Source organism: Arvicanthis niloticus, chromosome 22 (assembly GCF_011762505.2).
Source record: "Arvicanthis niloticus isolate mArvNil1 chromosome 22, mArvNil1.pat.X, whole genome shotgun sequence".
Classification (NCBI taxonomy): domain Eukaryota; kingdom Metazoa; phylum Chordata; class Mammalia; order Rodentia; family Muridae; genus Arvicanthis; species Arvicanthis niloticus.
The window spans coordinates 41,752,282-41,896,460 of NC_133429.1; the positions used below are offsets into that span (position 1 = coordinate 41,752,282).

At 43.1% G+C, this 144,179-nt stretch overlaps 3 protein-coding genes across 5 annotated transcripts; 2 read left to right on the forward strand and 1 right to left on the reverse strand.

Moving 5' to 3' along the window:
• Positions 1-24,906: 24,906 nt before the first annotated feature.
• On the reverse strand, positions 24,907-77,154 carry Irak3 (interleukin 1 receptor associated kinase 3). Of its 2 annotated transcripts, XM_076920339.1 has the most exons (12): positions 76,826-77,147; positions 60,399-60,581; positions 56,469-56,572; positions 55,863-55,908; positions 53,950-54,101; positions 49,805-49,869; positions 43,925-44,039; positions 42,553-42,671; positions 29,296-29,494; positions 28,802-28,864; positions 28,550-28,714; positions 24,907-26,436 (listed from the first exon to the last, which is right to left on the reverse strand). In XM_076920339.1, exons 1-12 carry the CDS (start codon positions 76,956-76,958, stop codon positions 25,960-25,962), a joined length of 1,821 nt encoding a protein of 606 aa, XP_076776454.1. In that variant the 5' UTR covers positions 76,959-77,147; the 3' UTR covers positions 24,907-25,959. The 2 variants fall into 2 exon arrangements, with proteins under 2 accessions (XP_076776454.1, XP_076776455.1); XM_076920340.1 differs by lacking the exon at positions 28,550-28,714 and having other exon boundaries at positions 76,826-77,154.
• Positions 77,155-84,367: 7,213 nt separating this feature from the next.
• Positions 84,368-99,625, forward strand: Tmbim4 (transmembrane BAX inhibitor motif containing 4). The gene is made up of 7 exons (XM_076920341.1): positions 84,368-84,547; positions 91,566-91,674; positions 93,004-93,109; positions 95,816-95,849; positions 97,034-97,151; positions 98,617-98,662; positions 99,340-99,625. Exons 1-7 carry the CDS (start codon positions 84,451-84,453, stop codon positions 99,544-99,546), a joined length of 717 nt encoding a protein of 238 aa, XP_076776456.1. The 5' UTR covers positions 84,368-84,450; the 3' UTR covers positions 99,547-99,625.
• A 1,998-nt stretch (positions 99,626-101,623) lies between these two features.
• On the forward strand, positions 101,624-106,680 carry Llph (LLP homolog, long-term synaptic facilitation factor). 2 transcript variants are annotated; one of them, XM_076920342.1, is made up of 3 exons: positions 101,624-101,782; positions 102,688-102,921; positions 105,790-106,680. In XM_076920342.1, exons 2-3 carry the CDS (start codon positions 102,702-102,704, stop codon positions 105,957-105,959), a joined length of 390 nt encoding a protein of 129 aa, XP_076776457.1. In that variant the 5' UTR covers positions 101,624-101,782; positions 102,688-102,701; the 3' UTR covers positions 105,960-106,680. The 2 variants fall into 2 exon arrangements, with proteins under 2 accessions (XP_076776457.1, XP_076776459.1); XM_076920344.1 differs by lacking the exon at positions 101,624-101,782 and adding an exon at positions 101,797-101,952.
• Positions 106,681-144,179: the final 37,499 nt, after the last annotated feature.

Here is a 144,179-nt window from a genome sequence, read left to right on the forward strand (position 1 = left end):
TCAGCATCCTACATCCCCAGCCTCTTGATTCTTAGAGACAGTAAGCCCAAGAACATACAATAAAATAACTGGATGAAACCATGCCTTGAAATTACTATTACTACAATTCCAGAACCTAAACTAAACTAAACCTAAACTACAGCTGTCCCAGGCTGACTTTGAACTCAGGAATCTGTCTACCTTTGTAAGCATAAACAAAAAAATTCAGCTAGGTAGGATCTTGCCTGAGATAGACACTCTCTAAATCTCTTTATCTCCTTCCTCGATATCGTTCTGACAAGCTGGCTCACAGTGCAGCTGCCTCTGTTCCTTTAGATCTGTGAAGCTCCATATGTAATTCATATTGCATCCTTATATCTTGCGTAGTTGGGAAATTGTATATTTTTGATCTCGTGTTTTCAGAGTTCTTTCCTACAGCCTTGAGGGCTGTCCTGAAGGTCACAGTGTTTACCATTTTGCTGAGACATTAGACACACCCTTGCCTTCTGGACTCATGCCAGCTCTGATTGTCATGGAGTCTTGACAGAGAGGATATTCCTTGAAGGAGGAGCATGAAAATATGTACATTATTGTACAAACAAGACTTATACCCACAGCAACCATCAACAATCGTAGAGGCCCACGTTCTGCTCTAGTTCCAGGGGCAGGAACAATGTCTTGGCATCCTTATATGGCCAAGCTGGACTTGGCAAATAGTCCCCATAATGTGGCCTTCCCAGCTTTGAGCATGCTAAGCAGACCTTGAACATTTTCCATGACAGGTCTTATCAACCTGGACAGAGACATCTGCCTTGGCTGCAGTTGCAGGTTCTCATGGGAGAACCTGGCTATAGAACTTTGGCTGCCTGTGCTGACCTTGTTCTATAACATACTCCAACCTGAAGCAGGGGATGGGTTTTGTGGGGTTTTCCTATATATACACTGTGCTTATTATTAAACTTAGAGCCTTGATCAGAACTTTGTCTTGTCTTCATTCTTCCCTGTTGAGGTCCACACTGCCGGGCTTGGGGGCCACTGTGTCCCACCCAAGCTGCTGCTCCAGTCTGCAGGTCAGGGTCTAGGAAGAGAGAGAGAGTGGGGATGGAGGGGAAGAGACACAAAGAATGGAGACAAGCCAGAGAATGTGACCAAGTCTCATTTACTAAAAGGAAAATCCTGGGTATAAATACACTTCATCACATGCCTTGCAGTCGTGGATAAGCAGGGGAACACAGTTGAAGGTACTTTACCACGGGCGCCTTGCAGCTGGGGGCACTAAACAACAAAACAAGATATGTGGGAAAAACAAGATATGTGGGAAAAACAAGATGTTTATCAGAGTGTGCTCAGCTGTTGTAGGCTGTTGAAAACAAGTCTCTTGTCAGGGTATATGGTCTGAGATGACTGCAAAGATGATAGTTGCTTTCTATCTGCTAGGAGTCGGCTCCCCACACTTCCCCACCCACCTTTTTTTTCATTTCCAGCCCCCATTTCGGGTAAACCCAGTTCTCCCGTGGCTGCTGGATGGCTACACCAGAAGAGCATCCCTTTGGATGCTTGGTCCCCAGTTGAAGGAACTATTTGGTAAGAATTAGGAGATGTGGCCTTGTTGGAGGAGGCGTGTCACTGGGGTTGGGCTTTGATGCTCCAGAAGCCCACTCAATTCCCACTTAGGTGTCCCTGCCTTGTGCTTCAGAATCAAGATGTCAGCTCTCAGTTACTGTTCCCATACCACGTCGCTATCACCATCTTCCCCATTGTGGAGCCATGCGCTGTGAGAGGCAGTGGGGTACCAGTTGAGTCTGCTTTGAACCCCTGAGACCCTAAAGGAATGGTAGGAGTTTGATGGTACTCCTGGGCTTCCTGGTGCCTCTCACTCAGCTTCAGCCCTCCACAGCTCCTCCCACAGAGAAGTCTATGACCATCAGTCACATAGGAACAGTGCCTCAGGCTCTCCCACATGTAGATAAGGTATCTCCAAACTCTCAAACCAAGCCAATAGGAGTTACCTGCTGCCAGACCCTAACCCACCCCAAAACTGAATATAAGAACCCTATTTGGGAGAAGTAAAAGTGTGTGAGAATCATCCTGTTGTCCGAGTTTCTGTCACAAGAGCTGTAACACTTGGGAAGAGATCTGCTCTCCTGAACCGCCTTCAGGACCCTTCCCATGCTCCTTGCTAGCTAGCAGGCTTCTCACTTGGCTCAGTGCAGAGGACAGGCGCAGCACCTGGAAGCAACTGGGTGACAATAGCATAGACACGGGTAGAGGCAGCTGAGGCAATTCCCCCTCCCTACTCACACTCAATTCTCTTTGGCCTGAACCCCCGCCTGAACCCAGCCAGGCCGAAGATCTTCATGGGAAGCCTTCCAGAACCAGGACCCACATCCCACCATGATGGTTATGTACTCTATTCCTCTGGAACCACGAAAAACCATTGCTTTTTTTTTTTAAGTTTCCTTAATCACGGTGTTTTCACACACACACACACACACACACACACACACACACACACACACAAAATGGCAATGGACTATTTTAGAGCTTTCCATCATTCTTGGACTTTGAAATCGTTGCAATAATACTATCATGACACGCCTCGATTTGAACCAGTCACATATCAAGTGGCTAGTGAGGATGGTGTTGGGCAGTATGCTTGCCCCAAATCCAAGGAGTACAGATACTAACTAAAACAGAGCTAAAAGAGACAGGAAGGTCTAGAACAGCCAAAGACTAAACACGTTAGGTATTGCAGACCCCATATGGGGTGCACACTAGCTAATTCTCCTTCACACCTGCTTTCTTCTTCCTTCATTTTTAATTCCACTTCACTTTTTAATGTCCTTCCTAAGATATAAAAACTACTCTTCACTCAGAAGCTGTATAAAAATCAGGCTACATTTTGTCAATACTGAACCTAGAAGATGCAACGCTTTATTTAAGGAATTGACTCATATTTTGTAGGAAGTCAATGTCATGCGTGGGTTGGTAGTAACATAACAAGAATGGCTCCCAGATCACTCGTGAGCAGTCTATGGAGATGAGGCTCAAGGGAAGCAGGCTGGATACAGAATTTGCTGGTCAGAAGGCCCTGGGATCACTAAGTAGTTACTAAATAATTTTTCTAAAAGCTTAACCATTCTTTTCTGAGAACACAACACTTAATCTCCTATAAACGATGCTCTGATGTCATTGTTCCCTTAAATTCTATCCCAGGAAGTGCATATTAAATAAACCAGCTCATCTGAATTCAGGAACCAAAATCTGTAATTATTTAATACACACGATTTCTTATTTAGATGTGTGTGTGTGTGTTAGATAATGTCTTTTGTGGTAACATTTTAAGTACACTTGTAGCAGTATATCTGGATGGCATCAACTCAGGTAACACTGTCAAGGTATCATTAGTAAAACTTAAACATTCTATTGGGTGAGTAGAGAGGAAATAAAGTTTAGTGACCTGTTTAATTAATGTGATACGGTAAGGATGCAATTAAGATGTAAGCCGTGATAATGGCAGCTCCATGCCTAGGCTGAAAGCATTCAACCTAATTTATCTTGACAGATGTTTAAAATAGCATTCTGCCTGCTTGTGAAGCCAGGGTCCAAGGAGAATGGTAGAGTTGAGGCAGGAAATGAGTTAATAATAGTATTACTACACAGATCGACAGTTATGTACAGAATAAAAATCTAAATAAAAACATGTTAGGTTTTAGTCAGTCAACAAACATGTACTCATGTCTTGTAGTGTTACTGCTCATGGGTATCTGGCTCCCTTCTGTTTCTAGGTCCATGGGGAACTGGACTTCATCTGCATACTTATGTCTAGTTGACTTATTTGGTCAATGGAAGAAGTCCTTTCAGAGTAGAAGCAGCAAACTATGGGATGCTTCTCCCAAGGGTCCTTTGCCTGGTGATTCCAGCACTATGAGTGGCATAATATGATAGACAGTGCAGGAATAACCTTAAAATATTAATCTACTCACATGGTGTAGCTGTTTCTCATTTCATCTGATCCTAGCCTGTCTTTCCTGACCTAACAGTGGGTCTTATAGTAAAGGTTTGTCTTTAGGGAATACAATGAGTGTCAGTTTAAAAAAAGAAATGAGTACTTGCCCAAAAATTCCTAAGAATTAATTAAGATGTATATATCGGCAACTAATAGAATAAAGGTGTGAAGAACTGTGCTAGAAATCTGACCTGAGGAGTCGTGAAGGCTAATCTAGAGAGTCAGTACCACAGACGCACAACCGGATTTGCACTCCACTCTCAAGAAGCGGATGTCTGTGTCTCCCGTCCATTCCTTAGGATCAAGACTTGCAAATAACTGAGGACATAACGAAAAGGGAAAATAACACAAAATAAAAGGCTTTCTGGAGCACCTGGTTTCCTATTATTATGAGAGTGCACTGTTTTTATATTTAAACGAAGATTTATTTCATAGGATGACAAGCTGAGAGGACTACTTAAGATACGCTGAAACTTAAAAAATAATTTATCTTTGAGCAGACACGTTAGGACATCCCGCAAGACCCTGTGGGATGCTTGTGTCCTCGTCTTGTGGGATGCTTGTGTCCTCGTCTTGGCCATGAGGATGCTTCGATGGAAGTGAATCTAATTAATTGATGCTTGTGTTAAGCTTTTGTCTCTGAATGGTACAACCAAAGCAATGGCCTCATTCACTTCATCCTCATTAAGCTTTGCCTTAGTCACTGAAGTATTTCTTCATGCTAAACTGTTTGACGGGCTTGTTCCATATCGTTACATTTCTTTAATTCGTTGAAAGCTTATAACATATCGGGAAGTGTGGTGGTTGCAAATCACCTCCTCCTCAAACATCCTGTCTAGAATCTTCTTTACTACCAAATATGCTATTTTTGAAGTATGCAGAGATAAGCAGGAAAGTATCAACTATTGTCTGAGCGTCCATAGAGAGGTGGTGTTGGGCATCAATCCTTAGGTGGCCAGGTAGGATTTTGTAGGAGTTCGGTGAAAATGATTTCTCTTAGCTTGTATAATTCGTAAAAACGAGCAAACTATGGGAAGAACGAGCAAAGATGGAGCCTGTGGCCTCCACATGCATCCACGCCAGCGAACGGAGATCTCCCAATCCACACCTCCATGCGCATGCGTGCGCCACAGATGCACGCTTTTTAAAAAATGTCCATCAAATACATGAGGAAATTGCTGAGTATGAAATTAGTGCATAATTGGAATCAGCAGAGCCAAGAATCAAATTTAGGAGGCTGGCTCCTGAGCACAGCTCTGTGGTCAGTATGTACCTCTTGTCCCTGCCCCACAGGCACGCTGAGAGTTGCACGGAGGTACGGACTACAGTATAATATAAATTATTCCTAATACGTCACTTCATTTTTGCTTGTTTGAGCTTTATCAAATGTATGAGTTTCTGTGGAACCTTCAGGGAGATTTAAATCAGTTATGAAGACGCCACAATATCATGTTATCAATGTGAGAAACACCTCCTGTTGTGATGAAGTTACTTGTTTCCTTACATTTATTGGATCAAGTTGTAAGTGGTCTACACTCGGGGCTTGAGGATAGAAACATGTAGAGGTAATTCTCTTCCCCCTTTTCCTGGTTGGCTCTATTTTGGACAGATGATTGTTGACTGACCCATTTCCTGTACTATTTGACCACGACTTCCTATTTCAAGCAAGCATAATTGATTATGCTTCTCCACTGCTCTTCAGAAACCTTGACCGGCCATCTCTTCTTTAAGTGGTAGTAACATCAAGTAAACTGCCACGTTAGGGATGTTTCTGTAGTCAGTAAATTCACCTGAAACATGATGTGCAGGTGTTGAGAGACCTGACTAACCCTTAAGTGATGGCTGCTCTTCTTCCTCTGAAAAGCATCCATCCTTCCTTCCTTCCTTTATTATTTTTTATTGTATTAATCTGGGAGGGGGGGTGTGTGTCGCTACAGGAGTGGTTCTCAACCTGTGGGTCGCGACCCCTTTGGGAAAACCCCGTCTCCATAATTAACAATAGTAGCAAAATTACAGTTACAAAGTAATAGAAATTATTTTCTGGTTACAACGTGAGGAACTGTACTAAAGGGCTGCAACATTAGGAAGGGTGAGAACCCCTGCTGTTGAGGAACAGAACTGCCAGAATAAATATACATGGATTTTATTAGAGTGGCTTACAGGCTGTGATCCACCTAGTCCAACAATGGCTTCCTAGCAATGAAAAGCCCAAGAATCCAGTACTTATTCAGTCCACAAGGCTGGAGGTCTCAGCTGGTCTTCAGTAGATGCTGGAAACCCAAAGACATGGGCTCTAATGCCAGTGCGAGTGCGGGCAAGCAGGCAAAGAACAAAAGCTTCTTCCTTCCAAGTCCTTTATATGGGTTGCCAAAAGGTGTGACCCAGATTTAAAGTAGATCTCCCCATCTCCAAAGATCTGAATGTAAGTGGATTTTCCCACTTCAAATAATAATGAATAAAAACTTCTTCCAGGTATACTTTGTTGCTTGGGTTTTAGTTCATTCAAGACTCTGTCAAGCTGACAGCCAAGAATGGCCATCACAGTCATGACATTACTCTCCTGGTCTTTCTCAGGTGTGTAAGGTCTGCGTGTATATTTAGTTGTTTATAGAATTTCTCTATTTAACAATGTAAGCTTTTCCAAGCCAATATGTAAGTGCCAGCCAGTGATCCAACACATAAATCCTAAGCTTAAGACATGCTGAAAAAAAAAAAAAAAAAAAAAGACATGCTGCGTGTGTCAGTGGGAGACTAGGTGGCAAGGTTGTTACCCCTCTCAGATCTGGAACCTGCAGAGAGAGAGAGAGAGAGAGAGAGAGAGAGAGAGAGAGAGAGAGAGAGAGAGAGAGAGAGGAATGCAGATAGGCATGAGTCATAGAATGTCTCCAAACATCTGGTCAACCCACCCAATGCACAGAGGGTCAGAGAGTACACCAAAGGAGAGAAACAGAGGCCATGGCCCTTACAAGTCCATATTTGAGCCAACCCATGAAGACAGCTCTGCCAGTATCGGTCCCACATTTCAGAGCAGGACTTGAAAGATTTGCAGAAAGTGTTTCGAAGAGTACAGCGTTAAGAATCAGGTATAGAGTTTTCTGACTTTCTCTGTGGGGGCGGGGGAAGGGTAAAGTATCACAAAACATTGGAACACAGGAGTCCAAAGGGAGAGAATATAGTCTGCAAGGTCACAAAGCAGAAACCTTAGAGCTGGAATCTCAGGGCCTCTCACTTGGTTTCCTAATATCCTGCCTGGGGGCTGATGGTGCTTCATGGAGCTACAGAAGGGTTAAGTGAGATACATGTGTCACTGTAGCTGGCATGTAGTCAATGCTCAAAGTCATAACGGTGACCAACATTGGGTCATGACAGGTGCTCATGATCATCGTGGAGTGGCCTGGGGAAGAATCCCAGAAACATCTGCAATAGTCCCTGCGAGGGATTATCATTGTCCGTGCAGAAGTTGTCAACTGGAATCTCGGGGCAGAAAAGAGAGCTCGGGCATGATGTGTGCTCTGTGGTGGCCCTGGAGCTGGAAGCAAGGCATGCCTGCTTGTTCCCCATTCAACACAGCTCATTGTTTTTTTTTTTAAGTGTACTTCCACGTCACGCTTAAACATCAGAAGATTTCACGTGTAAGATATAGGCTCCTCTTACACTTAGAATACCCAGCAATATGGGGCCGGTACTCCCTCGTGGCAAGAGCTTGCTTAATCTAAGCATTAGGTGTCTTCATTAAATGAAGCCTGCTGGCTCTGGCTGGTCACAGCCCTGCTCCCTAAGTAGGTCAGGCTGTTGTCAAACTCACAGAGACTCACCTGCCTTTGCCTCTTGGGTGCTAGGATTAAAGGTGAACAGTACCACCCCTGGCTACATTTTCCTGTTTCAAAGGGTGGATTGCTACACACAACATCGCTCAACCTGAGGCTGCTTTCAAAGAGAAAGTCTTAGACATGAGAACAATGATTAATAAAGCAACTGGCAACTTGGATTAATGTTTCTTAGACCAGAGATCCCTGGTCTGCTTTTCCTTTTCTTTCTTTCATTTTTTATAAGGAGGGGCTCTCATTATGCAGCTTTGGCTGATTGGAACTCACTATGTAGACTAGGCTGGCCTTGAACTCACAGAGATCCACTGGCATCTGCTTCCCAAGTGCTGGGACTAAGGGCATGCACCTGTCGCACCCAGTCCCTGAACCGGCTTCTAAGGTCTCATTTTATTAACAACAGTATATGTTTCTTGTGGTAAAGCCTTTCTTCATATAGGAAATATTCCAGTAATTGTGTGTCTAAATGAATTATATCTCAAGCCATTCCCTGTTTGTACTTACCAACTGCAATAAGAATGAATGTTTCCACTTAATGAAATGAAGGTACTTTTAGAACGTGGAATTGTGGGATGTCTCTGATAAAAATGAGGGAAGTAGAAATAGTGTAGAAAAATTATGTGATATGAAAAATGGAAGATTCTGGAATAAAGAAATGAATTGTTATACACATTGTAGGTATACACAAGAAGAACCAATAGCATTATTGCTGCCAGTGTGTGGATGAAAGATATCCCAGTCCATAATCACAAACACATCTTCTTCCACAGATTTTGCTCTAATGGTTTGAATAGGAATGGCCTCCATAGACTCGTGCGTTTGAGTGCTTGGCTCCTATGAAGTAGCAACATTAGGAGGTGTGGCCTTTTAGAGTAGGCGTGGCTTTGCTGGAGGAAGTGCATCATTGTAGGGGCGGGCTTTAAGGTCTCAAATAGTCTCAAGCTACAGCCAGTATGACAGTCTCTTTCTCCTGCCTGCAGATCAAGATATAAAACTCTCAACTCCTTCTCCAGCACCATGTCTGCCTGGATGCCGCCATGCTTCCCACCATGACGATAATGGTCTAAACCTCTGAACTGTAAGCTAGCTCCAGTAAAATGTTTTCTTTTATAAGAGTTGTCCTGGTCATGGTGTCTATTCAGAGCAATTAAACCCTAACTAAGAGAGTTGTGTTGCAGACATGGGGACTGTGCCTTACTTAGGAGGTCATGGGGAAGATGTCACCCTGGTAACTCCAGGTTCCAACGTGGTCTTTCCTTGGAAACATTTTTTGTTACCAGTTGACTTCTTTGAGTCAGCCAATCTTTTATATATTAAGCATGCAGATTTGCCTTTTTAGAAGCCTATTTAAAAAAAAAAAAAAGAAAAAGAAAAAAGCTCACTACTTCAAAATCCTTCTACTCTTATTTCTGACAAGGGTCAATGTCACTGTCCAAACATCAGGTCCCAAGTGTAGGTGCTTTGAATTTAACATAGCTGTCTTAGGTAGGGTTTTATTGCTGTGAAGAGACACCATGACCACGACAACCTTTATAAAGAAAATTAATTAGGGACATCTTACAGTTTTAGAAGGTTAGTCCATTATCATCATGGCAGGAAGCACGGCAGCACACAGGCAGACATGGTTCTGGAGAAGGAGCTGAGAGTTCTACATCTTGATCCGAAGTCAGCAGAAGTGAAGACTGAGAGGCATACTGGCCAGACTGGGGCTTTTTAGAGACCTCAAAGCCTACCCTTAGTGACCCACTTCCTCCAACAGGGTCACACCCACTACAACAAGGCCACACCTTTTTTTGGTGGACTTTCTTTCTTTCTTTCTTTCTTTCTTTCTTTCTTTTCTTTCTTTCTTTTGTTTTTTGTTTTTTTGGTTTTTTGGTTTTTTTCGAGACAGGGTTTCTCTGTGTAGCCCTGGCTGTCCTGGAACTCACTCTGTAGACCAACCAGGCTGGCCTCAAACTCAGAAATCCACCTGCCTCTGCCTCCTGAGTGCTGGGATTAAAAGGCGTGCACCACCACTGCCTAGCTTTCTTTTTCTTTTTTTTTAAATTGGATATTTCATTTATTTACATTTCAAATGTTATCCCCTTTCCTGGTTTCTCCTCTGGAAACTGTCTATCCCATCCTCCCTTCCCTACTTCTATGAGGGTGCTCCCCGACCCACCCACTCCTGCCTCCCCACCCACTCCCGCCTCCCCACCCTGGCATTCCGCTACACTAGGACATCAAAAGGCCACACCTTCTTGGACCAAGCATTCAAACACATTAATTTGTAGTGGCCATTCCTATTCAAACCACCACAGTAACAATGTTTTTGTTTTGTTTTCTTCAGCAAGCTATGTCCAAGGTTTTATTTGCTGATCTGAATGCCCAGCGGTTTTTATCCCATAGTGTTTTGGCCTTTGACTGGCCTGACTTCTTAAACTAGGCCAGTGCTTTTACGCCTCTGCTGCCCTCTCCTGATCATAGTTGGTAACTGCCACTCCAGGGAAAAGGCCTGATTTCTTGGTTCTAAAATAATTCCGCAGGATATGGGTGAAGCATGCTTGCTTTGCAAACATCTGTGGGGCATCATTTTAACGGTGCTGCAGTCCCTGCAAAGACTAGACGTTACTCATGTTCCCAAGAAGGTTTTAGACTGGAAGGAGGGGAAAACATGAGCTTAAAGTGTACTGGACTGAACGTCTTAGGGGAAAATGTTTCTTCTAAAGATCTGTCACCGACAAGCTCTGCACCTTTGTAGTCCCTAGGCTGAGAGCCTCCTGTTTTCTCATCAGAGGAAACACTGTAGCATCAACAGCAAGAAGTAAAATGCTACTTAAGATCCCAGTGAGCTGTGCAAAGGCCAGAGCCAGAAAATGAGAGATTATAGAAAGTTCGTAGAAGAAAAACAGAAATGAGGCTCAATGACTGTGGACAAGGCGTTTGTCTCTTGCATATAACACCAATCAATAAATGATAAAGTCACGAGGGAGGAGCAAACTGGATCGTCATTCACTTTTCAGGTTGAGGTGACAATAGGTATTGTCAAGAAAATGGAAAAAAAAACCAGGTGAGGAAAAACAAACTTATTGCAAGTCATCGATAAGGAAGTCGCATCCCAAATATCTAAAAGATTTTTATAAACTCCACAATAAAAATTCGTAACCTAATTTGAGAACCGACAGTTCTCTGAAGACATACAGGTACACATTTCAAAAGACACTCACGTCACTTGTCAGGAAAATATCAATAAAAACTACAATCAGAAGCCACTTCGTACCTAATAAGGTTGATGGTTTGAATAGACACATCGTAACTCCTGCAAGGAGCTGGAGCACTCTCATGCCCGGGTGACGGGTTTGCACATGACACAATCAACTGGCAAACACTTCGATAGTTCCTCACACTGCAAAACGCAGAGGAGATGCAGTAACTCAGGAATAGAATTCTTTAGTATATGCCCAAGAGAGTAGAAAACATATCCACACAAAAACCTATACATAAATAATAATCATAATATTGATACTGAAATGGCTAAAACAACCCAACCATTCATCAGTCGACGAGTGATAAATCTGTGCAAGGAAATACTACTCGGCAATAAGAACAATAAAATGCCTATTCATGCTACAATATAGACAGACCAAGAAATAAGCAAAGTGAAAAAAAATCATCACAAAAGATCACTTGCTGCGTGATTCCACTAAGGGAAACAGAGCTGCTGTGGTCATGGTGTCTCAACACATGTCACACCCAACTGAGCACTGACTACACAAGGACTGGAGAAACACGGTGATGGTTGCACAAATCTATACTACCCCCCCCCCAACTATGAACTGTCAACAGACAAGCTGTCTCATGTCTGACTTGTGTGTCAATAGTTATTAAAATTAGTAATCACTTACTGGGAAACTGCAGAGTAGTTCTTTCCTTTGGGCTCAGGATGGGAAAAGAACATTAGGAACTTTCTGGGTATTAGCTGTGCAGGACTTTTAGGTGTGATAGTTACTTATGTGGGTGAGGTTTCACATGCCTGATTTATGGAGCTTTCCATAGGCTTGCACAACAATGATATTTTTGAAGTGTCCTTGGAGCATGGGAAACAGTTCTGTGGGTAAAGTTTGTGTTGTAGAAGCACGAGGACCTGAGACTGTACCCCAGCATCCTTATAAATGCCGGACACGGCAGCACAGCCTATAACCTCCGCACTAGGAGTATAGGCTGTCTGACCCTGAAGGCTCACTGTCCAGCTGAAGGTGAGCTCTAGGTTCAGTGAGTGACCCCATGTCAGGAAAGAAGAAGCTGCTAGGGAACACATTCTGACCTCAGTCATCATGCTACACACACACACACTACACACACATAATACACACACATTACATGTACACTACATACATATACATACACACACCACACACATACCACACATACACACATAATACACACACACCACACATACACACATAATACACACACATTACATGTATACCACACACACATACATACACACACCACACACATACCACACATACACACATAATACACACACACCACACATACACACATAATACACACACATTGCATATATACCACACACATACATACATACACACAACACACACACACACATCACACACACATATTACATGCAACCACACACACATACACACAACACACATATCACACACATTGGACACACATGGAACACACACCCCACATACACACACATTACATGAACACCACACATATACACAACACATATACACACACATCACACGCACAAATACACACCACACACATACATACATACATACATACATACATACATAAACACACATGCATATCACACACACATACAGACACACATCACACCCACACCACACACAAATACACACAGACATACATACATAAACACACACGCACACCACACACACACAGACACACATCACACACACAAATACACACACAACACACACACATACATACATACATACATAAACACACACACCACAGACACATACATACATAAACACACATGCACACCACACACACATATAGACACACATCACACACACAAACATGCACACACACCATACACATACATACACACATATACACATACCACACACATATATACACACGCATATATGCAGATGCCACACACACACCACACACACAAATTATACACTCATCACACACACATATACAGTACACACACCACATGTACAAGCATACACACATACACACCACATGCACATACACACCACACACACACCACACATATATCACACACACAAGGACACCCACAGGACACATACAAACATATATACATACCACACACATGCACGCACACATACACACACGTACACATACATTAACACAGACTAACACACACACAAACACAAATTTTAAAAAATCTTTATATTAAAAAAAAAAACCCTTAAACTCAGGCTGAGGATGTGATTCAATCAATAGAGTGCTTGCCTAGCATGCATACTGTGATCCTGGTGATGTGTGCTTACACTGTGTGTGTGTGTGTGCCTACACTCAGCGTGTGACAACACTTGATGTGTGCCTACAATCATAGCACTTGGGAGGTGGAGGCAGGAAGATCAGAGGGTCATGATCTTTTTTGGACACAGAATAGGTTTGGACTTATTTGGCCTACTGTCTCAAAAAAAAAAAAAAAGTCTAGAAGGAAGAAGAGGAAGAGGCAGAGGAGGAGGAGGAGGAGGAGGAGGAGGAGGAGGAGGAGGAGGAGGAGGAGGAGGAGGAGGAGGGAGGAGAAGAAAAGAAGTATTATCTTCTAGAGTATGGAGGACTGTTCCAAGAGGATGCTCAGGAACAAAGTGAGCATTCTCTAAGCAGAGTTCAAAGTCGGAGACCTCATTGCATCCTGCTGTGAAAAGCAAACATACATGTATTATCTCCTTTTGCATAACAGCTCATTAGTGTTGAAACTTAAACATTTTCATTCACTCTCTGGGACATTCACGCATGCATTTGCATTATTCAGCAAGTATTTATTAAATGCCTGTCTCATGCCAGCTGCTCCGCTGGGCAAAGGTGAGCTGCCTAGAACTCTCCAGGAGGGTTCCACGGCCTTTGGAACTCTGGGACGGTTTGCTGGGGTCTGAGGAACCACCGTCAGGTCAATAATTACCAGGAAAGCTAACTAAACAAGGGCAGGCAGGCAGAAAGTACTCAGCTCTGAAGGAGCACCTGCAATAAATTCCCCCTAATCCAAGATGCATGGAAAAGATGGAGCCAAACACACACTTCCGCTTCTGTTCACTAAGGAAGAGGAAGCTGGCTCGATCATGCGCAGCTGAAGCAGTCCAGCTAGAGGACCCGCAAAGGGTTTCCTGTTTTGCGGGAGAACTCATGTCTTAGAGATTCACAGTAGCGTTTATACAGTCCACAACTGTCCCCAGAATTGAGGGTTCTGAGACAGGCGCTAAAATCAAAGTTTTCTGAGAACCTTTTTTTTTTTTTCTTTCTGAGAACATCCCTAATATAAAAATCCCTGTGCAAATCACGCTGTCACACAGACAACCTATATTTAAGGCTATCGTTTCTATGACGCACTGTGGAGGAATTAGATACACATCAGATAGTCCGTTGTGAGGGAGGCTTCTGAGAAGGATGGACACTTGTCCTGGTTGTCCCCAAACCATGGGAAACACCCTTCCTCATTCATCCCCTTAAGCAGTTACGCCTGTGTACTTACCCGAAGTGTTTAACCACGGACTGGAGTTTCTGTTCCTAAAATGGTGGCCACAAGAGACCCCAGGTTGTGCCTTTCCAAGAATAGTGCCACAAAGAACTGTAGCTTCCCTTAAAAGCGTTAGTGCCATGCTGTACTGGCTGGTTTTCTGTCAACTTGACACAAGCTAGAGTCATCAAAGAGGAAGGAGCCTGAATTGAAAAGAAAAAAAAAAAAAAAAAAAAAGACTCCATATGATCTAGCTTTAAGGCATTTTCTTAATTGATTGATGGGGGAGGGCCCACCCCATTGTGGGTGGGGCCATCCTGTCTGGTAGTCCTGTGTCCTGTAAGAAAGCAGGCTGAAAAAGTCATGGGAGCAAGCCAGTAAGTAGCACTCCTCCATGGCCTCTGCATCAGCTCTTGCATCTAGGTTCCTGCCCCCTTTGCGTCACTGACCAGACTTTCTTTGGTGATGAACAGTGATGTGGAAGTGTAAGCTGAATAAACCCTTTGGTCCTCAACTTGTATTTTGGTCATAATGTTTCATTGCAGCAATGGAAACCCTAAGACACCTGGCTACTTTGGAAACCAGGCAAAAATATTGCATCTGCAAAAATAACGAGATATTTAAAGATTACACCTGTGCTAACTATATTTGCACTGCATTAAAGTGGCTATTAATTACTACTAAAACCAACACCTCACTGTTCCACTCGCCTTACTAAAATCTCTGCGGTATTAGGCAGAGCTACAGGAGTGGTCCCATAATTGATTTTGCAACTGGGGTTAAGCAAGAGTCAGTGCTGAAAACATAGGTTTGAAATAACAGGTCTTTGAGATAATCCACAAACGTATTTGAGATAAACTAATTAAATATTAACTTATCTAAGAGCAGTCACCTAAAAATAAAGTGGTTGAAAACTACTTTTCAACGCAGGCAGTGATCTGAATTCTTATTGTTCAAAACTAAATGCCACACTCAGTCTCATCTTTTCCACGAGCATGAGTATTGACGTTATCCATAAAATCAGACAGCGCTGACAATCATACAGCGCTTCCAGGCTTGTACGACATGGCAGAACTTCGGTTTCCATTAAATAAACAACAAATGACTTTAAAATTTAAACAGGAGGCTGAATTTTTCATGCAGTTGATCCACAGTGTCTGTGCGGTCTTCCTAAACTGTAGACAAGGCGCCCCCTAGTGGAATTTTGATGAAGCGTCCCTCCAACCCGAGTATAGTGGGTACCTGTGCCAACTGAGTGCCAGGTGCTTTGTCCGTGAGGACAAAGATCCCATGAAATGAACAGAGAAACTCCGATGGTTGCAAAGAGAGCAATGGTGGAAAGCTTCGTCAGAGCTGTGGCAGAGACGGACAGGCCGGAAGGAATTGATTTGACTATAGGCTGAGGAGGAGGGCGAGCCAGTGCCTGGACCGAAATGGATGGAGAAAGGCCGGTGTCTCCCGGCAACCCCAGCAGCTTCATCTGGTGAGGCGGGGCACTTGTCCACTGAGAAGGCTCAAGAAGCAGGTAGGAACTGGGGCTGGCGTTCCTTTATCACATCAAACAATGTCCTCCAGAATAAGAACTTGTCCTGTTAGTTCACCATCACTGGACAGAATCTCTATCAGATTGCCCGTGTGCGTGACTCCTTACCTCTAGGGAACTCTCAAAACAGACTTTTTGAACTTAGCAGGTTATAAGCGTAAATGTGCGTGTGTGCGTGTGTGTGTGTGTGTGCGTGTGTGTGTGTGTGTGTGTGTGTGTTTAAATAACAAGAGGCCATAAATTTGAGTAATGGGAGCACAGAAGTTGGAGGGAGGGAGGAGGGAACAGGGAGAAATGATGTAAATATGATACAATACTTATATGAAATTCTCAAAAACAGAATAAACTACATTTAAAACTAAAACAGACTTTTTTTTTTCTATCTGAAAAGCTATGTCTGGGAGAACAAACGTTGAACTGGGAAGCTGGCTAAACTAAAGCCAGCCCATATGTTTCTTTCGTCTCATAGTACAAGAGAAGAGACTGCTTAAATTTCCCAAGTCCATTTAATGGGAGCTTTGTGGTTAGCTGAGCCCACATTGCTCCTGGAGTCTGTGGGCCAGAAGAAGTCCAGCACCAGAGGATGCATCTGTAAGCAGCGTAGTCACAAGGAAGAACGAATTCATAAAAGGAAGTCCGGGCGGAGAGAAAAGCAGATGGAGCAGGGTCGGGCAGGGGTGTGCATGGGGAGTGAGAATCTCTGCTGGATAGCAAAGAAAGATGGAAGGCTGGGAGGGGCGTGGTCAGGGAAGGGCTTCCAGGCGTTCCATGGGAACAGTGCTTTGAAAGCATGGAGACACAACTTCAGATCTCCAGAACTGAAGAGCTGGGTGCAGTGTCATAGAGCCGCACCCTAGCACTGTCATGGTGCTGTACCCTAGTACTAGGGTATGGGGGTAGGAAATAAAGACAAACGGATCCTAGTTTGTTCTCTGACCACGCAGCACACACGTTCACACACATTCACACACACACACACACACACACACACACACACACACACACACACACACTCAGAGAAGAAGCCAAATGCTGTAGCTGTAACAGAGGAGCATATCCTGTAGAAAAGAGAAATGTAGGAGGTGAGGAAGGAAAGAAAATGGAGGGGAGGGCAGGAACACTTGGGCTTCTCCCAGGAGGCCACTGCAGGACTGAGCTGAAGAAGAGTGGTTTAGAGGGAAAATCCTTTGTCACGAGAGCTGAAAGGCAAAGAAGCGGTCACACAAGAGCTCACAACTAGCTGAAAGTCCAGTTTTAGAGAATCTAGTGTGGCCGTCTTCCAGTCTCCTCAGACACATAGTGCACAGACATACATGTAGGCAAATATTCACATAAATAAATAAATAAATATCTTTTTAAAAGGTAAAATTGTTACCTGAAAAACTGCTGTATCACAGATCAGACGGCAAGGACAACAGAAGCTGACTAAAATTCTGGAGACCAGGAGTCCAGGGTCAAGGTGTTGGCAGGATTGCCTTCTTTTCAGGCCTTTCTCCTTGGCTCTTCCACGTGTGTGTGTGTGTGTGTGTGTGTGTGTGTGTGTGTGTGTGTGTGTGTGTTCTCTTTGGCTAGCTGTGTGTCTAGATGTCTTTTTTTAATTAACTTTAAATTCCGATCGCTGTCCCCCTCCTGGTCACCCCCTCCCACAATTCCTCCTCCTATTCCCCCTCCCGTTCTCCTCTGAGAGGGTGGCAATCCCCCTGGGTATTCCTTCACACCCCATACATTAGATCTCTGTAGGGCTAGGTACATCCTCTCCCACTGAGGCCAGACAAGGCAACCCAGCTAGAAGAACATATCTTGCATCATCTGACAACAGATTGGAAGATTCTAGATCTCTTCTAAGATTAGAGTCTACCCCAAAACACCACTAAACTCTAACCACCCCTTTAAAGTTAATATCTGTAAACATAGTCACAACAACCTGAAGTAATTAAGATGTGTTGGGCTGAACCATGACCTTGTGAATGTGTGTGCTGAGGTGTGAGGTGGCGTTTGACCCGTAAGAATTGGTGATCATTTCAAGATGGCAGCTGCAGGGTATCCAGACCACAGTCATGTAGCATCTATGCACCAGGCCCTGTGTAAATGCAGGGGTGAAGTCAGACCTGGGCAGGAGATCAACTGTACAGAAGCAGAGGGATCTGTAGCCTCCTCCCAGACCCCTGAAGGTCAGTACATGGGAGAGTGCAGCTTTACCCTCGACAGACTTTAAACAGAAGCCAGGTAGATGTTCCTGAGGGAAGGCCAGGCTGTGTTATTATTGTGGCGGGATGCAGACTCAGAATAAGGAATGTCTTTGCATGAACATTCTACTAGCAGAACGGACTCATCTAAGAAGGAGGTCGCCCATGTAAGGGAAGGAAGAGAAGTTATGCAGAGGAGAACAGGAGAGCAAATATGTAAGCAGAGCCCCTTCCAACCAAGCTGATCCTTCTCTGTTCTCTTGTGCCCTGTGTTCTAATCAAGGCGCTGTTTGTGTCTGGCAGGGTGTATTTATGGTGGCTTCACTGTGTTGGTGGCCGGTTTGCTGTGCAAGGTGCATCCTCCAGCGCTGGCACACAGCCTGCTCTCCCACACCGAGCCAGGCGTAATGGTTATCGTGTCAAGGCGAGTGCTGTAACAAATTAGGCCTCATCTCCTGAATACTTGCTTGGGAGTCGTTATCTTCAATGTCTTATAATAATCTCTCCCAGAGAACAACAGCAAACAAAGCCTTGTCTGCATTTTTATGGCTAGAAAGACCAGCAATTAGTAAATGCAAAGAAGGTACGACCATGGAGGACCATTACAGGAATTAACATGTTAATAGGAGAGAGAGAGAGAGAGAGAGAGAGAGAGAGAGAGAGAGAGAGAGAGAGAGAGAGAGAGAGAAGAACAGAACCAGGTTTCTTACAAGGAAAACTATAAGATGAAGATGAAACATTCTGAGATTCTTTGGAATATGGTCCCTACTACCTCATCAAATCCCTGCAAATAAAACCATGAGAGAGTCATTTTACATTATCCTAATAATGACAGTCATTTTAAGTAGGAGTAATACATGTCAATTATATGGAACGTAGAAAGTATGGATACACAAAAAGAGGGCATCTCTAAACCCACTTGCTTTGAGATAGTTACATTTTCTCTAGTCTTCCTCTACTGTCATGCCTTCATATATTTTCTGCAAAAATAGACACCAATTTTACACAGTGTTTACTCATCTCTCTTTTAACAGCTAACAAAGAGGGTTAAACAATCTTATATAGTGTATTAATGGCTACATTCAATGGTAACATATTTAACAAATTTCTTGCTGCTAAAAATGTAACTTGTCTTTAACTATTTACTAAAGTGAACACTGCAGCCCTGATTGTCTTTCGAGCTATTCATTATTATTCTGCTTTCACAATTCTTTCCATGCACGCTTTTAATCTTGTTCTTTACCCACTTGCCCACACTCTTGCCAGCCCATTCCTTCCTTTGCTGGCATTAGAATTATTTCTGGCTTCCCGCCTGTAGCAGTTTGAATGTGGTTGGCTCCCCTCGGCTCGTAGGAAGGTGGTGTGGCATCGTTGGAGGAAGTATGTCTCAGTTCACTTCCTGCTACCTGGATCAAGATGTAGACCTCTCAGCTCCTTCTCCAGCACCATGTCTGTCTGCCCGCCATCATGCTTCCTCTATGAGGATAATGGACTAAACCTCTGAACTGTAAGCCAGCCCCGATTACATCTCTCCTTTATGAGTTGTTGTGGCCATGGTGTTTCTTCACAGCAATAAAACCCTGAGACACAGTCTATACACAGAAATGTTCATCAATATTTGATTCATATGATCTAGAGCCAGTAGGGAATATTTTGGCTAAAGAAGCTCCATTTTAGGCTAGGCAGCCATCTTGGTACCCATCAGCCATTTGTCTCCGACTCTAGTCCTTGGGAGATAAGTTCCCAGCAACCTGACCCAGTGACGTACAGCCGTGACCATCTACTTATTACAAGATGATTAACAGCCTTTTTGGCTTCTGAGATTAGCTTATACAGACACCCAAGTGTTATTTGGGGTCTCCTTGACTACTAACATGATGAAACAGACCAGTTCTTACTTGCTTTCATAGATATTGAAGGTCTTCTTGTCGTTTTTGCCTTTAAAACACCCTTCCCCACACCCTCCTTCATGACACGTCTGAGATTCAGCTCTAAGCCTGTCATCCTGCTAGCAGCTAATCAGTAAATCCCGTAATTATAATGGAATTGAGGTCTTTTCCAGGGGTCAGGACAGGACACCATGGCTCTGACCATTTGCACTCATCCCTGTCCTGTTTCCTTTTGTACTTTATGGAAGAATTCTATTTCCTTCGTGAACTGGATGGCCAGCTTCTCCTTAAGAACATGGATGGGATGGAGATACCTTTTCTTTTTCTGCTTCTAAGTGAGCCTTAACTGTGACAGTAGGAGCATAAAGAACGGTCAGTTCTTGCTTCCTCCACAGCAGAAAGGTCAAGAAGCATCAGCAGTTGGTGATCAGCAACACAGCAGCCCCCAGCTCTTGGTCTGCCTGTTTCCTTTCATCCCTAAAAGTAGAAATGGCTCTAGGTGTCAATAACCTCCAGGTAAGTTCATATCCTCATTCTTTTTTTTTTTTCTTCATTTCTAGCTATTTTACCACTGTAAGAACTAATTCCTAATTTTAATTTCCTGTTTGAAATGACAAGTAGGTGTACTACTGTTTCCTTGAAGGGCCAACCACTAAGCCAGACAAATGCAAACCTCAATTCAAGCAAAGGAAAACTTAGAAAAGAGTCGAAAGGGATTGTGGGTCCTCAATGAGACCTTTTCCCTGGGAAACAATGAGTGGTGCCGCTGGGCTCATTCAAATGATTACTGACGCCCAAATGATTGTGCTGCGCTGCTAGGTAGAGAGAAAGATGGGGTAGTGCCAGCGAGGCCTTCTAAAATTCAGTGGTTATTTTTTCATTAGGTTAATGCATTTTAATGGCCAATATAGGCTGTGAGTAAACACATACATTATTTTCCTGTCTTCCAAGTGCTAGACAAACAAATGATGAAAATGTCAGTGATTGCTCTGCCTCCTGTCTCCGTCAAAGCCTTAGCGCCGTCAGCAAGGAACTATATAATCAGGCATATTGGCTTCATACCCATGCCCTGCTGCAATCTAACATTTTTCTGAAGGCTATATAAAATAGAAATGGTAAAAGGTCAGAGATTAATATTTACCCTAGGCTGAAGTTACTGCAACTCTTTTATTTTTTTTTTAAACTTAAGTTAAAAACCATAAAAGAGAAATAAGACAAGATTCATCCTCTGTAGCCTGGCGGTCCCACTATTGTATATATATAATAGTATATTTTAGTATATTATATATATAAAATATATATATATATATATAAAATTTGCTGCCCACCTTCAGAATGACATGAAATTATCATCAGTCCTGGGATAACCAGAGACAATTTATTTATTCCATGCTTCAGCACGCCATTTGGAACTGGTTCCACTTACATGGCGTTTATGAATTACATTTCCCTAACTCCCCTCTTGAGGACATTTGCCTTGATGGTGCAGTTGGTATCATGGGCATTTCCCTTCCAGGAAATATAAAGTAATGTTGGTACATTAATTTGCTACAGAAACAGCATAATTTGTGGCAGTGCTATACTCTTTACAACTAGAAACAATTTATGTTTTAGCTAGCAACTGTTTTGATCATATTTACATACAATGTAACATGTCCACAAAACTGTCCCTCCAGATAGGACTCCTTAGACATGGTGAACTTTCCCTGGAGTTTAGCTTGCATTTTCCCTTTAGAATTAATGTACCACCGTGACTCCATCTGCACTGTTCCACACTCCATCTCTGTCTGCTGCACACAAGCATGGTACTCCCGCCCAGCATCTCCTCACTGTCAGAAGCTCCCTCCCCTGCCCCCGACTGATAACTGGAGCCCAGAGTCTACTGAATTCAACAGGTTAAAATCCTTATGTCAACTAAGAATGGATAGTGTATATCACAACTCTGAGGAATGGGTACTCTGTGTTGGAATATAGATCTCCTCAAAAAACTTAGTTGTAAGTTACCCTTCGAAGTGTGGACCTACAAGCAGAGGAGATCTGTAAAGGCATCTCTCTGAATCAACCGCCACTTAGTCACAAAAATGCTAGGTTGTGCCCTGCGATCTGCTGCCCGCTCTCACCCGTTTCGAGTTGCTGGCTTTTGTCTCTGAAAAATATTCAGGAGATAGGTGATGAATCTATTCAGGAACTCCATTGTTAGGTGAGACGTTAAAAGCAGCTTGACATAGTCAATTCTTTCTTAAAATATTATTTTATTAGTTTTTGTAAAGTTCATAGAATGTATTTTGGAATTTACCCCTTACCCCAACTTCTCTCAGATCCGCCTTCATTTTCCAACGTACCTACCTGTGTGTGCCCTTTCTCCCCTCCCCCCCCCCAGTCTCCTCTTTCTTGATCCACTGAGTCCAGTTTGTACTGCTCAAAGATTCTTGGGTGTGAGGACTGCTCTGCAGCTTGGTTGACCAGTCGGCCACATCCTTAAAGAAAATTGATGCTTCCTCTCCCAGAGATTCTTTAGTAGCACCATTTCTTCAGTGAGGGATGGACTTCGTGCCCATATCCCCTCCATACCGGGATTTCGTCTGACTTGAGCTTCTGAAGGTCTTAAGAGCAATGTTACAACGGCCATGAGTTCATATGTGCAATTGCACTGTTGTGTGCAGAAGCCACTGTTTCCCTGTAGTCAGCCATTGCTACCTCTGGCTTTTACAACCTCTCCATCTCCCCTGTCCCCAGTGGCCTCTGATATAAATGCCCCATTGAAGTTGAACATTCTGCAGCCTCCTATTCTCTAAAGGTTGACCAGCTGTGGATCTCTTGTTAACTTCCACGAACTGCAGGATGAAACCTCCTTAAGGAAGACTGAGCCGGGCATACAAATAAGTCATTGGAAGTCATTCTAATAACATAGTCAATTTGCGTTTTATTATTATTATTACTGGTTTTTATTTCCCAAGATAGGGTTTCTCTGTGTAGCCCTGGATGTCAGGAAACTCACTTTATACACCAGGCTGGCCCCAAACTCAGAGATCTGCCTGTTTCTGCCTCCCGAGTGCTGGGAGTAAAGGTTTGTGCCACCACCGCTCAGAAACAGTCAATTCATAATGCTCTATTGTGAGTTGTTCTGCCTTCAGGCTGTATCTGAGGTAAGCTAAATCAATCTCAGACTGGCTTGTACTAGACAAGCCTATGCAGAAGACTTTTGATGCTTCTTGTGGGAAAGTGGAGAGCGATGGGGATTGAACACCGGCTATAACCCTAGCTTTCTTTTTGCTTTGTAGCCCAGGCTATCCTTGAACTTTGTGGTCTTCCTGCGTCCCCTAATGGCTCAGATTACAGACTTGCGCCACCAGGCAAAAGTAATGTTTTTACACACACACACACACACACACACACACACACACACACACACACACACACACACACACCCTGCACTTTGCAAGCCAGTTTGGGCACTCTGGGCAGCCTGTGAGAAAGAACTCTTCCAACTGCTTTCCTGAGGTCTGGTTTAGGCTTGTCAATCAGACTGAAACTTCCGGTGCTGTAACCACACCCCTGGCTCTTTAGGAACTGTGGAGCTCCGTGTTTTTTAACTTCTTGTTTTCCTGTCCTGCTTCTGATTTCCAATGACTTCCTTCTCCAAGTTGTTGTTTTTCAACCTCAACCCCAAACATCTCTGGTTAACCCAACCATCCTGCCTCTCCCAAGGCAAAAAGCGAGCATGGTACCTTCCTCTGAAGGACAGACTCTGTAAAGCCACTGGAAGCGGTTTCTTTGGTATCTCTATCCATGGCCATAAAAACGTTGCTAATTTTCTAGACAATAATTACTACGGTTGTATTTTTATTATGTAGATCTGGAGATATAGCTTCATTTTACATAAGTCATGAGAAAACACCCGCTCTGCCGGAACGATCATGCTAAGTCCTGAAGAGACAACCCCTAACACGCAGGAAGTGTGATGAAGGAACGGCCTCCAAAGAAGCCCATGCTCCAAAGCCAGAAGCCTGTGCATATTTTATATCCTAATAGAATAGGGGGTTTGGGGTCGAGGGTAGTGATAATTTAAGGATTCTGAGAAAATGAAAATGTCACCACCTCTTTGAATGGGCCCAATGCAATCACGAGGCTCTTTATAAGAAAGAAGCAGCTTGTCATGAATAAGAGGAGAAGAGGGAGACCTTGGAAAAGAGGGAGAGGAGCCAGAGGGAAGAGGAAGAGGGAAAGTCTACAGCCTGGAGATATATGCTGGTTGCTCTGAGGGTGGAGGAAGAGTCTACAGACTGAGCAGTTCAGGAGTAAACTTCCAGACCTGGAAGAGGCAGGCAAAGATTCTTCCCTGGAACCCCCACGAGGAACACCTGAGCCTTCAGACCTTGAATGTTGTGGAATATGGCTGCATCACGCTGCTAGCTTCGTGCTCGTTTGTTACAACGGGAAATGAATGCTAAGATTTTGCAATCCAGTAAGTTAGGTGACATGAGCCATTCTGGTATAACTCAGGAAGCAATGAGAACAAAATTAATACAAAGAAACTGCTGAGGAGATCATTTATGCAGAGTCCTCCACTGAGGAGGTGCAGCTGAGGTGAGAGAGACTCCCTGCAGGAAGGCTCCATCACAGAGCCCACAGCTGAGCACAGAACAGGGCCAACTGCAAAGGGATCCTGACTCTTACGACCACTTCTTTTCCCAGGGCCCAAAAGGACTTGATTTAAATCCCCCACATTCTACTGAGGATGTAGCAGGTTTCTGAGTTAACAAAACAACACCAACAGCACTGTGATTTTTTTAAAATATAGTTTTATAACAATTGGTATAACACGGGCAACTCTTCTAAGAATTTAAATACAGAGGTGCAGACTTTGGACTGGAATTCCCTCTCTACACAGAGCAAGCCCTAGTAAGGGTGGCTTAGCTCACTTCCAGACAGACGGGTTAACCAGCGATCAACAAAAGAGCAGCAACTGCCAGTCGCTGTAAAAACACAATTCCTTCAAAAGGCACCCGTCACCACTTACAAATTAGACATTTCCTTTCTTAGGAATTAGCCAACCTTTCCATTTTGAGTAACAGCCCCTGTGACCATGGGAAGCCACTAGACTGTCCATATCCCTAGTAGAAAGACTGGCATTGAGTGTTGGTGGTAATGGTGACCTTTTGTTGCGGTTTGTTTTTGTGTTTTGTTTTGTTCGGTTTTTTTTTCGAGTGATCTGACAACCAAGTCACACTATGCAACAGATCTCATGTGAGAGATTTATTGGGGTGGGGTCCGGGGTGCTATACAAAAGGATGCCTCTGAGTGAGGATGGAAAAGAAAGGGGCCGGCTCTGAAGGCCTGGGTTTTAGAAAAGGGCATAGTGCATGCGCAGAGGGAGAATGCCAACGTATTACGTTTGGCTGCTGGTGACGACGGACTGCTGACGTTGAGTGGCTAAAGGCTGGCTTGGGGAGAACCTGGTTCGGGAATATGGGTGGTTCTCTGTTCACCTAAACCGAGGTCTCACTCGGATAATGAGAGAGAGAGACTTAAGGTTCCTGCCACTCTTTGCTAGGTTTTGTTTGCCAGAACCCAGAATCTTGGATAACCCTGATTAGCTCCAGTTTAGCCTCTCAGGTTTGACTGAGAGGCGGTACCCAGATAAAGCATCTTTTGACATTGTTCTGTTTGGAGGAAGGAACAGACTTCTTTGCTGCTAATCTGCTCGATTCAAATTCTCCATCAGTTGGTCCCCTCGGCTGTACTCGCGGAGCTCTGAGTACAGCCTTCCACGGTGACGCTGTTTGCTCAGGTGCCTTCAGTGACATTTGCTTTTTTCTTTATCTTCTGGTGAAGTCACTGCTTTTTGGACTGTTTGTGCTCACTGCAAAAGAGCCCAGAGGAGCTCCTCTTCTCCATTGGCTTGCTCCCGTCAGAATGGCCTGGTACTTCCCAAGAGGAGCCCAAACTGATCTCCATAGGCCGTAAGTCCTGGGATGCTGCTTCAAGCTCTGGGGACCAACATTCCTCACAAGAAGAACTGGGCATGGTGCAAGCAGCTTCACTTCCCCTGTTACGGTTGTTTCCGTCCAAGCCCAGAAAGGTAACCTCTGACTGGCTGCATTCAAAAGGGGTTTTCTGAGTCATTCTCTCCATCCTCAAAGCTTCCTTGGAAGGTACTGCATGGTTATTCTGGTTTTCATCATCTTCCACCGGGATACTTGGGACATTATCCAAGAACAGAGGAGAAGGACACCTGAAGGACTTCAAGGAAGTGGGAGGGTCTTCTGCAAAATACAAGCTAGGCTGGGTGCTCTCCAGAGCGTTCAGGACCTGATTGGTAAGGAAGCACACAAACACCGAGGGAAGCTTCAGTGACAGTCCTGTTTACATGTACACAGAGATTGTTCTCTCATTTTCCAAATAAGTAAATTAAGTAAGTAAAATTAAAAAAAATAATAAAATAAGTGCAAGTGTAGAATTATGAATTAGAAAGGATATTAGATATTGGAGAAGCCCCTTTATTCCAAGGGCCACATCAAGGGATTTGAAGGAAGGTATAAAAGAAACTATAGACTATCAAGACACCCGACTTCACCCATGAACTGGCCACTGCCTCTCTCTATGCTGTCAGATGGGTCTGGGTGGATTTTCAACCACAGAAAGTAGAGGATCCACACGGAGTGCATCAAGGGTGATCTGGTGTCCCGGTGTCAAATGCCAGGATCAGAGAAAGGGCTGGCTAAAAATACAGATCTCTTCCTCCACTAAGAGACTGTCATTTAAAAGAGAAGAAGAGGAGGACAGGAGAAGGAGGAAGAAAGGGGGAGGAGATGGGGATACGGAGAAGGAAGAGGAGGAGGAGGAAGAGGATGAGTAGTGTTTAAATAGCTTCACACAAGATTTGGACACACAGCCAGATTAGAAAACCAATGACCTAATATATTTTCATTCTTATTCTACATCCTATAGGATATATTCTATATATTCTAAGATCTTCATTCTTACTCTTTGTCTTCCTCCCTCCCCCTCTATAAAAATACAGACAGTGTGAGTATTCATAAATACGAAGTCTTCTCATGAATTCCATATCATTCCATGTCCACAAATAGCAGTATTATAGATAGTATATATTATAATAATAATATATAATAATATATATATTATATATATTATATAAATAATATATAAAAATAATAATATATATATAATAATAGCAGTATTATAGTAGTATAGATAAAGCTGTGTGTCGAGAGAACTATCTAGAAAGACAACGAAGCTTTGATATTGTACCCTCAACCTCTCAGATCCCAACTTTGTCCTTCTCAACACAGCTGACGGATCCTTGCTGGGACAGGAGTCTACCCAGAGATCATGACAGGCCCCCTATGTGCTTTCCTGATGCCCAGTGTTCTGACACTGTGGTTATACCAACTCCTTGTTTAGAATGCTCCCACGGCTCTCCAGTAGACTTGGGATAAAACCCAACTCCAAGCAGAAGACGAATGCCTCCTCCTCTCACCTGGAAGCTTTTGTAGTTTTATCTCCTCCTGTTCCTCTTCCTCATCTTACCTCCATGGATTTACAGCTAAGGCCCACCTCCATGATGCTGGCTGCTCGGGGTCTTATGAGCATGAGTCAGCCCTCGGGAGTACTGACTGCCTCTTCTGAGGATGTTTTCCCTCCTTATTGCTGCCCACATTTAACCTGTTTCCTAGATCACAGCTAAGCCGGCACCTTCAGCAAGGATCTTCTGGTTGCCACTGACAGGCAATTCAACTCTATTTTGACTCTACCCTTCCTGGTCATCCTGGGATTCTGCCTGCCAACATGTCTGCCTACTGAACTGAAATATCATGTCTATTGATCTGGCTTTTTTGCATTGCAAGCTTGAAAATGGTCACCATATCTTGACTGCTATGTACCCCCAGCACCCAAAATACAATATTTGGTTATATATAAACGAATTGTCTATGACAATGAATACATTTTTAAAATACTGAAAACAAATATGTACTTTTAAGGGGTCATACAGTTAAATAAAATGCCCCGTTTAAACTACTTTTCATGAAACCTTTTTAAAAAAAAAAAAAAAATATTATTAATGGAGGTGAGAGCGTTCTAGAGAGTTCATGGGAAGGTCAGAGAATAACTTGTTCTTTGTATGAGTTCCAGGGATCAAACTCAGGTCACCAGGCTTAACCCACAAACATGCCTTTACTTATGAAGCCACTTTGCTGGCCTCATCCCTGGTAATGGCTTCTACAAAGGTAGCGGGAGTGTGAGGTGTTTGTTTGTTTTAAGCTAGAAAGGTTATCTATTAGTCTGGAATTCTCTGTGGGAAGATGAATTTGTCTCACTAATTAAGAATTCACTTGGATACACAATTTATTGGACTCGGATTTCCCGTGGCTTGTTTCTTTAAATAAAACCTCATATATCTTACTTCGTCCATTGTGGGTCTTAACTTGGCCCGAGTTGCCACACACTGGCCCGCCAGAGAGAAGAGCTTGGCAGAGAAGTTCCGAGGGCAGGGCGGTATCTTCCTGTCTAAGAGCGAGAGGCACGAGTCTAGGCCTCTCTTCTCCATCAGTTCCATGAGGAGGTCCCGCTAAGAAGAGGAAAGGGCAAAGTTGTTTCCTGGAACTCTATCAGACAACTAAGTGGCAAAAGATGCTGGCACATGCGCAGTTCTTACCAGCTGCACGTGCTTGGGGTCATCCAGGACCACTCTGCAGGCCGTTAGGACCTCCATGATCACCTATAAGGAGCATAGACCGTGTCAGCTACAGAGGTTGAGAATGAATACAGAATTAGTTTCAACTATTTGACGTGACAAATGGATTCCATTCTAATTAATGCGCTTGTATTTTATTCATGGATTATGCAAAAATTAACGTGTTGGATAACGAGTAACAGAAAATCAATAGGTATAAGAGTTAAAACTCTTAGAATTTTTCCTCTAAGCCAGTGATCCTCATCTTGCCTAACGCTGTGACCCTCGAATACAGTTCCTTGTGCTGTGGTTATAAAATTATTTTTATCGCTACGTCATAACTGCAATTTTGCTACTGTCATGAATGGTAATGTAAATATCTAATATGCAGATGGTCTTAGGGGACCCCCAGGAAAGGCTGAGAACCCTTGTGGCAGTGAATTCTCTTCCGTAGCTAACCAGCAGGTGACACTCACGATTCCGAAGCTGTAGACATCCGTTTTAATGGAAAGTCTTCCCTGTCTGATGTATTCTTCTGGCATGTACCACAGATGTTTCCTGCTGCTGCCGGTCATATTTATGGTAGAACTCTGTTGCTCTAGGTGGGGTCGGAAGTGCGCCGCGGCAAAATCGGTTAGTTTAGGTTGGAACTGGTCATCCAGGAGTACGTTTGCACTGAAAGTGTGGTCAAAGACAGACAGGACAAAGCATCACAGAGGCTGTCATTTCTGCACAGAGGAAGACGGTGAAACTCTAAATGCCACTTTTTGTTTGTTGTTGTTGTTGTTATTGTTTTGGGTTTTGTGGTTTATCTGTATAGCCCTGGACCAGGTTAGCCTCAAATTCAGAAATTCACCTGCCTCTGCCTCCCAAGTGCTGGGGTTAAAGGCCTGTACCATCACTACCTGGCTGACTGTCACATTTTCAATGTCTTCTGCCTTCACCCCAGCTTTCCAGAAGGCATGGTATTCTGATTAATGTTAGGTGCTTAAAAATGCCAAACCCTAATCTGAATACCCCATAGGAATCCCTGGAGGGTTTTGTTGTTGTTGTTGTTGTTGTTTTAAATATAGGAAAGGGGTGTGGGGAGATGGACAGGGACAGCAATAATAACAAACCCATAATCCAAGCCATGTACTTGACCTGCAGCGAAACAAGTAGGAGCTGACAGCAACTGGTGAGTCACACGACTCTGAGAGCATAGGCAGAGGGGAGCTGGGTGACCACAAACCATGCTACCCCAAACACCTGCTGAGGTTATGGGGTCAGTGAGGGGGTATGGGTCAGACGGGGGGGACACTGCCCTTACACATTGCATACTGACATCTGGTGAAGATGTGAGTTCTTACCAGCAGGCCGTAGTGTGGTGCATATATTTTGAAACTGGTGATTTATCTGGGTCTAAATAAAGGTTACAGGGATACGGGGAGGCGAGAAAGGCATGCTCAGTTTTAGGAAAGTGGGACTTTTGTTAAAAAACAAAAAAACAAAAAAAACAAAAAAAAAACTTGTCAGGTTCTACTCAATTATAAAGTGGCCCCGCTATCACTCGGTACGTCTGTTCTGCAGCGTTAGAGGAGACTGGCAAAACGAAGAGACAGATGAAGTCACAACAACATGAAGCCATAGCACAGCTTGCTGGTGACTGCGGCTGATACAGAGGCAGACAGTGGGCAGCTTTGGCCCACACCCACATCTCATGTTTCTACCCTGCTCCTCACTCCTTATTCTAAAGGTATTTGCTGTAACAGAGAAGCCGATGGGATTTGTAGTTCTTTAAATAGAAGGATCTCTGACTGAGGACATGGGGCAATCCTGACCAGGCGGTGAAGTTGTATCCTGACTCAGGTGTACTGATGTAACCCCCCCTTTTTTTTTTTTTTTTTTTAGGAACCTGATCCCCCAAACAATACAATACTACTTCATAGCTTTATAGTAAGAACAGCTTTCTCTGTTCATGGCTAACTTTCCTGGTTTAGTATTAATAGGCCTTAAAACATTAGGATGATGCCGGGCAGTGGTGGCACACTCCTATAATCCCAGCACTTAGGAGGCAGAGGCAGGCAGATTTCTGAGTTCGAGGCCAGCCTGGTCTACAGAGTAAGTTCTAGGACAGCCAGGACTACACAGAGAAACCCTGTCTCCAAACAAACAAACAAACAAAAAATTAGGATGATGTATCTAGATTAAAATGCAGGATTTGAATTTAAGTTGTGTCTGACAAGGTTGCATTTGACACAGCAGATGGTAACCAATCTTTAAAGACATTACATATATTTAGAGGGGCTTATTGGAGCTTTAGTCAATTGTCACATTCTGTTTTGGTTTTTGTTTGTTTATTTGTTTGGGTTTTTTGTTGTTTTTTGAGACAGGGTTTCTCTGTATAGCTTTGGCTTTCCTGAAACTCACTCTGTAGACCAGGCTGGCCTCGAACTCAGAAATCCGCCTGCCTCTGCCTCCCAAGTGCTGGGATTAAAGGCGTGCGCCACCACTGTCCAGCAATTGTCACATTCTAGAACCAGGTTTCTCTCCACCTTCAACAACTCGGTGCCTGTAGGGGAAGGCGTAAGAGGATTGAAGAATCAACCCATCCACCTGATGTTTCATCTCCTGTAGACTGAGATGTCCTATTAAACACTAAACTGACTCTCAGCCTTGACAAGTCTGCAGCCGTCTGCTGTCTTGCCCAGGAGGACTGGGAGAAAGGGAGAAAGAGGCTGAGTCCTCAAGCAAGAGTGTCCTAGTGGCCGACGGACCAACCTTCGGCTGTCTGTCTATCCATCCTACTGGCCTCCTCCCATACTTACAGACTGGCACATAACAAATGCCGTGTGTGCTCTTTCCCATGCTGCTGGAAACACTGGGGTTAACTTCCTGATTTGGAGCCATTAGCAGGATGGGAAATGCCGCTGGTGAAATGCCTTTCAACTTCAATTTAGCTATATATGTGAACATGCAAGGTCTAGTGCTATCAGATGCTTTAAGGAGATCCTGTAATTGGAAAATATCTTCATTTCCTAAAGATCAATGTGAGTCTTCTGCCAAAGCTGCAGACTGCACCCCGGATTCTCCCTTTGAATCCTCTCCTTCTCAACTCCCACCATCTGGTAGTGAGTGTTGTTTTTATAACACCCTCTTAAAGAGTTCAAATTACTAAGATATTTTTGGGCTAAGTGAACCGCCAGACTTGCTGCAAACACCTCTGGAATGTGGGCTCCACTTCCTTCTGTGGGTGTTCCTCGGCTGCAAGCCAGGCATTTTCCTTCTTAAAAAGAGAAATCTTCTTAAAAAGAGACTGATGGCTTGGATCTCCAGACCTAATCTCTCTCTCCACAAAAGTATGATGTTAACATCTCAGAGTGTGCACATGGTGCTTTTCTCTTTCTCAATTCCTGTCTGTTGATAAAGCCTACTCACCCCTGGAAATCCCAGGCATTTAAATTCCCTTAGAGCATGGTTGTTGTGAATACAGAGACATGGAAGGGCACCTGCTCTTTTCCATCTGTAGCCATGTGACAGGCAAGTCATGTGACAGACCCATCAAAGCTAGTGGCTGGCTTTTCTAAGCCTCAGCTTTTCTCCTAGAAATTCATCTCAACTACAAATGATAACGATCACACCTACACTCAGGGTTAGTGAAGGACTAACAAGTGTTTCTGTGGGAGTTTGTATGAGATCTGAAGTCCTTGGCTTAGACCGAACTCCACAGTCCACCTGCAGTCTAGCTTGAGTCCTTCATAGATAAGTATTTACTAATGTATAGGATAAATTGCACACGGCTGACTCTGGTGACCTTTGTGCTGCTCCACTCAGAAGGCTGCCTCCTCCTCCTCCTCCTCTTATTCTTACCCAAATTGTCTATGTGCCACAAGAATCACTGTTGCCATGAAAGTCTCTGCTGAACCTCTCTGAAGCCCAGTGTGCCTCCTGCTTTTTTTTTTTTTTTTAAGATTTATTTATTTTATGTATGTGAGTATACCAGGGTTCTGTCTTCTAGGGCTTTGAGAATGAAGTGAGTTACTAAATGGTAAGACAGCCCAGGGCCTGGCAGAAGCTATCATTATATTCTACTCATGTGAGTCTCATGTTTCCAAACCCTAAGTACCCCCATCTGACTCACCTTCAGCTCTGGCTTTCTGGGAGGATCCTGAACTCTATGAGACAAGCTCAAAACTTTTGTAGATTGACTTAAAATCTTCTCACTGAGCCTTTAGGGCCACACATATGCATAAGAAGTCGTTGTCTTCAGACACACCAGAAGAGGGCATCAGATCCCATTACAGGTGGTTGTGAGCCACCATGTGGTTGCTGGGAACTGAACTCAGGACCTCTGGAAGAGCAGTCAGTGCTCTTAACCACTGAGCCATCTCTCCAGCCCATGCCTCCTGCTTTTAAGTTACTACTGGACACCTACAATATGTCATTTGGTATTTAATGGATTTTATTGTTTACATAAGCATAATGGTGAGCCTAGAGCAGATACTAAACATCGATTCGTGTAATCATTTCTCCAAAGGGATTTGAAGCCCTCAAGTAGTTTTAGATGACTGAGTATGGGGATGGTAAATATATGACCCAAACGTTGCTCAGCATCCTCCCATGTTACCTACAGACATCATTAATTGAGTTCCGAAAGCACTCAGCAAGATTGTCTTTCTGCCTTCTGTACTCGGGAAGTCATTACTAATTAACCAAAGGCAGAGAGTGAGATAAAACATTCTGTTTGCTATCAGCACCTATGATATGTTATGGCTGCTATAGCACACTGCTTCTTAGACTTATTCTTTAAAAAACTGTTAAATAGTAGAGCCAAGACTGAAAATTAACCTCCCATTTCCATGTTGGGTGCTGTTTTGATTTACAACAATTAACAGAGAAAATTTTTCATTCAGCTATATGAACAGAAAATTAAAATGTATTGATTACAAGGAGAAAAAAAATAAACCTCTCCTCCACACACACAGACGTGTGTATGTGTGTGTGTATATACATATGCATATGCATATGTGTGGCCCTAAAGGCTCAGTGACAAGATTTTAAGTCAATGTACAAAAGTCTTGAGCTCCTCTCATAGAGTTCAGGATCCTCCCAGAAAGCCAGAGTTGAAGGTGAGTCAGATGGGGGTACTTAGGGTTTGGAAGACATGAGACTCACATGGGTAAAATATAATGATAGCTTCTGCCAGGCCCTGGGCCGTCTTACCATTTAGTAACTCACTTCATTCTCAAAGCCCTGGAAGGCAGCACCCTGTTGTCCTGTCCAGTTCCAGACAGGAAGGAGAGAAAGCACTGGGGACTAAGGAATTACCCAAAGTCAAATGCTGGAAAGGGGTGGGAATAGATGCATGATCTGAAGGCCACACTCTTAGCCAGTGACAAGTGGTGGCAAAAAGGAGACCATAGAAAAGTATAGGGAGAGTTTGTAGAAAGGGGGCGTTTCAGAATCGCTCCTGAGTGTGGCGCCACGGTGAGCAGAAGGCCTCTCCCTGTATGAATTCCTCATGATGCAAAAACAGAGGGGAAAACCAAACCAGGGTTGGAAAGAATATGAAACCATACCACTCTTCTTTCACAATCTCCAGGTTCATGAGCAGAGCACAGAACAAATGTAGATGTTCTTAAAAAGTGAAAAAAAAAAAAATAAATAAAGCAGAAAGTCAGCTTGGCTGGACTAGATGTGGAAGCAGGAAATGGCCAGAGTGTGAATCAGCCCTTGAAGATGGATATCCTAGGTACTGGCTACGCCATCATGCCTGATTTCTCTCCAAGGACTGTGTGAACATCATTCCATTTTGTTTAAACAAAAGGATCCAGACACCAGGCTGCTACTGAGTAATGACTTCATGATCTTCATTTTGGGGGCGGGGAGATGTTGGGGAGGCCAAATGAAGGTCTGGACATTAAACCATGACTCGTGGTGTTTAAGACCATTCAGGTGGCCAGAATTAACTTTTTTTCCCTATAAAGGCGAGTTAAAGACTGGTCCTCAGAAGTCTCTCAGGCTTGGGAGCCACCTCTGACCCTTCCACTATTCCTTTTATCAGGTGTTGCATCCAGGTGGGAGCCAGTCAAAGGCTTTTTGCTCATGGCTTCTTTAGGAGTGCTAAGGACATTTTTCTGTGCTGACCCTCCCCTCGGTACCATGGATATCGGTGAGAGTCTACCCAGGGGCATCTCCATGGCCTACATGAACAAGACAAATGACTCAGGACAGAGTCAGGACATTTTGAGAGATAATCCATAGTCTCCTGGGACTTCATTGACTTTAAAGGGCAAAATATATTCTCTTTTAATTTCTCTATCTGCATTGAAGGCCTCCAAGAATAGTTATTAAACAGCCAGGAGGTCAGTTATACCAGTCTGATATTTTTAATTTCTATGTAATATTTATGTAAAGCTTGGGCAAAACCCAAATGCTTTTAAATGAATTCTGGTTAGGTGTATATATTTGTTCTTTTAAGTCCTTACTTTAACTTTTACCAAAGGCAGATAAGTAACATTAGAGCATGCTGTGGATTTAAGAAGAGGTTTGGTAGTACCATATTGAACTTTGACCTTAGAAATTAAAAATCATGGGTATATAATCTCTAAATGTGTATAGTCATATATATTATAGTGTGTAATATAATTAATAGTGATAGTAGATATATAATCATACATTACAATGTATATTATAAATGTATACTATAATATATGATACAATCATACACAGTATATATGGTCATATAATGCTATTGATGACATATAATCATATTATCTTTTACATACATGTATAATTTACTCAGACCTTTATGACTTGTCTGAACTTCCCAGTTCTGTCTTTATCTTTAAAAGTCATAAAGGTGTAAGATATTGAAGCTTTTGATTATAGAACCAATTAGAGATAATGGAATTTCTTTATGTTAGTTGGTTTGAGAGAGAACAGCTCTGATGACAGACTGTTAGGGGTTTTGTCCTAATTAATTAATTAATTAATTAATTAATATTTGAGACAAGTTCTCATTATGTAGCCCTGGCTGGCACAAGGCATGACCAGCCTGAGCTTGAACTCACAGCGATCCTCCTGCCTCCTAGTTCCTAGGATTAAAGGCATGTACCCTCACACCCAGCATAAATCTTGTTTTTACTTTTAGAGAGTAAGCTAATTCTGGAACACTTTTGAACTTGGGTTATTTGTTTTTATTATAATGTATTACGTGTATGAAAGATCAGATTTCAATTACAAAATTTTAATTTAATTTTAATTTAATTTAATCCTGTATGTACATGAGCTACTTTGGTCGCCTCAATCACCAGCCCCTCTTGTGTCCTCGTTTATTTCCTCTCCCTAAAAGTCTTCCTTCCATTTTCATGTCTTTTTAAAATATAAATTTAACATATGAAAGAAAATGTAACATTTATTTTTCTTAAACTTAAAGCGTGTTTTTTAAAGATGAAACGGAAGCAAATTATAGTCATTCCAAGTATAAACCACAGCAATAAAGCCTTGATGGCATTTTGGTGGGCTTCGTTTTTAAGATTTTTTTTTAAAATAAATTTACAGTTCTACATTTTTTTTTTCTAGACAGGGTTTCTCTGTGTAGCCCTGGCTGTCCTGAAACTCACTCTGTAGACCAGGCTGGCCTCGAACTCAGAAATCCGTCTGTCTTTGCCTCCCAAGTGCTGGGATTTGGGATTAAAGGCGTGCGCCGCCACCACCCGGCTACAGTTCTACAATTTTATAATTGTGTACTACATAGTACTTAGATTTGGCTTTTTTATTTTTTTTTTTAACTAATCTCACTTTTGCACCAGGTTGCTTCATGCTACTAATATTAATTGAGGTCAACTGGTCTCTGATAAAGTCTGTGGTCCATTAGTCTGCAGTTCAACACAGAAAAGTAAACAAAGATTGTCCTGGCAAAAATGCAGCGGAGTTTCTCATGGAAACGACTCTGATCAGCACAGATCTTCGAGCCAGTTGTCAAGAACACATGCGGCTCCCTTGCTGGGAGCTGTCTTTCCTAATTTGACTTTTCAACTGCATGGCAAACACAGGAGAGTCGGTGACTCAGGACCTCCTAAGAGCAATGGGCTAAGAATGAGGGGTGGGCGTCTAATTTTGAGTGAAGGGAAGGGGTCTCCTCAGAGATGCAGGAAGGTGACCCAGACAACTCACATTTGGCCGGGACTCCTACAGACAGATGCTGTTACCATCTGACAGATGTTTGGTGGTCTCGGTCCAATTCCTAGATAACAGGTGTGCATATCACCAAGCAAGATAGAAAGATAGATGCCTGTGGCTGAAACTGGCACAAACAGGTATCTTTGCTGGCAACTCAGCAGAAAGGCTGAAAAGGGGCTTGGTTTGTGCTGGAGCAGGCAGGAACAGCGATGTATATGTGTTTGTGTATGTGTATGTCTGTGTGTAAGTGTGTATGTGTGTATTTGTATGTATGTGTCTGTGTTTACATGTGTGTATGGGTGTGTGTGTGTTTGTGTACGTGTGTGTATGTATATGTCTATGTATGTGTGTATGTATATGTGTGTGTATTTGTATCTATTTGTCTGTGTTTATGTGTGTATGTGCATGTATGTGTGTATATATATGTGTGTGTATGTATATGTCTATTCCTGTGTATGTGTGTGTAAGTGTGTATGTGTTTGTGTGTATATTCATATGTACATGTCTGTGTTTATGTGTGTATGGGTGTGTGTGTGATTATGTGTGTGTGTATGTTTGCATATTGTGTATGTGTTTGTGTACGTGTCTATATGTGTTTGTGTATGTGTGTGTATGTATGTGTCTGTGTGTATATTTGTATGTACGTGCCTGTGTTTATGTGTGTGTGTATGGGTGTGTGTGTGATTATGTGAGTGTATGTGTATATGTTTATGTATTGTGTATGTTTGTATATGCATGTATATGTGTTCGTGTATGTGTCTGTGTATGTGTATATGTATTTTTATGTACATGTCTGTGTTTATGTGTGTATGGGTGTGTGTGTGTGTGTTTGTGCATGTAAGAGGCACAGAGATCCTTATGCTCACAGATCAGATCTAAGACAACTTGGAATGGTAAACATACAGGGTTGTTCTTTCAAAGGAAGGGATGCATATCCTGTTATCCTGTTGTCCACCTAGAAGGCTGGTAGCTGATGTGGCTAATAACCTGTGACCTTTGCACTATCTGTGTGCCCAGAGACCACACCAGACTCCCCCCCCCCCCAAGACCTTTATCATAAGTTTGCTTTTCGTCTATTTATAGAACTCATCTTAATGGATATGACATGAGCTTTGCAAAGCGTTTTCATGTAGTCATGTCCAATCTTTAGTTAGCCTACATTGTGCCTCGAGTTCTTCAAGCAGACTTATATATGTTTTATTGCACACACAAGACCAAGTTAATTATCACCAGGAACATTTTCATCAAACTGTGCCTTGCTTAGAGATGCCTAAAATAAACTACTCAGGGTCAGACTCCTGAAGCTGGAACCAACACAGGATACTTAGTCATGTGGAACTGAACTGCCTTCTTGCTTCCTGCAGATCATTATTTTGCAGGCTGGGGAGGTGGCAGAGAACCCTGCAGGTGCAGTCTATGGCCTGACTGCATTAGAATCCTCAGACCCTGGGAAATCCGTCATGGTAGTCAGCTTTCCCTCACTCACAAAATACCCGAGAGAAACAATTTAAAAAGAGCGGATGATTTATTCTGACTCGTGGTTTCAGTCCATGGTTGGTTGGTCCCATTACTTTGGGCCTTTGGCAGGAACATACATCATTGTGTAAAAGCAGAAGAGGTCTGTTCTCCCTGTGTTGGTTAAGAAGCAAAGACCAGCAGCAAGGTCCAGGGGCCTCATATCCCTTCATGGAGATGCTCCCAGTGACCTACTTCCTATACCACAGTCCACTTCCTAAATGTCCGAAGACCACTAATAGGACCACTGTAGAGACTGTCACACCTTCAATAGAGGAGCCCTTGAGAGATATTTCCTTGGGGAGAGGGGAAGATCTCATTCTACATCTCATACCTGTTGGGATAATCTTTTTGTCTTCTGTGTATAGGTTGTCTTTGTATTATTTAAATGTTGGTTTCTGTACCAGCAGAGCCTGGAGAACAGGAAGCATCAGCTGTCTCAGTGTTTCGTAAACACTCTTCTCCATAACCTTCTGATTGGTTCAGTAAAGAGCTGATGACCTATCATAGAGCAGGAAGGGCAAGGTAGGACTTCCGGTGTAGATAGGAACTCTGGGAAAGAAGCAGGTACAGGCGATTCACCAGCCAGATGCGGAGGAAGAAACAGGTGCAGGGACTGATGGAGAGGTAACGGGCCATATGGCAGACGTAGAGTGGAATAAATGGGTTGTTAAGTTATTGGCGCTAGCTGGGAATACATCTAAGCTATAAGGTATAAGCTATAGGTAAATAAAGTCTCTGTGTCATTACTCAGAAGCTGGCTGGTCGAGACAGCCCAGCAATACATACTGGCCTCAAACTCACGACAATGTTCCTTCTTAGCCTCGAAAGTGCTAGGATGAGCCACCATGCTAGGTTCTTTCAGATACACATAAGATCGAAACCATAACAGCCAGACAGGGAACAATCACGAGCCCTTCCCCCAACTATAAAGTAAATAAGCGATTCGCTGTATTCCCAGCTCAAGCGTCACCTTCTCCCTTACACTGTGCTCGCTGATTGGTTTGCTGTCTATCAGCTTCTGTGTGCTTACCACCGGGATTCTGTCTAGCTGGGCTATTAGCTTTAAATTTAGCATAGCATACATACTTTAGTAAGTACCTGGGCTATTATTGCCTTAGAAACACGTGAGACGACAGAATCTTTCTACTCCCGTGTGTCCTCAAGACAAGCTTGAGTCTCTCCCTAGAGTTTTCTTACCAAACCTAAGTCTCCAACCTAATCACCTCTCAAGCCCATCAACCCCTTGGCCATCATGTTCTCTGTCCTGGTCACCTCAATTTAGCTTACTTCCAACCTTCATCTGTTCTCCAGCCAACAAGGTGACCTTCTTTCTCCTTCCTTACTTTGCTTCTGCTGTAAGTGAGGCAGTTCTTTGCTTTGACCCTCTTGAACAAATTTACTACCTCCCCTCTACTTTCAATCAGTCTCTGTTAAAACAAAACAAAACCAAAACATAAACAACCCCCCCCCCCCACACACACACACACACACTTCCTCTAGGACTTGGCTTGGGCTTCTCTAGCTCCGACTCTGATTCAGCCCAGCCACACACTGCGTATACTTCAATGTGACACATATTTTCTGTGTTTGGCCAACTGTGGTCTCCATTGAACTTTGCACACAACAGATTTTGCTCAAAAAAGAATCTGACTCCCACCACCGGTGTTCCACCAGCACACCCTACGACACTTTTAAAGGTGGCTCTTTTTAAAGGCAGAGCTCGTTCGCAGGACGGATTTTCGAGGCATGAGCTCACCGTGAAGTACATGGGGGAGTTATGAGCAAGAGCACTTACTGTCCCTTGCATCTCAGCATCTGCCACTGCAACACGTCTGGACCAAGTACCACAGGAGATAGTAGCAGTGGCCAGTGGCCGAGTGCATGCCCTCCTCAGCACCGAGACACCTTAAGCTGTTTAACCTTAAGACATGAAATTATTGGTCTATCCTTAAGCCTTTTTAAGAGAGACAAAGACTGAGGCTTAGAGAAGCTGTGCCAGTCCCCTTGAGTCACAGTTTAAAAGGACTCTCTGGTTCCTCAGGTCTTCCTGATTTACACATCAGGGAACCCTGAGCTGGGAGGTGGGAGAATACAGGAGAATGGTTTTGAAGAAACACTCCCGGCTCTCTTCTTTCTTTCAGAACTCTCTCCTCTGTAACTGTGCCCCTGTGTTCCCATCATCGCTGTCCCAGTTCCCAGGCTGGCTCTGGCTCCCTAGCGTGAAGGGTTAGCTGAAGATGGCTCACACATCTGAGTCCTCAAGTCCTACTGGGCACGGAAGAAGGGAGATGCTGCACTCAGGTTACAGCCCTGCTCCAGGACTGGTCAAGGCGCACGGACTGTATGCCCCGCCCTATTTTTTTGGTGTCTTTGAAAAGCCACGGCAGCTTCAGAGGCTTTACCATGATATCAGTTAGATCCATAACTGATATCCATGGTCGGGATAGTGCCAGTATCCTGACCACCTCTCCTCCCTCTTTTTCTCCTCCCTTTTTTTCTATTTGGTTCCTTTTATTTTTATCTGTACTAGAAGTTGAGCACACAGCCTCACACGTGCTGGGAAAGTACTCCATGCCTAAGCAGTATCTCTAGCCTTCTTTTTACTTTATCCCTGACACAGAATCTCATTAAATTGTCCGGACTGTCTCACAGGATGGAAGAGGCACTGGATAGGCACTTCCTAGTCCCCTCACGTAGTGTTACCTAGTGCCTCAGGAAGTGGGTGGGCCTGCACCTATTGCCCTCCCCAGCCTGATGTGTCCTTTGCCCCAGTTTATGGATGCCCTTGTTTCTCTCTCTTATGGAGAATTGCTCTCCTGTCTGTTCTGCAAATGCTTTCAAGAAAGGGAACTGATGAACTGAACCACACAAAGGGAAACAAATATTAAGGTTTTACCATGTGAGATTCAAAATAAACTGGTGCTCACTTTAGGCCAGAGGAAGAAAGGCACAGGTGAGAATCCAACACTACTCTCCCTTAGTAAATAAAGCAAATATCTGAGTAGCCACTGTATTCCTTAGCGATAATAGTCTGGATGCAAGAGACATAATTTTAGGTGGGAATGTTCCCCAACCATATTGAATGGACCCCACTGGCGATCCCCCTGATCCCTGGGACCATCACAGTCCCCTGTATCCAGGTCCTGTGAGGGTCCTTTGATTCTGCTCAGACTCTGAGAAACCTCTGACAACTGCAGTAGTTCCACACTACAGCAGAAACGGGCATCTCGGGGCTGTTCTTCCAACAGTACTGTTCTTCCTTAGTCCCCAGGACTAAGGAGAAATCTACAGTTCTCTTGTTTCATGTTCATTTCTCCAGAAAAAGTGAGCCACCCACTCCTCTTTGGCTTACGTTAAAGGTGCACTAAAAGCTTTCACGATACTAGAGAGAGGCAGCAGCCTGCAAACACAGCTGCCCCGGGCATTCAGTAAAAGTGTGGTCTGAGCCTTCTGGATGAGTACAACATAAGGAACACGAGGAGAAAATTATCAAGGGACATTGCTGTGGGAGTCCACTCTGAATGTGTGTGTGTGTCTGTGTACACAAGTTCACAAGTGTGCATGCACACGCACACACATGTTTAATTAGAGACAAAGGATAGAAAATACTGCTTCTGATTTTCTTATGTCTTAGATGTAACAATCCACGTTGGATTATTGGATCCATGTTGGCTTCTTACCAATTGACAAGAAGATAGGCCCAGAAGGCATGAGGAGGCAGCCTCACCGTAACAAGTAAGACTCTAGTGAGTCAAGGACCAAAAACTTAGATTCACCGCTGTTGTCCTCTGGGGAATTCCCATATACATTGTGTATCCTTTTGTTAAACTCATAAATGTAATATAGCCCTCCCCTTGGAGATGTAAATGTGGTTTCTAGAAATCTGGTGAACACATTCTCGTTGAAGAAAAAAATAATGTAAGAATTGTAGCACTCAGGTGAGAGGGCTTATTACACTCGTAAGTCTTCAGGAAGAGGATCGGCAGAAAAGAGCCCTGACCTGTGGTGATGACAGGGATTTAGGTGGAGCCTAAGCGTCTCAGATCATTTACCTGGAAATGTTGCCACAGATGACAGCGCACGGCCGGGTGTTGTGTAAGCATTGGATGGCTTTGGCTATTCCTGTTAATACACTGATTCGAACGTTCCAGGAAAGTGGGGCTGTGCCATTCTAAAAAGCAAGGCAGGTTGGCTTAGTTGTATTTTCTTAGTGCAAATTACCTATCTACTCACTATGCAGGCACATGGTTCCATAGCCACTGTTGGCATTCCTTCTAGGCTCTGCCCCACAGTTACCTGGCAACAGCCAGGTGAGCCTGACTCACTATAAAAGAGGCTGCTTGTCCCCTCCTCACTCCCTCACTCTCTTCTCCTCTTGCCCTTTGCCCTCTTCACTCTCTCTTCCCATTCCCCTCCCCCCTCTCTCTCCAAGTACTCACGGCCTGCCTCTCTCTCTTCCTCTCTCTCTCTCCTTCTCTTTCTCTCTCCCTCCCCCCCTCTCTTTTTCTTGCTCTCTGACTTTCTGTGTCTCTACTCTCTCAGCTTCCCTCCACATGCCCTAAATAAACTCTATTCCATACTATACCATCTGTGGCTGGTACCTCAGAGAGAAGGGATGCCTTAACATGGGCCCACAGAGGCACCCCTTCCCCCAAACCAGACCACACCTCCACCAAACATATCCCAGGCTTCTCTATCTTTTTATAAAACACAATAGCCACAGCTGTAGATAGCAAGATGGAAGGAGAGGCAAATTAACAATTCAGTTTGCTACAACCTAGTTTTAATTCCAAATGGGTTTTCCCTCTATGCCTCTAGGGCAGGGATTCTCAACCTACAGGTTGCAAAGCCCATAGGGTTCACATATCAAATATAACGTATATCAGATATTTACATTACAATTTATTACAGTTATGAAGTAACAATGAAAATATTTGTATGGTTGGGGGATTACCACATCATGAGGAACTGTGCTAAAGGGTCACAGCACTGGGAAGGAAGGTTGAGAACCACGGCTCCAGGGAAATACCGAACAATTTTTAACATTAGGTTAAGCAAACTGTGGCCAGTGGCCTGGGAGTACACACAGCTCAGCAGGAGAATCCTTGCTTAGCATGCATAACTCACTGGGCTCGACTCCCCAACCCTATGTCCACCTGAATACCACATGCCAAGGGAGCTCAGAGTAGCTGATATAAACTCACTGCACATATTCGTTAATATTACACAGAACCCAGAAACTCTAAGGGTAAGAAGAAATCAATCTCCTGGGAGGTCCTTTGCTTCCCAGAGAACCATTGGTGAATCCCCTCCCCCCATGCGCATGCTCAGATCTCACCCCTCAGCTCCCGCCAGTATTAACAGCCCCCCTTCACCCTGGGCTTTAGTGAGCCAAAAGACCTGAGGAACCGGTGGGTGACTTACTGTGCACTGTAATCTGTCGAAAAGCGTCCCGTTGCTCATATAGGGATAAACCAGACAAAGTTTCTCAGTCTCCGTGAAATATGCAGCCAGCTCTAGTATGTGGGGGTGACGGAACCTTGAAGCAGAAATGTTTTAAACCATCAGATTCTCAACTCAAATAGAAGATGGACAAGAGACTCGATCAGGAGGGGCGGGAACAGTTCTGACATCTCCTTGGGAGTTACAACAACTACCAGTTCCACCCACCCTTTTTAATCAACTGTCAGCATGTAAATCAATATAATATATTAAAATACAAGGCAGAAAATTTAAGGAAGCGTCGGTTTCCTAAGCACTGGGGTGCTGAGAATGTCATACAAAAAGTTCATATAAAAAACACAATTCAAGATTCACTCGTTTGCACTGATACGAAACTGTGTCATATTTTTATTTGTTAAACAAATAATGGTATGCAACGGAAACCCATCTGATTAAGTGTGCAATATAAGGAGAACCACGGAAACAGAGGACTAGAGAAGACTGTCTTTACCCATGCATCGCTGGGGCATTACTACATCAGGTGCTGGGTTAAGGCCCAGTTACATGCAGGCAAAGGACAGTCATGCCTTTACAAAGCTTTGATTGTTATCTACAATCCACACAATAGAGTCTCCATCTATAAAAATACAACACTGATTTTAAATTTCAGATTTCTACATTAGGGTATATATCTTAGGCTCCTGACCTAATCATTTATTAACCAATTAGCCCAAATAAGCTCTATTCCTTGGATGTCACTGTTACGTGAAGATCAGAATAGTCCAGGTGTGATAGTGGAAGGGCCCGGTGTTGGCTCAAGAAACTCTAAGACCAAGTTCTCAGCACAAAAGAGATTTATTTGTCCCAGAGGGACAGAAGGCAAGGAATAAGAAACAAAGGCAGGAGATAGAGAGGGAGAAGGGGAAGGGGACAGGGAGGGGGCAGGGGTATTTGTCTGGGGAATGGGGATAGACAGGAGGCAGACTGTGGCCCATAGGCAAATGGCAGTTCATAAGAGCAAAAGGAGAAACCTCACACTAGGACAAGGCGTTTAATTTTGATTGGACTGTCTAATTAGGGCAGCCCCAAGGGAGCCTTTGATAGCTGGACCTTGGTAGTCTGCCATAGGGGGAGGAAATAGATCTGGGTGGTTAGCCTTGGGAATCTAACATAATGGTTTTTAGCAAGGCAGAGGGAATGGGGAACAGGGCAAGGCCTGTCAGAGCCAGAGTGGTGTTTGCTGGCTAGAGTCCCTTAACTGTCACTCCTCATTGTCTAACTTCAGTAAAGTACAGCACTCGGTCAGCACCATCTGATGGCCTCGGGTCCAGAAATGAATCAAAAGAACCAGGCAAGTTGAGCACAAAGATCCATCTCTCCATGCTTCCAGGCCGGAATCAATGAGACCAGTTACCTTGCAATCCTACCACAGTGACCTCTTGCCATGATGTGCTGTCCTCTCAAACCATGAGCCAAAACAGCCGTCAGCCCCTTAAGTCCTTTTTATCAGGTGTCTTGTCATTGCAGGCACTGTGTCTTAACACCACAGGTAACCATAAAATGTGAAATGTGCCAATACCAAAATCGCTGAAGAAAGAACCCCCCCCCAGACTCAGACAGTATGCAAAAACAAATAGCACTTATTCTGCAGAAACAACCAGCATGGGGGGTGGGGGTAGAAGGGGAGGATGGGGGGTGGGAGTGGGGGTGTCAACCGAGAATTTGAAATGTGAGCCCCAGACAAAGGCACTCAGGTCTTCCTGTAGGGAACAGGGTGAACTTTGAAAAAAACAAAAAACAAAAAACAAAACAAAAAAACCCCAAAAAAACAATTGGTAATCTAAAATTTTATTGGTGGGTGTTAGTGGGTCGCAGGTGGTCAGTGGTCTGCGTTCCTATGTCATGGATGTTTACACAGGATGAGATAGGGCTGCCCAGCACAGCTGGCCCATCCTGAGATAAGGTATTTCCCCATTTTTGTGGTTATCCCCAGGCTGTTCTTTGGGGAGGGAATTTTATGACCTTGTTTATGGTCTGTTCCTGGAGCTGGTGCCTTAGGGCCTTTTTTTGGAAATCAGGCCTGGTCCTTAAATGGAGACAAATGGAATTTATGTTGTTCTCTCAAGTTTGGTTTAATATTCTGAATGCCTGCTATGTTTTGGACAAATTTGAGAGCATAAAAAAACAATGAAGCTGTAAAAAAAAAAGTTCTACTTCTGAAGTCTATTATTTGCTTCTTTTGTAGCAAACTTCCTACAAACACAAATATACTCTCTTAATGTACACATGTACAGTTGATACAATCACAGTAAGAATATTGACACAAAATTTGAAAAGAAAACCATGCAAGGTTTTGCTCTAGTTCATATACAAATTTTTGCACGATCCTATAGAACAGGAGAAAATATTTGCTAGCTATACCTCTGACAGAGAATTAATATCTAGAATACATAAGGAAATAAAAAAAAAGTAAACACAGTTTAAAAATGTTATGGAATCACTTCTTGGCCTTTGGGCTAAGATCAAGTATAAAAATGTTATGGAATGAAACAGAGAAATCTCTCAAAAACAGAAATACAAATAGCTACAAAGTAGCTGGAGAGATGGCTCAGCAGTTAAGAGCACTGACTGTTCTTCCAAAGGTCCTGAGTTCACAACTATCTGTAATGGGATTTGATGCCCTTTTCTGGTGTGTCTGAAGCCAGCTACAGTGTACTCATATACATTAAATAAATAATAGAATCCAATGGTATAAAGGGCTAAAATGAATAATGGAAAAGGAAGGGTTAAATTTGGATGAAGGATAGGAGGGTGGGATGGAGGGAACATTTGGAGATATAACTAACACAGAAGGCTTTTCCAAAATTGCCATATGAAAATTTACTACTATAGAGGCTTCCTGAAAGACCACCCCCCCCCCCCGCACACACACACACACTCACACACACACACACACACACAAACACACACAAAGAGTTCTAGCTGGATGGTGGTGGCACACACCTCTAATCCCAGCCATCTAAGGACAGAGCCAGGTGGATCTCTCTGCTCTACAGAGCGAGTTCTAGGACAACCAGTGCTATGTAGAGAAACCCTGTCCTGAAAAATAAGTCAACCAATCAAACTAACAAAGAAAAAAACCAAACAAAAAGAGTGCTAATGAATTTTTTAAAAAAGTATTCAAAGTTGGGTGGGTTGAGAGGTAAAGGGAGAGAGAGAGTGGACCCGGAAGAAATGGCCAAAGGAAAGCAAATACAACCCAAGACATTGTATGAAATCTCAAAGAGGTAAAATGTTATTTTTATAAGGTCACATACCCCGATAAAGTAGAATTACCATTGGGATTCAAAAGTGGCACAGCGTGCAAAAAAAGTGGCCAATAATATGCCACATTATGAAAGTGAAGTTAAATAGTCATAGGATCATCTCAACAGATACAGGAAACGCATTGATCAAGATTCAAAGCCCTTCACGATGAAACTCTCAATGAATTATGGAGACTACGTGCCTCGATGTAATAAATGCTACACACAATAAAGCATAGCTAAAGGCATAACTTATCATGACAAAGTCATTTTCCTTCAGGAGAGGGAGTAAGATGTGGGGCCCATACTCAGTATAAATCCTAGCTAGCGCAATGAGACAAGAAAAAGAAAGGTATCTGAGATGAAAAGGAGAAAGAGAAATTGTCTCCATTTGCTCATTACACGGTCTCATATGTGGAAAACCTTAAAGTCTCCACAAAAACAAAGAGAAATTTTTAAAAAAGACTAGAACTGATAAATTCACCAATTTCTTCCAATACAAAAATCAACATATAAAATTAATGTTCTGGATAGCAGCAACCCGAATAAGAAATGGTGAAAATTATCTGTTATCAAGGCATCAGAAAGAATAAAACACTAAGGAACAAATGTAACCACAGAGATAAATAATCTACATGCTTAAAACTACAGGGGTAAGAGAATTAGAGACACAATTGGAAAGATCAATAATTAATTCTGCCAAATTGTTCAAACTGCCCAAAGTAAGCCTCAGATTGTTATGCTACTAAAATTGCAACAATGTATTTCTGCTACAATAGAAGTCCTCAAACTCAGATGAAGCCATGAACGACTCAGTCAACCGTAATGTGAGCAAGCAGAACCCTGACTCAAAACATCACAGGCTGTGGTAATCAAATCCCTGGGAATTGGCAGAAAGCAGTCCCGCGGGTCAGCCACAGAACAGAGGGTCCAAAATCAGCCGAGCCCTAAGTACGTCCTCAACTAAAATCCCGACTAGGAGGAAAGAAATACACACGGGGAGAGAAACATCTCTTCAATGACTGACACTACAGAAAGACGCAAGAAAAGAGAGAACCTGGATTTGTCTTACACCACATGTAAAAATTGACTTGATAGACACATCACAAACTGAAATAAGAGCTCTGACGCCATACAGGTCCTAAAACAAAATGTCTTCAACACTGGCCTTGGCAATGATTTTTTTTTTTCTTTTAAGATAGCAGGGCTGTTACTGCATTCTTTTTTTTTCCCCATGAGACGCGGTAGGAGCGAGCGGGATTTGAACCCGCGGGATAGAGAGAGAGCGCAGAGGGCCCGCGCCCTCTGCAGGCGGACGCCTATGTTACTGCGTTCTTGAGTCAAGAAAGATTAGAGAGATTTAAGCCTCTCAACAGAAGGCAGGTCAGTGACCCACAGAACAGCAGGCGAACAGTGTGCTATGATACCTGTTACCTGAAAGGAGAAAACTAAGAAACCAAGTGTGTGTGTGTGTGTGTGTGTGTGTGTGTGTGTGTGTGTGTGTGTGTGTGTACACATGTGGTGGGGGGTAGATCTAGCTAGGATATCTGTCTCTCCATTGATACCAGGGTTAATCCAGTTGATCTGGCTGGCTAGGTGGGTGTCCCCTTCCTCTGTACTGAACTGCCAAACATGCTCTCAAGAACCCAATGTTCTTGCACTCTCGTAAAACACCTCCAAGAATATATTTTTAAAACAAAAATATATATTTTTAAAAGCTGGCAATACTGTTGCCTTTGGGGGAAAACGAAACAAAAGAAAACAGCCGGGTAGAGGGAAAAAACACTAAGTTACTGTTTTGCGCATCTCAGATTTTGAAATGTCTGAATCTTACCTTTTATAAACAAGTAAAACTTGAATGCAAGAAAAAATCTATTACAATTTCTGGATGGAGAGTTTCATTGGCTATTCATATTAGCTCCCAAGATTCTAGTCTCTGGTGCTGGCTATGAGAGGGACCGGATGCAGCATAATGTCTGCACTCCCTGCTTTTCTCTCCACCCCTATGTGACCTATCAAAAGTACTAGGAAAAAGAATGTCCTATATTTGTGGAGGGTAATGGGCGTCTGTGAGGCGGGCTGCACAGCTGCACTTATGAATTTATATAAAACTGAAGACATCTAGATTTGTCTCCCGGGACCACCAGCACGTGAGAATGCGTTCCCAGGAAAATCATATGCACATCAAAAGCCCTTGATTTCTTTGTCTAAAATTCTCTTTCTGAAGAGAACCACTCTGACGAAACAGTGTTTCAACTGAGACATCTCTGAGAAAGGGGAAGCATTCTGATGCTAAGAATTAACGTTCGGCCATGTTAGTCACACAGGATTTCACCTAACTTCTTGTGACAATTTCTTGTTTCGTTATGTCCAAGTGAATCACGGAAAGGCTCCATTCCATAATTCCGTCCCATCCCAAAATACATTTTAGAATGCATTTTAAAGAGTACACCAAAGCAGATGTCAAAACTGTATCCGACATCCTAACATCCAACCCACACTAATTAAACGACAAACCCTATGCTCTGAGACCCCAAGATGAATGAAGTACACTCACAAGAGTAAAACTTCCAGTTCTGATAAAAATCTCCTCCAGTGCTTCTTAAGCTGGGTTTTTTTCTCCTAAATGTCACACAAGAAAGAAAAAAGGAAACAATTTAAGAGATGCCTCTCTACTTCTGAGAATCTTTGTCTAGGACAAGTTTCCCTATTGGATGTAAAGTTGAGCCCCACCCCCTGTAGCCCCACCCCCTGTAACCCCACCCCCAGAAAAACCCCACCCCACCCCCCAGGAATCCTTAGCAGTCATCAGATTTTCAAAAATGTTTTAAAGTCCCAAACAAGATGCCGCTACTCTTGAGTCGAATGTTCTTCTGCAATCTGCCACGTTGCGAATACCATGTTCAAACTCACCAGAAATTTCACATTTACAGAAATTCAAAAATATTATGCATTCACAGAAAACTCCACAGCGATAGAAACTATTCACTGATCTCACAGGGAAAAAAAGTTATGCTACCTATGTTCTTCGCAAACTTCCGCTGTTTTAGCATTCATGGATCGGTTCCTTTGCATACGTCCATTCAAATTTGTTTTTGCATTCATTCTGAAAAGATGTGTGCCTACCTCGCTAAGGAAATTGTAACTTCTGACTACAAAGATTCTAATCTAGACAAATGGCACAGGGCTTTAATCTCACCGTTCAGGAGGTAGATATGTTTCTGTGAGTTTTGAGGCCAGCCTGGGTCTACACAGTAGGATCCTGTCTAAAAATAATAATAATTAAAAAAAAATCTAACCAAGATCTAGGCACACAGATATTGAATAAATTAATAACCTCAACAAGGTTGTACTGAGCACCTTGCAGTAGATGGCACATCCTAGGTTTGTTCAATGCTGTATCATTGTATGATCTTGGATCTCAAGTTCCTTGCTCCTTCTACTGTTAAACTGTTTAAGATGCCATGAGGTCCTAGCTATAAGGTACTCACTTGCAACATGTAATGAAATGAAGTGTTTAGAGCTCTGTCGTCATCGAAACCCAAGTGGAATTCTGGGCACCACTGTCCAAGTTGACTTAAAAATAAAAAGCTTAACTCATTAATCATTTCCCAGAATTACTTCTTCGCTACCTAGGTCTGGCAGAGTCTCTCTCAGGGAAGAAGAGGCCCCTCTCTCCCTTGCACTGGCTGTTTCTAACCCTTTGTCAGTCAGTTTGCCTGGTGTTTTGTTTGAAATCTGGCAAAGAAAGAGACTCCTGGTTGTGTGTCTGCAAACCTTGCTCTTGAATGTGGCTTATGAGTGAAAGACTTCCTCTGGGTTGTGAGCTGCTTTGCTGCCCAGACCTGCCCAACCCTAATCAGCAGCTATAAGTAGATGTCCAGGTGAGGGAAGCACTGTGGCGTTCTCCACATCCGGTTCTTTGAGAAATGGGATTAAAGGCATTGTCCAGTGTTTCAAATTGCATTCCTTTAGAGAAGTATGCAATTACTACACTAAGGGGTTTTCCTAAATTTGCATGATCTTGAGTTGAGGGGAAAATGGAGTGGAGGAAAAAGGAAAGAAGGGAAGGGAAGGGGAGAGGAGAAGAGGAGAGGGGAGGGAAGGGGAGAAGAGGAGAGGGGAGGGAAGGGGAGAAGAGGAGAGGGGAAGGGAGAGGAGAAGAGGGGAGGGGAGGGGAGAAAAAGAAAAGCAAAGAGAGGCAAAGACCCTGTATTTCCACCTGCCACCTTAAGAGGGCGCTATACTATAGGATAGGACCAGGTACAGCTCAATTCTTCAGAACCACTCAACACATCCACTCAAAGCAGCCCTGTAATAAGTCTCTGGGCTGTACAAAGAAATAAAAGCTCGCAAGAGAACACCAGTTACCCCGCTGAGAAAAGCAGAGGAGGAAACCAGTACAATGAAGTAAGACAAAGATGCTGTAGGTAAGTCGGGCCAGGCTGGAGGAGAGGATGTAGACAAAGAGAGGAGGAGACCTGGAGGCAAGAGCCTGCCACTCCAAAGTCATCTGTGAAGATTCCCCAAAGGGTGCCCAGCTGCTGCAGCAGTTGCAGAGAGAAGACTGCAGAGACCCTTGGGGGAGGTGGCTTTACTCTTCAACCATTGAAAGAGTATCCCAATAGGGGCCAGTGACACATCAACAGTTAAAAAACTAATAAGTAAATAAATCTTTAAAAAAAAAAAAAAAGCCAACTGGCTTCAATTAGATCTCAAGGACCCATATTCTAACGTCTTGTTTTACAATGAATATTTTACAGTTCCATTTTCTTTAGTAGATAGTTGATCTCAGGAATCTCAATGTGTCTGTATGAGATTACTGACACAAAATCAATTTAAGGACATGAAGGACTCACTTAATGGTTACATAAAGGTCTCTGTGACGTAACCTACAGAGCAGGAATCATGTTAGGCTCCGTCCTTTCTGTATTTCCCAATCCATCCACCAGTAACTAGGTCTAGTCCACCGCACTGTTTCCTTCTCACATTCCCCGGTGACTTTGTCTCAGCTTGAGTAACAGTTCTCAACAATGACTAGCATCCTGTGATAACCCCAAGAGTGCAGTAGTGGCACCCATACCTTGGTGGTAACCAACAACTCTAATTGAACAAGTCTTAAGAGAAACTATGGCTGGTACTAGAAACCCAGCCAAGTATTCAGGGCTAGTAAAGTCATGGATCTTATAGGAGAACCTACACCCACCACTTTCCCAAGCCAGTATAATCCCTGAGTACATTCTAAATATTGTAAATATTTCCCAAGCCAGTATAATCCCTAAATACATTCTAAATAAAACTTCTTATTGCCATGGTTAAGGGCAGTCCTCACCGCTCACTAAGGACACTTCTTTTTCCAACAGATGGCAACCATTACAGAAGAACACAAGCCGTCAAAATGCAGGGCACAGTTCCAATAGAAACATCTACAAAACAGTTAATGCTCAGGGAACATGGAGGAAGAGGAGATGAAAATATCCTAGGAGCCGGAGCATCAGGGCGTTCACTGTGAGATTGTGCCTCCTAGAAACGTCAGAAGTCACACCCATGAAGTCTCGCCAACATGACTGACTAAACATGAGCTGAACAAGGGAAAGAACAACTGACAGGCGTGGAAGGGAGCCCAGGAGGCTTCAGCCTAACAAAGAACCACAGGCAACCAAAGGATGCTGAGAGTTGGGGAAACAGTCTTCCCTAGGAAAGAGTGAAATCAGTTGATTACCCAATACCGAATGGTCAGCCCTGAAAACATACATACAAGTAACATGACACAGACTAAACTGGTTGTAATTATGAATTTAGGATTTATATGTATTATAATGCATATTTATACATTATAGACATATTTTATAGATTATATATTCTATAACATATTTATGTATATTATATATGTAATATATACATATTATGTATATATACATTTATGTGTATACACACACACATATATATATTATATATATATATATATGTAACACCAATTAAAGAAAAGGGTCATATATTTGAAAGAGGGGCCACATAGGGAGGTTTGAAGAGAGGAAAGGGAAGGGGGGAAATGATACAACTATATTATATTCTCCAAAGTTTTTAATGTTGATGTCTGCCACCTAAAGATATTTTACAGATACTTATATCTGGCACCACATCCACCAACCTGAGTTAACCAGTTGCTATGCTGCCCCCTCCTCTGCCTGAAATGGACAGTTAAAGTTTCCAGGGTGAGTCTATCACAAGCATAGCTGGGAGAACCAGCTAAGGTCCTGTTTCACACCAGATAGTGTTCACACCAGAGACAAACCTCTGCCTAGGCTTTCTTCTTCCAGTCTTTTGTCACGCCTCCTGCTACCCTCCAGTCCTCCGTCTGTGCTCTAGCCAACACTGTGTTTTAAATACAGATCCAAACCTTTCACTCCTCTGCTTCATCAGGTATCGGCTCCTCTTTTCTGTATTATCGTCTGTGTTTCCTTCCCAACCCCCATGTGCCACCACATGAATTGCTACCCACAAGTCTAGTCCTGCCTCTGTTTCCCCAGCATGTGGACTTTCGATCCTTCACTGTTCTTCAAAGTCCTACTCACTGTCTCAATCCAGGGGAAAGGTCAGCTATTTCTCCTACCCATATTGGTTTTAAAAAGTGACGCCTTTGAATATGAAATGGTAATAAACCAGGGGAATGGGTGTTGGTGATACTGATTCTTTTCATACCTGTTTAAATAATTTAACAGCGTATGTTTGGTTTTGAATGTCCACTCTGTATACTTCAAATATCTCTCCTTCTCCAATGAGGAAGTCTTTGTGGAAATGCTTGGTTCCTTCTAGGATACTTTGGAAGCTGATGGGGGTTTTATGCAGTATTCCTTGGGAGGAAAGAAAAAAGACAATGAGCCATCTGGTCTCTTTTAAGAGTCAATGTCACTGTTACAAGAGGGGTGTGGTGTACTGAAAGTACGTTAGAGTAGAAAACATGAATGCAAGTCCCAGGAGCCCACGGGGAGGCCCGCCATGTGTCCTCTGTGTGTTTACGTGGCTTTGGCCTCCATCCTTCAATACAACATGAGGCTTTTTAGATACCTGGACAGCAGCATGATTTGTCATCTCCAATGAGGTTAGCCAAAGAAGCTTAGCTGAGGCCATGATTATAGGAACCTGTTGGTCCTTAGGCCAAGCAATGCCTTATTTTGGACCGACCGGAACTCTTGGGGTAGTTAAACAGTGCCTCCCGAGCATTGCTGATGGAGAAGCTTTTGAGGAACCAAAGCCTCTGACCATCTAGTTGATTTCCTCAGAGAAAATGAAGACACTTCATCTTTGAACCAATCTCCCGAAGTGGAGGCTGGGTGAAGATATTTAAAGATAACCAGATGCAGATTTGAGAAGATGCGGGGGCTTAGAGCCAGGACTAGGCTACAGAGAGCTGGCTGAGTACCCCCAAAAGTTCTACCTCCAGAACTACAAAGGATAGAAATAAAAGATAAAAACCACAGGTAAAGCAGAGCTTAATTTTAGCTAAGTCTCTACAAACATCCTCGAAAGACATTTACAGTTTCATTTAGAGATCAGAGCCAAAGACTGGAAACTTCGCCTGATGTCTTAACTCTCCTGTAACCAGAGAATCTGCAGGCCTGGGGCAAATGATGAGCAATTGGTCTTAAGTAATTTTTAAATTTTTTCAGAACGACTGCCAGATGGAACCAAATGATTTTCCCTATTAATAAAGTATGGGTGCTAATCTAAAATACAAACGGATTTTCATAGTGACCTTTGGCATTACCTTATAATTATCTCAAAAGGTCTGTGCATCTGTGAAAATTTCTGAGGCTATGTAAAACTCAATACACGTTTTTCAGTGTTTTCTTATAGCACACAAAAACCGAAAACTTTCTAACAAAGTCCCTGTGTGTGAAGTTCCTCCATGGTATTCATTAGTGCCAATGAATGATGACAATCACCAGGTGGTGGTGATATGTCCTCCTCTTCCTCCCCATCCATCTTCTTCCTCCTCCTCCTCCTCCTCCTCCTCCTCCTCTTTCTCCTCCTCTGCCTCCTCCTCCTCCTCCTCTTCCTCCTCCTCCTCCTCCTCCCTTGCCTTTTCTCCTCCTCCTCCTCCTCTTCTTCTTCTTCCTCCTCCTCCTCCTCTTCTTCTTCTTCCTCCTCCTCCTCCTCCTCTTCTTCTTCTTCCTCCTCCTCTTCCTCCTCCTCTTCTTCTTCCTCCTCCTCCTCCTCCCTTGCCTTTTCTCCTCCTCCTCCTTCTTTTCCTCTTCTTCTTCTTCTTCTTCTTCTTCTTCTTCTTCTTCTTCTTCTTCTTCTTCTTCTTCTTCTTCTTCTTTTTTTTCAGAGGTTCCCTGAGGCAAACTCATCTCTTATTTTCCTGTAATTAATGCACTAGGATTGTGTTTTATAAAGACAGCTTCAGCCAATGGACCCTTATATTATAATATGTCATCTACCACAACTATAAGTGTCCATCAAATTTTAGAATACTGTTTCATACCTATAAAAATCTTATATTAAATTGGAATAGAAACAGTTTAGTTGTTCATTACTTCCCCCTGCAAACTCACATATATGAAAGTGTAATTTAATTAATTGTGATGTAATTTTTTTCCTTTTCTTCTTACCTTTTTCATTATGTTGAACATTATCCACTGTGACATTGGTTGGTTCCTGAAGGAAGAAATATATGTTAAGTAATTCCATTTTATAAGCCTAGAAAGAGCAGAGCCTCAACAGAAATTGATAGCTCCCTATGAGACTCTGTTCTGCTCTGTGCAACAGAACAGAACGGAGTTTAGAAAAAAGCTGGAGGAAAGCTAAGTTATCTCACTTTGTTCAACAGTATTTGTTTTTTTACAGACATGGCTTCCGTGCCCACTGAGAACAGCAAAGTACCAACGCCATCATTGCCAGTTTTAAGTGGATTGTAACACTTTCTAAACAGTGGTCACTGGTGATCTGTTGTGATAAAAGCTAGCAATTCCATAAAACATCAGCTGGAAAAGGGAAATGCCAAGCTGAGCTGAGATGAGCGTTTAACCCCCAGCATCTTAGTAGTTGTATGTCTCAGCTCTGCTGGATCCTGGAAGCAGAAACCCCTTACTCCTCGTGTATTTACAGACTGCAACTAAACACAGACAAAGGGAGAGGCATCTCTAGTTTTCAGACTCTGCCTGTATGTCCAGCACTTTCCCGCCAAAGAATTTCAATCTTTATGTAAGTATGTGCACCAGAGGTCCAGGGTCATGTTCTTTGCACACATGCTTCACGTCAGGTGGTAAGTTGGGAAACTGAAGCTCATGAGGAGTCTGCAGTGAAGGAGTCCAGTTTACTCCTGAAAGAGAAGCAAAGGGAGCTGGGTATAGAAATGTTTATGTCCCAAAGGTTCATTTGCCTTAAGGCTGTGAAAATAAATAATTTCACTAGTAATGCTCATGTCTAAAGTTGATCTTCATTCAAGGGGAATAAATTCATTCAACTAGAATAGATAAATTCACACCTGTGAAATGTTTTCAAATGCTGAAGTATCCAGTGGCACCTGTATTCACTTAATAATGCAACTAGCTACTTTCAAGCATTCTTAGTTTTCATAAAGAATAGTAAAGCATGAAACACAAAGCAGAAATCAAAACATAATGCTTTCACTAGGGTCTACAGACATTTAAATGTCGAGGTTGTGAGATTACACTCCCTGGGTTGGTTTATTATGATGATCTTCGTTTTTTGTGGGTTTTTTTTTTTTGGTTTTGGTTTTGGTTTTTCAAGACAGGTTTTTCTGTGTAGTCCTGGCTGTCCTGGAGCTCACTCTGTAGACCAGGCTGGCCTCGAACTCAGAAATCCGCCTGCCTCTGCCTCCCAAGTGCTGGGATTAAAGGCGTGCACCACCACTGTCCGGCTTTTTTTGTATTTTTTACTCTTTTTACAATAAAGTATCAGAGATTATTATGTGTGTGCAAACACACACACATTATCAATCACCAATACTCACACCCTTCCCAAACATAAGCTATACTTTTACTTTGTAGAACTCTGTTAGAACTGAGATGTTCTGTGTAGCATCTCACAAAAGATTAGAATGCTTGTGTCTTTGCTGTTCTTGCTAACATTCTGATTCAACCTTAAGACTGTTTTTGTTTTAATGGTCTAGTTACTCTTATTTTCTAGCGTTTACCAAATGTTTTGATTTCAAAACTAGCTACAAGCCGGGCGGTGGTGGCGCACGCCTTTAATCCTAGCACTTGGGAGGCAGAGGCAGGCAGATTTCTGAGTTCGAGGCCAGCCTGGTCTACAGAGTGAGTTCCAGGATAGCCAGGACTATACAGAGAAACCCTGCCTCAAAAAAAAAAAAAAAAAAAAAAAAAAAAACTAGCTACAAAACACCATCAATTAATTTTTCAAAACCCTCAAATACTGTTCATATCTTATCAGCCAACTGAACCTATTTGATATCTATAGAACTTCCTTTCCAAACTTATTAAAGTAGAAACCAACTGTGAAGAGAAACTGGAAAAACTCACAGAAACAGGAACCTTAAAAATCAAGATTAATGAGTCTAAAAATCATGACTCATGAGGTAAAGACAATGGCAGAGCATAAATTAGGAAATACTCTACGATTAATCAGTAATTTAAAGAATAACCAAAACTTAAGGTAGCGAGCTCAGAGCAGGGTTGAGAGGGGACACTGTAACTGTGGAGTTCTACCTTAAGACAGAAGAAATCTCAAACCAGTAACATGTTTCCATTTTAAGGAACTTTTTTTTTTAATGGCAAAGTAAACAAACACAAATGGAAAGAATTCAGGTCAGAGTGGAAAAAGGGAATTTTCAGCAAGGGAGATTCATAGGAATGCAGGGAGGGCTTCTTGAAAAGATCATCAAAACTGGCAATAGCTTGGATAGGATGAAAATAGAAGCGAAGAAAGAAGGAAGGAGAGAGGAAAGAAGGAAGGAAGGAAGAAAGGAAGGAGGGATAGAGGAAGAAAAAGGAGAGAGACTCACATTGTTAAAATTAAGAACAGAAGAAGAGCAATCACTACAGATTTCATGGCTTTACTGAATCCTTAGTGTTATAAAAGAATAGTATGACATCAAGAAAATATAATACACTTGAAATTAGAAAACTCAAATGATAAAAACAGATTCCTAGGGGTCTATCTACCAAAATTAACTCAAAGGATAATCTGAATGCACATATAATAAGTTAAAAAGTGATTAGTGTTTTTTTTTTTTTTTTAATATCCCACAGAGAAAAGATCCGGCCCAAATGACTGCACTGATTAATTCTACCAGCAACGCATGGACAGTTTAGCCCAAACCCTGTACAGACTCTTCAAATGCAGAAGAGGACGGAACAAATCCTGGATCATTCCATGAGGCCAGTATTATTTTGGCACAGGAAGGAGCAGACATTAACCGTACAAATGTATGTGCAAAAATCGTCAACAAAACACCAATAAACCAAAAATATGTGAAGGATCACATGTCACAACTGAGTGGAATCTATCCTAGAAACCCATGATTTGCTTAAAACTGAAAGTCAAGTTATGCAACAACTCACACCAACAGAATCAAGGATACAAAAGCACAGGTTTAGCTCAAGAGTTTGAAAAATAAATCAAAATCCAGTATCCAGTACTTTAGAAACAGAAGGAGTTTCTTCAATCTGATATAAGGTATTTATGAAAAAAAAAACATAGTCAAGGTCATACTTAATGGTATAAGACAGAATGTTTTCCGTTCAAGAACAGGGCAGGGCTGCTTCATCTAACCAAGTCTGCTCATTATTACATCCAAAGTTCTAGCCAGCAGAGCCAGACTAGATAAAGAGCTAACACACATCCTGAACCAGGTATTGCCACAAGCAACATTTCAAGTATGGGAGCTGTACAAGCACTAAATCTCATTACCCCTTTGTTATTAAACAAAAAAAAGATAACATTTTATTGTCAGAAAAGGATAGCTTTAAAATGGTTCCTTTGAGGAGCCCATAGAAAGCTGTATATTTTGTTTGTTATCAAAGATGTTTAAAAACTAAAACAAGAAAACACTGATTTGGGAGATCACACAGATGGTGAGGTGCTTTCTATGCAAGTGTGAGGATCTAAACTCAATCTCCCGACCCCACATGATGAAAATAAAACCAAAACAAACAAGAAAACCAAATAGCCAAGCAATGTAGACATTGATAAAGCCCAACCAACACGGAGGAGATAGACAGACAGATCCCTGAGCTCCAGACCAATGAGACAGTCTGTGTCTTGAAAAACAAAGTGTATGTCTTCAAAGAACAAAACAAAACAACAACAACACAAAGATGCAGGAAATAAACAACTCAGATGGATTAGGAAGTCTCTGAAACTGAGCAGATGCACACCTCTCCCCCCCCCCCCCCCCAGATTATATGAAAGTAGAAGGGAATCGTCCTCCTATTGGCTCACAGACTTGCTATCCTGAAATATGGAGTGCAGCAGAAACAAAAGAACCAACTCCTAGAAACTATCCTCTGACTGGCACACTTGAGTTGCAGCATGAATGCAACATGGATGAATAGAAACAGACAGGACAAACTTTAGTGAATGGCAGGTAAGTAAGGCATAATTAAAAAACATGGCCTAAAGAAGAGAATCACAACTTTATTCTGGAGGTATCATTTACATTCAGAGGAGACCAAATTATTTTATTGTCTATAACTGGGAGATCCAATGTCGTTGCTAGCTTTTAATATTGTAATCAAATTAGAAAATAATATTATATGTATTTTATTTAAATATTTTGGTTCTTATTCTGAGCTTTAGAGAAAAAGCTGATACTTTTAGTTGCTGAATGAAATGTTAAGAGTCCTATAGCTGTCAGGGGAGTGAGATATGTCTTTAATCCCAGCACTGAGGAGGGAGAAGCAGGCAGATATCTATGAGTTCAAGGCCAGCAGAATCTACAGAGCAAGTTCCAGGTCAGTCTCAAAAACAAAACCATAAAAATTAGAAAGAAATGTATCATATTGTTAAGGGATGAAGGAAAAAAGTGTCACACTCTCAAGCAACAGGTCACTGACAGACATCAAAGCAGGCCGGTGTATGTGGGACATGCACTATTTCTGTTTAGAGACAATAAGTCCCCATAGGATGGATGGATAAAGAGCCAGTTTTCAGAACATGCTTACCATAGTTCACAATTAAATGGATAGCTCGTTGATGCCCCATCTCTTGGAGAACCTGTAAAAGGTCGCCGATGGTCTTGTTTTTCTGTGCCCAGGACCACAGCAATTCTCTTGTTCCACTTTTACCTTGGTCTACGTATTTTTCAATATGACGAACATCCAGCCAGCTGTTTGAAAGTCGCTCCGCTGTGGAAATTGCAACAGAAAGAAGACAAGAATAGACTATTTTTATTCATATATTTGGGATTTGTCTTGTCATCACCTTGAATATTTTATGTCATTTGAATTGTAACCTTTTATTTGGAACTAATGTATTATATACTCCTTCCCTGACACCCATATCCACAGGGCTAATCAGGTTAAACTTGTAACAATTAGTAACAACTGAACTTAGTCTCCCCCTAGTCCCCGCCTGCTGTCTCATTAGTGGGGCTGTCTCCTCTCTGGTTCTAGCATTTCTGCATTGCATTTCTTCACCTCTGAGTCTACTCTGCTCTTTGGCTCCTTGTCCTTCAGGCCAATGGGTGACATGTGTCTTCAGTGTACAAGGTCCATGGCTGTGGTAAGAGTGGCCTGCTTACTGCAGTACTTTGTTACAGTGTTGCTTGCAAAGTCTCTCCATTACAAGTTATCCTTTTAACTATGATGCAGAAGACACTGCTCAGATTTTTTTTTTCCTGCTCAATGGATCTCTTATTTATCACAATTACTACTATGACATGTTTGCTTAGTGGTGATCTTTTCCTTCTGTATTCATTAACAATATTTTTGTAACAAAGTGTGCAGTTTTATTTATTCACTCCACTCTTCCTATATATCAGGATGGACTCGTGGTCATTGTATTCTGAAGGGTAAAATCTAATAATAGCATTATGTCGTCGTTGTTAAAGCTGTTTTGCTGTGTCTATCTGGGGGTCTCCTGTCTTCTGGCAAGGTCTATAGCACGTCCTCATTTGCTCGCTCTGCATCATGTTCACAGCTCATTTGTTTCTTTTCCCTTTCTGCCAGGCTGCGGTTAAGCGCTTGCTCAAAGAACTGTGCTTTCTCTACCAGAAAGGGTGTTCCAAAGCTAAGGTCTACTTGCTAGATAGGACTATGGTGCTGACAGACTTCAGCAGCAAGTATAGCTGGCAAGTGCTTTCATGCACACGGACCCAATGTCTATATTCTCAGCCTGTGTGCAGGCACATTACAAATTAAGTGTCTATTGTGGTACCCCTGGTTTGAATATAAACCAGGTTTCGTGTCGTTCCTTGTTTGTAACTTTATTCTTGAACAGCAAGAAACTTTGCTCCTGTTACTGACAATATTTCTATTATTTGGCCTTACTGTAACCATCACGTACTTTCCACGTTGCTGAGACACCCTTGTGAGAAATACAGGAACTAAACTGAAGTACAATTGATCTTGCTGCCCTGGGCTGAAAAGCATCCAGTTAAGGTGTTGCTTACCAGCCAGCGGCTTAGGTTAATTCTTTTTCTTCCTCACCTCTTCTTTGCTATTATTACTCATTTGTAATTTCGTTAAATTTATACTTATGCAATGGTTGTTTAAATATTTGTTCTATATTGTTTTGGTGCTGAACACTTGGGTAACTGAAAGCTAAGATCCGGGTAGGACCAGAGCGATGTGTTGGTGGGAATCTAGGCATTTCACTGCACTAAATGGTACACTTGACTCACAGAACGTCTTGTATAGATCCTCTAAAAGCGGTACCAAAGTTCTGCAGGAGTTTATGGTGCCCGAGTTAACACGATTTACCAAATGAAAATTTGTGCCGCCTCACTGCACAACTACACAATGTTAAGTGCACTGTAAAGTGAAAAGAAACAAGAGAGAAGGCAACTGACAGAAGGGAAAAAACTTACTTGTTATGGTGGTTAATAGCCTAGGTTAGCTCGGTCCCGCTGAGTTTTAACATAAGTGGTGTGTTTGGAGATGGCAGATGTTCATGGCACTATACCACCACGCCTTTTCCTCCAAGAAAGACTATAAAAGTTATGGTCCTATACATAGGTCTGTGGATGAAAGGCAGTTACACCTGAGGATAATCGTGGGCCTCTGGATACACTATGATGACAGGTTGTTGGAACTCAGCACATTTTCCTTCTGCCACACTCAAATATGAAATAAACCCTTGAGCACAGCACTGACAGATGAAATTCTTTACCAGGATAACAGGGACTCAGATCTGATAACAACAGTAAACCTTATGAAGCCTTCTTGTGTTTAAAACCAGTTTCAGGGCTGCTAAATTTTTAGGGAGTTGCCTTTTTTTCCGTGTATAGTGTTTGAAATCATATTAAAAAGACAGGTGTTTCTGATTTAATAGATACCCTCTGCCCTCACAGTTCCACTTCAATGGGACTTTGCCAGCATCCACATTTACTGGGACTTTATAGCCCTGTTAATATTCTCAGTAAAACCATGAAGTTGAGACAGAGAATACAAAACCACAACTCCTCCCTGTTCTTTGAGCCAAAATTGACTTTGCAGACACCATCAGTACTCACGAATACGCTCCCAATTCTCCACTCCATTGCTGAAGACGGAACATCACTGCCTAGTGTGATTATGAATGCCCAAATGTCATTTCTACCAATGCCAAAGATCCAGAGTCAATTGGCCAGGATTGTATTCCAGTCATGGCACAGTACAAGCACATGCCAACTTGGGGTGACTCAGGATCGACACAACTTGGCATGCTGGGTCAGCACATGGAGTACAGAACCTTTAGGGCTCCCCTTGGTAGCTGATAAAGCACAGTCAAGCTGTGCTGAGCCACTGAGGCTTCAGTGGTGCTTGTTACAGCAGCACAGCATAGTCTATCCTGACTAATACACACAAAAGTGCACCTTGAATCTTCTTGTCACTTAAGTGATGTCTTGTTTTACAATAGAGTGAACAATAGTGTCAGCTTTGGTGATTACATATTACGTGGACAGGTAAGCGAGACATTCAACTTGGAGGCATGAGTAGTCTGTAAGGAAAAATATATACAACCCAATATATACACAACACAATATATATACAACACAATATATACACAACACAATATATATACACCCCAATGGCTGAAGTCACTGAGTTGAAATGTCTTCATCTTTCTTCTTTCAGGTCTTGAAAATGTTTGCATCCCTCATGATTTGTAAGGGTTGGTGCCTTACAGACAGGCCAGAATTACAGATATCAAATATATGTTTTAGCTGTATGACTCTTACAGGAAAAAAAAAGAGGGGGGGAGATCTTTAAGGCAAAACTTTGGCAAGAGGCAGTAATACTATTTTAATATACTGTTGGCTCTTCTTGTCTGTGAGCTCTGTACCCAGGAATTCAACTAGGTTAATATAAAAATACTTTTAAAAACTATGTCAAAAAGTTCATAGCAAGACTCTCTATTGCTGTTACATCACATACTTGAGTCATAAAACATGAGAAGTCATTATCTGGTGATCATCTGGAGGTTTCATTCCGACTGGCTAGCTTTCCTAGTGCTGGGAGATGCTGTGCCACTTACTTCCAGACTAGCAATAACAGGCTTACCCACCTGGAACCCTGTGACCTACAGTAGCAAGTGTGGGCTGACAAGATACACCCACTAGTTCAAGAGTAATGAGAAAGTTAGAGGAATAAATAACCACTTTCTGATTGGATTAATATCCACTCCACAAGACAGAATTCATGCCTGGTACCATTCAGAACCAAGAACCCTACAGCTGGGCAAGCTACAAACCCTAGGAAAGAACCTAATGCTATTATTCTGCTAAATAAATATTATAAATTTCCCTTGTATTATAAATTTCCTCTTATTTTTATACCCATAGATTAGTGCATCTCTCAGCCCCTATCAGAGAAGCCTATTTCTCCAGAAGATGTTGAGTAACAACACAGCGACACTCAACTGGTCAACATGCAGAGAATAGAAATTGATTGGCCCTAAAATTGACATTTATATCACATCCCTCCCCTCCCCCCCCCAGGGTTCAGGGATCTTCACAGAAGAAGGGAAAAATTGTAAAAGCCAGACTTAGCCCATAACTATAGTGAAACGCTATTTTCCAAACACAACAAGGTAGTTGAACATAAGAATTCAGAGTGGCTGTAACTGCATGCACAAGTCTTGTACAAGATCAAGCCAAACAAAATCCCAACAGGGATAGGGGAGGAGCTTGCAAAGTTCCACATCTAGCTAAGGAGGTATGGAAGACTGATGGGGGCTGGGAAGCATGCACACACCTTCCCTGCCCTCCCGCCCAAGCCACCAGCAGATGGCCCTTCACCCAACTACACACTGGCCTCAATAAGGTCACTCATCAAGTTGAGTAATAAGATCACACGAAGTTTGGAGGGGATTGAGATGGGAAGGGTAGGGGAAAATTGGAAGGGAGGAAATTAGGAATGATTTCATAAGAAGAAGACACATCATATGCATTATGAAATTCTCATATAAAAAAATTAATTATACCAGGAGCTGGGGACATAAAGCAGTGGTGGTGTCTGCCTGCCTTGCCAAAGCCCTGGATTCGATCCCTAACTCTACAACACAAGTCAGCATTAAATATGCTCTGCTGTGTTCTTACTACTTTCCCTAAATAATACAACGTGACTATTTACTTATTTATCTTGACTTACATATTATTAATAATCTAAAAACAAGTGTAAAGCATATGACAAGACTGTGTATTTTATAGACAACTACAATGCTATCTTACATAAAGAAACTGATGGGTGAATTGTCTCTTTCTCAAACTGTTGCCCATGCCCTGGACTACTTGCTGCCTGACCCTACCTGACCTTGGGGGATGGAAGTGAGGTGGCTCAGAGTCAACGACACAGACTCTGGAAGCAGGTGAGAAACACCCCAGTAAGCTCATCTGAACACAGCTGCCAGCTCCTTTAATACCCTCCACCCATGCCCCACTGGTCCCAAGAAAACATCTCTTCTAAACAGCAGTTTCCCATTGGCTGGCATTGTCTAAGTCAGCAATCCTTGGTCTCTCAGGCAGTCCTCAATTAGGTCCTCCTGCAGGAGCCATGACGTTTACATAGAGGTGGCTACTGCTATTCCTCCTACATCAAACTTATCTGTCCTTTTGGTTAAAGCGTAGTTTTTCTCAATAGTTTATTTAGCTATCTCGACAAGCTCTAAGAGCAAATTACTGTCACTTGAGCACTTGTTCATGTCTTCATTGTGCAATTTATTATAGTAACTGCAGGCACGGAGTAGGAATGGAGCATGGAGACATGTCCCTAAATAAAGATGGGGACACCAGGGATGGTTCTCTATACAGGGGTTTCAGGAACCCTGACTTAGTTCAAAGCAATATTTCTAATTAGGGGCTCATTCTTAAGGAGGTATTAGCCAGCAGATGTTGTCCTGGGGAATTTTCATTTGAAAACATGACGAATCAATTGTAAACTCTACACATTGTTCCCAACTTCTAGGGACAATAGTCTCCCATCAAAATGGAGCATGACTGTGTACCCTTGGGTTTTCACAGGAACATGAGTGTTTAGTGGTGGCTCTGTCATTAGCACACAGGGCGACTTCAGTGAGTCACGGACTATGAATAATTTCAAACTGCTTGTGTGTAAATATCATTTCAATCTACCTAGCTAAAATGTCTACACAGTTTGGTTGCGCTTTCTCTGTCAGCTTTTAAGATTGTAATGAGCACTGACTTCAAAGTCCCCAAAGTCTTTTGAAGTTGGTCAGTAGTAGAGCAATTACCATGGTCAAGACCCTGGGATAAGAACCTAACACTGAACAAGAAAAATCAATGAAAATAACAACAACAACAACAAAAATAACAACAACAAAACCCTAAAGTGAACTACTTCTAGTCTTTAGAAAACTTCCTACTTTCAAGAGGAACACTCCGAGGAAAGTGTTTCCAGTGTATGGGATTTTTCTCCAGCCATTAGAAAGTTAATTTTGTAATTATTACTATTTTCAGACTATTGGGCATAATGCACCAGACAAATTAATAATATTATTTCTATAACTCACGACAGGTTTTGTGTTTTTTAAATAAATAAGGTCAGTTCCCTCGTGCTTTACATCTTTGGGACCCGGCATCGGGGCATAATTTCATGGGGACAGAGAAAGGAAGACCCTCCCTTGAGCCACTGCTGTCAGGGAAGGGAGGGGAAAGGCTAGACCTCAGTCAGCCACAAAGCAGGAGCAGCCAGGGCAAGGTTTACTCAGACTGAGGGAGAAGAAAAGGTCTACGGGGAAGGAAACTTGATAAAGAAAGGAGGAAGTGCTGAGTAAAGAGAAGGGAACACTTAGAACTTGGGTTCAGAGAGAAGCAGCCCAGGAAAAGTGTTTGTTTCCTTAGTATGTCACACGCCCAGTACCGACGTTCAATTCACATTTGCCACATGTCAGACAGAAACCCTGAGTACAGGCGCAAGAATTTGAGACTTTATCACACCAGCAATGAGACCGACCTCAAACGTCTGGAAAGTAGCACAGTGGGTAGCTTCAGCTTTACACACAGAGACTAAGCGTGATGTTAATGTTCACAATTCTTAGAATAGCAAAGAAACAACTTACAGAGGAAACCTGTTAACTTCCCAAAGCCCAGAGACATCAGCTTTTCCTAAATTCCATTCCTCATTTCCCTTCCTCTCTCTCTCTTTTTTTTTTAACTGCTGGATTTCCGTTTTAAAAGGGCAGCAGGGCATGACCCCAGGCTCTCCCCTCCTGCCATTTGCCTGAGAAACCACAGCTGCCAAGCAACCCTTCCTTAAAGTATGTTTCTGAGACTCAGCTGGGGCGTGAGTGACCAGGCACCCAGTAAGCTGGCCGTTTCAGCTACCCAACAGTGAGCTGGGCAGAGTGTAAGTAAAGCTAGATTAGGCAGAGAGCTTTTTTTTTCTTTCTTGTTTTTTTCTTTTTTTCTCTTTCTTTCTTTCTTTCTTTCTTTCTTTCTTTCTTTCTTTCTTTCTTTCTTTCTTTTCTATACAAGTTCTTGGTAAGAGACTGGCAATGCTGTTAGAATCAATACTGCCTGCCTGCATGCATGGATGCCTTCCAGGACTAGAAATTAAATATGTTTTCTCTTTCTCTTACTGGTGATGCATGATGCAATCTTAATAGCTTTTCCCTAAAGAAAGACAAATTATCCACAACCATAAAATGTAAAATTCATTTAAATCCAATTCTATAAAAGAATAACTCCGATTTGTTGCGACAGGAATGCAAATTCCTGGTAAGTTAGCTACATTCTGCACTCCTACTTTCTCCCAATACTTCCTCCTCTCTTCCAGAATACAGGACTTTATTGCTTCATAAATTAAAGAGGAAAGTTCCCAAGGCTTAATTGTGCTGTTAAAGAACACTCTAAGTTAAAAATAGAAAGTAAGAAAAATGGGCTGTAGTTGTTGAAAAGCATCGTCTTGGAAGGTGTGGCAGCTATTCCCAGATGTATCTGGAATGAACTACAATCCAGAAATAGAAGGCACACTTGTGATCCGGACCTTGAGAATCTGGAAGACACGGGCTTTTGATCCGGATTTTTGAAGGATAATGCCCATGAAAAGCTTAGGCCCTAACAAGGTAGTACCAACTTTTAATCCCAAGAGACGGAGACAAACAGATCAGTGAGTTCAAGGCCAGCCTGAGACAGAGCAAATTCCAAGTAAAGAACAGTTTAGGTCCAGGAGTGGTTGCATATACCTTTAATCTGGGCCATACCTTCTGCTAGAGGCCTACATAAGGACAGTGGAAGAAGAAGGCGTTCTTTATCTCTGCCTGCTTGTACTTCCTTGCCAGCACGTCTGCTGGAACCTACTCCCTCAGGATTCCAGCTTATACAGAAGGCCAGTGGAAACACCTAGCCTCGTGGGACTGAGCAGGTAGTGACTAGACTCTTGGCCTTCCCCTTCACAGCTGTCCATTGTTGGCTTAGCTAGACTGCAGACTGTAAATCATTCTGGTAATTTCCCTTAATCTACAGAGACATTCCTTAAGTTCTGTGACTCTAGAGAACCCTGACTAATACAGAAGGCAAATCTTATTGACAGGCACCTGGGCACAATATAAATCAAAAGGGTGGCCTGAGAAGATGAGAGATCTGTTTACCTGGAGGAGACAAATTATTACAAGACTATTATTAGATGCACGGAGGTCACTTGCAGGCTGTTTTGAGCAGACAGAATTGTCTAGATAGTGCTAACCACTGGGGAATTCAGTTACAGAAATCATGTCTCCATATGCAAATATGTCTGGAGGGGGGTTTTTAGAATAACGCAACACACCCCAGTTCGCAATATCTGTATTTGCATGCAACCACATGCCAAAACCCTAGGAAGTTAAGATAGTGATCTTGCTGTTTGTTGTTAGGTAACCTAATGGGAAAACACAAGGCTTCCTTTCAGGTTTTCTACAAAACACACAAAGAAATAGGTTTGGTTTCGGCAACAGCAAGAACAGCAAGTCCTTTATGATAAAGAGTATTTTTAAATCCCCAAACAATAAAAACAAAATCCAGTGTGTAATTTACCTATGCATGTCTGTACCAGACAGTGTCAATACGAATGTATCCATTTTGTAAGAAATAACACTTATCTGCACATAAGCACATGTGCACCTTTTATTTTGTACCTGAGCAGGATTGGTGCAGATAAGTGTCACTATCACAAATGTCTCTCCATCTGTAGGTTTTGCTACACCCACATAAGGACTTGAAGGTAGCCGCCCTTGGGTGCTAACAGGAGAAGGAGCCACCTTCAACATCAGCCAGTCAGCTTGAAATTTAGAGTCTCAGTAACATCATCAGGGCAATGTGGCACACGCCTTTATCCTCAGCACTCATAAGGCAGAAGCAGGAGGATCTCTGAGTTTGAGGCCAGCCTGGTGTACAGAGCAAGGTCCCATACAGCAAACTCTTGTTCACTGTCCATATAGAAATAGGCTTCATGTCAATGGCCATTCTTGACTGCAACGTGATTGGATTGGGAAGTGCCTTAGGGGACCAACAGGTCCTCTAAACTGTCTGAAAGTATGTTTCCAGAGAGCATTAACTATGAGGGGACTCAGACTGTGTAAACAGTACCACCACACAGCCTGGACCTGGACAGAATAAAGGGCTGAAAACAGACATTGCCTCTCACTCTACTTCTAGATAGCCCTGAGCTGAACTGCCTGGATCCGACACACCCAACCGTAGTGGTTCTTAGTTTCCCTAGTGCTGCAACCCTTGAATACAGTTCCTTATGTTGCAGTAAGCCCCAACCATAAAATTATTTTCTTTGCTATTTCATAGCTGTAAATTTAATACTGTTATGAATCATAATGTAAACCTATGTGTTTTCCTATGGTTTTTGGCGACCGAAGCCCAAAGGGGTTAAGAACCACTGCCCTGCTGTGATAGCCTGAAACCTCTGAGCTCGTGAGCCAAAAACATTTTCTTGCCTTAGGTTATTTTGCTCAAGTACTTTGTCATAACATCACAGAGTCTAAGCAACACACCCCAGGCAAGGCAACTGTTTTGGTGGGTTTGCTTGTTTGTTTTGTATTTTCAATTTGTCTTATTTCAGACTGTCTCTCTCAACATTAACAATAGAGCTGGAACAAAGCGTTTATGTCCTGTGTTACATAATGAGTCAACGGATCATTTTTTAAACATCTAAAATCTTTACTAGGTAAAATCTTTACTAGGTTCCACAAAGACAGTGCTAGAAATGTCCTGTCACCTGCTCGAGATTTTCCAAGTTAGCATAGAGCAAACTTACATAAGTGCTGTAAAAAAGACCAGCGTGGGAAAGAGGTGTGGCAAAGCAGGATTGGTTATTATCAGGGTTATGACTGAAGTAGCATTAGTTGCACATGTAAAAGGCCCACTGACTGCTGTTTTGAAAAGGGAGCTGAGAAGGGCAAAGGAATCTGATCCAGGAGACACCTGCCTGATCCAGGTAAAACTGTGATGTCGGTTTGGGTGACAGTGGCTGTGGTGGCTGTGGCAAATGGTTATATTATTAGACAGATCAAAAAGGCGAAGACCAACATATCAGTTGCTCGGAGACAGGATGTGGTTGGAGGGGGAAAACTGAGACGTTACAAAATATTAATCTTTTGGCCTAAATAAGTGGAGTTTGCTATTCATTAAAATGGGAACGCTTGGGGAGGGGAGGAGAGACATATTTTGAGTGTTAATTTAAAGGCATCTATCAAGTAGGTGAACAGAGGGGTGGAGCCAACATTTAACGAAGACCTAGGGTAGACAGTTGGGAGTCAGTGACATCTGAATAGACTTCAGTAGAGAGTGGGCCATGGATTGAGTCCAGAGGCACCCTAAGAGACCCTAAGAGATAAGGACCGTCTGTAACAAAGGGAGGAAAAGAAGACCAGCATGCAGTTCTAAAAACACAGAGTGTGTTGTGGAGAAAAGGACAACCATTGTGTCAGAGAATATGAAGCCTGGGAAATGGACACTGCACTCTTCCATGCTAGGGAGGAAAGGCAACAGGACCAGTGAGATATGAAAGCCAAAATGGAGAAGGTTCAGGAGAGGATAAAGGTGTCGGACTATATACAGCCCCTTTGAGGGAGAAGAGACAAATGGGCTGGTAGCTTAGAGCTGAAGTAAAATCTAATGAAAGCTCTGTAAGATGCGAGAAATGACACTGAGGTCAAAATCAGGCTTTATTCTATCTTCAGGAGGGGATGCTTGGCTGTTCCTGAAGTGGAGGATACGCACAGTGCCTCCTTCTGAGGAGAACCATATGGAAAGAGGAGGAGAAAGAGAAGTTTTACGATGTGGGTACCCAACAGACATTGCCTTCGTCACGGTAAATGTCGACAGAGATAAGTCACATCGGAAGAATGGACCCTTGTTAAGCTGTGGTGAAAATGGTCCTTTACCTCTGTGATTTTGATCCCCTCAGACTCATAGCCTCACTGTAATAATGAGAAAGGCATCGGATGAATCTCAGTTGAGAAGCACTGTACTGAGCGGTTTTGTGTGTCAACTTGACACAAGCTGGAGTTATCGCAGAGAAAGGAGCCTCCCTCCCTTAACGAAATGCCTCCATGAAATCCAGCTGTAAGGCATTTTCTCAATTAGTGAGCAAGGGTGGGGGCACCCATTGTGGGTAGTGCTGGTAGTCCTAGGTTCTATAAGAAAGCAAGCTGAGCAAGCCAGGTGAAGTAATCTAGTAAGTAGCACCCATCCATGGCCTCTGCATCAACTCTTGCCTCCAAGTTCCTGCCCTGTGTGAGTTCCTGTCCTGACTTCCTTCACTGATGAACAGCAATGTGGAAGTGTAAGCTGAATAAACCCTTTCCTCCCCAACTTGCTTCTCGGTCACGATGCTTTGTGCAGGAATAGAAACCCTGACTAAGACAAGCACTAAGCACACCTCAAAACTGTCAAGGTCATCTAAAACAAGCCTGAGATGAGACAGTCCAAAGGAGACGGAGAACATGTGACAATGTGACATGGTAACTCAGTGTGGAGGCTGGGGTGGAATCCAAGAAATAGGAGTCTAGGGAAAATGAAAGGAGTGTGAACAAAATATGGACTTCAGTCAAATGACTACATGTCAGGATTGTAACACATGCACCACGCTCGTGTGAAATGTCAAACATAGGAGATCCTGGATCCAGATTTCATGGTAAAACTTTGAGGCAGAGGATACGTGGGAACTCTTTATCTTCTTCTGTACTCTAACCACAAGCAGAAAGCGGTCTTAAAAGCTAAAACCATTCAATTTTTGAAACTAAAAGAAAAAAGATGAGTTCAGAAATGTGACCATCTCACCAGCGTCTTCCTCTGCTGTTTGCTAAGTTATCTCGAGGCAAGTCACTTAGAGTCCCCAGCAATCCATTTCGTCTGTCAGTAAAATGGGAATGGGGTCTACATTTTTACAGTAGGTATATGAGACAGTCTATATAAAATAGGGCCAGGCAACAGCAAATACTTTTAAATGGTAGCTGTTAATATCACTGTTCTCATTGAAGACCTTTATTAAATATTCAAATGCATGGTTTATTCAAATGTTATTTATTTATTTATTTATTTATTAGTTTTTTTTTTTTTTTTTTTTTTTGAGACAGGGTTTCTCTGTGTATCCCTGGCTGTCCTGGAACTCACTCTGTAGACCAGGCTGGCCTCGAACTCAGAAATCCACCTGCCTCTGTCTCCCAAGTGCTGGGATTAAAGGCGTGTGCCACCACTGCCTGGCTATTTATTTATTTTTAAATGACTAGTTTGCATAACTTATTTACTTTAAAAAGTTTTTTTTTTTAATGCAGCTTATTCATGACAACAACCAGGAGTGAGACTTGTGGGAGCTGCAGTTCACAGTGAAGATCTTTCCAGTAAGGAAGACGTACATTAAGTTAAAACAAACTGGTAAACAACATATCCAAAATATTTCCAGCAGAAATTTGATAGTTTTATATAAAGAAAGAAGAGGTATGACTTAATGATAATGTTTCACTAAAAGTATAATAAATTTTAAATAAAATTGTTAACACAAAATAGTGACTTCTTAAAGGGAAAGAACTGTATCTGACATGCCGTAATAAAGATGATTTAAATCTGAAAAATGGGTTTTTAATAATATTAGTTATGTGTACATGTATGTACATGCGAGCACAGGTACTCAGGGAGAAGAGAGGCAGGGGACTTCAGATCGTTACAGGTGGTTGGGTGCCGCCTGGCATGGGTACTAGGAATAGGACCCAGGTCCTCTGGAAAAGCAGTACATACTCTCAACCACGGAGACATCTCTCCTGCCCCTTATTCCATTTTAAAAGAGAAAGAAAGTTGGATACAGTCTTGCACAGAATCTATAAGACAATAACAACACGAGTTTTCCTGGAATATCTTAGGTGTGGAGAGATTTGCCTGTGTGACTTGTCTCCATTTACTTTAACTCGCAGTAAACGAATGGTCACCGGAGGCTCTGTGTGTCCGTTACGATGTCATTATGACTGCAAAGCAAGTAGTCATCGCCATCAACCCAGATGTTACCTCGAAATTCTTCTAACCTTGCTAACAATCCTTCACAAAAGTGCTTTGAGGAATCTGGTCTACGCAATGCGTTAGGCTTTCCGCCCACACTTATGAATCAGCTGCTCCAAGAGAGAGACATAAGCATTTGTATGTTCAAAGTCTTGCGTGGGTGATTCTAGCATGTGAGCAAACAGGCTGCTTGATCCCACACACACACTTACTTAACCCATCACAGAAGCAGCTATGAGACTGGCCTGTATCTGAATTGTCTGTGCTGACGTCATGTTGTCACCGTCCTCAGAAATCATGATCAGCCTAGGACAGTGTCCCCATCACTATTATAATTACTTTCCATTTGAAACCAGAGGCCCTCTAGATCTTCAGATTCTCACTTGCTTTGTGCATAAAAGGACTGCCCACTCATGTGTGTGCGCACGTGCTTTCTCGCGATGCACCTTTACAGGCACATCTACTAGGAAATCAAATTCAGCGCCTCCCATATAAGAATTTGCTCAGCTACTCTCAGATCTCAGCACAGCTTCATGGTTTAGTCCTCCATCTTTCTTCCTTGTTGTCTCAGAGACCTAACTTGCCCTTCCAGCACCTCCTCCTTTTAGTCCTCAGGAGAACAAGGAATGTGAGGTGCCCAGAGAGCCACTCCCTTGCACAGGCACATCTACATCAGGAGTAAACAGGAGTAAACATCGTAGAGCCTGCCCCAGGAGAATCAATATACAAACGCACAATGTACATACTCCATAGAGATAGAATTTTGGTCTGAAGCATGCATCAATTCAAGCCTAAGAAACCAACCTGCTATCTCCAGTAAGCATCCCAAAACTACCTGTGACAGTGAGTCAGTCCAGGGAGCCTGTGGCCATATGCTCTATACTACCAAAACTTGATTGGAAACCTATACCTGCCTAGATTTTTACTCTAACTGGAGAAAGCCAACTATGTATGCCTAAACAATCACATGAGATGCCTTAATTTTAGTTACGCTGCTTGCTACTTTCTGGTGCCAACAGCCTGCCATCAGACATAACCTAAAGCCTTCATGTGTATCTCCCAATTTAAAATCTCCCCACCTTAAATTATGGCTAAATTATAATTTATAAATTATAATTTATAAATAATTATAATTTATAAATTATAATTACAAATTATAATTACAAATTATAATTACAAATTATAAAAAATTATAATTTTATAAATTATAATTATAAATTATAAAAAATTATAGCTGCACAAATCACCTTCATCTGCCTAGATATTTCTGGCATGTAACTGTGTAAGTTATCTCCATTTATTTCCACAAGGGCAAAATAGAGCTGTGTGTGTGTAAACAGCACACTGAATTGCTTTTTTGTTTGTTTGTTTGTTTGTTTTTCAGGCCAGAAATGCTACAGTTTTTAGGGGCCTGTGAGATGCACCAGAAAAGCGAATAGCAGTTGGGGGAGGTGTGCAGTGTGGCTTGTGGTTAAGAGCATGAGCCTTGGATACAGACTTCCTTAGTTCAAGTCCCGGCTCTGCTACTTCCGACTGTATGAACTGCAAAGTTACTTAAAGAGTTTGAAACCCAGTTGCCCTTATCTGTAGAATTGCTTGCAATGATTTCAACATCCAACTCACAAGTGAGTGGAGGGAGTTACGAGGCATAACTATTTATAATTTAGTGCTATAGAGAAAGACAGGAGGTGAGAGATAAGAAGTCAATTAACTGCGCTGGCTGGACTTTCAGAAAAGCAGCAGGGACCCGGGCCTGAGTGCTGATGGCTCCCTTTAAATAGGACACATGCTCTTTCATATTCTCGATCCCCCACTGACCAGCTTCATTCATCTAGGACACAATCTGGCCCCATCCGCACTTGAGCATTGGACCAAAAATATTGTTTTTTAAAATGCAGTAATCTTAGCACGTCTATAGATAAAAATACTCGCTATGTCATGATCTAGCTTAGGTAGGGAACAATCTGATAGGGGAGGGATCTTACCTCTCTAATGTAGGTTGGAAATTGTTTTGTCTTCCTGAAGTCAGAGTCAAGTCTCCTTTTTTGAGATGTTCACTGAATAAATTGTTTAGGTGTCAGGGATGGAACGAAGGACTTTTCTCATTTGAAGAAAGCGGTCTTCTACTGAACAATCACCCTTAGCCTATTCCCCAAGCCATGTTTACAAAAACTGTTACAGCTTCAGAAATGGTGAGCATACTGTGTATCAAAGAAATGTTATGTTCATACAGCTGCTATTCATGGTAGGAAAAAAATCACTATTTCAGATAAAGCTGTTTAAAAATGCTCATGTTTATTTTCAATTAACACTAACTGTGACAGCTGTGAGAGTTATCCTCTCGCCCCAAAGAGAACACTTGTTTTTAGCAAAGCATTGACTTCTGTCTGAGCATTTTTTGTTAATATTTCACAACTTTACAATATGTAGTTGCTAAATCTGCATAAGATGGATTTCTGAAGATAACTTTCTAGATTAATAAAAAGAGAGAAATTAATAAAATTAATTAAATTAATAAAATTAATAGAATTAATTGAATTAATAAAATTAATAAAATTAATAGAATTAATTTTATTAATAAAATTAATAAAAAAGAGAGAAATCTACAATTTCATTGCAGTAGATTTTGGCAAATAAGCAAGATATGTTTAATTAAGAAAAGTGGGAATCACATCCACGATAAACAGTAGATTTCCCTGGTAGATTATTTGGAGACTTATTGGAAACACCGAAGTGGGTCATGAATGCCTGACAATCTGAGTTCTGTCTCAGGATCCCGTGGTGGAAAGAGAGAACTGATTTCTGAAAGTTGTCCTCGAGATGCTACAGGAATGTGGGGTACACACACACACACACACACACACACACCAAAGAATGGATATATCTTAAAGTTCTAAAATAAATAAATAAATAAATAAATAAATAAATAAATAAGTTTGCTTTTTGTTTGTTTTTGAGACGAATGTCTCAAGTTGCACAAGCCAGCTTGGAACTCTCTACAAGGAGAGGATGGTCTTGAACTTCTGACCCTCCTACTTCTACCTCTCAGTGGCTGGCACCACCACGGTCTGTTTTATCCCAAGTTAGGGAATCGAGCATGCAGGTTCATATATCCATAGATAAGCAAGAACTCTCTAGCAACTGAGCGGCTTCTCAAAAAAAAAAAAAGGGGGGGGTTAATATTAAAAAATCTGGTGTGGAGGTTGCAGAGCCGGTAGGCATCCCTCACATACGGTAATATTTGCATATTTATGCACACACTGCTAACTGAGTGCAGCGAGAATCGAGAATCTCTTACGAGCATGGGATGCTTTCTTGACATCTGACTTTCCCAGTCCCCTAACTTGATAAGGCAGTACCCAAGTGTCACAGAGGGAAGGGGAGTGAGTGGCGGGTCCCTGGGTTAGCTGAGTCCCTCGCGGGGGAGGACGGGCAGGTCTGAGTCGCACTCACCCAGGCCCCGCCAGCCCAGCGGGCCATCGCAGCTGTCCAGGATCCCACACAGCTCGCCCAGCAGCGTGGGCGGCAGATCGAAGAGCAGCGAGTGTGGCGACAGCGCGCCACGGGCCCCGCACCGGCCGGCCATCGCCGAGCCCCGGACCCCACGCGGAGAAGCAGGGACGTCGCCGCTGCCGTCTCCTTTCACAACCGCGGAAATTCAGCTCCACGACGGCTGCCCGGAGCTTGCAACACGCTGTCGCAGGGCGGGTCCCACGTGACCCAGGGAGCCGCTCCCCAGGGATGCCCCTGCGTGACCTGGGCTGCCTCTGTCCCCAGCCGCTGCCCTGCCCCGCTGCCCTGCGCACCGCCCCCGCTGTCCTCTTGTTATGAACCGTTCTGTTAGTCCTCGTCTTGGGACATGACCCAGGAGACCAGCCATGAAAATGAGGGCGGCGGACAGCGGCTGGAATCCGGGAAAGCCTCCACCCCTCTGCTGCTCTGGGACGGGCGGCCTCCTGGCCACAATGAATCCGAGGGGTTTTCGTTACGTCTTGTAAAGTTTCTCTTTGTCCCATCCGGAAAGAACTACGTACTTATCGAGGAACATGATTTTGCTAAATAAATTTAAACGGAAGAAAACGTGTACACACTGGGGGGGTGGGGGGGGAATGGACGTGAAACAGAACCACAACAAACAGGTCAAACTGGGGGGGGGGGAGGGGGACCTGCTCATCCTTGCTACAGAAGGCAACCCCTGCCTTAGTGCCACTTGGTTTTACTACAGTCTCCTTTTCCTTCCTCACAGTGAGTGCTTCAACAAGCTTGCAACATGAAGTTTAGAAAACACTGGCTGGTGTATTGAAATATCCTACCGTTTGTGCTGTAATGACCCACCGCAGGAACGGTACGGATGCTACTGACAGAGGAGATAGGAAAATGAAGTGGGAGATTGTGTAATAACCATCCACTGAGTAACAAGCTACTGTTTCAAAGCCCTCAGATCTTCCTCTTTGGAATAGCGCCCCCTGGCGACCAGTAGCAACGGTGCCCGGGGCATTCAGAACCCACTGCGTGAATTCCCGTAAAAACTGTAAAAGCTGGTAAAAATAGAACTGTTTGAGCGAAATTTCTTAAGTCTCTTCATTCTAACAACTACGATTTTTATCAGACTACACACCTAAAAGGGTCTCTATGCCACCATGCTGAGCATCAGAGGGAAGAGAAGATTGATACAGGGTACTTTTTGACTTTCTAGAGCAGAGGAAGCAATCTGAGACTGGTGTCAGCACAGGAAATCACCATGTGTGATTGTGTTAGCTTTCTGACAAAATGCCCAACAGAGCAGCTTCAAAGGAAGGAGAGTATATGGTTCATGGCAGACGGAATGGGGATGGGGGTGGGGGAGAGGGACAGGGCACAAAAATTCCGTTCAAGGGATCTGATTGCTTTTTACTAGGTCCCATCTGGTTAATCACCTACCAGCACTGTAGGCTGGCAAGCAAGCTTTTGGTATATGAGCCGTGAGAGGATGTTTAAAACCCTCACCATGTCTGCATCACCACATCTTCTAGCAGGAGCCAAGGAGAAAGAGATTGGGGATAAGATACACCCTTCAAAGCTGTGACTCCAATGACATAATCCATCCGTGAAGTCAGTGGCAGTGTGAGCTGCTTACCTGTCCACACAACCACCACCATCTGGGAACCACATGCTCAATCATAGACTTTTGGTGCTTCCTGTCCAAACCGTAATAAACATGTTTCTCGTCTCTAGAGCAGAATCATCTAGATCCCCAGATAAGCCTCATCTTTTCCTAGCACTCTGAATCCTAACCCTTTCCCTCTAACTGAAGGGAATGTGGGTAGCCGTTGCCATTTGTCTCTGAGATTTTAACTTTGTTTCGCTCTGCTGGCTCACCTCCATCAAAAGATAAACAGGATACTGATTCTTTGGCCTTCAAAACAAAATGTCTTTGGTTCTGCATTTTTCTTCCTCATAGACTTGAGTAGTCTCACCATCACTTTCTCTTACCCTACTCTCAATAGAGCCGCTTCACCCTACTCAAACGATTCTCCTCAGTGACACCCATGTCTCTACAGCATTGATACTAATATCCTCTGGACAGCTTCTGTTGGTGTCAATTTAAAAACGAAGCCTAAAGAAGGGTGTCATAATGAGATAGGAGAACACTCTACAAAGGGAGCGGGCTAAAGAAAAAAAGGGCTCGCCTCCCTCAGCTTGTTGCTTGCCTCTTCTCATGCGTTATGATCTCTTCCATACAAGCTGCTTGAGGCTCTCACATAACTTCTCACACTGGGATGCTGTCAGCCACCTTATGACACAGCTAGTAAGCTCATTCCGAGGCTGGCCAGTCTTGGCTATGTGATCTTCGGTCTTCAGATTCCAAAGCTGTGCACTAGATCGACCTCGGTAGTTTTCTAAACATCGCCCGGTTTTAAACACAAAGGAGTCTAGGACATCAGCTGTAACGCTTGGGTGCACATAGGACTCCTTCTGTCTCAGTTTTGCTTCTTGTCTCTGGACTAAAACACCCTAAAGGAAGCGACTCGGGAGAGAAAAGATTTATTTAAGCCCATGATTCAGGGCCGCAGTCCTTCATTTTGGAAATGTAAAGGTGGCAGGGATTTGAAGCAGCCAATTCCATTACATTCCAGTCATGAGTAGAGAGAGACCAGGGCTGCATAATGGCTCAGCAGTTAAGAGTACTGGCTGTTTGCTATTCTAGGGGACCCAGGTTTGATTCCTAGCAACCAACATCCATAGCTCTACTTCCAAGAGATTGGGAGGCCTCTTTTGGCTTCTACAGGCACCAGGCATACACCTGGCACACAGACATATATGTAGGCAAAACACCCATACACATAACATTATTTTTTAAAAAGAAAGAGTGGAGAGCAATGAATTAGTGCTTGTATGTCAGTGCTCACCTGGCTTCCTGATACAAGTTCAGGATTCTGGTTCCAGGTGATAGTATCAACTTGATAGTTAACTATCACGCTCTTCAAATCTTCTGATTCATTAGAGTGAGTCACAAGACTCAGGAGAGGTCTATGAGGTCATCTCTCACAAAATCCCCCCACCCCACCCCCGGGATTAGTTCCAGGATTCAGTTTTGGAACATGAGATCGGATTAAAATATCAGGAGGGCGTGGTTGACACTTCCAATGTGTTACTCATGTTCTTAGTCATTCAGACACGAGTGCCGTGCATGTTTCTTCAGCCTGCCCAAGGACTTAGCACATATCACCTCTGGAAGCAGATTCCACTGTGGTATAAGACAAAAGGCAATCCCGCCATTCCAGAAATTCCAGCAAAGAGGGGAAATACCTTGTTTATTATGCCACACAGTCACAACCACTGGACGACTCCTCGTCCTAAGTATCAATGCTACCTGCTTTTTATAGACAAGAACCGAAGCCTACTGATGCGAATAAACAAACAAACAAACAAACAAACAAACAAACTATGGCAGCTCAGTTTTCTCTCAGACTTCTTATCTCCAAATGTATCCATATTAATGTATCACTGAGAACTCTCCATCTGAAAATGGGTGACACTGGAGTCTATTTTACGACTATTGTACGACTATTTTATGGCTGTCTTCATTCTTCTCTCACACCCTTCTTTACCTCCTTCCCTCCCTCTGATGATCTCTCCAATTCCTCAATAGTTACCAAATCCCACCTAGCCTGTGACAGTCAGTGAAGAGGGAAGTTACCCTTAACTTATGTGCGTTTTACTTGGTATCACACTCAACACTCTAGGAACTCCAGTGTGTGGGTATTCTAATGTTTATTGAACACCAGAGAAAATTCACACCTAGAGAATTTGCTTTAGACTATAAAAGCTAGGGTGTTTTTTTCAATACTCTGCCAATCTTACAAACTTTCTCTGTTGTGCCCATTCAAGCCAAATTGTCAACAAAATTCCTTAAGTTTAAAAAAAGATGTAAGCTGGGCATGATGACACATGCCTTTAAATCAGCACTTAGAAAAGCAGAGGTAGGCAGATAACCATGAGTTTGAAGCCAGCATGATTTGCATAATGAGTTCCAGGTCAACCAGAGACATGTACACAGTGAGATACTGTGGAAGGTAAAGGAGGAGGAGAAAAAGGAGAAGGAGGAGAAAGAGGAGGAGGAGGAAGAGAAGGAGGAGGAGAAAGAGAAGGAGGAGGAAGAGAAGGAGGAGGAGGAGGAGAAAGAGGAGGAGGAGGAAGAGAAGGAGGAGAGGAGGAGAAAGAGGAGGAGGAAAAAGAGGAGGAGGAGGAAAGAAAAATGAAGAGAAAGAAAGCAAAAAGAAAAAATTGTAAAGTCGTTATTGGTTTTAGTATTGTATGCAGATGTCAAAGTAATATGTGGTTTTTAGTAGTGTTAATTCTTCTAGAATTAATATATCTTTCCACTGAGAACTTGCTCTGTAATGTTAGAGATTAATAAAAGAAAAGGCTTTTTATAGTACATGCTCAATCCTGGCTAAAGCCCAAAGAAAGCTGGCTTGAATAGAAGATTTGCTAACTTACATACACCTTACATTTATGCAGTCCACACATGCTGTCATCTTGAAATCTGTCTCAGGTCCTGGCCCTAGGTTATACCTTGAACAGTTTAAACACAGACAGGAGACCACAAGCCTGGCCACTAAGGCAGATGGGGGATGTACATGGCCAAGTGTAGGACCATGAAAGGACAGATGGTTTGATGTATTGTCAGAATTATTTTAAGTATACCAGTGTTGTTCTTTTTCAAATATCATTACGTAGAGTCATCCTGCTTACCTGGGGAAATTATGTTTTTCTCAAGAAGAGAGCTAGGGGCTTTATGGCAGGCTAGGACATCAAGTCAGCCAAGACCTTGTCTATCCTCCCCCTTCTTCCCATGCCTTCCCGTTCTGTGTAAATCCTTTGGTAATACCAGAAAGGAACGCTAGTGGAACAAAAGGATGTAATAAGATTTGTTGACGGCTCACAGTTTTTTAGAACATTGTATCTTTCTACATTCAGAGTAAGTTCTATCTGGCAAAGAGAGGTTGGCCTTCTGGGCCTGCCTCCATCCTCCCTTCCTGTCCTTGTGCTCCGCAACAGACATGATATGAGCTCAACTCCCATGCGTGATGGGTACAATGGAATTCTCTTCACATACATCCTGAATGCTGAAATGCAAGCTTTGGCAGAGGCAGACGCCATTATTGTATGTGTCCTTTCCGTACTCCATTGTCTTTTCGGGATTCACTTCTCAACACTAGCTTGAGGCAGGCAACACTAGAATGGCAACAACTGAGCGTTAAACCAAGCACAGGCTCCTTCTGAGTGCGTGATCTCTGTGGTGACGTAGGCAGTGCTTTGCAGTTCATGCTGGTCATAGCTACTTTACATCTGGGTCTTCTTAGCACTTAAAGTTGTCAGTCCCTTAGTTGTAACCACTCGATGAATGCTTAGAGATGTTCCTTTCCACCCCCACCCTCCCACAGGGTTTCTCTGTGTAGTCCTGGCTGTCCTGGAACTCACTCTATAGACCAGGCTGGCCTTGAACTCAGAAATCTGCCTGCCTCTGCCTCCCAAGTGCTGGGATTAAAGATGTGCGCCACCACTGCCCTGCTGAGATGTTCCTTTTTGTATTTAGCTAAATGTTTTTTCTGATCGTTAGTGAGAGTAGTGTTTCCCTATGTTTAATACCTATTTGGCTTCATTCTAAGCATACAGTTTTCTATTGGCAGTTTGCTTCAGAGGGTGGGTCTGGATTTGCGGTCATTCTGTTTATGGTATGGAATGGGAGCTTTATATAGATGTGCATATTAAAAGTATTTCCCATTCCGTGATTAGCTCTTCACTCCTCCACAAGGAAGCTTTCTTACTAGGTGTTTCCCATTTTATATAGTGTGTCAATCTTCTTAGATTAAATAATATTTTATCAGTTTTTAGAAATATTTGCATTTCTTCAAATTATAAAGGGATTATTTTATATAACTTTAAGTTTTAATATTTTGTCTTTCACATAGCAGGCACAAAGCTATGAATTATTTTTTCTTTGAATGAGATATTGGTGACGTCTTTAGATAATAAAAAGGTAGGTTCCCGGTTCACCTCCAGATTACCCTCTATAATAAGTTCTATCCTTACAGCTTTATTGAAGTAAGTCATAACATATTTAAAAAATAATAAAAGCTAAGCATTTTTCTTTCTTGTTATTGTGGAACATATCTGCAAAAAGGGTTCCTGAAAATATTACGTTTTTAGTTTTAGGATAGGCAGATGGTTCTTCAATCATTTTGAATCCCACTTGCCCGGCCTTTGGGGGGGGAGGGGGCTTTGATAAATACTGGAGAGTACAGGAGACTCAAAGTAAACTCATAGAAATAATTACAAGTGGGTCAGTTTATATACCTTTAATCCCAGCACTCATGAGACAGAAGCAGGTGGATCTCTGTGAGTTCAAGACCAGCCTGGTCTACATAGTGAATCTCAAGCCAGTTAGATATGTATTGAGACCCTCTAAAAAAAAATAAAGATAAATAAAATTACTGGTGTCCTGGAATATTTCTTTGGTGAGTATACACCTCATATTTGCAGCGTAACAGCAGTAGTGTCATGACAGATGCATTTCGTTATTGCCACCTTCTCTGTCATTCTTCCTTCGGCTTTGGTCATGAATTCTGTATTTGGCATTTCGTGGTCTGGCCTTTGTTTGTGTGTTTATCCAGCCTCATTCGTTGGCACCTGTCCCATACACCACCACGAGAACTTTGGCCTCTTAATTCGCAAATGTTGAGTCTTTGAAAATCTATATCATACGCCAGGGGTGGATTCCTACTTGTCTTTGAAGATGAAGCATGATTTAACAAAAACAAAGGGGAGGGGTCTGTTTTAAAAGAAATGGTCAATAAATGTAGGCCTAAATATTGCTTAAAAATAATTGTATTCAAAAGTGCATTCCTGGACCGAGTATTGAAGAAGTAAATAAATGAGAGGTTGTTGAACTGATAACAAGAAATCTGTCACGTTCAGCGTTTGTTCTGGGAGAAGTTCTCTAGAGGCCGAGGGGAAGTTTTTGAGAAAAATCCTAGAAAAAATTTCCTTGCGATGTCAGAGAGGGGGAGGGGGAGGGGGAGGGGGAGGAGGAGGGGGAGGGGAGGGGGAGGGGGAGGGGGAGAGGGAGGGGGAGGGGGAGGGGAAGGGGAAGAGGAAGGGAGAGAGAGAGAGAGGGAGAGAGAGAGCGAGAGAGATTGAGAGAGAGAGAGAGATTGAGAGAGATTGAGAGAGAGAGAGAGAGAGAGAGAGAGGGAGGGAGAGAGAGAGAGAGAGAGAGAGAGAGAGAGAGAGAGAGAGGGAGGGAGGGAGGGAGGGAGGGAGAGAGAGAGAGAGAGAGAGAGAGAGAGAGAGAGAGAGAGAGAGAGAGAGAGAGAGAGAGAGAGAGAGAGAGAGAAATCTGTCTCCTACTAGAAAGCAACCTCCTCTCCTAGTGGAGATTTTTCCATGGGAGCGATCGACTGGTTCGGCGCTCGCTCCAGCTAGGCAGGTCGGCTAGTTCTGTCTGGCGGCCATTCCGGAAGTGGCGGAAGGCGGTTGTGGTCAGTGTAGGCTGCGTCCTCGGCGGGGCAGGTGCGGGTGCTGCTGGCGACATGGCCGACACGGACCCGCGCTATCCCCGCTCCTCCATCGAGGATGACTTCAACTACGGCAGCTGCGTGGCGTCGGCCAGCGTGCACATCCGCATGGGTATGCGGCGGGTGGCCAGGGGGACCAGGGAGGAAATAAGTTTCTCAAGTGACCGGAGCCCGGCATAGTTGCCTTCTGGAGGTGTGGGCCGGATCGCTTGGGCCAGCCATTCTCAACCTGTGGGTCGCCTAAGGCCACCTGCACATCGGATATTTACATTATGATTCGTGACAGCAGCAAACTTACAGTTATGGAGTAGCGACGGAACTTATTGTATGGTTGGTGGTCAGCACATCTTGAGGATCCGTATCAAGGGGTCGCAGCTTTGGGAAGGTTGGAAATCACCGGCCTGTGCCCTTATTTACTTGTTCCCTGTGCTGAGAGCATCTGGCAACCGAGACCTTACCGTCTCAGTCATTACAGTCGCTCCGTGGGGTACAGAACTCGCACACGTGGGTGTAATGACATCAAGTCGCGGCAGCGCAAAGTTATTATTTTGAGCTTAAGCTCTTCTTTGTCACCTAACGAAGCGCAATTCGCTGTCAACCACAGGTCAGTTTACAGAAACTGACCCGATGCAGCCTGCCTGGGCAGCTGAAACCGGTTCTGGAAAAAAAAAATTTTTTTTGAAAGTGGTTCTGACGCATCAAGAATCTTGGTGCTTACCTAGCCCGGTATTCCTGTAATGAATTTTGAAATTCTTTTGACAAGTGAGCTCAGCTTTTAAAATGTATTAATTACGACAAAGTACGCACAGTAGAAAATTTGCCACCCCTAGCTTTGACGTATAGCACAGTAGTGTTTTGTCACACTGTTGTATCTCCTGTCTAGAACTTTATCATCTTTCAAAGCAAAAGTGAAACTGTAACCATTAAGTAACTGCCACTGCCTGCCTCCTCTGCTGTTGGCGACAACCATTCCATCAGTCTTTATGAAACTATTAAGAATGCCCCAGTAAAAAAAAAAAAAAAAGAAAAAGAAATCATACACTTTAGCCTTTGTGACTGGCGTGTTTCTGTTAATGTCTTCAAAGTGTATCCATGTCATAGCATATGTGTGTCTGGTCATTCTTCCTTTCTCTCAGGCCTACTCCAGAGTGCCGTGTAGTTGAGATCATATATGTTGGGTGTTTTATTCCCCTTCAGATTTACTTTATTCACTTGGTAGTGCCGTGTGTATTTAAGATTTCCCACCCCCATCCGCCATGACCCAATAGCTCAGTTGCCCTTTCTATAAGAATCCTCCTCTTTCTGTTTGCGTCTGCATACTCTCTTTCTTCAGCTCAAGGCGTCCTCTTGGTTGCATGTACCTTTGGACAGTGATGGATAAAACTGTTTTGTAAACTCCCACGTGCAGGTTTTTTGTGTGTACATAGTTTCAACTCATTTGGATAAATACCAAGGTACATGATAGCTGGGTCGTACACAAGAATATAGACTTTGGCCCTGCCTTCCTAGCAACAAAGAATGAGTTCTTCTTCATCCTTGCCAGAATTGGTGCTGTCATTCTTTTAGATTTGGGCCGTTTTAATAGATTCACTCTCTCTCTTTCTTTCTTTCTTTCTTTCTTTCTTTCTTTCTTTCTTTCTTCCTTCCTTCCTTCCTTCCCTCCCTCCCTCCCTCCCTCCCTCCCTCCCTCCCTCCCTCCCTCCTTTCTTTCTTTCTTTCTTTCTTTCTTTCTTTCTTTCTTTTGACTTACCAGGTATATCTTTTGCAAATATTATCTCCCAATCTGTCCTTTTATTCCCTTGATAGTGCCCATTAAAAAAAAATACTTTAGTGTTTGAACATTTAGCACATGCATATGATGCGCTTTGATCAGATCTACCCCGAATCCCAGCCCCTTCCTTCAGTTGCTCCTTATCCCTGCACTGTTTTTCCCTTTCAAGTTCATGTGCTCCGTTTTTAAAAAACAAACAAACAAACAAACAAAAAACATTGAGTCCAGTTCGTGCTGCCGTAGGAGCTTGGCAGTAGGACATACAGTGTGGGTAGTCATATAGCGTTGTAAAAGGAAACTGGCTTTCCTTGTCTTAGTCACTCTTCTATTGCTGTGAAGAGACACCATGACCATGGCAACTCTTATAAGAGAAAACATTCAATTGGGACTGGCTTACAGTTTGGGAGGCTCAGTCCACTATCATCATGGTGTGTAGAGCATGGAAGCGTGCAGGCAGGAGCTAGAGCAGTTCCTGAGCTATACCCTGATGGGTAGGCAAAGAACGAGACAGACTCTGGGCTTGTCCTGGGCTTTTGAAACCTGAAAGTCCACGCTAGTGACAGACTTCCTCCAACAAGGCCGCACCTTCTAATCCTTCTAATCTTTTCAAATAGTACCGTTCCCTGGATACTAAGTGTTTAAATCTATGAGTTTTTATTCAAGCCACTCCCCCCAGGAGTCATCAGCTGCTCATAGCTTCTCTGGTAATGCATTTGATTCATGGCGTTTGGATTGCAGTATTTCATTTTCTTAGCCAATATTTTACATTTATTCTTTGACAGCTCCATACATATATAAGATGTATCCTGTCCAGCCCCACTCCCTCCAACAGCCCTTTCTCCCCTTTCTGTCCTTTTGTTTGTGTTTTAATACATTGAATCCACTCAGTGCTACCTACATTTACCATCTACCTAGGCCAGGGCAACTTACTAGCAGCCGTGCAGGAAGAAAACTGACTTGTGTTCTCCACCAGTAGCCATCAGCTGCTCCTTGGCCCTTAGTTTTCAGACCCTTGAGTCAACACTTTCTACAGTATTCTACTATTTTCTAACATCACCGTGAAAAGCCACGTTCCCCACAGTGACATTTGGTGCGCTGTTTTCAGCCCTGAGAAATTTCCTCTCACCCTCTGAGCTCACCTCACATCGTAAGGGCAGGCTCCCAAGGAATCCCACTTCCTCTTGAAACTTCCCTGGGCTCAGGAGCCCCATCCACATTGACTGGCTTGACCCTGTGCAGGTCGTGTTCAGGGAACCATAGGTGCTGTCAGCACGTGAGTACAGCAGCTGGACCATGGCTTGGAGACAGTGTTTCTCAGCACTCCTTCCTATCTTCCTAGCTCTTACATTCTTTCCATCTCTTCTTCAGTGTTCCTCAGCGGGGTTGGGGGGATGAAATAGATACCCTGTAAGAGGACAAAAAGGTGGGGATGAGGAGAGAGAGAGAGAGAAGGAATATTTTTCTCAACAGTTCCATATTCTCAGCACTTGGAGTGTAGATTAAGCTGTGGCCTTTTCATATACCTTCATTGTTGTTATTTATTTATTTATTTATTTAGCATTCTGCCTGCATATACACCTGCACACTAGAAGAGGGCACCAGATCTCTTCATAGAGATGGTTGTGAGCCACCATATGGTTGCTGGGAATTGAACTCAGGACCGCTGGAGGAGTAACCAGTGCTCTTAACCTCTAAGCCATCTCCCCAGCCCCTTCATATATGTTCTTTACAGTGGTAAATTGGTTTCTTTTGGTTCTTAGCTCACAAATCATAGTAGAATTTTGTCATATGCGTTTTCTGTGTCAGTTGACAGCGACATGACATCATTTCCTCCCATGTGTTTCATTCTATAAATGTGGTATATCACATTTGATTGATGTTCATATATTGAACCATCCTAGCATTCCAGGAGTAAATCCCACTTAGTCATGAAGTCGACTCTTCTTTGCTGGTTTTTTATGTTCAGGACTATTGTGTCTGATCATCAGGCATGTTGAGCTGTAGTTTCATCGCACCTTAACTTTGTTGCTCTTTATAGAAATGCTTGAAATAAGAAGGGAGTTGGCATATGTAGCAAGTACTGGGAGTGGGTAGAACAGAGAGTTTCCTGCTGGTCTCAGAAACGATGACATGAGCCACTGGGTCAGCTCAGGGAATAACAGGGACAGAAGGTGACAGACATGACGCTGCAGGAAGCTATCAGAAACAATACATGAACATCAAACTGCAGAGGTGGTCTTGAGTGTGTCACAGGGCGTCCATGAGAGAGGCCCCAGTGAGGCAAGGTCAGGCTTAAGGAATAGTTTAAACCATTAAGGGATATTTAATAAATACATTTGATTCTTTTTTTTTTTCCTCAGGAGCTCTGTACTTGATGCGAAGATAGATAAATAGAAGTTTTGCAGGTCACAATTGTTGTTCTTAAAAAACATCGACTTGGCCAGCAGCTGAAATAACTTTTCTCTGGCAGCTTAGCTAAATTCTAAAGTGCCAAATGCCAAGTCTGGAGGGACTTCTGGGAGGAAGAAGCATCTGAGAAGTGAAGGAACCTAAGGAGGAAGTGGGATTCCATCCCTCGGAGCTCACACTTTACGTGTGAGGTGAGCTCATGGGGAGAGAGGACGTTTCTGATGAGCTACTCAGTTCTGGGAAATATTCACAGTGGGGTTAGAACATAGGACAGTGTTGTAGAAAGACCCTTGACTTAAGAGTCTGAAAATTAAACACAGTCTGGCTGGTAGTGTGGAGCTTTGCCATCCCTAATCTTTAAAGTTGACAACTGCTGCAGTGTAACAGGATGTATCATTGTATGTTTGGCTGTAAGGGCCAAACAATTATTTAAACAATTGAAACTTCTCTACATTGGGTGAGAAGTAGTTTGGCATGGGACTCAAAACTAGGTTTCAGTAGTCTAGGGACTAGGCACTCAAAACTAGGTTTCTAAAAGTACCTTCCCCCTTTCCCCTCTTTCTCCCCCCTCTATTTTTTTTTTTTAACATAGTTTTATTCTTGACTGATTTCTGTGTAGTGCACATGACTATAGCAGTACAGATCATGGTCTCAAGCACTCAGGAAACTTGTTTGTATGAACAGCTAAATATTCAGGAACATTTTAGTTAGGAACCCTGGAAACTGGGCTGATAACTAAGCCACCTCTTCTGTGTTTATTAAGTGATTCTCAGCTGTTTCTTTTAAATATAAACAAAGGCCCTCTCTTCTCTTCTCTGTGTGCATGCCCTCCTCCCTCTCCAACCCCATTTTCCCATGACAGCTTCCCTGGCCTCAGTCTTTGGGACCAGTGATTTTGCCCACCCGAGACCAGCTTCCCAATAAGCGTGCCTTTAATATAAAAAGTGAAATAAAATGAACAAAGGAGCTATTTATAATATATATATTTTCTGAAAGATACTTTTGGAATGCTGTACTTCTAATCAAGATTTTCTGGTGGAAAACATCGAACCCTAAAGTTATAATAGAGAAATTATGTGAGAGTCAATTTCTGAGCGTAGTGTTCACCTTAAATACGTTAATAGCAGTGAGTAGTCGATATAACTAGTCCACTGTAACATACACATCAGTGTGTTAAACTAGTCTTTTTTTAAATCAGCATGCTATGTGTTATTTGGAAAAATTAAGATACTGCTATTTTGTACACTCATGAACAACCTTACAGTTCACAGGTCGTGTTATCTACAGACCTGTTTCATAATTTTATATGTTCACTCACTGTGTCTTATATTTGAAAATAGCTATCCTTACAGCTTTATCAATCATGTAAAATGTGGTGTCACTCATAGTATATATTACCATGATTTATTTAACCATTGTCTCTTGAGGGTTACCTTTCTTCATTCATATAGATACAAAGGTTAAATGCATTTTAAATTTGATTGACATTATCACTTGTTGACTGTTCAGCAAACAATACAGGAAGATACCTTTTTTGTACCCTTACCAGTCCTTTTATGAAGATTTCTGAACTGACAATTTGATAGATCTGGGAGTGGCCAAATAGTATTTCCAGCTTTGTGAGATATACAGTCTGTGTCCAGCTGTTCAAAAGCGGTTTAGAGGCTATCTCGAGGAATGAGTGTGGCTAAGCCCCAAGAAAGCCTTACTCACAAAGCCAACTTACAGGCTAGAGGGCCATAGTTCTTATAGTCTTGGGGTAGGTTAAAGGATTCTCCTAAGCCGGATGTGGCCTACACACTTACAATCCCAGCATTTGGAAGTTGAGGCGGGAATATCCTGAGTTAGCAGCCAGCCTGAGATACAAAGAGACCTTGTGTAAAACAAATAAATGAAAGAGAACATGATCTTGGCTTTGATTTGCATTTTAGTTGTGTGAGTGAACATGAACTTATTCCTTTACTTAGAGGTGGGCGCTATACTAGATACTTGGATATAGCTGTATACAGTTGACTTGTCAGTCCACAGTCATCAAGAGTTGTCATTTGAATGGGAAAGCAGGCAGTACAGCCCTTAAGTAAATATGCTAAAGTAGAGGAGCGAAACAGAGATATGGGGCAAAAGAGACATAAGTGTGGCCTTAAAACTATAGTTAGGAGCTGGAGAGATGTCTCAGCAATTAACACCACTGGCTTTTCTTCCAGAGGACCTAGATTCAATTCCCAGTGATCACCTAACTGCTTACAGCCTTCTGTAACTCCAGCCCCAGAGGATCTAATACTCTTTCTGGCCTCTTCTGGTGTTGTATGCATGTGGTGCGTAGACATACGTGCAGGCAAAACACCCATGCACATAAGTAAGATAATCATGATGACAGCTCCTTTACTTATGGAATGGCAGAGAACTTTATAATTTTAAGATGTTTCATTATAAAAAAGCATTTCCATTATATCTAGCTATATGTTGTTTGTTTTTCATATCCAAAGTGGAACCGTTCTGTAAAACTGCTGCCGTCTTCTTCTTTCCCTTGTTCGATGCTTTACAAACAGGCATTTGATAGTTTCTCTTTATTATAATGAAAATATTTGAACTTTCTGGACCACTAATTTAATTTTTTAAGCTTCATGGCGTTTGGGGAATTAGATACCCCTTCTAATTTTTTAATTGTTTTTCTCCCTCTAGGTTTAGTTACAGGTTTTATTATTTAAAAGTGCTTGCTGCCAAGCCTAGCCTTCTGAGTTAAATCCTGGAACTCACACGGTGGAAGCAGGCCCTGACACTAGCGTCTTTTCTACTCCACACTGAAACCATGGCTTGTGTCTCTCTCATCCACCAAACCAAACAAAATAAAGACAAAACTAGAAACCCTTGTTTTTTCAAAGAAATTTGGTCTTGACAGAGGGACAGATATTTTGGAAAATAGTCATGTAACTATTTCCCTCTCTTCTAGCCTTTCTCAGAAAAGTCTACAGCATCCTCTCTCTGCAAGTCCTCCTAACTACAGTGACCTCTGCCCTGTTCCTGTATTTCCAGGCTTTGCGCACATTTGTCCATGAAAGGTAAGAGGAGACGATTCTAAATCATTTCCAGACATTTCATCTGATGTTTTCTATGATAAACGTCTGTCATCTCACCTCTGTGAGCCTGATTTGTTTTTCATATAGGAGAATATTTCACCACACGTTATTTCACCTCATCTTAATGTATAGTTTTATAGCATTAAACCATCTAGAATTAATTAAGAGTTTGTACTGCAGGCCGCTGAGGTGGCTCCACCTGGGAAGACTATGATGGGGTAATGAGCCGCAGAACCAGGGAGGTAGAAAGAGAAAATCGACCCCCATAACTCCACACATGCGCACTGGCTCTCAGATGCCCATGCCCCTCCCCCTACAACACACAAAATAAGTAAAACTTCAAAAAAAATATAAAAGAAAAAATATTGTTCTGTATACATCACAGTTATTTCATTTTATTGTATTTAATTGTGCCATCCGTCTTGTTACCATCTTGTCCCCAAAGCCCAAGACTATACTTGCAAAATAAAGTTATGTGAAAAATATGTGGTCATGTTAATCTTGTTTCGTTGACAGAATGATTTTACCGAGAAGTTTCTGCACCTGATCTATCATTTAGTAAAGATTTTCTTCTCAGCATAACTATTTATGTGGCTAAAGATAAGATGGTTTCTTTATTTGAAAAAAAAAAAAAATGAAGAATAACTATTTTCTAAGAAGTAGATTGTCTCTCCTCCTCCTACCAAAGGAGGTCTTAAACTGTTGGTTGGCCATTCTGGGATATAGTTATTTAAAGTATAGCCCTGTGGTAAATACCCTAAAAGAGTAGCCATGTGTAAAATTCACTTCTAATTTAATATCCTTTGTTTATTGTATTTTACTTAACAAAATACTTTGCTAATTACAAATATTACTGCACTGTGAAGGACATCAGTAAAGGAAAGCTAAAGAGCCCCTCCCATACTCTCATAGCCCCTCCCACTCTTCTACAGCCCTTCCCACCCTCTTACAGCCCTTCCTACCCTCTTACAGACTCTCCCACCCTCTTACAGACCCTCCCACTCTTTTATAGCCCCTCCCACTTTACCCTCCCACCCTCTTACAGACCCGCCCACTCTTTATAGCCCCTCCCACCCTCTTACAGACCCTCCCACTCTTTTATAGGCCCTCCATACCCTTCAAGTTTTCCGGTTAGCAAATAAGTTGTTGTGTTTTTGTTTTGTTGTTGTTGTTGTTTTAAAATTTTGTATGGATCCAGATTTTTTTCTTGCAATTCTAAGAACATAGAGAATACATAGATTTTACTAAGTTGTATACCGTCATCCCAGCTATTTTTACGCTTGAAATAGTTTTTAATGTTATGTCTTTCAGCCCTGCCTTAATTGTGGTGTTTGCTCTGGGATCTCTGGGCTTGGTCTTTGCGCTGACTGTACACAGACACACACATCCTCTGAACCTCTATCTGCTCTTCGCATTCGTGAGTACTTTGATGCTGTCCGTGCATTAGCATGTGGGGTCAGTGGCCGGCCCTAGGTGGCTTCCTCTTTCGTTGTCCACCTTGATTTTAAGACAGGGTCTCAGCAGGTTTGAACGTACCATCTCAGCTAGATTTGCTGAGTGCTAAGCCCCAGGGACCCGCCAGTCTCCGCCCTCCAGCACGCGGGTTACAGACGTCGCTCACCCGTCCCTCACCCGTCCCTCACCGCACCAGGGCTCTGGGATCCGAACTCAGGTCCTCCTGCTTACACAGCAGAAGCTTTACCCACAGGCCCACCGCCCCAGCCAGAGCCATCGCCCCGGCCCTGAAGTTTTACTTAGATCGCATTAGGAAATTACTTACACATGCATATTCTTTGAGCACTCGTAACTGTCGTCTGCTGTAGTGGTTCTTCTGTTATTAGGATTTAGTGGCAAACACAGCAACCTGGCCTCTCAACCCTCTGCATTTGTGACATTTGGCAAGGCCTTCTTGTATATGTAGAAAATGAAAATTGTAAGGTATATATCTGTGCGACACTTTGTGCCTCTAGCTTTCTGGAAGTTAGAGCAGGAGAGTGTATTGTGCCTTTAACTTAGAGAGTCCAGCTCATGATTAATTCTGTTAGTTTCACATCTTCTCTCAGTTTTCTTAAGGGGTCAGTTTTTGTTTTTTAACTTGTTATAAATTTATAGATGGGAGAACCTAACATTAGGTTCTATTTACTTGCTGAGACAGTTGTTAAAATTAAAATCGCAGTTGACATCTATAAAAACCTCATTTTAATTCAAGTAAGGTTGGTAAAGCTCTGTGTAGTTTCACGTTCTTCCGTCTCATCTCATGACAAGTTTCCTCCAATACTGTCCCCTGACAGTTTTCTCCAAGACATTGGAAATGCAGTATGTATTGTCAGATCAGAGTAAAAAGACCACTTTTACATTTGCAGTAAGTCAAATGCTTCAAATAAAGGAATTTGGTTCTGCTAATGGTTCATATTAAAGTGGTGCTCATGACTTTAAAAATTATTCATTTAAAATGTATTAATTTAAATCTTAATTTGTGTAAGCATATGAGCCCCAGCCCAGGCTGTCTCAGAGAGGAGTTCATTTTCAGGGTGTAGGAGCCGCTCGCACCTCCCAGTCTGAAGAGCTGAAGGAAGGTTCTGGAGGCAATACTATGGGGTAACTGAGTGGCAGGCTGTGTTCTCCGAGCCGCCTCTCTGTTCCACGCCTGCCCTTGCCCACCAGATCCCTTCTTACTCTGGCCTGACAGTCTCCCATCAGCCCACACAGTTCGGTCTTCTGCTGTAGCTCCCACTGCCCCTGCTTTACTCCTTCAGACCCTGAAAGAAAGTATCTGCCTATGCAGATCACAGTGTAGATGTTAACAAATATGTAGTGTGCAGTCCTTGGTCAGACCACAGTGTCTACCTCATCTGTGCAATGGGAGACAAGGAGGAGGCAAACAAACAGACAAAAAAATGAAAACCTAAAAATAAATGAAACCTAAGGCCGAGTGGGCCGGCAGGCTGACTCCGTCAGTAACGATGTCTGATGAGCTGAGCTCAGTCCCTGAACTATAAATGTAAAGCCCACATAAGGGTAGGAGTGACCCACCTCCACAAAGTTCTTTCCTCTGCCTGAAGACTCTGCCCATGCACATGTCCTGGGCACATATAATAACGATAAACTCAAAACAACTCTGGAGTGACGGCTCAGTGGTTGAGAGCACTGACTACTCTTGTAGTGGATCAGGGTTCAGCTCCCAGCACCCACGTGGTGGCTCACAACATATTAAACTCTAGTTCAGTTCTAGGACATCTGACATCCTCTTCTGGTCTTCACATGTACATGGTATACACACAAACATAATTACATATAGGATACATATAGGCAAACACTGGTACACATAGGATAAAAATAAATCTTTTTTAAAAAGCTACTATCTTCAAATTTGTTGCAGCCTCTATTTAGAAAGACTGATTTCTTTGTAGCACAGGATAGACCCCCTTTTGCCCAGCTCTGAATAGAAAAGCTTTAGCCAAAGGTTTCCTGAGCAAGATGCCACTTGTTACCACGTGACCTGTTCATCCTGTGCTTCGCTGAAGCTGTTTAACAAAGAAGTGCATAGAGCACAGCTCCTTCCTCTCATTGCTCCCTGACCTCCTGACGATGTTTCTTCATTGTTGAGTTTTGTTTTGTCCTTCAGCAGCAAAGTAAGAGGGAAAGGAGTTTAACCAGCTCTGCCAGGGTGCATGTGCATGTGTGTACTTATGTTTTCAAAAAGCACTATTTCGAGTGATGCAGTGGGCTTGGTGCGACCCTGTTCTTCACTATAGTTGTATTTGCAGTCTCCTGTCTCCTGCGGGAGCTTTCATACAGGGAGGGGTTGCTTTCATGCTACACGCATCGGCACACGACAAGAGGAAATCCACTTTTCTATGTCAATTCCATTGTTTAACCTCCTGTTACAAAAACGTGGCTAAAGCTTACAGAGCCACAAAGAGCACGCAATATCCACAGTGCATCGAGGCCTCCTTGTCATTACCTTGGGATTACACTGTCCTGCCCCATGCATGTCACAGGTTCCTCAGAAGCTCACGTGAGACCGTCCCCATGGGACCACACTGGACTGGTAGACATGAGGGTGTGTGTGTGGGACACTGGCCATTTTCATGCGTCCCTTAATGAGAGTTTCTTTTCCTAGACACTGTTGGAAGCCCTGGCCGTGGCCACTGTTGGTAAGTCCCTTTATGTGTTGCTGTTTTACTGTGGATAAAATCTTTCTAGTAACAAGGTATTTGGGGTTAAACTTTAACTCATGGGCTGTTATATTAAAAACATGACATTTATGAAGATTGTCGATAAGCACAAGTCAAATATTTATACTTTACATAGGTCAGCCAAGCTGAGAGGAAGTGGGGAAGCAGACGGATTGGAGAATACCTTTTCATTTATGATTTCCTGTTGATAGAGAAGAGATACTAGAGTTGATCTCTCCTACTTCCAAGGTCTCCTCTGTCACACCCCACTCCCTAAGAAGTGCCCCCATTGAGTTGTGGCTGCTTCATCTCCGTTCCCCCAAATGGCACACAGGATGTGTGTTCATTTCTATTTCTGTATTTCATGTGTTTCCTGGCCAAGTGTCTGCTATAATTATGTGATGTCCCCTAATAATGTCTCAAACGAACAATTCAGAGAACCAAAATAAACAATCGGAGTGTTCGCAGGTGGGTTACTGTGGTGCCAGAGACCCCAGTTAACTGTTTGAGGACCAGCAAGTCGCTCCTTTGGAGAAAGATGTTGTTTATCCCTCTTCCTGTTCTGCCGTTGCCGCTCCTAACCATTTGGTCCTCTGTGCTGTGGGTAAATGGCAGGCCATCTCAGACATCCTGAATGTTTTCCTTGCTCAGTTGCCTTGGGTCAGGCTGCTCAGCTGATTGAGCCGTCTAGGTGATGGCTAACATTGCTGCCACTGTTTAGGAAGGCACAGCCAGATCACTGCCATCCTTAACCACAGGGACCTTACAAAGACTCTGATAAGTGCTAATGGAGCCAGACCTGGTCATCGATAGCAGTTTGGTTAACTATAAGATAATGTGACCTGCTTATTTTGTATTAATAACTATTTTGGAGTATTTAAATTTTACTATGTGTGTGGTTTTATAAATCATTTTAATTGTTTGTCTTGATAGTTGGAATAGAAGAGAGTGAGAGTGGAGGACCAGAGAGGAGTGGGGTGGATATGATTAGATATGCTGTGAACGTGTGTGGGGATGCTACAGCAAACCCATTATGTATAGATAATTAATACACACATCACAAACATTAAAACAGCTAAAATGCAAGAGAATTTTTCTGTTGTCCTAGGCAAGGCTGTTTGTCTTGGCTGTTTGTGCATGTTTTAATAGGTTTATTTTTACAGTTACTTTCTATGATGTGTATCTGGTTCTGCAAGCATTTATAATGACTACTGCAGTCTTTCTTGGCTTGACTGCTTATACTCTACAATCAAAGAGGGATTTCACCAAATTTGGAGCAGGGTAAGTACTAAGTCTTGGGACACACACACACACACACACACACACACACACTATGTTACAGGTAGTCAGGAAATGCTGTTGTATTGGTGTCTGTCTGTTTAACATGGAGGCTAATACAAAGCCGTCTCTGAGTACGGGGACTAGGCCCTTCTCCGCAGGAGCATTCATGGAGAAGGGTGTTGTGGCCCAAGCTGCCCCACGCTTGGGGGCCAGAAATGTTGAGAACTGCTCTACCCCACGTTTGGGGTCCAAAATGTCTTGGACCGTTCTGTCAATGTTGGAACCCGCACTGCCAAAAGCCTTGGGAGCTAAGTTGTTAGAGCCTGCACTGCCCCAAGCTGCTCCAGTCTGCGGGTCGGGTTCAGCAAGAGAGAGAGTGAAGAGTGAGGATGGACGTGAAGAATGGAGACCAGTTTATTCTTTATTCCTGTTTATTCTTCAGTCTCTCTTCTTCTCTCCAAGTCTCAAGTCTTGAGTTCCTAGTCCCTAGTTTCTAGTCCCTAGTGCCTCCAAGTTCCAAGTTCTTCCTCCAAGTGCCAAGTGCCTAATACCTAATGTCTTCTTCCTCAATGCCTAATTCCTACTCCAAGTTGTACTGAACTCTTCTGTCTGCCTCTTGCCTTTTATATGTCTCACTTCTAAGCCACGCCTCTAAGTCACGCCTTTAAGTCACACCCTTAGGCCTTGTCTCTAAATCTGATCTCTAAGTCACGCCCTTAAGTCTCAGCTCTAAATCACACCTTTAAGTCTCACACACCCAAGGGAAGATCCTGGGTATCTAAAACAAGATGTTATCATAGTGTGCTCAGCTGTTGTAGGCTAATGTAATCAAGTCTCTTGTCAGGGTATATGGCTCAAGATGGCTGCCAGGATGATAGCCGCCTTCTGTCAGCTCCCCACAGAAGGGCTGCCACTTTTAGTTGTTTTCTTCTTTTATCTGGTGAAAGGAAGGTGATTGTGTCTGCCCTCCTCTATGTCCCCAAAGGAGAGCCCTTTAGAGAGCTGAGGCTTGTGTGCATTGGGAGCCGGTCTGGGTTCAGCCTTGGTTCTAATCTCATTTCTGTTGCTCTAATCAAATGTTTATGAGTCCTTACATTTTAGTTATTCTGCAGCAAAAATCTGGAGTTACTTCTTCATAAAATTATATGAAGAAATAATGAAGAATGGGCTTAAAAGGTGTTTGGGGGCTGGAGAGGTGGTTTACTGGGTAAGAACATTTGCTACTCTTGCAGGGGACCTGGGTTTTGTTCCCAACATTCTCATGGTGGCTCTCAATCATTCCCAATTCCATTTCCAAAGAACCTGGTACCCTCTTCTGACTTCTTCAGTTATCAGCAGGCATATGATACACATGCATACATGCAGACAAAACACTCAGACACATAATTTTTTTTATTTTAAAAAAGTGTTTTAGTGAGGAATATTGTAACCCATTAGCCTTTTTTGTTGTTGTTGTTGTTTACAGGCTGTTTGCTGGTTTGTGGATTTTGTGCTTGGCAGGATTTTTGAAGGTGAGTTGTTTTAGATCAGTTAACTCAAATATAACTCTACCTATGTCAGCATAAGTCACCTAAAATCCCTGAGTGTCATTTATAGAGGACACTTAGTCATAAATATCTAGAGCATTTATATATAGAATATACAATAATTTCAGTGAGAGTCATGGTTTTATGTTAATCATTATCACTGATTGAGAAAAAGATGGATGCACAAACAAGAGAAATTGTACAGGAAAGGCCCTGACTTAGAGCTGCCAACCTCTGAGTGGCTCACTTAACTCTGAAAACAACGGGGCCAATGAGATTAGAGGTGCTTGCCTTTAAGCCCGGGGCCTGAAGTCGATCCCTGAGGCCCACAGAGTGCAAGGCCTCTTGTGATGTCCACATTCACGCATGCTGCTGTGGTACGCATAGTCCCCGCCCCCAGGAAATGAGCCAGTGTCACAAAAAGTTTAATTCTAAACAGTTCATGTCAAAGTCAAGTAGTGAACTTAACTGAAAGATAACTGCTTAACAGGCAAACATGAGTTTCACTTTGCCTGACTTGCGCTTGCAGCATCTGTCTTCATACCTCAGTGTTGTGTGTCCTTGTCACTCATGCTACTGGCAGAAGATTGTATTAAAAGTCACTGAAGTGGGTCTAACGTAATTCCTGAGTATGAACGTTTTCCTTACTCCCTGGCTTGTAGGTGTTTTTTTATAGTGAGACAGTGGAGCTGGTCTTGGCCTCTCTAGGCGCCCTCCTCTTCTGTGGATTCATCATCTATGACACCCACTCGCTGATGCACCGACTCTCTCCCGAAGAGTACGTGTTAGCGGCCATCAGTCTCTACATGGATATCATCAATCTCTTCCTGCACCTGCTGAAGTTTCTGGAAGCAGTTAATAAAAAGTAACTGAACAGTATTCAGAGACAGTTTTATTATGAAAAAAGTTTGAATTATACTTAAATATTAAAAGCATTTGTGATCTTTATTGGCATTCTGTATTCTACACTTTAAAATCTTACTATTCTCTGTTTTTTCCTCATTTCCAAATCCTTGACTTAAAGTCTTAGGCAAGAGTTATTAAAATGTTTTTTCCTTTTTCATCAATTGATGCAGGGTCTCTGTGTAGTCCAATATGACCTCTAACTCAGGATCTTACTATGTCAGCTTCCTGTGTTCTGGGAATACAGGCATGTACCACCTGCCTGGCTTATTTTATTATTTTTTATAAGTGTTTTGCATGCACGTATGTATATGTAGCATGTGTATGTTTGGTGTCTGCAGAGGCCAGAAGGGGTTGTTGTGTCACCTGGCGCTGGCGTTACAGGCAGTTCTAACATGGAAACTGCACTGGAGTTCTCTAAAAGAATAGCAAGTGTCCCTCAGGATCATTGAGCCATTTGTCAGCTCACTGTTCGCTTCTGAAAATGCCGAGTTTATAAATGGAAAATCACTGGTATAAAATATATTTGATAAAAATGAATGATGTTTATATTTCCTGGTAACAAACTTCATATGGTTAGCTTTCATAAGAGCTTTGTCAGGCCAAATTGTGGAATGTATCTTAATACATAACAGGTTTATTTCATTTTCCAAATTTCTGTTCAAAAGCCACAGCCTTTGCTACATGAAACAAAAAGCTGGTGATTTAGAGTACCTGTAAGCTTAATTTTTAAAACCCAGTGCATGCTTGCTTCCTTTTGTTTTAATGCCATGGGTGTTTTGCCTGTGGTAAAATTTTCAGAACTTGCTTTACTATATGCATGGTTTGTTCCAGAAGACACAATTCTCCTGGCTGCCAAACAGGAAGTTTATAAGACATCATTAAAGATAACTCTTGGGGGCTGGAAACATGGTTAAGAGCACCTGTTGCTTTTGCAGAAGACCTGGGTTCAGTTCTGTGAAGGTTTGGATATGCTTGACTCATGGGAAGTGGCACTATCGGGAGGTGTGGCCTTGGTGGAATAGGTGTTACTTAATTGGAGGAAGTGTGTCACTGAGTAGGCGGGCTTTGAGGTCTCCTAGTGTTCAAGCTCCACCCAGTTCAGAAGAGACCCTCCTGGCTGCCTTCAGATCTAGGCTTCTCCAGCATCAAGTCTGCCTGCAGGCTGCCATGCTTCCTGCCATGATGATAATGGACTGAACCTCTGAAACTAAGCCAGTCCCAAGTAAATGTTGTCCTTTATAAGAGTTGCTTCAGTCATGGTGTCTTCACAGTAACGGAAACCCTAACAAGCCCAGGGTGACTCACAACCAACTGTAAATCCAGTTCAAGGGATGAGAGGACCTCTTCTGGCCTCCGTTGGTACCGGGCACACATGTGCCGCACATGCATACTTGTATCTGTTGAAAACACTACTCCCAGGTAAGACTGAGTAGTTAACATTTGCTGCCTAACCACCTGTTGAAGACCAATGAACGAGGTACTGTCTAGGCTCTGAGACACTACTCACCCATATCTTCCACAAATGTTAAAGAGATTTCTGTATCCTATATAGATTGTGCTATATTAGAAGCACATCCAAAACCAAACTCTTTTTTTTTTTTTTTTTTTGTAACCTCAGTCACCCTAGGTTAGCTTTGTGTCAGGTATGTAATAGTTTGGACAAATCAACATTGATTGAAATAGCTTATTTTACCCTTTAAGGAAAGATTATTTTCTGTGTTGGGTGACACGTTGAAATATAATTGGCATGCGGTCGATTTGACATATTTAAGTTGTACAATTTGATATATTCTCACATCCGCGTACCTTCTAGGATCCTCAGCAGAAATAGGAAATTTTCTAGGCTGCAATTTAAAAAACTCAGAAAGGACAACAGAATGATCAGAACTGAGCCATCAATCCCTTGGGTATCCTCTATCGGTGAGGCTGTCCCAAGCAGGGGCCCCGGCCAGGCTTGTCCCATCCAAGGCTTTGAGATGGCTTGATTTAGAATTTGTCACTCCCGACAGGAAATCCCTTCTTTTTCTCCAAACACTATGTCTTCTGAAACTGATCACCGAGAGAGCCGGTCGGCCCCCGCTTGGACCACGCCTCTCAGGAATCCCGGCATGCTGTGCGCCGGCCCTGGACGGAAGCCGGAAGTGTCGGGGCTTCCGGTTGGCGTCCTGCGCGTGGTGTACGATCGATCGTGTTTCTCAGGTGAGTTGCGTGGGCTTTGGGTTCGGATCTGCGGCGTAGGGGACTGGCTCGGACCCTGTCTCCGCGGCGAACCCTGGGCGCGTCGTCGCTGTGCGGGGCTCGGGAGGGCGAGGCTCAGAATGTTCATGGCAGCGCCAGGCTCTCCCGGTGCTGTGGCGAGCGGCGCTCAGGTAGATTTCGATCCGCAGGGTGGGTGACCGCAACCCTCCACACGGAGTTTGGGTCGTTTTAGACAACTGATGATTGCTGACGTTTAGGGAATACTCACCTAGCCACCCCACGGCTCACATAACCTGTCCCTGTGTGCACAGCGGTGGCCCCGAGAGATCCGGCGGCCCCGCAGTCCGCAGAGGGTGACGGTAGCCTCGGGTTGAAACAGTACTTAGAAAGTCTGAGGAGAAGAGCAAGCCTTGAAGAGGGCGATTTCCAGACGTAGAACTTCATGCAGGCGTGACTGGAGCTTGCGAGTGGGGCTAGAGAGGAAAGGGAGAGTTGGAGGCCTGAGCGCAGCCGGATGAACTTCGATGCCTGGAGACACGAGGGGAGAAGTCATTAGAGAGCTAGGTTTTAAGCTTTTAAACACTTAGTGAAGGATAGAAGACTGAGAGAAGGGAGAAAAGCGAGAAAAGCAGGAGGGCAATTTTAAAGCAGTGCTGCCAGCTTTCTGTATCTAGTGAGCAGCTTTGGGAACGACTCGAATTATTATTATTTGTCCCTGACTTAGAGAGGCCTGACGTCTCTGTACTTAATTGTTGCATGCTCTGCATAGATCCTCACATGAGCTACGCGTGAAGGCATCGCACAGCTTTTCTGACATTTGTTCCAGTTCTGGAGAGATAGCTGCCCGGCCATTCGCTTGTAAACAGTAAACCTTCTGTTTGTGTTCTTTCTTTTGTTTGTGCTAGCTGCCAGGTGAAGCATGGCCAAAAGCTTGCGGAGTAAATGGAAAAGGAAGATGCGTGCGGAGAAGAGAAAGAAGAATGCACCCAGGGAGCTCAACAGACTTAAAAGCATCCTCAGAGTTGACGGTGATGCTCTAATGAAAGACATCGAAGAGATAGCAACTGTGGTGGCACCCAAACATGGCCAGGAGAGGATGCAGTGTGAGGAAGTGCAGCGTGAGGCGGATGATGATAAGGGTGAGCTGCTGTGCTTTATTTACCTGATTTTTTTTTTTTTTTTTAAATCAACTTTTCTCTTCGGGTCCCTTTTTTGAAAGCTGTCTTCTTCCCGTTTCTACTTGTCCCTCATGTCAAGTCCAAAAGAAATGGGGACACCTGGCTAGCTGTGGCGCCTATTAGATACCAAAGTACATGCTGGGACCCTGGCTCCTCTGAGCTCTGCCCCCCCCCCCCCCAAAAAAAAGTCTCTACTTCACATACCTTCCTCTCCCTGCGCCTCACTCCCATAGAACTACCATCTCGGCCATGCCTTCCCTCTCTTGGCTCTCGGCTCCTCTCTCGACTCTCCCACCCCCACCCCTGTCCCCTTTCTCTCCTCTCATGGCCTGGTTCAGTCTACTGGCCATGTGTAGTCTCCTACTTTCTCTCCTGCTCTGGACTCTTCTAGATGCCTCTGACAGTACCTTCCCTCATTTCTACAATAACCACTTTCTCTTCAGCCACACATGGAGTGGTCACGTGCTCACTCTGTACACCTGACGTGCCCGGTGTGGTCACGTGCTCACTCTGCACACCTGACGTGCCGGTGTGGTCACGTGCTCACTCTACACCTGACGTGCCCGGTGTGGTCATGGCTTTATCCTTGGAAGCTTACATTTTCCACTAGAGACTCTGTGCTGTCTCAGTCAGTGTTTATGACTAAGCATCTGTGGGTTATTTAGAATGAATCTTCAGCGATTACATAGCAGCTTGAATGTCTCGGGAGTTGATGGTAGTACAAGACCGAGCTTAGGATCCGAGCAGTGTATTAACACCAGTGTGCATTTTTAAGCAAAGGCACTCTTAGGATAGCCACGTAAGAGCTGTCAGTGCCTTTGATCCTAAGTGTTAGCATCCCATTCTTCCAAAGAGGAAAACCTCCTGTTTGGTTCCTGTCCGTCTGCTTCGATTCGCTGCCCTTGAGAGGTTTGACACTTGAACTTGCTGTGTCCCCTTCAGCACACACATGCCACCTCTAGTTGGCAACTCTTTTCTAGGTGTTTTCATTTTAAATGGCTTCGACCATCTCAGTCTGTGCAGCAGTGACCTTGAAGTGCAGTCTTGGCGCTTTGCTGCCATCACCTCTGGATCCAAAGCACTGCCGTCGATCTAAAAGAAAACACTGCACTAAAAGAAAACACTGCACGTATCTAGGAGTTACCCTCTCTCTCCTTCCAGCCCTGAGACAGAAGCTGCTGATGCAGTTGGTCTTCTGTGTCACGCTTTGTAGCTTACGATCGCATTCTGAATTTCATGTATTAGCAGATATCAATACTTCCCTCCTAAAGACAATACTGGATTGACATATATACCTCATTTAATTTCCCTGTGGTTGGCATCTGGGTCGCTTTCATGCTTCTGTGGTCTGTTAAATCTTAGTGTCCACCTTTTTAAATACCATTTACAGTGCTTTGGGGTGTGAACTTAGAAGTGGAACATGACTCATACAGTAATTCTTTGCTCTTTTCTGCACCAGTCAGAACATTTTATATCCCACCCAGCAATGCATGGGCTTGCTTTCCAGGTTGTTGGGGGTTGGGGGAGGTGGTGGTGTTGCTGCTGTTGCTGTTTTTCATTGTCATATGTCTGAACTATTTCACTGCAGTTTAACTGTTTTTAAGTTTTGGTTGTTTCTGTCTTGTGTGGATTCTAAACATTCCTTATAAATTCTGGGCATCTTTGAGTCTCTTGGGATGATTCTTTCCTTTCCTTCTGGCTTTTGTGTTTCCTAATTTTCTTAATTTTATCTTGTAGGATCTTAGTATAGTGTTCTATTTTTTTCATTCCAAAACTTTTATTTTTAACTTTGACTATTCCCTTGAATAGCTTCTTGCTCTTAATGGGTATATATTGTATCTCGTTGGGGTATTGTTTGCTTCTGAAATTTGGTCAGATATGTCTGCAGTGTTTGTTTTCTGTTGAGCTCTACCCACTTGCTTTCACTTGTGTTCCCTTCACACTGTCTAGCCCTCTTCTCAAACACCTGGTGTGGCGTTGTTCATAGTAAGCAAGGCACTGACATGGAGACTGGGAGGGAGGAAGCATCAGGATGATGGAGCTGCAGCAAGGAGGCTTGTGGAATAATTGGAGGACTTCTGGCTTTTGGGGAGGGGGGTATCTCCTTTTAGAATCCGTGCTTCTTCTTGTTTCTCAGCATCCTTAGAGAAGCATTCTCTCATTTTCTGCCTGGAGAATGTGTTGTTGCCCTCACTTGTAGTATTTCAGGAGCAGAGTGGGAATAGAAGTGGAGACAGGGGAATCCCCCAGCTTAGACATGTCAGTAAGGCTTGCTCCGTCTACCCTCGAATACGTTCCTCTTTATGTCCCCAGTGCAGCGGCCTGCACAGTTTCTTGGGCCAAAAATGCAGCTGTCCCCTTTCTTTCTTTGTCCCTTGTGTCTACACCAAAGCATTACTTGTTAGACCAAAACTGCATGGCCGGAAGTTGCCCATTCTTTGATTCCAGCCTTTCTGCTTCCCTCTCTGCACTTCCTTTTAAACTGTAAACCAGACTTGCTTGCTTACTTGCTTAAAATGTTAATTTTTCAGGGCAGAAGAGATGGCTCAGCTCTTGGAGCCCCTGCAGAGTTAATTTCCAGCTGCTGTGTCAGGTGGTTCACAGCCAACTGGAACACCAGCTCCAGGGACCTGGCTGCACGTTGTTCTTCCTCCATGAGCAGCAACATGTGTGGCTTATGTCTGACTTTGCTGTAAGGAGTGAAAGGTTTTTATAAAGTGGTTTCCTTGTTTTGATTTTAGACTCTGATGCTTCTGCGCTCGCATAATCTCAAGAGTTGTCATGTGTGGATGTTAATAACTCCTCATTTTATTCTTGTTTCTAATTTAGATGACATGAAAATGGAAACTGAAATTAAGAGAAACAGAAAGACTCTTCTAGACCAGCATGGCCAGTACCCAGTGTGGATGAACCAGAGGCAAAGAAAAAGACTGAAGGCCAAGAGAGAAAAGAAACGGGGGAAAAGCAGAGCAAAGGCCAAGAAGGGCCTGGCCTGGTAGACCTGTAAAGACTGGAAAGGGGGCCAGGCATGGTGGTGCACCCCTTTAATCCCAGCACTCAGGAGACAGAAACAGGTGGATCTCTGTGAGTTCGAAGCCAGCCTGATCTACAGAGCAATTCCAAGATACCCAGGGCTCTTTTACACAGAGAAACTCGAAAAAAACCAAGAAAACAGACCCCCCCCCCAAAAAAAAAAAAAAAAAAAAAGAGAGAGAGAGAGAAGCTAATTGTTTTCAGTTTGGACTTAATTCTGTAATTCAAAACCAAAATAACTCATTTGTGTTGGGAACTTGAATAAAATAGCTTTGGTGGTGAAAGAACGTTCTGCTGAAGTCGTGACTGGATACTGCTTGATATGAGTATTGTCAGACACCTCAATCTTGTGAGCATTTACAAAATGGCTGTTATACTCAGTGCCTCAGATGAAACATGCCTATATCAACAAAGTTTGGGCAGAAAGCTATATTGTCATATTCAAAAGTAGGGTATCAAGAGCCCGAGGAAGACTCAACTTCTGTTTCTTGTTGGGTGGCTCAAAACCAGCTCCCCGGGATGCGCCCTCTTGTGGCCTTCCCCCCGACACCTGCATTCATATGCACAAGTTCCCCACCCACTAGTAACTAAAGACATCTTTAAAAGGACATCAGTGGATTTTACAAGTAGTGCTTACTTGAAGTGTTTATTATTTTATAATTCATAATAAATGATATTTTATGTGGAGATCTTGGAGTTTGACATTTTCTTTTATATATCTTTAGGGTTTTCAGATACTGAGAAGACCAGCAGCCTTTAGTTCAGGTGGACTGTTACATGTACAGGTTATTGTGTAATTAAAACAAGTGGACCTCAGTTTCAATATTGTGTAGCTTAAAATAATGATAAAGCGTAGCATTTCCCAGAGTGCATCATTCAGAATCAGTTTCTCTGGATGCTTGGTTAAAATACATATGAATATATCCATTTGGGAAATGCTGTGTATGTAAACATTGATGGCTATTATCTAACTTAGTATTGTTTTATGAACAGACCTGGAAATAGTCTGACTACCCCGACTCTACATACCAATGATAGGTGTTAGTTGAATCTTCCTCTGTATACTATTTTAATTTTAATTATTTAAATTTAGCATTCCATCTGAAATGTTATTCTAGTCAGATCCACCACCTTATTGTGCCGAGTAAAACCAGGGGCTTTGCAGATCCTAGGAATGTTGAGAACTGTGTATCTGCTCAGAAAAAAATTATCCTCACAGGAAAGAAATGTATCAGAATAAGGTTACTTGGCTCTGAGACTGTAAAGTGCCAGGTACACTGCCAGGAATGCATGTACTCAAACGCTATAGAAAAAAAGCACAAAATGATACCAGGAGAAGCTTAAAATTAGTGTAATAGTCCTTCCTCAAGTTACCCAGTAGCTCACTGAAAAACTAGTGAATATTTAAAAAATACATTTTTCTGATGGTAACAAGATAAAGCTGGTCACACGTGTACCTCAATAATAGAACTCTAATCCCCGATGCATACAGGCTCTGGGTTTGACCCCAGTATCAACAAATAAAACGGAGGTGGAGCGTGGATGGTATTCAAGGTCTCTGCTCCTTTTTGTAGTTGCCAATAACTGTGAGGGGAAACTAGATAAATCAGTGCGCATGAACTAAGATGCTGCAGACAGAGTCCTTTACCCTTTTATCGTGGGCGCTGCCTTATGTTGACACTGTGCCCTTAGTTTTAAGTTTCAGCGGCACTGTTGGGTTTCTGAAGTTAGAGAGATCACTTCCGGGGATCTATATACATTTGTCCTGGAACTCACAACCTCAACGATGCCGGTAATAGAGGCTCTGAGGCTCTCTGTGATCTTTGGCTGTTCACCCAGTTTCTTTTGACATTTGGTCACTCCGGTTTTAACTTAAGCCCCATTGGTAAACGCTCACTGTGGAAGTGTGAAGACCCAAGTTTGGATTCCCAGCACCCATATACAAGGGTAGGCCCTTGAACATGAACATGCGCCTCCATACTAGGGAGACGAGGGTTCCATTAGTGAAGATCATTTGTGACCAGGTGACTAAAGAGAAGAAATGTGACCTGCTGGCCAGCAAGTCTATGCACATGAATGAGCTCAAGTTCAGGGAAAGACTCAAAGTTATCTGAAAGAGCAGTTGTGGAAGATGCCAGACCTCTGACCTCCACATACACGACCCTCCCCGCTGCCCCAGTTTACCAGAATCCCTACAGGAAATGCTTTGAGTCCTGCTCTAGTATATGTCATGTCCTTCCAGCTTCTGGAATAGTGACTGCCGTGTGTGGGTCTCAGCCCTGAATTCCGGGACAGTCCTACTGGCACAATGTGTCTATCCATCTCGGGGTTTTGGCAGAAAATCTATAGTGGGCTTTTGAAATCAGTTCAGGGGTGTGATAAGCCCTTTGCCACTTTTAAAGACTCTTTAATCTTTGAGGTAAACAAACAACTCCAAATTTGTTTTTAGTGCTTTCCAGAGAATTGCTGTAAAACCACCAGGGGGCGCTCAAGCCAAGCAGGAAGTCATTTGGAATCAGACTAGGACACATTAGAAGCAGAATGGAATTATTTTTGTTCCCTTTAAAAATATTAAATATACATAAGACTAATAAAAATATAAATTTAAAATTATTAACTTATCTAATTGATCCAGAAACCTGTGGTTATGCTGCTAATATTATCTATACTGGAGGAAACCGAGACACAGGAGTCAAGTAGACAACCCCAGGACAGCTGTGTTAAAGCATGCATTCTCACAGAGCCCACAAAATTTCTCCAAGACAAAAGGTGTTCTTGGAGTAGACTTCTTGTTACTTGGTTTAATCCCTGATGGGATTGGGCAGGCTCAGGGTCAGGTAAAGAACTCGCTTAGTAGCAAAATGACTTACAGAACCCTTCACAAACCTCTGGGTGGAAAGCAGACTGAATTCCTCGAAGTAACACTTCATTAGAAATGTGCCAACTGGTCCAAACCCAGGTATAGGCCAAGGTTATTAGTGGCCAGACAGCTAAGTGGAGGCCACGTGACTGTTAGCTGAACCTCTAAGGTAGAACCCAGAAAGATTTTTGCTTATTGGTTTGTTTGTGAGACAGGGTCCTGGCTAGCCTGATACTCATAGAGCCAGCTGGCCTGAAACGTGCAGTAATGTAGTAATGCCTCAGCCCTCGAGTCCCAGAATTATAGGCATAGACCACCATGCCTGGAACGTTGGCTTTGACCACATTTTGTGTGATTGCTGTCACAGTAGTGCAGATACACATTTTTTTTCCCTATTGGCACACATACTACCCAGTGATATATGTTGTCCATAAAGAAACTGAATGTTTTCAGATTTTAGGTCCATGTATCTGGGATCTGAATTTTAGGGGTCAGAGAAATATTTATAAATGATTCGATTGAACGACTTGAAGTGGCCTTGAGGAGACACGGGAGGAGAGGGTGAAGGAGGATGTGGTTTGCATAGGGAAGCACTAGGCACAGGCTAGAGAAGAAGGGGTCTCCAAAGACCTCAAGCCGAATGGAGACACTCTACAGCTGTAATGCAGATTTGACCTGTTGGCTACTATTACTCGGGAAGGACAGGGACAGTTAGCAAAGTAATTCAAACTTGTGCCAGGCACATGCATTCCCCACCCCCACCCTGTATCTTCCAGCCTATAAACATCTTCATTGCAGCAGACACATACCACTTTTAGAAGAATGTGTTTGAGGATGGTAGGAGACTTTCGAGCGCTTACATGACATCAAAAGCCACCCTGCATCCCCAGGACTTTATCAATCTCAGAAAGGTCAGGTCAGGTTTGGGTCTATTTATAAAAGAAACCATACAATTTACATTCTCCTGGATAGGGAGATGGTTCACAAGTGAGGACATTTGCTATGAACCACAAGGACATGAGTTCAAAGCCCTTGTGCCCGTTTCAAAAGTCAGGCCTGGTCTCATGTGTGATAATCCCAGTGGTGTGGGAGGTAGGTCCAGAGATGGCTTGCTGGGGCTTGCTGACTGCTACCTACCTCTATGTTCAATGACAGATCCATCCCAAAGAAAGGAAGCAGGGGATGATAGAACAGGATACCCAGTGTCCTCCTCTGAACTCTGCTTATGCCCACAGGCATGTATCCTTGTGCGTACATGACACACACACACACACACACACACACACACACGCACGCACGCACGCACACACGCACACACACGTGCAAGCACACACATTCTGTATGTAGCTGATTGCCAAAAGTCTTTTTGTGTGTGCGGGTGCTTACTTTAAAGCAGAGGAAAATACATTGTGATGTCGAATAAGACTCAGTTAGATAGGATCGTAAGTAAACACAGAAACCAAAACGACATTTAAGGAATCCTCACTCTGCTAAATGCTTCACGTCCATTACTGACTCGGTCAAACGATGTTGAGAAGTTAAGACAGTTGCTGCCCCTCATTTCAAATGAGCAGTTTGAGGAAGCAATGCTGGAAGTCAAACAAGTGTGAGTTCAAGCACAAATGCTCTCCTCAAGAGGAAAGGCACAGGCTGGAGAGATGGTTCAGTGGTCAAGAGCACTGACTGCTCTTCCAGAGGTCCTGAGTTCAATTCCCAGCAACCACATGGTGGCTCATAACCATTTGTAATGGGATCCGATGCCTCTTCTGGTGTGTCTGAAGACAGCTACAATGTACTCATATAAATAAAATAAATATATCTTTGAGAGAGAGAGAGAGAGAGAGAGAGAGAGAGAGAGAGAGAGAGAGAATGCACGTTGAGAATGGAAAACTGCAGACAAGCTCATTGTGTTTACAGAGGAGCCTGTATATAGGATGCCAGGGTCTTACATGGCCAGCTGAGGCTGGACGGCCCACTCACTAGAAATGTAACCTCAGGATTATAACACTGGATATCCAGGTTGCAAGTGGTCACCTTCATGCCTAGAAATACCATGCAGAAAATAACACTTAAAATATTTTATGCCTCTTTTGCTCTCTCCAGCCTTTTGGACCCCCGTGATTAAAAGCTTCAGTATCTTTTTTAGTGAGAAATCACAAAAGCCTGAAACCTCCTTAATTTTGTAAACGTTAAATCAGCTATTCATTCAACTAAGCTGTAAATTAACATATGAGAAAACGCTCTAAACATCTGCTTTAAACAATGGATGGGGTTAAGACGGTCAAATTTTAATGTGAAGAGTGGTATATCTGTCTCATACATTGGGCTTACTCTTACTTGCTTTTCCTGAAGCGGCGGATTGACTTGGCATCATGCTATCTTATGAAACACTTTCTCGCCCTTGTGGTGTGTCTTTATACTTTTCAATATCAGCAAAATCTTGAAGTGGTCTTAGTCGGGTGTTGTGTATCATTGTACAGTAACTTCGAGTACATATGGAATCTCTGATCCGTGTAATAAAGTACATTTGTCATGGATCTTGTGATCTGCATACCTTTCAGCTGTTACTCCATAAATCTGTCCCATCGGAGGACTGCTTTGTACGGCCGTGGTTGAAGCTGCTTTTAATAAACTAATATTTTGTGTCTTTTATATGTAATCAACAGGGAGTATTACAGCCTTGTGCCTCTACGGAGAAACATTCCACTAAACTTCTTTTCTCTTGACAATAATGAGAAAGAGAAAAAAAAATAGCTCGGGAAAGGCACAGATGTTCGTGAACATATGTTGTTTTTTGTTTTCTCTGAAAAGTCAGCTGAAGATTCTTTGTGTTGTTCCAGATTTTTTTTTTTTGAGAGAGAGAGAGAGAGAGAGAGAGAGAGAGAGAGAGAGAGAGAGAAATGCTTTCAAGAAGAAAGAGTTTGAGAAGTGTGACGGGGAGAAGACAGTTACAAATTTCACCGAGAGTCCAACACAGGGTGCGATTTGTCAAGTTTCTAAGATGCCTCCCTTTGCTCTTTCAAAAAGCCTGTGATCGGGAACAGAGCTGTAAGCAGTTAGGCAAACACTGGTCGTTCTCATACGACCAGATAGAGGCACTGTTTTAGTCTTTGTTCCACCCCAAACTTCAAATTAGCAGTGTCTTCACACAGAATGGATATTTAATAATTCAAGCACGAGGCACTTAGACGCTGCCCACTTCCCTTGGGTTATTAAATAGGTGTGGTATCTTTCCGGAGTACAGATATGTCTGCAAGGTGTGTCAGATGCCTGAGTCCTGGCCAGTTGGTTGTTGACATCTCTAAAGGAGGAGGATATTATTGGGAAATATCTATAAAGAGGGAGCTCTGAGCCTTAGGTGAGGGTGGTGTGAATGTTCTTTATAAGGCTATGAATCTTTAAGGAGAGTGCACACGAGGAGCACTGGAACCAGCTGTTCCAAATTTCCACTGAGGAAACAGGTTTTGACTATAGCAGAAGGGATTCGGGTTAAAAATAAAGAAGGACTTTTTGGACGTGAGTGTTGCTTAAAGCCTGGTATGTATTGAGAAGAGGCACCTGGTTTATCTCTGAAGAAGAGCTGGGACAACAGAGTAAGACATAGAGGCAGGTAAGGAGAGCGTGGTCCTGGGTTAATTAAGATGGCTCACAGGTAATTCTCTCCAAGGGTTCTGAACCTCCCGTTCTCCTTTCTTACACCCACATCTCAGGTTCTAACGTTTAAAGAAATCAGAAACGAGGTACTCTGTCCCAAGAACGTCCGAGCTGAAACTGGAGGTCTGGAGAGCCTTTGTGTGTCCTCACTGAAAGGGAGCACTAAGGTATGACTAAGGTACATGAAGACGCTGCCTTGGGCTAGGTTTCCGCCACTGTCGTTAAAGAACAAAGCGGAAGCTATGCTGGGCACGCTTAGAGCATTCTCCCGGAGTTGAGTGGCAGGCTCGGGGATTGCAAACACCTTTTGTGTCCCTGCAGGTCTCAATTTAGCTAACCTGTCGGATTACAAAGTCCCCAGCAGGACGGAAGGGTTGCAAGGTGAGGCTCTAGGAGAAGCGGAACTTTTCATTTATCGTCCTGATTTATTTTATACTTTTGCCCCTTGGTTGCTACTAGGTCCCTCCTGCCTTTCCTTGAGCCTCTCTCCTCACCTCGCCTTTTCCTATCGCTCTTTAATTTTCCTTTCCCTCCATTGGTCTGTTTCCCTTACATTGATTCTTTTGTCTTTTAAAAATAGATAGATAGATAGATAGATAGATAGATAGATAGATAGATGTAAAGCTGAAAGTCAAACAGTTTTTAAGGCACCAAATTTTAAGTATCTTTGTTTACACATTCCCCATAGCATGTTTTCTTGTGGTCCAGCGACGGTGATGGAACTAGGCTCCTGGCTTCTGAGTTGCTTCTCGTCCTTGCTGTCCTCTGGGTTCCTCTGCGTTCTCCTGGCCTTCCTCCCTTCTGGACTGCACTCTGTACTGTTTCTAGTTCTCCCTGGGTGTTGCATGTAGTTTTACACTACTGCTTTTTGCTTTGGGATCAGCCATGCCACCAGCCCCCATCCTGCTTCCGTTTTGCTCTACCTGCTTTTGGTCCGGGAGGTGACTGTGCTACCAGCTCCCTCCTGAGACCCTTGAATCCAGTGATAAAAGTCACACACACACACACACACAGAGAGAGAGAGAGAGAGAGAGAGAGAGAGAGAGAGAGAGAGAGAGAGAGAGAGAGAGTTTGTTACTTTACAACTTGCCTTCTAGGCACAATTGCGGGGCGTTACTATCTCCCACCTGGAAGAGTGGGCCCTTACCAATCTCTGTCTCTCTGCTTGCCCTAAACTTCAGTGGCTAGTCCCTCCTAGCCCCTGCCAAACATCCTTGGCCACTTGCCTGTAGCGAAGGCCACAGGCCCCAGCTCCCCTCAAGCCCCCACATGGTTGCTATGTTCTTCTTTCTCCAAGCATGACAGAAAGACCCTCCTTCCTTCCCTGCATCTCCTTTTCCTTCTGGGACCTAGAAGTTCAGCCTGTACCTTCTGCCCAGCAATTGGTCACCAGCCATCTATACTGACAAATCAAGAACCAATTGGAAAACAGGACTTTAACATCAGAACCGCCCCCTTCACCTGGGCTCAAACATTCTTCTCTTCTCTTCTCTTCTCTTCTCTTCTCTTCTCTTCTCCCCCCCCCCACTGCTCTTCCATCCCAATCTTCCCACCCCACTAGCCATTCTTTCTTATCTTTCTTGGTTCTTCTGCTAACACTAAACAGATGCAATCAGAACAGAAAGCTTACATTCCGACAAAGGTAGGCAAGTAAACTGGATGTATGTATAGATAAAGTTTTATTGGCATCGAGTCACTCTTCAGTTGTTCACGTAGTCCCATCAGCCATTTTAATGCCACGAGAACACTTGAACAGCTAGGACAAAGAGCTTTCTATGAACTGCAAAACTTACCTTACGATACGGCCTTTAGACAAAAAGTTTCCTGATGTCTGCTTTAGACTAGGCTCCAGGTTTATTGAAGATTTTATTCCTTATTGGGAAATTGAGGAGAGTGAGACCTGTCTGTGAGTCCTGTGTTGCCTGTCCATCCTTTGTTTTTTGTTTTTTTGTTTTCTGTTTTTTTTTTTCTCATTTAGATTCCCGCCCCTTCCCAGCTGCTTAACTTGCCAGTTTGAAGGCAGTCACATCCCACAGAGAAAAAGATAGTGGCATTCACCATCAGGAGAGGCGACACCAAAGGCTGTCTGTCATCGCTGCTCTGTTTGTTTTAGGTGTGTTTCCTACCTGCTGTCTGCCCGACTGGATTCTCCAACTGGACTCCATTCAGCCTTTGGATTAAACAAACAACAAAGGGGGTTCTGCCCGCTAAGCTTTTCACAAATCCCGCAGCTAATTTTCCTGCAGGTTTACAAACCATTTTTGAAAATGCTCAATGCCAGATGAAGGACTCTGTTTTAATTCAATACGGCACCTAGAATGCTGTGGCGGGTAGCAGCGTTCCAGCACAGCGGATTCCGGTGGGTGGTCTCGCTGAAAATAGTTTACACAAATTCACTTACACGCTGGTTTCATTAACACGAAATTAATATGGACTAAAGTAGTCATAGCACCAAGAGCTTGAAATGTTTCTGAGATCACCTAGTTTAACCCTGTGCTTTTTAACAGATGAGGACATGGAAGCTGATGTTCCCAAGATATTAGCAGTTCATGGGAAAAGCCCAGGGACCCTGATCTCTATAGTTTCAGGCCAATCACTTTCTAAGCCATAAATCCATGACAATGTCATACTAGCAAGAACACGGGGACTACTGTCAAAATTAATTGTATTCTTTCCCCATAAAAAGAGCAGCCACTGGGTGAAACTTGTCTTCTTTTCAGGTCTGTTTCTCTTGCAGTTAACAGCGAATACTTTCCCAGAGGTGGTGGAAGCTCTTTGCCTTGCAGACAGCACAATATGTTTGATTTGAATGAAAAAATTAAAATAAGCTAAGCAATGGTAAGAAACTCTCTCTCTCTCTCTTCTTGTGCCTCCAGATAAAAAGGCTATTTCTTTCTTTACTTATAACTTATCTTTTTTTTGCTTGTCAGGTGTTTTTTTTTTTTTTTTTTTTTTTTTTTTTAACTTCTGGTATATCTTCTCATAAACATAACACATGTATATTGTAGAGCACTCAAAAATTCGGAAAAGTCTAAAATGAAATACAACTGTTTGTAACCCCAGCCACTCACCGGGTGTGTCAACGTGTCTATGTTGTTATAATTGTCTTAAGACTTCGAATTGTATCCTATATTCTTGACAGGATGGCGTGAGGATTTTCCCCTATGCCACAGGGAATTTTCCAGAAGTGTTGTTTGAGGGCGGAAGAGACAGCTCAATCTTTAAGGTAACACCTTGCCAGCTTGAGAACATGTATTTGATCCCCAGGACCCCAGTGTTGGGGGGTGTGGGGCAGGGTGTGGAAAAGGAACACTCTGGAGCCTTGGTGGCCAGACAGACTAGCTTGCTTGACACCACCAGGCAAAATGAGAAACCCTGTCTCAAAACAAGAGAAGAAAAGAAAGTGGAGGGTTCCTATGGAACACCATTTGAAGTTGTCCCTTGGCTTTCACATGTGTGTACACACACACATACACACACACACACATGCATGCACACATGCCTGTGCGGACACACACACACACACACACACACACACACACACATTCCGCCTCCCCCACATCCAATGTGTTGTTTGAAAAATTACATCATATTTTGACTTGATACTGTGTGTTTTATTTGCCTATCTTTGAACACTTGTGGGTTTTTTTTTCCTCCTAGATTCGTGTTTGATTTTTGCTATTAAACTACTTTCTGTGTAACATGAATACTCTGTGTACGAGTAACCTTCACTGATGTTCTTGTGAGAGAGTTCTAGAAGCGTCCTTAACTTTGCATCTGGTTTTGCCCAACTGGTTTCCTAAAAGGCTGAAGCAGAAACCCCTTCAGGAGCGTGAGTGTCTGTCAGGGTACGCTTGAGGGGCCATCACTCAAGCCTTGTCAAGCATTCCTTCCCGCATGCCGCATGCCGCTGTCCCGAGTTAACGTCCCAGAGCTGCAGGAGCAGATCTAAGCTTCATGATATATTTGCTTCCTACTTTTCCCCCCCCCACCCCTGATTTCCAATTGATATCCTAACCGCTGTAATCTGGCATCTGCCCCCATCTGCCTGCCTGGAGGCATCAAAGAAATAACCCTCGATGGGATCAAGTGTCAGGAAACGAGGGTTCAAATCCCAGCCCTGACACTACGAGTATGTGACCTCGGGTGAGTAGGTCAATTTCTTTGAGCCTGTTTCCCCAGCTTTAAAGTGGAAGTAGTAAAATAGACCTTGATGTAGGAGGCTCTCAGGAGAGATGGGAGAAATGTTTTTAATCTGCAGGGTACCATGTGGGGGGTGCACTGTGATTGAGACTTCTCTTGAGGGTAGTGTGTGTGGTAGTTATTAGGGCTGTCCACCAAATATTTCTGATTCCTTTTATGCCAGTGCTTGGATTTTACATCCCCACCCTGTTCCTTTGGCTGTGGCCCCGTAAGTGGCTTTGACAAGTGTAATATGAGCGGAAATAGCATGTGTCCTACAGGGCAGAATCTTTCTGGAACTGGGCCTTCCTCTTCAGCCTCTGCCCATGGAAACAGGCACAGCTACAGAGGGCTGTTGCTCTTGAACCTAGGAAGTAGAGACACAGTATCTATGGCAAGAGAAGTTCCCCACCAACCGTGTACCCTGAGGAAGATTTATTATTGGTTTATATCTGAGATCTGAGCCATGGCTCCCACTGAGCTCTAACCTGACAGTTTTGCGGAAGTTGATGCTATTAAGCTTCTGTACACTCTGGGATGTGTACATACGAGAAGATAAAGCTTTTTCCCTGAACAAGTCACTTCCAGGACAGACTAGACGTCACTATGCTGGTGCCCAGCACTGATCTAAGCTCACCTTGCTTATCTGTCTTACCAGGCTGTTTCTGACACAAATTGCCTGCAGGAGGGAAGGGCTGCATCTCACCCTACTGAGAAAGGGCAGACATTTTTTTTTCACTGAGGGGAGGGGACCTGGGTCACTGGGCTACCCCTTCCCAAGGCACAGCCATGACTTCAGTGCTTGTTTCGCTCCTGCCTCACCTACTTCTTTTTCTTCTCATGGTTAGTCTTCTGCTATAGGTCAACATGTTCTATCCATGCTTGGTCAACTCTTAGACTGCAAACTCCATGGCTAGTACTGTAGGGTAGTGGCTACTTCATCTTTTCTTCCTGAGAAGGTATACACACATACACACACACACACACACACACACACACTCATATACATGCATATACAAACATAAACATGCACACATATATAGGTGCACACACGTATATACATACATATACACACATTAAATCACATATAAATGCACATACATACACACATATACATACAAACACATATATAGACATACACATATACACATATGTAGTCTTACACATACATGTACATTGCATGTACACACATAAACACATGTACTTATACAAATAAGGCTATACACTTATACATGCATGCACACTTACATAAACATACACATGTACATACATGTACACATGTATTTATGTTAAAAATGTTTCTAATGAACTTTCCCACTTAAGGTTACAGCTGGTGGCATTAGGTGTGTATCATGTTGTTGTCTTAGTTAGGGTCTTACTGCTATGAGCAGATGCCATGACCAAGGCAACTCTTATAAGGACAACATTTAATTGGGGCTGGCTTACAGGTTCAGAGGTTCAGTCCATTATCATCAATGTGGGAACATGCAGCATCCAGGCAGGCACGGAGGAGCTGAGAGTTCTACATCTTCATTTGAAGGCTGCTAGTGGAAGACTGACTTCCAGGCAGCTAGGATGAGGGTATTAAAACCCACATCCACAGTGACACACCTAATCAAACAAGGCCACACCTCTAAATAGGCCACTCCCTGGGCCAAGCATATACAAACCACCACAGTTGTATAGCCATCACTGCAATGGATTTCCACAACTTTTTCTTCATCTGAAAGAGAAACTCTGTACCCACTAACACTACGCCCCCCCTTCACTCCCCACCCCTTAGTAAGTCATCTGCTTACTATCTCTGAATCTGCTTATCAGTGTGTGTGTGTGTGTGTGTGTGTGTGTGTGTCTCCTACTGTACCTGACCTCTCTCACTTAGCACGTTTCTAAATTCCATCCTCCTGCTGGTTGTACAGAAGGACATCATTACCTTTTAATGCCAAATGTCGCACCAAACACCAAACTCCCTTGCATGTATCCACCACGTTCAGTTTGTCCCTCTGCCAGTTGATGGATGCTTGAATTGTGCCCTTAAGCATGTCTTAAGAAGCCTTGTGACAGCTAATCTGAGGGCCCCATTCGGAGTCTACTTTCCCATTTTGAAATTCTCCCAACGTCCGCCCCTTGTCACCCTCAAAGTCATTTGTCAGGTGATGGGTAGTGGGAGGGAGCAGGGGTTCAGAGACACAACAAAGGTGTTCACAGACTCTCTGGGTATGGTTCTGATCCTTTTTGGTCCTTTAAAAAATATTACTGGCAAATGACTGCAGTGCTATAGACTACAGATGTTTGGGTAGCTGATCTCAACTGCTCCATATTCCGTGTTTCATTTGGAAGGTAGGTGATACAATGTGTCCAAAGACAATCCATGCCATTCTTATGCTGATACTTTTGGCTATTTGATGATTTAACTTCTGGATTTTGAAACCTGGCATATTTAAGACTCCTTTGGCAGTAGATTTTCATTTTCCTCAGGAAGGGTGGCACTGTGTGATTCGGTATATCTTACATTAGAATCAGAGAAAGAATACACATGTTTAAAGAACTCAGTGCATATCTGGCACTCCTTTCCTGCCTCTTCCAACACATCCAGCAAAATATGATCATACCCATGCTTTCGCTTAGGACCTAACAAATTGGCTAGTCTATTGCTTCCAGCTTTGCAACCTGCCTGCTATTTTTAAAATACATTTGATACTAGAATATTTGAAATACTATCTCCCTTATAACCATGGAGATCGTAATTATGCGTGCTCACTGCTGATATAAGTTATAACACATATGTATCAATTTATACCAACTGTTGATTTTTAAGAACACTCTCCAGGGGCTGAATATGAAGTTTTATTCTCTCAATACTCTCTCTCCGTATGCCTGTTCTAGTTGGCATCTTGGGTTTGTTTAAGGTGCAACAGATTTTCATGTGTGCTTATTGTAGTCTCTTAATTCCCCGAGATTTACAAAGCACAAATGTAACCTTAATGCTGCACTTCACTTCACAAGTTGGTTTAATAACCTGGATAGTTATTCTAGTTGCAATTCTGTTTCCTTTCTAAATGTGTTAATAAAATACTTGCATTCGAGTTGGCTAGTGTCCAGAACCTGATGTGATCCTGCTTCAAGCCAGTGGTAAAGCCTGGGACATTACAGAGCTTGGAGCTCTTGGGTGCAGCCTTCAAGTGAGGAAACTCATGGTTCCTTATAGAGTTAAATTAAGGTCAGACCTGGTTTCCGACACGAAGTTCAGATGTATTGGCAGATCCTCATGCTTGCACTTATTATACTGTAATTTGGGGCTTAAAGAGTTATATCCAGTCCATCCCCGACATCTGGATAGTGTTTATAACGATCACATTTGATCCTAATGTAATTTTGTCGGAGAATTCACTAGAATTCCTCTGTTGGCTACATTACAACTAAACATGAGATCTGCTAAAATATTACCAAAAGTGAGTGAATATCCACAGAGACTACAAAACACAGATCGATTTCAACCTTCCTATCTTTCCCGAGCCTCTGGCCACTAACCCATCGTTTCATCTCTCTGGGCCTTCTAGCTTCCATTGATAAAATGAGAGCGACCCCTCGGCAGCAGCCAATGTTTGCCCAGGATTTTTGAATCTTGGAGAGCAGAGGAGGCATAAAAAACAACAACAACCACAACAAAAAACCCAAAGAACCTTCAAAGGTGGCCACGGCGCATGTGTAGCCACAAGGGGAAAGTCACAAGTCACAGACCCTGCTGATGAGGTGTGTGTGTATGTGTGTGTGTGTGTGTGTGTGTGTGTGTGTCTCATGAACTTGATAGCGATTTTTCTCCCTTTCATTTTGATTTAGATGCTATTCCTCGGGGTCAGGGAGACATTATTTGGGAAGTAGAGTCAAAGGATTGGTTTTAAACCGCCTGTCCCCATCAATGGAAGCCTCTGATGAATCAAGCTAAACCTTCTAAGGTCTATAGAGGGGGCCTTTAATTACGTGAGATTGGCAAGGGGGACATTTGGGAAGCTTGGCAATGGAGTTTCAGGACCTCCCAGTCCTGCGAGCAGCAAAAAGAGTATTAGCATATTTCATGTACCCTTCCCATGAAATAATTTTAACATTCAAAAAAGAGGCAGATGGGAAGAGAGAAAGACAGATAGGAATGGCAGAGACTCTGACGGTCTTTAGAGAGGGGAAATTATTTCATTAAATGGAAAGAGCATACGCTCTTCTGATGCATAGCATATGCAAGTCTATGCAAATTAGCAAATAGCGGTGCACTCTGAGTCATTTCCATTCCCTTCCCGGCCTGTGACGAGGAATATTCCTTTTAATCAGATTAGATGACATCCTCCTCAAACTTGTGGGGGTTCCAACTTAATTTACCATGCTAAGTAGTTAGGATAATTGAAATAAAGCAATCAGTGGGCTGAAAAGAACGAAGGCAAACCTTATTTCTGTCTTTATGATGAGGGGCTTCCTGACTGCCTGAGCCCCACAGGGCTTCTCCCTTGTCCTCCCCTCTCCCTGAACCCCAGTACCCCAACCTCAGCTGCGTCTCCAATGACCAGTTGCCTTCTTTTAGTGGCAGCTACTTGAATCTGTTTCCCATCGCTGGAGCTTGTCTGAGATGCTGCATTCCACCAGGCCTGCCTGAGACTTTCAGAATTTATGGCCTTGCCTCCAGAAGTGATGGAAAGATGAATCCACGCTCCTTAAAAACCATCTCCCCTTAGAGAGGGTCCTGCACTGCTGAAGGGATCTTTGTCACGGTCTTCAGGGACCTCCAGACAGGAGTTGGCAGGAAGGCAACAGCAGGAAAGACACCTGAAAGGGTCAGTAGTTTGTTTATCAGCGATGTGCAGACAGGAGCAGTGTCAGCCTTTGGAAGGACCCAGAAGTCTGTTTGGAGGCATTTCTCTCACAGTCCTGTAGGCCACAGGTCCCCTCCTGCCTCGACCTCCCAATTTTCTATTGTCTCGCCGTCAGCAGGGAGCCTGTGCGGTAATACCTGTAAATGCCCCACAGATGGCGGTAAAGGGTCTTGAGGCAGCAATTACTGAAGCTGCATCAAGTCTCAGTTTGGAGTAGAAGCAGCCGAGTTGGCCTCTTCCCTCACAACCCTGTGTTTTATGGGTGGTAGGGGGAAGGGGAAGATTTTAATTGCTTAAACTAACTCCCTACAAAGTATTAGCAGGCCGGGCGGTGGTGGCGCACTCCTTTAATCCCAGCGCTTGGGAGGCAGAGGCAGGCGGATTTCTGAGTTCGAGGCCAGCCTGGTCTACAGAGTGAGTTCCAGGACAGCCAGGGCTACACAGAAAAACCCTGTCTCGAAAAACCAAAAAAAAAAAAAAAAAAAAAAAAAAAAAAAAAAAAAAAAAAAGTATTAGCAGATGAGATGTAAATGTCGTCCATATTCAGACTGCCAGGGATTTCCTAGCCAGCAGGACATAAAAGAGGGAAGTTTAAGGAAGTTTAATGGGACACTTTCAAGTAGTAAGGCAGAATTAACTTTCTTCATCTTCCTCTTCTTCCTCTTCTACCTTCTCCTCCCCTTCCTCTTTCTCCTCCCTTCTTCTTCCTCCTCTTCCTCCTCCTCTTCTTCCTCCTCCCCCTCTTCCTCCTCCTCTTCTTCCTTCTTCTTCGATTTCATTCCCTGTCCCCGGGCAATGTCCCAGTTAAGACCTTGGGTTGTGATCTGTTGCTAAGACCCTCTTGCCTGACATGGAGTGGTACTGCATGTCTCAGGTTTGTCTACAACCTGTGAACATGACAGAGGAAAAAGAGCAGGCTGCTGACCATTCACTTTTTAGCAGTACTTAAGGCCAGGTGAGTCTCATTAATCTCCAGGGTAACCATGGATGGTAGGAGTGTTCTCCATCTCACAGAAGGGATGGTGGTGATGGAGGCTCAGGGACCTGAAGTAAGTCGCCAGTCAGCACATGGATTAGAATAGAGTCATATGGCCCAGTGGGCAACCTCACGTCAGTGAGACACACTCACTTCTGAAAACGGGACTAGAGGAGAGTTCTCCCCCCCCCCCCCCCGCCTTTTTTTTTCTTCCTTTAATTTTTGTTCAGGGTATGTGTGTTGTTTGTGTGGCATATGTTCTCGTCAGTATAGATGTGTGGAGGCGGATATGTGTGCACATGTGAGCACTGGTCTGTGGAGACCAGAGGCAGGCATCTAGTATCGTTCCTTTACTGCTCTCAATGGACTGCATCAGGAAAGTATATGTGTTATTTTTTTTTTTTTTTACGTTTGCATGTGCCACAGTGCATGTGTGGAGGGCAGGAGAGTTCAGAGATGACTTGTAGGAGTGGTCTCTCTCCTTTTACCACATGGATCCCAGGGATTGAGCTCAGATCATCAAACCTGGCAGCGAGCCTCTTTACCCACTAAAATATCCCAGTTTAATTTTATTTTTTAAAAATCTTTTATTTATTTTTATTTTATGTGAATTGGTGCCTTGCTTGCATGTATACATGTATGAGGGTGCATACCCTGGTACCAGAATTGGAGTTAATACAGTTGAGGGTCACCATGTGAGTACTGGGAGTTGAACCCTTGTCCTCTGGAAGAGCAGCCAGTGCTGGTTCAGTGCTGAGCCACCTCTCCAGCCACCTCCTTTATTTTTTGAGACAGGATATGCCACTGAACCTGACTAAGCTGGCTGCCCAGTGGGCTTCAGGAAGCTCCTTCCCACAGAGCTGGGGTTACTGGCAGACATTATCATACAGAATTTGGATGTGGGTTCTGGTTACTAAATCCCAGGTCCTCTTGCTTCTGATCTTGGCACTTTACCTGCTGAGATATTTTCTTTCTATTTAATATGCAGAAATATACACAATAAACTCAGATACATGCTATAAGTATGTTTCAATCCTTCCATACCAAACCCTGACCACTTTCTCACACTCGATGATCAATTACAGCCTCCTGTATGTTCTTTCGGAAATATTTTGTACTTTTATAAACATGTACACACATGTTCTTTTTTTTTTTCTTTCCAGTTGGAAGTGGTTGATAGTGATTCCTTTGTTTGTTTGTTTTGTTTATTTTATGTGTGTTGCTGTTTTTCTGCATGTATGTCTGTGCAGTACAAGCATCAAATGCCTGCAGAGGCCAGAAGAGGGCAACTGAATCCCATGGACCTGGAGTTACGAATGGTCATGTGCTGCCATGTGGGTGCTGGGAATTGAATCTGTGTCTCTGCAAGAGGAGCTAGTGTGCTTAAACCCTGAGTCGGCTCTCCATCCCCTTGATAAACGTTTCTTAGGCTGAGCTCAGTAACTGAAGCAGTTTCAGACCTGGGAATACTTTCTCTGGAATATCCCATGGTTTTATTTAATTGAAATCAAGTGGTTTAACTTAAATTTAGGTGAACGAGACCAACCTTACAGAGATTATCTCTAAGTGTAGCCAGCTTTCAAAAAAACTTCTTTATAAACAAACGCCCCACACCTGGATCAACATATGGCCTCCCAGAGAGACTTAATTATCAGGTACATTTTTCAAAAATTTTGTTTTGTTTTTTAAAAATAGTCACTGTCACTTCCAATATATGTTTCCCCGATGCCCCCTCCCCCCCCACACACATATTAAACTAAAACCGAGGGTTACAAGAGACAGATATCGGAATCTGAGGTATCAAGAGAAGATAATAGTGTGCACAATAAAACAGCCTATAGCCTTGCCTACACCTCAGTCAGACTTCCTTCACATAGTGAGATGGGCCAGTAAGAATCCAGCAGTGCTAGGAAAACATTTGACAAGAGAAAAGAAAAGGTTGGCAGAGAATGGATTCTGTACCCTCTGTACATAAGGAGGGAAAGTTTGCTCCCGTCTAGCCAACTTCAAGTTCTTTGGATTTAAACTATATATATTATTTATCCCTGGTGTGAGTAGCTGTGCGCCTTGTCTGTTGATGCCTTGTTAAGATGCATTACAATTCCCAGAGTACTTCAAACGTTATTCAAAAAAAAAAAAAAAAGGAATTTATATTCTACCACATTGGGAAACTGTTCTGTGCTTTGTAGAAACTGCAGTAGGAGACGAAGGACTGGGGAGCGGGGCGTGGAGAGGGAAGGACAAAGACATAAAGAGAGGCACAGAGAGAAACACAAACTGTTCTCTTGATTCCCAGCTACCTGTGAGGCCCAGCCCTGTCTGGGAATTTCCACAATGTCCATGAGTTATTCATGGTGATCATGCTTTCAAATATTCTACATAGTTTCATTGTGTTTCCTTATCTTACACTGTCTATTCAAACAAGAGATCTGTTGGATGCCTGTAAAGTGTATAAAACATCTGTACCTTCTTCTTCTTCTTCTTCTTCTTCTTCTTCTTCTTCTTCTTCTTCTTCTTCTTCTTCTTCTTCTTCTTCTTCTTCTTCTTCTCCTCCTCCTCCTCCTCCTCCTCCTCCTCCTCCTCCTCCTCCTCCTCCTCCTCCTCCTCCTTCTTCTTCTTCTTCTTTTTTTTGGATGGTGCTTTTATCCCTACATTTATGCTAGTCACCAAATTCTTCCCTAGTTTTGAGACCTCACCAGATGCTTGATCTGGGAGCCTGGATATCTTCAGGCTGGCTATCTCCAGCCTCACTGAGGCTGTCTGGGGAATTGGCAGGGTGTGAATGAACTTCACACCCTGTCCATCTTCAGTCTGTAAAGTTCCTCCTTTGTGGTCCCATTCATATGTTCCCCTGTGTCTTAAGGAAGGGATGCCAGCTTCCTGAATGTCAGAGGTCTCAGACCTCAGGAACAATGAACCAAGACAGGACAGGGTGACCTTCACTTAACTTGAAGCAGAAGCCACAAGAATAAAGGAGCTACTTACCAATCTACAGATTCCTTCATTTAACTGAGAACATACCAGATCGCCAAAAGAATGTCATGAATACCTTTACAGAGCCTGATGTTGGAAAGTCTCACCTTCAGGGACAACCATCCCCAACCCTATTACCAAGCTATCCAAGGAAAACACCACAAAAGAAGCTTCTAGAATGTTTCTAACAATGTTACATGTTCACCTCGAGAAGCAAGACTCAAGGCATACAAGAGCAGGTTGAAAAGAAAAAAGAAACTCCTGTTTATTGATCACCTAATCAATACCATCTTGTTCACCATCCAAACCAAACAGTTAAAGTAGCTTCCTTTTCCACAGCTAAATGCAAATCCTGGGAAGGGTTCATTCCCCACCCCTACCCCCAAGATCATAAAGAAAGTGATTGGACTTTTCAAAGATATATTCCTATTGCCAAATTTCAAACTTAACAAGGACTTGTAAGACGGGATATAAAGGCGCCATCCACTTCACCCAGATAGTCCATTCACACCCTGCCAACTCCCAGCAACACAGCCAATCGGAGGCACCTCTTGTATAAACAGTTTCTAGACTCTTTCTTTTGGAGCGGGTCTTCTGTCTTTCCATCAGCTTGACATTTTGAATGTTCTCCACGTGTTTAATTTCGTAGAGTTGTCCCTTAGTTTTTGCTTCTCCCACTGGATTCTCTGGTGTGTGTTTAGAGTCCAGCATGCTTGTTTGGCTGAAGTACTGTGGACGCTGCATTCACAACAATGCATCTTAAGGACCTGTGATGTCTGTTTTTGTCTTGCTATCGGAAGGTTAGCTTTAACGTCTTGAATTAAGACTGGGGTACCTGCCTGGTCTCTCTACTATAAAATTTTCCCCCTCTTGTTATTAATAAATACTTAGTAGGTACGTTGAGTCTATAAAAAAATCTTACTCCAATTTCACCGGTTAGGTTTGGCTTTCATTGAGGTTTCTTATTAGAGCTAAGTATTGTTCCAGAGCTGGCCATATGGTGGCGCTCTAACTGTGCTATTCTTTCTCTATTCATTGACTGGCTTTTCACCTTGAGGAGGAACTTTTTTCCTCCCATTCATTCACAGCTGTGTAGACTTGCTATTTATCCAATGGGTTGTAACTCGGCACTGTTATTATTTCTTTGGGTAGCCACTCTGTTGATATTTAAACAGCTGGAAGCCCCTTTCAAATTGTTTTTTAATCAGTGTTTTGTAGATTTGGGGGGTTTTGTCATTATATCATTTAGACTACTTTAAAAAAAAAAAAGAAGCAAAATTTTAAAAAGGAATGAAAGTAGGTTCAGTGTCTGAGGCAGCCTCGGTGCTCAGGCGGCAGCAATCACTGGATTCTTGGGTGAAATCTTGGCTGTCTGTCCTTATTTGAATGACATTGGCCAGGTCGTCTGCCTTACTGTGCTCTTATTTTGCTGCTTGTAAAGTGTATAGGATAAGATTTAATCCACGAGGCTGTAATAATTACAAAACATAATGTGTCGAATTTAAAAGCCATGACACGGTGCCCAGTGCATAATTAGTATACAAGAAGTGGCAGCTATTGCAAACTGGTCATAATTATGAGCCACGTTCTTCTCACCCCTGAAAGGAGGACAAACATCCTCCGATAAACTATTGCAAAGATCAAATGAAATAGCATGTGTAAAACGACTTAACACGTGGAAATGCCACAAATGTAGTGATTATGACTGACATTATTATTCTCCACCCCAAAGTTTTATCATCTTAAAAAGGGCAACAGTATCCGTGCCACGCACTTGGTTGTGAAAGTTAAATGAAATTACGTATGCAAAACTGCCAGCCAAGCGCCTGCCATTCAAAAAGCTCGCCACAAATAGCTCCTTGCCGTTGCAAAGCGGACCGAAGAACATCTGGAGGAGTTTTAGGGATACAAAATGCCACATTTCCTAGAAAAAAAAATCATGCATGCAATTGGATGCCTGTGTTTGTGTCTCTCTCTGTGTGTGAACGTACCCGTGTTTGTGTGTGCTTGTGTGTGTGTGTGTGTGCACGTGAGTGTGTGTGAAAAAGAGAGAAAGACTATGTGTGCCTGTATGCCTGTGTTTGTGTGTGACAGTGTGTGCGCTTATGTGTGTCTTACAAAGAGAGAGAGAGAGGTGCCTATGTATTCCTGTATCTGTGTGTCTCTATGTATGTATGAGAGAGACTGTGTGTGTACCTGTTTGTGTGTGCTTGTGTGTGTGAGAGTGTGCTTGTGTGTGTGAGAGTGTGCTTGTGTGTGTGAGAGTGTGCTTGTGTGTGTGAGAGTGTGCTTGTGTGTGTGAGAGTGTGCTTGGGTGAGGGGGGGATGGAGGAAGAGGTGCCTGTTTATGCTTGTGTGTATGTTGCAGTGAGTGTTTGTGCCTATGTGTATGTGAGTGTGTGTGCTTGTGTTTTTGTGTGAGTATATGTGTGTGTGAGAGGTGCCTGTGTGTGCCTATGTGTATGTGACTATGTGTAAGTGTGTGTATGTGTGTGTGTGTGTGAGAGAGAGAGAGAGAGAGAGAGAGAGAGAGAGATGCCTGTGTGTGCCTGTATTTGCTTCTCTCTCTGTGTGTGTGTATGCCTGTGTTTGCTTCTGTGTGTGTATGTGTGGTGTGTTTGGGGTGTGTGTGTGTGTGTGTGTGTGGTGTGTTTGGGGTGTGTGAGTGGTGTGTTTGGTGTGTGTGTGTGTGGTGTGTTTTGGGTGTGTGTGTGGTGTGTTTGGGGTGTGTGTGTGTGGTGTGTTTGGGGTGTGTATGGTGTGTGTGTGTGTGTGTGTGTGTGTGTGTGTGTGTGTGTGATGTGTTTGGGGTGTGTGTGTGTGTCTGTCTGTCTGTCTGTAAGCCTGTATGCAAAAAGCCAATATCGATTGCTTACCACTCTCTATGTGAGAACCTCTTTTTCCTGGCTCTCTGCTCACTGCCATGCTTTGGAGGAGAAAGTATACTTATGTGTAGTTGGTTCGGTCAAGGGCAGTGATTTAAAGACGAACTCACAGTCCCTAATCTGATTTCTATCCACTTGGCTCTAACAGGGACTGTAATCAGCCTCCCCACTGATCTACTTCACTTCCTGTAATAAACAAGGACTCTGAAGTGACATGAAAGCCACCAGAGTGATCGCAGAGGGAGCAGTGCCTCACTCGCATGGACACAAAGCCGTTCTAATCGGAAAAGCAACCAAGTTAGTTTTCCCACGAGTAAGCTAAGGAGATGAACTCACAGCTAAATATTCTATTCTCATTGTGGAAGAAATAGCACTTAGTGGGGCTGCCAAGTTTATCCTTCCTGAGACAGGGAACCAAATATTTAGGTCTCAAAAATGTAGGTAAGCAATGCTGAAAAAATCCCACTGGGTGACTGACTCTTCTCAGAGAGAAGCTTGAAATTGCCTGATCCAGGCAGCCTCCTACTATCCCCTCTCCTTCAATTGTGAGCATCTCACAGCTGAGCAGCTTGGGAAAATGGGAAGAACCAAAATGCCGGAGCAGCGTTAATGTTCCCGGATGCCAGCAAGGACCATACAAACTCTATTGGTGTTTGGATGCCGGGCACTGCACTCAACGCAGTACCCAGTTTATTCGGTTTAATTCTCATAGCACTATTGGGAGTGAAATACTCATCGTTTCAATTTACACACTGGGAAGTTGGGAGGGAAGAGACAATTCTGCAAGGTCATACAGCCAGGGGTTCAAAGACCCGCCCCCCAACCCCAGGCAGTCTGACCCCAGAGTTCAAACTCCTACTCTCCTCTCAATAACAGAGAGATTAGGTTTTGTGATTACTGCTCTCTTGATTGGGATACTTGTATTTGATTACGAAGTTGTCAGTTGCACTGGGAAGTCACTTCAAACCAAGTCATGACATCAGAGGATGCTGAACAGAGGTTGTTTCCGAATTCTTTCTGGACACAGACCACTTCCTGACACGGTGCGGTGCGTCCACTCCCAGCACAAAGACCAGAGCAGGACATCAGTCTAAGGTTGCTGGCCAAACGTTTTATTTCAAGGGGCCACCCTTAAGTGTCTGTTTGTCTTGTTTCTGTACACTTTCTTCTCACGTCTGTTCAGTTATTACTTTTCCTGGGCCGCTGTGTCACAATCTGCACTCCAAAGGCTGAGATGAGACATCCTGTGCTTTTTTTCTTTTCTCCAGCTCTGACCTACCGAGTTTCTGAATAGCTGGATAATGATTTTACTATTTCCAAGCCTCAACCTCTCCAGAATTCTGCTCTGCCATAACCCCACCTCATTTTTTTTTTGGGGGGGGGCATTGATTTCCCATTTTCTCTTGTCTGCCTCTCTATTCCTTTCTCTGCTTTCTCTCTTGCTTTTCTTTCTTCCTCTTGTTCTATCCTCATCTTTCCTCCCTCCGACTTTACATGTCCTCTCTCCACTCCTTCAGTTCATCTTCCTGTGGTCTCTATCCTCATCTCCTCTCTTCTGTATCACTCTTATCTGGATACTCCTTGCTCCCCCCCCACTTGTGTTTCCTGCCTATGTTTCTTCAATGAGCTCAAAAACCTCTCACTGTTTAGATGCAGAGTCCTGGGATGTAAGAGGAGAGGTAATCAAGGGAAAGTCAGAGACTTTCATGTCCTTCAAGCCAGCAATGGCCACTCAGGATCTCTCTCTGCTGCATAGATATTCTGTGGCCGGCCACTACAAATGCAATCCAGGCCCCGGCTCAGGAGCGGCACGTCTCCTGGGTCAGCGCCCTTTCTCGTGCTCTAGTGGGACAAGATGGACTCCTTCCTGTAAAAGTAGCCCTGACCATAGTTTGGTTTCTTTATGACTCGTGAGACACGTTGTGGATCTTCAAAGGATGCAAGTCTCAACCCACCTCTCTGTTATGTTGACATAGTGGCTTGAAAAGACATGGGTCTCACCAACCAGATTTGGGTCCTGACAAGGCGAATGGGAAACGGAGACATTTCATCTTGCATTCTCTTCTCCATAATTTGCAATTCACAAAATCTGTCTTGTTTCCCTTTGTTTGGGATTTGATATTGAGGATTTAACTTTTTCTAACAGGCTAACTTTATAGCTCAGGCATCTTAGGTAGAAAAATAAACCGTTTCACTCTGAGTATGGAGTCTCTACCTGCTGACTCTCATGGGCTTCAGACAAATTGTGACAGTCTTTAGTATTGCAGAAATATTTTTCCCTAGATCACTTTTGTAAATAAAAATAATAATAAATAATAAAATGATAATAAAAATAAATAATAAAATGATGTTGTAAAACTTTTACTGTTTTTATGATTTGAATTGATTATTTCTCCTTTTTAAAAGTTTCTGTCTCTTAAAAAATATAGTATCTTATTAATTCTTTGAGAATTTCATACAATGTGGTGTCCTGGATAGGTTTATATCAACTTGCCCCAAGCCAAAGTCATCTGAGAGACAACCTGTGGGCCATTTTTCTTAATTAGTGACTGGTGGGGGAACCCTCCCATTGTGGGTGGGGGCCATCTCTGAGCTGGTGGTCCTGGGTTCTCTAAGAAAGCAGGCTGAGCAAGTCAGGGGAAGTAAAGCAGTAAGCAGCACCCTTTCAAGGCCTTTGCATCATCCCCTGCCTCCAGATTCCTGCCCTGAGTTCCTGACTAATTCCCTTCAAAGATGAACAGTGATATGGAAGCATAAGTTGAATAAACCTTTCCTCCCCAACTTGCTTTGGTCATCGTGTTTTCTCAGAGCAAAGCAACCCTAAGACATGTAGTTTGACCATTCATCTCTCCCCCAAACACCACACACACACACACACACACACACACACACACACACATATGTATGAGAGTGGGCATACTCAAGGACAGGACATGTATGTAGAGGCCAGAGAACAATTTCAGAGTAAATTCTCACCTTCCAATTGCACGTGGGTTCTGTGAATGAGACTGGGGTCGTCAGGTTTGCACACGGAGTGCCTTTACCTCTTGAAGGAAAGGTCTGGTAGGACCTGTTGCTTCTGATTTCTGTCAGGGCTCAGGACTTTATACTACGCCCTCTTGAAAACACCTAAGCCCTTCCCATGTCTACTTTCTTATTTTTAAGGAGAAACTTGCTGTTGAAATAATCAGTATCTGATTCTATTGCATCCACGGGTCCTATGCATGTTTTAAGGATATGCAAATAGTCCTGGGTTTGATGTCAAAAGAATATGGATCATTGTTGATACCCAATGTCTTCCAATGCCTCTCCATAATCAATTTTTATTTTAAAAGACCTCAGAAAACCATAGTATTTGCAAGGGGCTAAGTTGATATTTGGTTCAAGAGAGACCCTTTTCTCTCTCAGAAGTTTGGATTTTAGCTTCAACATGCACACCGGTTTGGAATTTAATGTAATTCTGGGAAAATAGTTTCTCTATAGATTTTTTTTTAATAAAAAAGAGATTTTACAAGTACAATCGGATGGTCTCCACTCAAAGACCTACAGGACATTTCCTGAGCTGTGAATGACCCCCGTGTGTAAAAAGACTATGGTTGCTCCATCCCGGGTTAAACAACAGCTGAGGCAGCTCTGAAGCCAGTCCTTGGCAGGTTTTTATACTGCAAACTGTTAGGGTGGTGGTGGGGTCTCTCTCCCCTCCATGAATCACAGGGTTACTGCAGCTGCGGGAGATGTGTGCATCCTCACAGAGTCTTTCTAGCAAGTTCTTTCTGGAGGACGATTCTCAAACATCAGTCCTGCAGCCTTCCTCCCTTATCACCACCCCGTTTAGCATGTGTTCTTTTAAAAATATATATATTAAAAACATTGCTTGCTTTTCATAAGCAAAGCTTGCCCCTTCCACAAATTGTTCAATGCTTTCTGTATCTTGGGTACAAAAGGCTCGGTGGACATTTCTCCAGCCGCGACTAACAAGCCCATTTGTCATCCTGCCCCAGCCCCCCATGGAGCTCCTCTGAGTTCTGGACTTCTCTCTAAGGTCTTTGTAGAGAAGTACCGTTTTGGCGAGAGCACCTGACATCTCTTTCCACACTGTATTGACTGTGCTGCGAACACTAGTCTTTAGATGAGACAAGCACAAAGAAAGATGTAGTAAACCAGGTCCCGATCAGCTTCCTCAGTTCAGACCGGCAGAAGGTGTCCGACTGCTGGGAAATGTTCATCTGCTGTTGCTAACGCAGTGTTGTGTTGAGGGAGCTATCTCGGCTCAAAGACGAGGTGCCTATTGGTCAGTTGAAACAGCAGCTTGGATGTATCCTGGTATAGAAAAGAAACCAGATGTTCTTGGCATACCCGGGACCTCTGAAGCTGCTCAGACCAAACTTTCCTCGCCAGACCTCGTCGTCGTCGTCGTCAAGAGTCATTTGACAAATGGCCAATAGGTGGCACCGTGAGCATCCGTATAACATCTAGGGCTGTGAGAATTTATCTTCACAAAGCTCTTCTCAAAATATTAAGCAAAACACGGACCAAAACGCAACCGTATTTGGACAAGCATGTTTATTTTACTTCAGTGCTTTGTGATTAGAAACACACAGATGTGTGTAGATATACTTTTACTATCAAACCCTAAAGTTATGGAAAATATCCTTGATGGTTAGGATGGACTGTAAACTTTTACAGGACTCTTTGCAGGCAGAATTTTCAATTTCTCATTGAAGGTAACATTTTCTTCATGTACAATTTAGTCATGTCGTTGTTAAGCAAAACCCAGGAGAGCAGTTTTGTTAAGCTGTGCATTCCTCTGAGAGAAGCACACGGGCAGAAAATGGAATGTAAGCATTGCGGAATATATTGCTTGTGTATTTTTAAAAGATGATGCAGATTTTGTTTTGTTTTCTTGGGATTACATACTCTTGGCTGGTCTGCAGCTTCCTATGTGGAACAGGCTGGTCTCAAATCTGAAGTGACCCTCCTACCTACCTCTGTTTCCTAAGTGCAAGAACTATAGGCATGTGCCACCAAACCAGGCACGTTCAGGTTTTAAAATTTACCTCTCTACGCAGAATTATACATGAAAAGTACAGCATGTATTTAAGATTGGAAAATATATAAAATTCAATGTAAAAAATGTAGTCTTACTTCAGACTCCATTCCAGCTGCAGGGCTAAAGATTTTAGACTAGAAAATGACTATTAACACTCCTGGGTGGATACAGCCTCTGGCAGAGAAGCTTCTCATGAATCAAAAAGCCATCTCGTGGGTGAGAAGTCTGAACACAACCTTTCTTTCTTTCTCTCTCTCTCTTTTTTTTTTTTTTTTTTTTGTTTTTCGAGACAGGGTTTCTCTGTGTAGTCCTGGCTGTCCTGGAACTCACTCTGTAGACCAGGCTGGCCTCGAACTCAGAAATCCTCCTGCCTCTGCCTCCCAAGTGCTGGGATTAAAGGCGTGCGCCACCACCGCCCGGCACAACCGCCCGGCACAACCTTTCTTTCTCTTTGTGGACATTCTCTTACCAGATAAACACGTAGGACACGGCAAAGACTGGTGGACAGACTAGAGAACCAGAGACCCGGGTCAAATGCCAAGCTGTATTTGAGACAGAAAAATTTCGGGTCCGGTGATCAGAAGTGTGTCAGTGATTCCAAGGATTTCAGTGATCTCTAGGGTCCCAAGGGGATACGAAGGAAGGGAAACTGGAAACGGTCAAGACTTGAGACTCAAGCTGTACCCGCATGGTGACTAGAGCCTAAGTGAATGGGGGTTGACTTCCCTGCAGGAGCTCTGCTTTCTGATAACGCTGTTGAAGATGTAAGGCCTGTCTTCAAGTCCTCAGACAAGCCTCTTGGCTTTACCGTGAGGCTATTTCTTCTTCTGGTCTGATGCCTCGGACAGAACTAGTGATCTCATTTTTTTTTTTTAAATCACCAGTATCAGCTTTGAATCACTTATTGTCAGTATATTTAGTACCTGGCACCGACCTTGCAGAAAATAATCATTCTTTGAGGCAAATTGATACCCAAGGGGAGGAAGAAAAATCCTGGGAATATCCAGATCAGACGAGCTGGTGGTGTTGGGTGTCTGGAGAGATTTTCATCATTTGGATTGGGAAGTGTCTCCGGAAGTGAGATGGGAGGGGTGACAGGCTGGGGCTGCAGAGAGATCTGATCAACAGCTCTTGTGATGGAGATGGTGTGTGTGCAGCGATGGATGTCCCTAGTTAGAAAGACTGGCCTGCTTCAGGAGGTAACTTTGCAGGAGGCTCTAGGAAACAGGATTAGATGCTGCCCACTCAATTAGAACGAATAATGTTAAGGCTGGAAAGAGGCATGGTCACAGGGAGATGGATAACAGGTTCCAAAATACAAAGACCAAATACTGCCACTGGACACCACATTGGGATAGTGACAGTGCATAATAACACACACGGTACTTTATTAAGAGTTCTACAGAAGAACTCAGGGCTTCAAACACAGAGAAACAAAAAGATAGGAGTTAATTAATTACTTAATTACTCTCAATTAATTAGAAAATTATATATATACACACATATATGCACATATACACACATATACACATATACATATTCATACATACATACATACATACATACACTATCCTCGAGGTTACATATAGCAATACCCAGTAACCCAGTAAAGTAAAACTCTAAAGTTTAAGATTATCTTAATAGATGTATATATCAGCAAATACTCAATACACAAAATGTCCACACAATTAGAATTGTTATCCCAATTATCTAACCTTGATATGAATAACTACCTGAAAATGCTCTTCTCCCCACCCCAACTCCTAGCTCCGCCTCCCTCTTTCCAGTCCAATGACAGGGCTCTCACTGCAAATATATTGAGCAGGAAATTTCTGTCACACATATATTATTACACACACACACACACACACACACACACACACACACACACACACCATGCCCACAAGATACACATCGTTCTTGTATAGTAGTATGGTAGTCAGTAGTAAAAAGCAAAGGCCTAGGAAGATGATGGTTCAGTCACCAAAGTGCTTTCTGTCGTTAGGCTGACACAGGCTTCACTGCTATCAGTGAAGTAAGTACCTTATCTCTCTCAAACATCTTAGGTTAGGAAAACCTTGAATTCTAAGTGCCAAACGTACTAAGTTTGGGGAAGACTGTTTTTTTGGTGCAGACTAATGATTTTAAAACACACAGGGGAAAGTTTTGTTTATTTGATAAAAAGCCGCTTTGAAAGTCGCTGTGTAACAGAGACTGCCAAAGAACCAAAGTGTCTGGGAGACACAGACTCCCACTCAGGACAGTGTCAACTAATCAACAGGAAATCAGTAATCCAGAACTGTTCTTAACGGACTTGGTTTACACACAGGGCTTCTCAGGGGGCTTCTGGAATTCTTTCATGGAGGTCCCTTGAAATCTAGTTTTACAAGGTTGTTAGCAGTTTTGATTCATTTTAAACTTGCATTACATGTGAATGAAATGGTAATACAAATACCCACTAATGTGTTTCCTTAAAGCCCATCCTCGTGAATTGCCTGGAGGTAACGGGCAGACAGCACAGGACCAGCAGGCTTGCCGAATTCATTTTCATACTGAGCGCAGCAGGGATTTACATATGGCCAAGGCAGAGACGAGGAGGACTCAGGGCAGGTAGAAGTCTCCCATGCAGAAGTCACATGAATCTTTTTCTTGTCTGTGGTGGCCTGTTCTGTCATAGCTTTCATGGAAGACATAAAACTTCAGTTTTTTTTCTAAGAGTTAAAAAAAAAAATAGCTTTATCTATCTGCACTATGAACTTGGTCTTGGGGTGGGGCTGGGTGGATTGGTGACGTCATATGATTAACAGTCCCTACGATTAGATCACAACAATTCAAATATATTAGAAGAGATTTAAAACACTCAGTGGATTTTGTTCTGAGTACTAATTACTCAGTCATCTCCAGGTGTTCTTTAACAGTGGCCTCCTAGATTAAAACCTTTCACTTGCGGTTGGAAGCTCCTTAAGCAGGAAGGTAAACAACGCAAAATAGCTTCAGGAAGTTCCTAAAACTGACCAGGTTCACTAGGTCTCTTGCTGTCAGAAACCAGCTTAGCTTCTTGGAAGAGGCTTAAACCAGAGTCACTTGGAAGGGACACTCTCCAACCTGTTGAGCTGCCTGCAGACTGTGCAGTGTGTTCTAGGTTCCCAGCTTTTGTGTGCTGTCGACCATGCTGGGGTGGGCTTTGGTGAAGCAGCTGTCTCCGAGTCATTTCTGCTCCTGTAAGTAACCGCTCTCCCATACTTTTTAAGTTATTCCAATAGAACACATTGGTTCACCAAGTTGGACTTTGGTGATATTCACACTTTGGTCTGTTGTGGGCTCCCTTTCTGGGCGAGTGGACATGTGTACCATCTCCCCCGGTCAAAGTTAACAGGACCTTGCATAGGCTAGGTCAACACTCACTTAAGGTACACTTGTATTTAAATGTAAGACTTAATTGATATTTATCTCAAGTGGTGTAAAGGGAATTTTTTTTAGACACATTTTCTAAAAAAGATTCTTAAAACTTCTTTTTAGTTTTATGCTTATGGATATGTGTGCTTGTCTGTCTCTTTCTGTCTCTCTGTATGTCTGATCTCTGTCCTCCTTTCTCCTCCCCCTCCCTGTGTATGTGCTTGTGTGTGTGCGTGTGTGTGTGTGTGTGTGTGTGTGTGTGTGTGTTTGAGTGCTTGAAGGTTTCCAAGGAGGCCAGAATCATTAGTTCCCCTCAGGAGCTGGAGTTACAGATGATTGTTAGCTTCCTGGTATTAGGAACAGAACACCAGCCCTCTGCAAGAGCAGTATGCATGCTCAATTCTTAATTGCTGGCCTACCGCTCCTGTTCCCAAGACCACAGGTTTTAGTTTTTAATTCACTTCATTTTCTCCTCATGAAGATTTGGAATTGTTGATGTTATGGTTTGAACAGGAAATGTTCCCTGAAGGCTCATGTCCAGTATCTTGCCAACTGATAGGATGGGCATAGGGTTGGGGATGGGAATGGGGAGGGGGAGGGGAAGGGGGAGGGGAGGAGAAGGAAAGGGGGAGGGGAGGGGAGGGGAGGGGAAGGGGGAGGGGAGGAGAAGGAAAGGGGGAGGGGAGGGGAGGGGAGGGGGAGGGGGACGGGAGGAGAAGGAAAGGGGGAGGGGAGGGGAGGGGAGGGGAGGGGAGGGGAGGAGGAGGAGGCATGTGGATGAAAGAGGGGCCTGAGCTGTTCCTGAGGAGACACAAATGCATGTGTACTCACCCGAAATAGGACACTCATGACAGACCAAAGTAACATTTCCATCTTGACGTAGCTTGGCGAACCAGTTTACTGAACTTACTTGTATAGCATGAGTGAGGATTGCTTTCAGGAGCAGGGATGACCCCCAAAGCATTTGTACCACCGAAAGTCTCACCCTAGTGTGGATGACCACGTCTCTATAGCTATAAAGATGGAGTCCCTGCTGTAGTTAACCATATACATGCTACACAGTCTGTCACCTCCCATGCAGTCAGGATAGAATCGCATACAGCTAGCTGCCTCAGAAGTAGAAAGGAGCGGCTGAAATATTGTGTGAAGGTTTGAACACCTTCCATACCCAAGTCTTCTACAAGGGAAAACCAACAGTCTCAATCACCCAGGTAGTCACAGCTGGCTTGATTGATATGGTAATGGCAGCTGTGTTCAGAGGGTTTCATTCAACACCCAAGAATGACTGAATCCTGTGTTCATAAACTGATGGTGTCATAGAGAGGTGATGGAAACTGGAAAGTAGCATAAAGAAAGTAGGTTACTAGGGGCTTGTTTCTCTCTCTCTCTCTCTCTCTCTCTCTCTCTCTCTCTCTGTGTGTGTGTGTGTGTGTATGTATGTTATAAGCAAATGTGTGGTCTATGTGCATTTAAGTGTGTTTGTATGCTAATCCATGTACACATGCAGAGGCCAGGGGAGGACATCATATGTCTTCCTCTGTCACTATCTAGCTTATTCCCTTGAGACAGGGTCTCTCACTGAAACCAAAAAATTGCCAAGTATACCATTTAGGGAATAATTGAAATTTCAATTTAATCTACCAGAAACTGGTAATGGTACTATGTGTTAGCTGGGCACAGTGAAATCTTGAAGGTTTTTTTGTTTGTTTGTTTTTTATTTTTTTTAAATGCCATAATACCAGGTCTATGAAGGTAGGCAAACATTATGTTTGTATATATATATATATAATATATATATATATATATATATATATATATATATATATATCTGTGCGGAAGCAAGGACAATTCTGACCATTGTTTCAACTTTACATGAACTTTTATAACTGACTTGCAACATGGAGCTTCACAATAAAATTCAGCCGACCCCCTCCCATCTTTAAATAGAGATTATTTTAATGGTAGGATCATATTTCTGGTTAGCGTCGAAAGCATTCCTAAACTTTGTTTATTTCAGGTGTCAGTTATGTGGCTTAATTGAAAGTTTGATAGCATCTAATCCATAATAGGTGTGTGTTAGGGGAGACACGATGAATCGCTCTGTCTTCTCATTAGCTGCAGTGTCTACTGCCTTGAAGATATCAGGAGAGAGTCCTGCATTTCTTGCTATTGCTCCCGTGTGCTCAACTGATGTGCTCCCACGTCTCTACAAAGCTTTTCTGAATGGGATTGCGTTAACAAGTACTAGAAGGTACGATAGGTGATATTGTACTTTCATGCTAGGCTGGAAAGCATGTTGTAGCTATGGCCAAATATGTCAACGGAAAACTTTGAGTTCACAGAACAAGTTGCTCTTGATTCAGTTCCTTCTGCCCCCCCCCTTCCCCTGGATATGGTTTGTGAAGAATCATTTAGAGATACTGACATCAGAAGAGATGAGAGCGAGGAACAGGAATGGCTGTCTGATGATTATCCATTCGAAGACTGAACACACTATAGGGTGTGAGCTATTCCCCAGATGAAAACCATGGATGTAAATTAGATGTAAATTAGAGGTTCACAAAAAGTCAATGCACACATAAATACTAAGGAGTAATAAAACAAGTTGGAAACCACTTGCACATTTTAGGAAGGTTTGTGGGGAAGTTTACAGACTGGAGTAAGATAAACAACTGGTAATAGATTCTAATATTTGCTTCCTTCTGTACTCGTTTGAACACTTCGGCTTGTTGAAGGACCCTAAAAAGGAATGAATTTTTGTACAGTGATTCCCTTCGCATTAGAATGGATAGTTAGCACATGAACAAAACACATAAGTCTTCAAGACTATGGGCTTGTGGCTAACATGTTTCTATATATTACTTACTTCTGCATTCATGGCCTAAACACATGAAAGAAACAAGTGAGGAGAAAGTGTATTATTTTGGCTCATGGTTTCGAAGGTTTCAGCTTAGCACAGCAGGAAAACCACTGTAATTGTGGGAGAATGTGGCATCTGCTGCCACGACACCAGACAAGAGGAAGACTGCAGGGACAGAGCAGGGGCAGGGTCAATCTTTCAATAATTGACTCCTAGTCATTCCTTCTGTCATTTGGGCACCACCTAAAAGCAAAAAAAAAAAAAAAAAAAAGCTAAAAAAAAGCTCCAAAGCCTTCCCAATATCCTGGCAAGCTGAAACCAAGTGTTCAGAAGTGAGCCTGTAGGGCCACCTCTGATTCAACCATAACATTCTGCCCCTGACCCCTAAAGGTTCATGGTCATCTTATAACAAAAAAAAAAATGCATTTAATGCAACGTCAAGAGTTCCCCATGTTCTAGACAGTAGTGACATTGTGCTAAGGTCTAAAGTCTCTGCTGAGATTCAAGGCAATTTCTTAACTGTGAGACCCTATAAAATACAAAAACAGGTTGCAGACTGCCAATACATGAGGCGGAGAGTAAACGTTCTGTTCCCAAAGGAGCTGTAAGAGATAGTGAAAGATTAGAGCCAGGCAAGTCTGAAACCCAAAGGCAAACCTCAAATCCAATAACTTGATGCTCAGAATCTGGGTCGTGTGGTGTCGTGATGGGAATGCCAGTAAACTTGACAGCACTGTCCATATGGTCACTCCCCTGCAGCATACACGATCTCTCCTGAGCCAGCTCTACTCGCTGCCTAAACCTTTCTATCATAGACATCACAGCCAATATCCCCGGGGTTCTACTGCAACACAGGCTTTACTCTAAAGCTTCATGGGTACCCCACTCAGAAGGTCTGTCTTCATGTGGGTTTCCACTGAGGTGATAAAACATCATGGCCAAATGCAACTTAGGGAGGAAAAGTTTATTTTAGATTACTCTTTTAAAAAAGGGATTTATTTATTGATTTAATTTACTTATTTATTGGTCCACTGTAGCTGTCTTCAGAGACATCAGAAATGGGCACCTGATTCTATTATAGATGGTTGTGAGCCACCATGTGGTTGGTGGGAATTGAACTCAGGACCTCTAGTGTTCTTAACCACTGAGCCATCACTCCAGCCCCTTTGCTTACTCTTCCACATAAAAGCCCCATTACAAAGGGTAGTCAAGACAGGAACTCAATCGGGGCAGGATTCTGGAGGCCAGAGCTGATGCAGAGGCCATGGAGTGGCCTGCTCTCTGGATGGTTCTCCATTTCTTGTTCAGTCTGCTTTCTTATAGCACCCAGGACCACCAGCTCAAGGCTGGCACTGCCTTCAGTGGGCTGGGCTCACTGACATATAAATCATCAGTCCAGACAGTGCTCCACAGGCTTGCCCACCATCCAGTCTGGTGGGGACATTGTCTCAAGTGAGGTTTTCTTTTCCAAAATGACACTAGCTTGTGTCAGTTTGGACATAAGACTAGCCAACATAAGCTCACTGTAAGGATTTGATCTGGCCACACACTGCCTGACCTAGTTTTTCTGAACAAATAACAAACTTAGTGTAGGCCCTCCTAACACCAGACCTTTTACATTCTGACACCTATAAAACCAACTCTCTGAACAACAAATATTCTGGTCAGGTTGAAAATTAGCCAGTCTTTGTTGGCCCAGGGCTATAGTGACCCCCGAGGATCTGCCCAGATAAACATGCGAAAGCATTTCTATAAGTTGCCCTGTCAAACAGAACACAGCGATTAGCTTTCTACTTATAGGGACTTTGCTTTTGAACGAAAGTCTTTTAAGTGACTGGATATTCATACAGGTTCCTCCAATGGGGTGCAGGGGGCACTTCCTATTGTTCCACTGTGGACTGTGCAGCCTCACTTTCATGGGGTCAGGGTTTTCAATAAGGATAGCCACTTCATCAGAACCCTTTTGTTGTCGTCGTTGTCGGCAACCTGAACCATGGTTTGCAGTCGATTTCTCACTGAACTGCACATTTCTTATATCTTGACGCTCTGCCATTTGCTCTCAATTCTTATTGCAAATCTGGTTTAAAGTGACTAGTGATAATCATGCCACAGCCTGAATGTACAATCCTCTCCCAAAGAAAGTAGCCCGCTACTTTGGAATTAAACATCACTTAGGTTTTACAGCAAGGACAAAATGTGTTTATGTTCATTGTAGGTGTTCTATATACTTCTTTGTAACATAAAGGCCTTTCCCAATTCTGGATAGAGTTGTCATTTTATTTACAATCTCAGGAATGAAGGACCTTGAAATTGGCACAAGATACCCCAAGACTCAAGTTCTCAGCACAAGGAGACAAGGAGATTTACTTGTCCTAAGGTGTGTGTGTGTGGGGGGACAAAGGGCAGGGAACAAGAGACAAAGACAGGAGGTAGAGGATGAGGGAGAAGGGGAAGGGGACAGGGAGAGAGGGAAGATACATCTGCCTCTGAGGCACAAAGTACTGCCTCCGGATAGAGAGGAGAAAATGTGGTCCATAGGAAAATGGCGGTTTATAAAGGAAAGGGGGAAAAGCCCCTGTTAGGATGAGTTGGCTAATTTTAATTGGGCATGTTAATTAAGTAAGCCAAGAGGGGATTTTGATTGCTCGACTTTAATACTTTGATAGCTGGACCTTGGTAGTCAGCCTCAGGAGGAGGAAGTGGCCAAATAAGGGAATAGACCTGGGGCGGGGGGGAGGGGGGTAGCTTTAGGAATGGGATCTAATGATTTAGCAAGGTCAAGAGGATCAGGGTAAAGGGTAAAGGACAAAACTGTTGGTGACATGTTTGTCATGCTTGGGTCTGCTAGAGCCCCAGTCATTACTGTGGCTTTTTTTTTTTCTTTTTTTTTTCCGCATTCTGGTTTTCCAGATTGCTACCAAACCCACTATTAAGTTTATAATCCCTTCCACATTTCTCCCACAAATCACTGCTAATGGCCCCAGAACCACATGCTCTGGTTTCTCAAAGGCGATCTCTCCTCTCTGTGACTGGTTTTCTCTGTTACTTTTGTTTCACTGTGGTATATTTTGGATCACTGTTTCAGGGAGGTCTCAGTCCTCTATGACCCCAGGAAGACATTGTGGCACATCCATGGCCAATGACTGTCACCGTGGCCCACTACAACAGGAAGCAGAGAGCACAGGGCCAGAACTAGATACAATGTTTAAAAGACTGGATACTGCCACAAGCTGGGAACCATGCATTAAGGCACAAGCCTGTGGGAGACACTTTATATTCAAAGATCATATTCTACAGATTTATTTCTCATAACCAAGCTCAGGATACATTAGCTTTCTTATTTCTGTGTTGTAAAGTAAAGGTGCTAGAGTGAAACAACCTTCTACTGCCTCCCAGTTCTCAACAAGGGGGCTTATCTTGTGCATATTTGAGGGATGGGATAAGACACATCCTTGTTTTAATAATCCTGGGTTATTTTCACTCCTGGTCTTATAGTCCCCTGTGAACATCCTCACTCTGTGTCACTGTACTTTCTTATCTTGATAAAGCATTTAGAGAAATGGTTTTCAACCTGCAGGTCACAACCCCTCTGGGAGTTGAATGACCCTTTCACAGGGATGGCCTAAGACCATCGGAAAACACAGATACTTACATTACGATCCAGAACAGCAGCAAATTACAGTTATGAAGTAGCAAGGAAAATAATTTTATGGTTGGGGGTCACCACAGCATGAGGGACTCTGTTAAAGGGTCCCGGCACTAGGGAGGTTGAAAAGCACAGTCTTTGGACTCTCTACAGTCTTATCAAAAGAAGTTGCTGCAACATATCCTTAGAAAGTAGAAATGGTAATTTGAAAAATCGTGAGAATAAATCATGGTTTATAATCTCTACTCCTTAAAGGTAGAAAAACTTCTTCATTTTATTGATTTTTATTTAAAAAAAAAATCCGTTCAATCTTTTTCTACTTGTAGCTGACATCGTAACTTGGGGTTGGGTTGGAAGCGCAGTATAAAAGCCACAGGACTAGTAAAGTGTTCACAGCTAAGGCGGCGCTCACTCTCTACTCTCTCTCACCAGAGAGGAATTTGTATCCTCCTGGACGCATAAACTACACTGTTTGCAGTGGGAACGTTTCAAGGCCCGAGAGCAGCATTAAATAGAGAAACGGGGTTCCTCGCCATGTGGCAATCATTCCGTTCTTAGGCAGTGGTAGTCTCGAAGAGCCTGTGAATTATATTTCTTTCTTGTCACATTCCCTCAGGAAATGGTCCTGGGGTCTCCCGCTGAGGAAAGAGCATAAGAACATTCCCCACCACTTTGCAGCTACCCAGCAAAAAGCACTGAAACCAGGCCCTCCCCTCAGGACAAAAGCTAGCCCCTTCTCTCAGGACAAAACCTAGCCCCTCCTCTCAGGACAGAACCTAGCCCTTCCCCTCAGGACTGTCCCACTTGGGCGTGACGGCTGCAGCTCTCAGCTATTAATTTCTGAA

What these genes read in the sequence shown, in the direction of transcription:
- Irak3 (XM_076920339.1), bottom strand. Translation starts at nt 76,958, where the DNA reads ATGGCCGGCCGGTGCGGGGCCCGTGGCGCGCTGTCGCCACACTCGCTG. An exon ending in TGTTCAACATAATGAAAAAG is followed by an intron (nt 54,102 to 55,862) that starts GTAAGAAGAAAA and finishes TTTCCTCCCAAG; the next exon opens with GAATACTGCATAAAACCCCC. An exon ending in GAACTGGAAGTTTTACTCTT is followed by an intron (nt 44,040 to 49,804) that starts GTGAGTGTACTT and finishes TTCTGCTTCAAG; the next exon opens with GTTCCGTCACCCCCACATAC.
- Tmbim4 (XM_076920341.1), top strand. Translation starts at nt 84,451, where the DNA reads ATGGCCGACACGGACCCGCGCTATCCCCGCTCCTCCATCGAGGATGAC. An exon ending in TCTATCTGCTCTTCGCATTC is followed by an intron (nt 93,110 to 95,815) that starts GTGAGTACTTTG and finishes TTCTTTTCCTAG; the next exon opens with ACACTGTTGGAAGCCCTGGC. An exon ending in GCTTGGCAGGATTTTTGAAG is followed by an intron (nt 98,663 to 99,339) that starts GTGAGTTGTTTT and finishes CCTGGCTTGTAG; the next exon opens with GTGTTTTTTTATAGTGAGAC.
- Llph (XM_076920342.1), top strand. Translation starts at nt 102,702, where the DNA reads ATGGCCAAAAGCTTGCGGAGTAAATGGAAAAGGAAGATGCGTGCGGAG. An exon ending in TGAGGCGGATGATGATAAGG is followed by an intron (nt 102,922 to 105,789) that starts GTGAGCTGCTGT and finishes TTTCTAATTTAG; the next exon opens with ATGACATGAAAATGGAAACT.